General features: G+C 32.5%; 7 protein-coding genes and 2 pseudogenes across 7 annotated transcripts; 6 read left to right on the top strand and 3 right to left on the bottom strand.

Annotated features, from left to right (window-relative positions):
• The first annotated feature begins 4,893 nt into the window (after nucleotides 1–4,893).
• LOC120145284 lies at nucleotides 4,894–9,600 on the top strand (annotated as a pseudogene).
• Nucleotides 9,601–14,559: 4,959 nt separating this feature from the next.
• LOC120145229 (organic cation/carnitine transporter 7-like) lies at nucleotides 14,560–17,736 on the top strand. Its single transcript, XM_039159120.1, has 6 exons — nucleotides 14,560–14,690; nucleotides 14,786–15,057; nucleotides 15,410–15,647; nucleotides 16,472–16,994; nucleotides 17,071–17,273; nucleotides 17,351–17,736. The coding sequence occupies exons 2-6, from the start codon at nucleotides 14,786–14,788 to the stop codon at nucleotides 17,567–17,569; spliced, it is 1,455 nt and encodes a 484-aa protein (XP_039015051.1). The 5' UTR covers nucleotides 14,560–14,690; the 3' UTR covers nucleotides 17,570–17,736.
• Nucleotides 17,737–34,492: 16,756 nt separating this feature from the next.
• On the top strand, nucleotides 34,493–56,518 carry LOC120145461. The gene is made up of 21 exons (XM_039159287.1): nucleotides 34,493–34,709; nucleotides 34,786–34,825; nucleotides 34,927–35,175; nucleotides 35,690–35,789; nucleotides 35,918–35,992; nucleotides 36,891–36,989; nucleotides 37,412–37,528; nucleotides 37,681–37,796; nucleotides 37,993–38,092; nucleotides 38,668–39,026; nucleotides 39,385–39,706; nucleotides 40,093–40,301; nucleotides 41,843–42,061; nucleotides 50,175–50,361; nucleotides 51,980–52,230; nucleotides 52,856–52,948; nucleotides 53,022–53,123; nucleotides 54,463–54,820; nucleotides 55,243–55,380; nucleotides 55,463–56,116; nucleotides 56,155–56,518. The coding sequence occupies exons 1-21, from the start codon at nucleotides 34,493–34,495 to the stop codon at nucleotides 56,218–56,220; spliced, it is 4,071 nt and encodes a 1,356-aa protein (XP_039015218.1). The 3' UTR covers nucleotides 56,221–56,518.
• A 1,359-nt stretch (nucleotides 56,519–57,877) lies between these two features.
• On the top strand, nucleotides 57,878–61,310 carry LOC120145635 (organic cation/carnitine transporter 7-like). The gene is made up of 5 exons (XM_039159431.1): nucleotides 57,878–58,177; nucleotides 58,265–58,502; nucleotides 59,618–60,122; nucleotides 60,797–60,999; nucleotides 61,089–61,310. The coding sequence occupies exons 1-5, from the start codon at nucleotides 57,906–57,908 to the stop codon at nucleotides 61,308–61,310; spliced, it is 1,440 nt and encodes a 479-aa protein (XP_039015362.1). The 5' UTR covers nucleotides 57,878–57,905.
• An 8,053-nt stretch (nucleotides 61,311–69,363) lies between these two features.
• On the top strand, nucleotides 69,364–71,599 carry LOC120145088 (glucan endo-1,3-beta-glucosidase 6-like). The gene is made up of 2 exons (XM_039158988.1): nucleotides 69,364–69,893; nucleotides 70,394–71,599. Exons 1-2 carry the CDS (start codon nucleotides 69,562–69,564, stop codon nucleotides 71,514–71,516), a joined length of 1,455 nt encoding a protein of 484 aa, XP_039014919.1. The 5' UTR covers nucleotides 69,364–69,561; the 3' UTR covers nucleotides 71,517–71,599.
• An 18,856-nt stretch (nucleotides 71,600–90,455) lies between these two features.
• Nucleotides 90,456–95,170, top strand: LOC120145201 (ADP-ribosylation factor 1-like). The gene is made up of 8 exons (XM_039159095.1): nucleotides 90,456–90,642; nucleotides 90,761–90,799; nucleotides 90,966–91,028; nucleotides 91,804–91,822; nucleotides 92,814–92,925; nucleotides 93,877–93,924; nucleotides 94,321–94,451; nucleotides 94,878–95,170. The coding sequence occupies exons 1-8, from the start codon at nucleotides 90,540–90,542 to the stop codon at nucleotides 94,909–94,911; spliced, it is 549 nt and encodes a 182-aa protein (XP_039015026.1). The 5' UTR covers nucleotides 90,456–90,539; the 3' UTR covers nucleotides 94,912–95,170.
• A 423-nt stretch (nucleotides 95,171–95,593) lies between these two features.
• Nucleotides 95,594–98,738, bottom strand: LOC120145634 (annotated as a pseudogene).
• Nucleotides 98,739–102,415: 3,677 nt separating this feature from the next.
• Nucleotides 102,416–103,145, bottom strand: LOC120145261 (protein GLUTAMINE DUMPER 3-like). Its single transcript, XM_039159146.1, has one exon. It carries the CDS (start codon nucleotides 103,088–103,090, stop codon nucleotides 102,686–102,688), a length of 405 nt encoding a protein of 134 aa, XP_039015077.1. The 5' UTR covers nucleotides 103,091–103,145; the 3' UTR covers nucleotides 102,416–102,685.
• A 21,249-nt stretch (nucleotides 103,146–124,394) lies between these two features.
• Nucleotides 124,395–127,243, bottom strand: LOC120145544 (probable alpha,alpha-trehalose-phosphate synthase [UDP-forming] 11). The gene is made up of 3 exons (XM_039159369.1): nucleotides 125,253–127,243; nucleotides 124,889–125,159; nucleotides 124,395–124,799 (listed from the first exon to the last, which is right to left on the bottom strand). Exons 1-3 carry the CDS (start codon nucleotides 127,220–127,222, stop codon nucleotides 124,515–124,517), a joined length of 2,526 nt encoding a protein of 841 aa, XP_039015300.1. The 5' UTR covers nucleotides 127,223–127,243; the 3' UTR covers nucleotides 124,395–124,514.
• Between the last annotated feature and the right edge of the window lie 16,936 nt (nucleotides 127,244–144,179).

Here is a 144,179-nt window from a genome sequence, read left to right as displayed (position 1 = left end):
GACTCGAAAACCAATTGACCCGATTTGACCCGACCCGAACTGATGTTGTATAATTAGCGACGTAAAAATGTGTTGTTTTAGAAAATGAAATTTTCACCAAAGCGATGTCGTTTTGCATATATATAACAAACAATTTACAACTCCGCTATAGAGAAAACAACGGAGTGACATGAAAAATCAAATGTATTAAATTCAATGAAGAAATTGAACGGATTTAAAGTACAATGAATGAGATTGGAGGGAGAGTAAAGTTCAATGATAATTGGTGTAATTTACCCTAAATAAAATTTCAAAATAATTAATTATTTTTTAATTATACTTTGTTTAAAATTTTAAGTTTTATCTTTAAATTATTTGAATTTATCAACTTTATTTTTGAATGATGTAATTTGGACTTCTTAAGTTTTAAGTTTGTTCTTTTCTAAATATTTTAAAATCAAAATTGTTTGATTTATAAAAAAAATCAAAATTTGTATTAGGTACTTGTTATCCAAATGGATAGATATTCGAGTTTTGAGAGTATCCGAGTTTCATGAACCAAGATACAAACCGACTATTTTGGTACTCGAAAAATCAGATGGTCAACACTAGGGATGGGTATGGGTTGGGTTTGGTCAATCCAACCCGACCCGAAAAATATATATCTTTCACTCAATTCAAATTCAACCTGACTTTTTGAGATAAAATCCTAATCCGATCCGATTTGAAAAATCAGATGGTCAACACTTACTATACATGAACATGCCGATCCCGGTAATAAACACCCCCATTCAATTTTCTTAAACTCTTTTTAAAAAATCCAGTCATATCATGGATAGAAAAATCTACAAGTTTGACTGTCTTGACCTTTTACACCAAATTTGTCAACGGCAAATTACACATTTAGTATCTAAATTATTAGTTCTAATATATTTTAGTATTTAAACTTTTTTTAAATCATACATATATTTTAGTTTTTGTTTCATTTTAGTACCCCACCGTTAAAATCTTAACGCGTTTAGTACCTAAACTATCAGTTTTGGTCCGTTTTAGTATCTAAACTTTCAATTTTTCAAACTTAACATTAAATTTTGAACGGGAGTAATAAAATGAAATAAAAACTAAAGTTTTTAACGGTGTGATACTAAAATGAAACAAAAACTAAACTTTAAGTATGATTTAAAAAAATTGAAATTATAGGTGTTAATACAAACTAAAACTTATAATTTAGATGCTAAATGCGTAATTTATCCATTTTTCATACACGAAAGTTCAATACTTATTTTAATAATGCAAATCCAATAATACATAGAATTATAGACAATGATATTAAGGATTTCATAAAAATTGAGATTTAATTTTTTAAAATATTTTAATTCTTATAAGTTCTAACATCATTTGAATTAAATTTTAGCTTATTCTTAGGAGTTTTAATTTTATAATTGATTGATTACCTTTTATAAATCATTTTACCATATTAAATTGGAATATGTTTCTAACAGAAATGATATTCATAGAGTTCTCTTCCTATTAATTTTGACCGCAACAATATTAATGTGATTCTTTAAATGTATTGTGTTGATATTGCAACGCGGTAGGATTTATTTTTGTTACGTTGTGATTAACACTTTGAATTCTTGTTAATCTTCCAGATATACTTTTTCATGACAAACCGATTATACCTCCAAAGATACTCTTTCGTGAGCAATAAATTCCATTAATCGAGGTTTTCGACGTTTCATATCCTCACTTATTATGGTCCTTTATCCAAACCAAAAGTGATGAATTGTCCATTGTCGACATATAACAGATAGTTACCACAAACAATTCTGAATCCTCATTTACAAATTTTCTTAAATTACCAAAATATTGTTCAATTTTTTTCTAAATAAAGCCTGTTTTATGAACAACAAACATGACTAAATATGGGTACATAACAAAACTAACCACATTAAATTTAGTCAATCTCGCCAAATTTTAAATGTTTTGTTAAATCAACTCTTATAACTTTCCTTTATAAACGGATTTTTCTTCGTAATAGAGACAAACAACCAATCCAATAACTTATTCTTCTTCTCTTTGAAGGCAACTCAAAGAAAAAGAAGAAAAATTGGGAAATGGCAAGTGGATGGATGAAGGTAATTATGATAGTAATGATGATAAGCATGATGGAGTATGGGGCCGCTGCGATGCCAAAAGATTGTATGAAGGATTGCAACAAGTCATGTGGTGAAGGATTTGTGTGTCACATGAAATGCGAATGGAAGTGTATCAGATCTTCTGCTTCTAGCTTTTTTGGCATATCCTTAGCTGCTCGTACTCATGATCGAGGTATATTTGTTTTCATATATACAGATGATCATTTCTAGATAAATTTTATGTATAAAATTTGGAAATTATCTATATTATACTTATTTGTATTTTGATATATATATATATATTATTTGGATGCAGGTCCTTTGACTTTTCACCTTCTCCTTTTCCAATACCTGATGAACTAGAAAATACAAAAATTCTAGCTTGAATATGTAAAGAATTTGAACATTTGATGATGAAACATCAAGAAAATTTGTAAGTGTGTTAGATGTAAGCTAATCCTTTTATCTAAAAGGAAAATCAAATAAAAAATGACCCGGTCTACAAGCAATATTTCAAGTTTTTGTCGTATTAAGATCTATTTTGTAGGGTAATATATTATGAATTATGGGAAAAAAGTTGTGAATCAAATATCTTTCATCAAGAAAGTCATATTATGAATTTTTCAAGTCAAATTAGACGATATTTGAGTTACGATCTCTAGTGATATCTTGACACGATTGTTGAAAATATAATGAATGAAGATGAAATTTTAATATCACCACACAAAAATGATCCAATAAGATCAAATCAAAATCTGTCGAGTTCGAGTCTCGTGCTCGTCCTTACTCATAAGAGAAAATTCTTGAGAAAATTCTCGACCACCACTATCTATAGCAGAAAGTGATGATAAAACAGATTTCAAAAGTACTAACCTTCCACCAAAGGATGGTGTGTTGGATTTTCAACCTGCTAAGCGCGATTTAAATATACTAATTTAATTATTTTTAAAATAGTCAGGAGTGATTACAATGTAATATCTATTCAAAATTTTGTTTAGCTATTAACAACACACACTCATCTTACAGACCTAACTGCTAGAACTTATGACCTTTAGAAAGAGTAACCTTATTTTTTACCACTGAGGTCACTTTGTGAGTTAATTTTAAATTGAGAAGATTGATATCCTTTAAAATCTCGAATTTAGACACAACATAAATAGAAATATTTAAGGATTTATTGTAAAATGATTTTTTTCGAGAGAAATCAAAGATTGGGTGCAAATTAATATTGTTTTCCCGGGTTTTTATGCGCGTGAAGAATGTGATTGGGATTTACTTCTTGGCTCAATTCTTTGGTCGATATGGAATATTCATAATACGAGGATTTTTTAGCCGGATCACATTGAACAGGAGTTTGTTCTAGTAAGGAGTAGGCGCCTCCAGTTTGAAGCTAACCGTGCGCTTGAATCAGCTTTGTCTACGTTCCAGTCATCTTATCAGTTGCTTAACGTGCATGTTTCATGGTCTCTGCCTCCTATTAATTGGTGTAAGATTAATACTGATGGTTCCTGCAGAACAGGAAATGGAGTTGCTACTTGTGGGGGTGTTATTTGGTCCTCGAATGGTGGTTGGATCCTTGGTTTCTCTAAATCGATTGGAATATGCTCTATCGTTGAGGCGGAGCTCTGGGGTGTACATGAAGGTCTTTCTCATGCTTGGAACATTGGTGAGAGTCAAGTCATGTTGGAAGTAGATAGCTTGGAGGTTATTCATATGCTACAGAAAACCTCTCATAGAGGCTCGATCTTTACTCTTCTAAACCGTATTACCAAGCTGCTAAATCGGGAATGGAATGTGACCTTGAGACATATTAACAGGGCTGCTAACTAGGTTGCCGATAAACTAGCGAAGATAGCAGCAACAAAAGGTGTTGTTGACATGGTTTTCTCCACGCCACCGTTGGAAATTGCTTCCTTATTGCAGCAAGACTCTGCTGGTTTGTAATTTGGCAGTGGATGTTTAAGTTTTAGTTCACAATCTTATTTCATCAAAAAAAAATATACCATATAATTATCCAATTTTTTTTAAAAAGGGTATTTAAGTAAAGTTGTAAATACACAATTGTCCCCTAAAATATATCATTTGTATCGAATTGTCCAAATATTTTTGAAACGTTTTGTCCCATAAAATTTAAATTATTACCCATATATTTATTTTATAATTCATTTATTTAGATTAAAAAATTAAAAAAATTAAAGGTGATTTAGCATGATTTGATTGATCAATATTTTTTATAACATTGTTAATTGATTGGGGTAAACATGATAATGATTTAAATTTTAGAGGTAAAATATTTAGAAAAATACTTTAAGGGTAATTCGGTTTAAATGATATATTTTAGGAGATAATGGTGTATTTAAACCTTAAGTAAAAAGTGATAAATTATTATTTTAATACCTAAACTATTAGTGTTAGGCGGTTTTAGTAGTTAAACTTTTAATTTTTTAAAATCATACATAAAATTTAGTTTTTGTTTCATTTTAGTATTCATCATTAAAAGCTTTAGTTTTTGTTCATTTTAATACTCTCATTCAAAATTTAACATGAAATTTTTAATAATAAAAAAAGTTTAAGTACTGAAACAGGTAAAAACTGATAATTGTTGTACTAAATATTTTAAGTTTTTAACGACGATATACTAAAATAAATATTAAATATGATTTTAAAAAATTATACAAATTTAGATACTAAAATAAACTGAAATTAATAGTTTAGTTACTAAAATATATAGTTTATCGGTAAAAGAAATCAAAATCTCTACCTTCACCACTGGAGCTGCTAAGTGTTAACACTGTTTCTCTCAGTTGTCCCCTTCTTCCATATCTTTTATCTCTCTCTCTCTATCCAACAATTGCCTGATCTCACTCTCAGCACTCATTTTTCTCCATCTTCCTTAATTTTAAAATGCCGATCAACAGAGACCCTTCTACTCCCCCGCCCACGATCGGCAAGATCGGTCCCTACACTGTCTTCGTTACCCCACCTTCTACCCCTACCCCTACTGACCCACCGCTTTTTCACTCTCCCAACAAGGCCGTGGCGCCTCCTCCGGTCCAGCCGCCGCCCCAACAATTTCACGAGTCTTTCCTTTCCTCCGATTCTGATGGATCCATTCTGGGTTTTTTAAAATGCTGCGTTTAAGGTCCAAAATGGTATCTGCTTTTCCTCTCCACCTTTTATTTTCTGCATTTGTTGGGTTATTCATAATGCTAGAGTTTTCCAAAAATGAAATGGGTTTTTATCTATCTAGGTTTTCCATTGGCATGGCGAATTGCTTCAATTTTATTATTTCCGTACTTCTTGATTTTGTTGATAATATACAGAAAAGGCATTAGTATTAGTATCTGTTCTTGTTGATGTTTTTCAGCTCATTCAAGCTTGGATGACCATTTAGCTCGCTGGTTTGGCTTAAATCAGTCCAAGTATCAATGGGTACTGGACGATTATTATGAGAACAAGGGATTGGTAAGTGTAAATAAATTGCTTTAAATGGTGCCCTTCCAAGGGAAAATTTAACTTTCAGAACACTAGTACTATTAGCTCATTTAGTTTGGTATCATGTCTAGATTTGGTGAAAACAAAGTATTGGTGAAGTTACTCGTGAAGTTGGTTATAAACAATTACTTCTTTATTTATTTTTTGGTAAACAAGGGACACTAAAAATTTGGACTCTTTTATGCTTCGATTCTCTTGGTATCTATAAATATAGTCTAAAGTTGTTTCTTTTATCTTAGTTAAGGGCGCATGGTGTCCTGATTCGAATCCTCTCCTGGATTATATCATATGAATGAGATTGCCCGTAGCTTTTAGCATTTCTGATAGTGGCGGCGGATTCAGAAATATTTTTTAGGGTGATCACATATATGCTATAAACACAAAATTTTTGCATGTTGGGGGCACAAATAAAATCTCAGTGTGGGCACAATCAGTGAAATGGATAACTAACCTAAAGAAATTCAGATTTCAGGTGGGCAACTTGCCCACCCTAAACCAAACGTGGATCCACCACTGATTTCGGAGATGAATAAACCTTTGGCATCTTTAGGTGTTTCATAGGAACTGATTTTATATGGAGTGGAAGTGTTGAAAATGGGTACATTGTTCTATATGGAAGTACTGATGTCAAAAGCGCATCTTATACATTTAAAAATTTCCAAGTTGTTCTGAATACCTAACTTTTGGGGTCATAGATCTAATTCCGTCAGTCTTTAATCTAAAGAATAAAACTTGATTTCTCAGCTCTATGGTTGTAGTCGTTAGTGCTTAGTTTTGAAACACTAGAATATTGGTCAAATGAAAGTTTTTAGACACATTATGATACTCTGCAAATGCAGTATACATTATAAAATCTAGTCAGTTTATTTATGGAGTTAAGATTTAATAACATTCATCAGGAACCCCTTATAGTTTTTATTTAACTTGTAAGGGAGACTTCCATTATGCAGTAGTTAAAGTCATGCGGTTGTTGGAATTACTTTATGAAGGCTAGCATTGGTGCATGATTTTCTGTGAATGTCGTAGATTATACAATAAACTTGACGCTTTAATTACTTATCCTTTAATCAAAACTTAAGGATTCATCCTCTTTTAAATCCATGCCGTTGGACAAAGTAAAACACCCATTCTGATTTTTTCTTCTTTGAGTTGAATTCGTACTTCATAGTGCTAAGTATCTTGCGCCTGTAGGATTCTTATGTTCCGACTGTATTCTATTTTCAATTCAATTTTTACTTGACATCAGGGGTGAGCAAAACTCGACTCGAAAAATCGATTTTTTTCAATTTCGAGTTATTCGAGTTGAGTTATTTGAATTAACTTGAATTATCAATTTGGTTTTCAAGTTCGAGTCAAATTGAAATTTGAAAATTTTGAGTTACTTGAAAAATTGAAAATTTGACCAAGTATTTTTTATAATTTTACGATTTAGTCTCTGATTTCATTATTCCTTCAATTCTTCCTTCACTGTAAGTCTATTTTTTACCAAATTTGAACTACATGTTCCTAAACTATCGTAGAATACATATGTACTTTCAATTTTTCTTTTTGATAACAAGTTTTCTATTTTTCAATTTAGCCCTTCAATTTTTCATAATTTCCTTATTTCTTCAATTATTCTTTATTTTAAGTCCCTTTTTTTTACCAAATTTGAACCTCATGCTCATATACCACCATAGAATACCTATGTAATTTCAATTCTTTTTTTTATTAAAAATGTACTCTATTTTTTATTTAGTCGCTTAACTTTGCATTTTACTCAATTTGGTCTTTTGATTGCAATGGTTTGTAAATTCTTTGCATTTTACTCAATTTGGTCTTTTGATTGCAATGGTTTGTAAATTCTTTGCATTTTACTCAATTTGGTCTTTTGATTGCAATGGTTTGTAAATTCTTTCTTCCCATCAATTCCTTGACTCCTTTATACTCTCATCAATGTTTTGCCCTCAAAATACTTTCTTTAAAATATAATATTGTGAATATATTTTTATAATTTTAGATTGTATTTGATATATTAAATAACATTATAATGTGAAAAGAATATGAAATATATATATTTTATATGGTTAGAGAAAGTTGAAAAACTATAACTGATTCTTACCATAATACTATAAATAATTATAATAAAATTAGCATAGAAACTCGAATAATTCGACTAAATTTCTTAAACTCGACTCGAAAAAAGTTAAGTTCAAGTTGTAAAATACGACTCGTTAACTCGAATAAATAAATAAAAAATCTCGACTCAATCGAATGCTCGCCCCTACTCAACACTTGAACCAAAGTCTCAAATTCCCCTTTCCAATCATCACCTGGAAGGTTATCTTGAGCTAACCCCAAGATGTATCACCTTTTGCTGAAGTTCTTAACCACTTCAGTTTAACGTCACGTCAACTATTTCATAAAGTTTATTCGCAACCTGTTTACCCTACTCTTGATTTTTCCAAAACTGGCTCCTATGTTTGACACACATATATAGAAGGTATGACCCTCCAAATGTATGTAAAATCTGAGAAAAAAACTGAGCATACTCGAGTCAAATACATACTTTCATAGTAACATAGTCCATAACAATGAGGAGCTTGTTGTCACTATCTGTCGGATTCTGTAAATCGGACAAAATTTCATCTAATCAATTGTCGTTTGATGATCTACTGATGATTTTGGCACAGCAGCAAGATACCTCTGGTTTTGAAACATTTTAGAAGTGATGAACTTTCTCATTATCAAGGTTACTTGCACATGTCACCCAATCAGTTGATAAACTTATTTGTATCTAGTAAGGTTGTAATACCCGTTGTCCCAACTCTTTATTTTTCTTGAAGTACCTTTTCCAACATCCATGTTTGATGCATACACGAACAGGAGTAGGAGCATATAACCCTTCAATGACCTTTCAAATTCATGGAAAAACTAGGAAGATTTTTCCCATCTGTTGGTCGCTTTGCAGGTTTGAAAACTGTGTAATTAGGCAGAAGCTCAAATTTTTGACACCTGGACCCAATGCTGATTTCTAAATGAATAATAAATAGGTAAAAACTGAGATAAGATAATACAATGGAACTAGCCTTTTTATCGGGAAAAACATGGAACTAACCCTAAATTTTATTGCAAGATACACTATTCAAGAGATTATGAAAGTTAGGTCATTTTTTTTTTGCCTTGTGCCTTGGGCTATATGGAAGTCTTAGCGTCTTGAGTGCACCTAGCACCTGTGACAACACTGATTAAAATAAGATATTTCAATATTCTTATGGTTTTTAATGATAACCTGGATAATATTGTATATTGGGAAGGGGCTTCACAGCTGAACCCTGTATAGCTAAGCAGATTATTTATGTTTAAAAGATGTCTTATTAGATTCCCAGTTTTTACCAAATTATGCCATGTCAAGGGAGCATTTATACTTTCAGAGTTGCTTCAGTTACCTTATACTCTATGTATAAATCTCCAGGCATGTTTTGTTGTATCCACATATTTTTTCTGGGGTAATGTACAAAAGTTTGAATCTGATCTGTGGTTTATGTATTTCGTCTTGTTTTCGGGAAGTTTTTTAGTTCAGTTAAAGATCCACTCGATGGAAAAAACAATTCCAACCCTCTTGTGCTGAAAATATAGTTGTTTCACTGTGTTAAGTTTACTTTTCATTTTCATTACCATGACTGGATGCTTATGATAGACTTACACATTTCAAATTATATTCTTTTTACGGCAGGAAAAAGCAGGTGTAAAAGCGAAAGAAATATCGAGCAAAATACAAACCGTGTAGCATATTTGTTGAACCGAGAATGCTTGTTGCGTATCCTTTTTGTAGTATATCTGTATTCTTAATGCATCAGGGCAGTTAACCGAGCTTATTTGTATACTTCATCTTATGTTTGCATGGGTAGTATCGGATAAACTACAACCCCCAGTGAGGATTCCATGAAGAAAACAGAGAGAAGTGCTTTGAGTTGTTCTGTCATTTCCGTAAAGGATTGTTGTACCTCCTCCGGATCTCTTCCACAAACAATTACAACGAAAAAAACTTTCGAAATAAGAGGTCTTTGAAAGATCCCCTCCATGAACCATATTATCCAAGGTCAATTTCTCGGTGTTTCGTATCCTTCAGCCAATTATCTTCTATTGACATGATTTCTAACAGATCTTTACGTTATCCGTCAAAACTAAATCTATTGTCGGTTGGTCATATCCAATCAACCTGTCAATCAACCTGTCAACCAATGAGTAGGAAATCATGATCTTTAGCCTAACATTTGTATTAAAGGGTCTCTATATGACCCATGCGCTAGATTAATGAGGTCTTCTTTTCGAGAACTCTTTCTCCTTGAAGTCGGAATAATTATCGTAAGCCAAAGGTTATTATCAACAAGGGTATAATTGTATATAATTTTCCTTGGCACAAAGAGGCTAAATCTAAATCTTGCATGGGAATATCTTGGAAAGCAGCTGCTTGATGTAGGGATGTTAGTGGCTTGGGTCGGGTTTTTGGTCAATCATACTTGATATGAAAAAATATGTATTCTCTGTCCGAATTTGACTTGATTAAAAAATTATATATCCTGCACCTGATCTGACTAGACCTAAAAAATATATATCCTCCACTAGATTTCGTTTTGACTCGAATATTTAGAGTATAAATCTAACCCGACCTACTATAAAATTTGAGTTTAATTAAAAAATAATAGTTTTTTTTAAAGAGATTACATTATTATCTTCAAGTTGGATCGGAATTTTTTCATCTTTCACCCAAACCTAATCTGACTTCACTCACTTAAAAATTTCAACCCGACTCGAATCTTAATTTTTTTAAAAATATTCAACCTTATCAAATTGGGTCGGATCAAAATCAATTGATTTCGAATTACATTATCATCCCTTGATGTCCTCTCTCGGCTGCATAATTGGGTGAGAAGCCGCCTCTCATGTTTTCTCCACACAAGTTGGCCTCTCATGTGTTGATCCCCACACAAATTGACCATGTCTTCCACTTGGCATAATTTAACCCTCCAATCCCTATACTATTCCCACCCCATATATTTAATAATAAAATATCACCATTTCTTTGGTCTGATTGCTTTTGTTTGAGAATGTGTATTACACCATGCAGATTTTATTATGACAGGTGATAAACTTGTAAAATTTTAAGGAAACGAATTTATAAAAATAAGTTTTTAATGAAAAATATAAAATTTATCTAAAATGTATACAAATTTAAAATTTTAAGGGATGATTGCTTTCACTTATCCTTTCTCGATCCATCCTTGGTCATCAATGATCAGAGATGGATATAGGCAAGAGCGGATGGGGATGGTTATCCTCTAAAAATTTAAAATTACTATATATTTTAGGTTTTTTATATATTTTTTCTATTAAAAATCTATTTTCGTCCCTCTAGAATTTTATAACTTCAAGTTCACCCCTTGAAATTTTATAATATCAAGTTTCCATAACATAAAGTATTGTGTACTCCCTGCCAATGATCATTGTGATGAATAGGGATGGACACATGACCAAACCTGATAGGGTCTGACCTAATCAGGTCAATTTTTTAAAAACAATCGAGCTTGGATTAAGTTGGGTTTTTTTAGAAAATATGTTTGGGTCATGTTCAGGTTTAAAGTGAAAATATCCGACACAAAAAATAATATAAATTTATGTTATATATTTATAGATAATTATAATAATAATCCTTTATATTTAAATTTCTTTCAATTAGTTATCTATTTTTTAAATAAAAAAATATTTTATAAATATTTTTATTTAAGATTTGATCTTAAAAAATTAGATTAAATTGTGGTCAGGTGAAATCATTCCTAAAATCAAGATAAACGATGAGAGAGCTACTTTCCTAAATGCCGAGTTCACCACCCGTTCATTCTGACCCTTTCAGTTTTTTCTGTGCTTAACCATTAATTGCCAACTAGACGCAAATAGCTTCGAGACTTTAGCCGTATTTATAAACTAATATATTTTTTTTCACGAACTAAGTGATTCCTGTGATAAATAAATTATTATTATTTTTTTGAGAACTATTAAAATTTTATTTTTAAACAGATATTACATTGTATTTATCCCGGTTTAATAAAAAACTAATAATTTTGGAGAGAATTAAAAATTAGGATGTGTTTGTTTAACTATTTTCTAAAAATAATTTATGAAAAAAGTATTTTTTATTAAAAATAATAAGATTTGGTTTTTTATAATCATCGATATTTAATATATTATATTAATCAACTAATTCGGATAGAATATTACAAATGCAACGACGATCCTTCCAACCCAGTTTACTAATCTAAATATTTTAATGATTAATATTTTTTTGAAAAATAATACTAGAATAATATACTAATTTAAATATATAAAATAATGATATTTATTATTAGGAATTAATAATATTATTTTCGTATTCTTTAACGCAATGAAAGCTCCTTTGTACGCAGAGTATTGCGGTCTTTTTAAACTTTTAATTAATTGTCAATAAATGAGGTTTGTATCAATGAATGGGCATTTGCCAGGTAATTTCTGGTTGTTGGGTCTTTAGTTGACTCAATAGCTTTTTTTATTATTATTTTGTTAATACCAATTCATTATTGTTTTAAAAATAGTAGAAAATTTTGATTTATTAATTCATATTTTTTAGTATAAAAAGTGTTGTAGGAAATATTTTTTGAATATTAATTTCAATTTTTATTAATTTAAGGAGTTTACAACTTTCAAGTAATAATATTTGTTTTACAGACTTTCAATCGTTTAATAATGAACGTCAAAACTTAAATTTGAATTTGTAGTACCATTTTTATAAGGGTAAAGTACACAAATGGTCTCCGACTATAGGATATTACTTTATTAAGTCCCTCCACTATTAAAAATTATAAAATGATAATCCAACTATTCATTATGTTTCAAAGTCATCCTTTTATACTAAAAATTTGGCGGTTGTCTAAATTAGACGCTGGCATAATGATTGAGATATGATAGTCGTTTGAGATTCTGTGATCAGATTTTATCCTATCATTGTTAGAATGTTAACTTTCAGTTTAGAATACCTATAATTTTTTAACAAAAAAAGACGAACTTGGAACATGATGAATAGTCGGATGACTGTTTTATAATTTTTAATAGTCAAGAGACTAACAAAGTAACACTCTATAGTCAGTGGATCATTTTTTAACTTTTAATAGTTGAATGACTTAATAAAATAGTATCTCATAGTTGAGGAGGCATTTATTACTTTACTCTTTTTATAAAGATTAAGAAAACAAAGTTATCACGTTATATGCTTTACTTTTGATAATTTCAAAAATGTTATTATTATAATTTCAAGATATTATTATTATAATTTAAATATTTAAAATATAATAATAATGTATACTTTTGTGGAGAAAAGAAAAGTCAAAACTTTTGTTGGTAGGAAAGTGACTTGATAACCTTAAAAAACAAATAGTTAAATGCATCTTACGTCCCTAAACAACTAGTCTCATTTTAAATCAGAACTCTAACTTTCGGATATTTTAGTTTCATCCATAAACTATGATTTTTATTTGTAAATCCATTTCTAAACTTTTGAATACTTCAATTTTATCCTCAAACTATGCCTATTATTCTAAATTAGCCCCTAAACTTTTAATCATTCCAATTTTATCTTTAAACTATCGATATATGCTAATCATATTCATTATTAATAAATTTTTTATAAAAATTATTAACTACTATGTAAACACTTATGAGCATAGACAGAGCCAGGATTCTAATTCAAGAGGAGCAAGGTACAACTAACAATAGAAAATGGGAAGTTCCCTCCAATCTTACACATAACTTTGTCTCGGCCTATGAGTAATATATAATAATATGATATGACATAAACGATAATTAATTTTGAGTTTTTAAAAAATAGCCACTTTAAGTTTGAAAGTAGAAAGAATTATACAGAAATTGAGCATACAAAAAATCTTTTAATTTCATTCTATATAATGATTTTGGAGGATGCGATACAACATTAGTTATCGTTTACATCACATCATATTATTACGTAATTCTCAAAGTTTTTGTAGGACGATTAATATTTTTTAATGATATTATTAACAAAGAGCATGATTAACACATACTATAGTTGGGGATAAAATTGAATTGTTCAAAAGTTTAAGGATTGATTCAAAACCAAAGACATTATGAGGATTAAATTGGAGTATTTAAAAATATAAGGATCAATTTAGAATTAATCATAGATTAATAACAAAATTGAAACATTCAAAAGTCTAAAAGAATAATATAAAATAGGGTAAATTATGTATTTAGTACATAAACTATCAGTTTTGACTCGTTTTCGTGCCTAAACTTTCATTTTTTTCAAAATCATACCTAAATTTTAGTTTTTGTTTCATTTGAGACACTTGTTCAAAATTTAACGTTAAGTTTTTTTTAAATGAAAAGTTTAGGTACTAAAATTGACTAAATCTGATAGTTTAGGTAGACGTGTTAAGTTTTTAATGACGAGTACTAAAATGAAACAAAAACTAAACGTTAGGTATAATTTTAAAAAATTAAAAATTTAGATACTTAAACGAACAAAAACTGATAGTTTATATATTAAACGCGTAATTTAGACTATAAAATAAAGAGCTTAATTTGGGGATGTGTGGTGGAATTAGTACTTAGAAAAAGAAAATGAGAAATGATAAGGACTTGATAAGCATCCAAAAAACTATAACTCATTCAGGACCTCTAATTAGTCCAATCCACCGGACGGGCAACACGCAGCAATGGGCAAACAATTTTAAAACGTTTTCTTTGGTTGGTGATTGCCGAATGTTTCCCACGCGCCAGTGGCGACAAAGTTTCGCGAGTGAGCCGTCACCTATCCTCTAACCTAATTATTTATTTTATCTTTTTTGCATTTTCCAACGTTGCCTACAGAGAAAATATGCATTAATAAATAGCCCCTGATATTTGAGTAGAAGAGAAGAATAGTAGTGGTGGCGTGTATCTTCGTCCCAAACAGGAAGAAGAAGAAGAGGTTTGATATTTTAGGCTTATTTTCAATCAATCAGAACTGGCAAACAACAATTCGTCGGACAAGTTAGACCTTCTAACCCTCTTTCTTCTTCTTCTTCTTCTTCTTCGATTGGGTGTATGTGTGATTGTTATAATGACTTGATTTTGTTTGTTTTTAGATGGCTTATGAAACGGCTGGTTTATATACTTTGGATGAAGCCCTCGAAACTGTGGGGTTTGGGAGATTCCAAGCGTTTGTGCTCGGATACGCTGGGCTAGGGTGGTTTGCTGAAGCCATGGAGATTATGATTCTCTCCTTTATTGGACAAGCCGTTAAGTCGGAGTGGCATCTTTCCTCCTCTCAGGAGAGCCTGTTGAGCACCATCGTCTTTGCGGGGATGCTTATCGGAGCTTATACTTGGGGCATTTTGTCCGATAATTACGGCAGGAGGTTTGCTCATCACTTCCGTTTCTTTCTTTACTAGTCTCTTCTTCGGATTTAAATTGAAGTTGCGGCTGCGTTTTTGTTTGAATTGGTCTACCATGATTGCGGACATAACAGATGTTATTACAGTCATGGCAGTGACAGTGTATAATTATAGTTTCCACTGCACCGACATCACTATACAACGGACGCCAATTCAATCATCATAAAATTTAGATATTTTTTTGAATTTTGTTTCTTTAATATGTTTTCGCCTCTAAATTTTATAAGTTGGTTCTTAAAATTTTATAAAAAGATTTACTTTTGATTTTGGGGTTCAATATGCTTTAACTGTTTGTTTTAATTTTGGTTCTCCCAGGAAAGGCTTTCTTTTTATATCCATGGTAACATTTGGAGCTGGATTCTTGAGCACCTTCTCTCCAAACTATTTATCACTTGTTGTTCTACGGGGTTTGGTTGGGTTTGGCCTCGGTGGTTCATCTGTGTTCTTATCCTGGTTCCTAGAGTTTGTTCCTTCTTCCAATAGAGGCATGTGGATGGTTGTGTTTTCAACTTTCTGGACATTTGGGTCCATCTTTGAGGCTACTCTCGCATGGGTATGTATATTTCCTATACCCCCATTTAAGGACATCCTTTACCATTCCCTGTTTTCCATGTACTTAAAGATTTGGATCCATTTTTAATTTTATAAAAGGGACATGACATTAAAGGGACAGACATGGGATTTCACGTTTAGGGTGCGAACTTACAAAGAAAATACCTTAAACTATATAGGAATTTGAAATTTCCAAGGGTTCGACCGCACCCCCACGATCCATCCCCGCATGACAATATTGGCCTAAGATGTTAACTAGATGAATTTGTTATCAAGAAAGAGGATGTCCGAGGAAAATGAGTTATTAAAATGGATTCTCTTGTCATCATGAAATAAGTTCTTTGTCATTAAAAAGGGTTTTGTCTTGGCAAAGATTACATATTTTAGTCTTTACCTTGTCATCTCTCTAGATTTTGCAGACAAGGGCTTCTTAACTGAAAGTAAGAGGCACCATCACTATGATTAATTTGGTAAATTTCTCTCCTCTTTGTAACTTGGTGCACTACTTTTTGATGCTCTATCAGCTCTATCAACATAGAAACATATATGAGAATCGGAAATTTCTTGGATATTGGTTGAACTTAAGTGTTGTTAATGCTGGCTAGCCGCTCAAAATTTAAGTTGGAACATGAAATTTATCTGATAATTGAAGATTTTCTTGAATATTGAATTTAAGTGTAGCTGGCTAGCTGCTCAAACTTCACCATTTTTAGTTTAAGTTCCAAGGAGCAATGGACATTCGAAAACGTGTGGATTTCGTTTTCACGCAACGAGAAGAAATTATATTTCGAGTGTCGTAATGATTTCATGTCCTTTCTATTGCAGATTGTCATGCCCAGATTAGACTGGAGGTGGGTACTTGCGTTTTCATCTGTGCCATCTTTTGCTCTGCTTCTTTTGTTTAGTGTTGCACCCGAGTCTCCGAGGTACCTATGCATGAAAGGTAGAACAAGTGATGCACTTCAAATTCTGGAGAAGGTAGCTTCAGTGAACCAAACGAAGCTTCCTCCCGGTGTCCTAATATCCGGTAGCTCAGGAGACAAGGATGAAGAGTCTGACCCGTCTCCATCAAACGAGACGAGTCCGTTACTTCCCTCACTGGATGAAAACAGCAAGAAACCAATATCAGGCTTCTCATCGTTTTTTATGCTTTTCTCATCGAAATTAATTAAAACAACGATGCTCCTCTGGATATTATTCTTTGGAGACTCGTTTTCGTACTATGGCATCATACTGCTCACTTCAAAGCTAAGTAGCAATCAAAGTGGATGTTTCCAATCTCTTCATAGCACTAGAAATCTCCAGGGTAGCGACCTCTACGAAAATGCATTCATCACTAGTATGGCAGGTATTACGTCTCATCCTCATTTGCTTCTTTACGCTCTCTTTCTCGAAATAAAATCTGACCCTTGTCCGTGTCGCAGAGCTTCCCGGGCTTTTCTTGTCAGCTATATTGGTTGATAGGGTTGGCCGTAAACAGTCCATGGCAATTATGTTCGGCCTGGCGTTTATATTCCTTCTCCCACTACTAACCCATCAGCCTTCTGTTTTAACTACTTTATTATTATTTGGAGCTCGCATGAACGCAATGGGAACCTTCACCGTCGCTTCTATATATTCCCCTGAGGTAAGCCATTTCGGCAACACACCCGAATTTTCCAAATTTTTTTTCCGCACAGCTAAAGCTGTTGTTTTTTCATGTAGCTATATCCGACCTCGGTGCGAACAACAGGGGCCGGAGTTGCGAGTGCGATAGGAAGAATCGGTGGTATGGTATGCCCTCTTGTTGCAGTCGGATTGGTGAATTCGTGCCATCAAACTGCAGCTATAGCTCTGTTTTTGGTCGCTATAGTTGTTTCGATAGTCTGTATCCAGTTCTTCCCCTACGATACCAAGGGAAGGGAACTCAGTGATACTAGCTGACGATGGCAAGCAAGACAAATACATTGCTGTCCATAATCTGTGTTTAAGGGAAATAAGATGATGTTGTTGTTGTTTTTAGTCTCTACCTTTATTGATATTTGGAGCGTGGGGTGGAGATGTAATATAGACTTAAAATATCTACTTGCTTGAGAAAATGTTATGCTTGAGCTCTTCCTTGTTCCTTAAGCTACTCAATAGTTTGTGGCGCACGTTTCTTCTAATACATATTTCCTTATGCTACTTAATAGTTTGTTGTGCACGTTTTGTCTATTTTTTTTTGTTATAAAAAAATTAGGTCATACTTTCTCAATCCAGGGTATAATTAAAACTTAATTAATATTTATATAGGAATTTACAGATTGCTCACCAAGAGTGATGATCGTAGGATTCAAACTTGATTTTACAAACACAAATTCTTGAATTCTATCCACTTGTACCAACACTCATTGCTTGCACGTATTGTCTATTACATAAATTTAATGGAGGTTTGGTAGATGATAAGACCAAAAGAGTGAAGAAAACATTTAAGTTTAGCAATTAATCAAAGGTTTCAAAATATAATAATATTAAAGTTTCGTATTTAAACCGTATAAACATGGTTTATATCAAAATGAAAGCATTAAGCATTGAAGTGATGCATGTCAAAGATAAGGCCAAAACAAGTGAGAAGAAAACGTAATCTAATTTATTTGACCGGGACAAGATGACAAGCTTAGTAGGGATTTGACAAGATAAGAGGAAGACTGGTCGGGTTAGATTTTTTATTTATTTGAATTTTGACGCCGGACAGGATAGCGATTATCCTGCATGCTAATTCTAACAGATGATTCACAAGAGAAAAATCGCCCAAAGCTAGAGAAAAAAAAGTCTCTAGGGTTTAACGAAATATTATAAAATCAAACAATGCGAAAATCAGTCCACAAGCCGGACAGTTATAGGCAAAAATCGTCTTTATCCGAATTTTGCCAAAAATAGCAAAATCTCGGAAATTATTCTAAATTGAAATTCGAAATAAATTAAGCAATCTACAAAAAATCCGGCCCAAATCGGATTTAAAATAACTTCCTAACTGACAAGCGAAATATTACAATAAATAGTAAAAAATAAATAAAACTATTGATTCGGAGGAGAAAACGGCAGAATTTGAGGTTGAAAAAAAGGCCACATGGAGCCATGCTCAATGTGGACAACGTGCGCGTCGAAATGGGCTTTCCGAATTGGGTTCTTATGCGCGATTCCGACACCCATAGTCAAAGTTATGACCAAAAGACTGAAACACACTCAAAACGGCCCCAATGAGGAATATATCACAATCAACTCTCGTCTTTGTGCTGATCTTCCAACTCATGGTATCTCAGCGTCATTAAAGTGCAATCTGACAGCTCAACATCATCTGTCTCGGATCTCTTGCATCAAATTTGATCTGAATATAATATCTATTTATTTATTATTCAATTTAATTTGGGACTCGAGAATTTTCGTTCGTCTTAAAAAATCTAACATGATTTTTTGATTAAAAATCTGTACTCACCTGAAATATATATATATATATATATATATATTTATATAATTCTCATTATTATTTGGTGAAATAAAATCCTAATTGAAATATATATAATATATAAAGAGAGATGAGTATTATAATAATTGTTTTTAAATAATAAATGTCAATATACTATATTTTCAAGTATAGTGGATCAAGTATTTTTCATATTAAACCTGACCCGATTTTATCTTAAAATAAACTTGAATTAAAATTGAATTTTAAGAAAATTAATCCTAAAAGATGAAATTAAATTAGATTGAAAATATATAGAGAGAATTATTATAATACTTATCCCCAAATATATATTATTTTGTTTAATTTTTTTTACATAAAATATCTATATTTCTATTTTACTATGTGATCATTTATATCGGTCATTATTACGTATAAAATATAAGAAATGATAAGGGTTAAGAGTTTCCTCTTGATGAGGGGCGTATCTAAGCCTAGACCTACCTAGGCCATGACCCCTATACCAAAAAGAGGTAAATTACTCTTAAGTCACACATTTATTATTTAGTTTATGTTTTGGCCATTTAACTATTATTTAATTTAAATTATACTTAATGTTACATTTTGATTATGTTTTGGTCTCTCATCGTTAAAAAGTTAGCGATGTTGTTGATGTATCATCATATAATAATGTCATGTCATGATTGAAAAATAATTAAAAAATATCATGTTAATATTATTGTTATTTTTTAATGGTATGTGATCAACACACACACACACACACACACACACATATATATATATATATATGAATATTTTTTAGATAAAATTTTTATTATGTTTATATTAGCACAACCTATAAATTTTTTCATGAACTTGATGTTTTATACACTGAAATGTACTAGCATTGATAGTTTTATAGTTTTGATGTTTCCAGGGAATTCAACTACTCATCTGGTCCAACCATTGTGAGTTCAATGATGCAAATTAATGGTTCCCAATCAGGGTGGATCGAAATGAGACTGTTAGAGTATTGGAGCAATTGTCTCTTTAAAATTTTCAAATTATCATATATTTAAGATATTTTTTATATTTTCTATTGATAATATGTTTTCATCCTATAATTTTTGAAGTTCACCCCTTCTAAAATTTTAGAAATTCGTCTCCTAACACAAGATCCTTCCTTTATCCCTTGACCCAATTGCTCATGTTTGATGAAAGTGGCCTAAAAATTTTCAAGTAATCTGGTTTCAGGAAGTGGTGAAGAAGGTAAGCGAAATCATTGAAAAATCTTGGTTGGAAAAAGGGATCACAAAGGTGACCTTTGATAGGGGAGGATATCCTTATCATGGACGCATACATGCCCTTACAGCCTTGCTAATTCTGCTAGGGAAAATTGTAACATCCCAAATTATGGATTAGTGACCAAATTGTAAAGTTTCAGAATTTGATGACTAAAGTAGAAGAATGAAATAGTTCAATGATTATTGGATATATATGATGAAGGTTATTTAGTAATTATTAAAGGAAATAAAGGGTAAAATGGTCATTTGATCATTTAAGAAAAAAATGGAATTATATACACGTGGAAAGGGAGAGAATTCTCCAGAATTCTCTTCTCATTTCTTCTTCTTCTTCACGTGGAAGCCAAGAGCAAAGGTAAGTTTGATTTAGCTTTTGATTTCTTGAAAGTTTTAAGTTGGATTTGAGTCTTTGAGGGTTATATAAGCTTAAGGAAAGCTTATATAAGTTTAAAACACCAAAGAGATAGAATTAGAAAGGAATTTCTATTAAGGGTTTATAAATGAACTTTTGTTATAGAAAGGTTTTTGAAGTTCTAAAGTTGGATTTGACTTGCCATCAACTTAATTAAGAAGTATTAAGTGTTAGAATTGGATTTGAAACATGTGGAAAATAGGGTATGATTCTTGAAATTCCTAAAGAGGAGAGGATATTAAGGTTAAAGATGAGATAAATGAATATTAATGAGTTTAATTATGTATATGAAAGTTAGGAATATGAAAGGGGTGGAAATATGAAGGATTTAATCCAAAAAGAAGGATTTTTCGGGTTCAAAAAGAGGTTCTGGGAAGAGTGCATCGATGCATATTCATAGTGCACCGATGCATCAATGTTAAAACCCATAAATTGTTTGAAGGTGCATCGATGCATTGGTAGTGCATCGATGCACTATTTTAAAATAAATACATCGAATGCAATTTGTGCATCGATGCATAAGTAGTGCATCGATGCATCCCATTAATAAGGAAACATCGAATGCAATTAGTGCATCGATGCATAAGGCATGCATCGATGCATCCCAGTAATAATACAACATCGAATACATTTTATGCACCGATGCATCAGTAGTGCATCGATGCATACCTTCATTAAAAGATGAAATTGACTTTTCTCTTAGTCTAAAGAGTGAACCATTAGAGTATATTAGTTATAATACTAATATAGATCTATGTATGATGATGTAGATGTAGAACGTGATCCCGTTCCGGATCAATTGAAGGATTATAATCGAATCAAAGCAAAGCTAAGGTGAGTGCACATTCTCTAGTATATGAGGTTCAAGGGAAAATAAGACTTGTGATAAGTCTATTTCCAATAGTGAAAAACATGAATTCATAGAAGTATGTATTTGTTATGATTTATATGTGTGCATGGGTATATGTGTTATTGATATGAATATGGTAAGTAAAAGGGATTAATGGTGATGATAAGAATAATAATAAGGATAATGAAGTGATAGGTATATGTGAATATAAGTATTGATATGTTTTGTATGTATTGTAAGATGATATGTCTATGTGGTAACATGATAAGATGATAATGAGTTACATGTCATATGAACACATGAGAAATGTTATGAGCCATATGAAAGAGAAAGTAGATGTGATACATGAGGGTGAATCCTATGTGACATATGAATATGAATTCATATGAAAAGCGACATGAATTACATGAAAGAAACTACGTGATTACATGTATATGTGAATGAAACCATGAGCTTATATGAATATGATATGGTTACATGAATATGTAAAAGGATATAAAGATAATGCCCATGTTATGTGTCATGAGAGCTAGGGGTATAGTTGGCATGCCAAGAGTCGAGGGTCTATGTGGTCCTTCGGGATATATATGTATTCTTTGGAACATGTGTGAAGTCTGGTGAGACACATACTTGATCCCTAGTATATGTATATGATTCTTAAGGAGTGATATGTGGTCCTTCGGGATATATATGTATTCTTTGGAACATGTGTGAAGTCTGGTGAGACACATACTTGATTCCTAGTATATGTATATGATTCTTAAGGAGTGATATGTGGTCCTTCGGGACATTATTATATGACACTACGGTGCAATTCTACGCGGCACTCCGGTGCAATTCTACGTGGCACTTCGGTGCAATTATATGAGCTGTGGTGACAGCATTAGTGCACAACCTCTATGTACTCGCATATCTTTAGTTCTCACATGAGTATCATGGGCTATTAAATATATAATATTAATAAAGTGATAGGATAATATGTTTGTTCCCTTGTGGAATTTCATGTGTGATATTGATTGTACAAATGGTAACTTATAAGACTATATGATGAAAGGAATCAATGATAGTGATAAAATAAGAAAGAAATGAAGATGATAATATAATTGATTGAGTGTACGTGTTTTATGATAATATATATATATGGTTTACATGACATGGTATGTGTATGTGCAATTGGTTATGGTATATGTTATATGATATGGACATAAGAGATCATAGGAACATGAGATAAGATATATGAATGATAAGGACATATATGTATGCATATATTCGTTACATGTAAAAGTATGAGTGGTATGAAATGATAGTAAGAATTGTTTAGGTATGATTATTAGTACCATTTACCTTATAAGTTTTTATGCCTCACTAAGTCTTCGACTTAGCGTGTGATTGTTTCACACGTAGGTTTCGAGAAGAGTAAAGAGTAATGCGGAGCAAGACAGGTCAGTTCTCCTTACCAAATGTCAGATCAGAAAATATATGTACTGGTTATAGAGTGTAGTTGGCATGTAGTCTAAAGATATAAATTGTATGAACTCTGATATATTTTGTAAACGTTTTGAATGAGTTAACTGTTATCAAAGTTTTTAAATTACTCATTATTTTATACGAATAAATGTTTGAAAAGTCAATGTGACACTTCGGACTCGTATCCGGGTCGGATACAGGTTGGGGGTGTTACAAAAATAGCCTTCAATTTTAAACCTTGTGCAAGTAGTCTCCCTTTATTGTCATTTTTTGTCGGGTAGTAATCAAGTGTGATTTTGCATTTCTTTCATGAGAGAGCCTAATCTATAGGTGATTATGAAGCTCATTTGGATGTAAACAATCATATCAAAAAAGATAAAGAAAAAAAGCAACTAAAGGAAGAAGAAGACTCTCAAGTCGTGAGCTGCCATGGACTTTCATGAACCACCCAAGCGTTGCTGCTTCTTTCAAAGGTCAGCAAGCTTTATCCCCTTGGAGATTCAAAAATGGAGGTCACCATAAAGAATGAATGAAGAAGATAGAGTGGTCGTCTCTCACTTTTCTCTCTTATCTCATAAAACACATTCTCTCATTAAAGTGAGGGTATCCTTAACTATTTATAGTGGGGGTTCCTAGGGTTTTGTGCCCTAATTCTTTGTGTCCAAAGGGAATATTCTCTTCACATGTGTGGGTTGGACAGTTGGCAGAGAAAATTCACGTAACAGAAACAATAAGATATCTTCAGATTTTATCCTTTTGTACATCCAGAAATGCCGTCAATAATGTTGCAACATTTTTCCATCTCTCCTCTAGCTTCCTTCACCTGCACAATTCACCTCCAAAACACCACATTTCCCTTTAAGCAACACCAATTTCGTGAATAAATTACTATAGAAAGAAAACATCACTATATACAACTACATGGGTTAAATGTAATTATATACAATTTAATGGGCTTTTAAATGACCAATAACCAAAGTAAAAAGGCACAAAATATAACCTTTTTACGGGGTTATCAGTACCTTATTTAAAGGAAAGTGTTTGTTTGCATGGTAAAAATATAAATCTCAATGTGGTTCTATTATGTCTGGAAGAAATAATTATGTTTGTAGTTACACTAGAGGTAAAAAAGTGCCATCTACCCAAGACTTCGACTATATTTTTCGATAATCATGAATGAGAACTTTACTTTGCAAAATGATGTGTGTAAACACTCATTTTCGTGTGGGCTTTAAACTATTAATTTTAGTTAAATTATTACTATTATTATTTATCTTTAATTAGTTTTAACATTAAATATGTATTAAATAAATAAATCAGATTAAGTTAGTAATAATGTCGAATTAGTAAATAGAAAACAATTATATTAATATATCAAAATTAGATTAGATTATTTATTATATATGTTTGTTTTAATACTAATGTTCTTTATTTCACTTTTCAGATTATTACCCAAACATACATTACAAACCCAATCTATTTGAAAGTCCAACATTACATAGCCCGAAATTACACAATAATTAAGTCATGACCCAAATTGCAATCAAGGCCCAAACCAGTATTTCGTATACCAACTAGGGATTAGGAGAATAGTCTATTCAGTTCCAGCATCGCTCAATGTCAATTGTTGGATCCAGTTAACGATCCAACGGTCTAGATCATTTCAAAAGATTTAGGGTTTCTTAACCCTAACCATCATTTAGTTGTTGCCACCGCCTTTCAGAGGCTTACATTTCTAGCAAGGTCTCCACGTCGATGAGCAGCAAACCAGTGACCCCCAAATTCTTCAACAAACCATCCATGTTACCAACATTCCAAAAGGATTCTAGAAAAATGAACCATCCTCATCAACGTTCATGCAAGCAAGAAAAATAATTTGGGTTATTTTTATCGAACAAATGGGTATTATAAAAATCCTAACTTTCATTTCGTTAAGGTTTTGACCGGATTATAAAAAGCATTGTAAGGGGGTTCCCGACTCAAACTAAGCAAGAAATACATAGAGAACAATGTAACCAAGATTTCCCATTTGGGACGAAATAAAAAAATGGCTTTATCTTCAATTTGTTCAGATTCGAATAGAGCAAAAGCAACTTTCAAAAAGGGTATTTTCCATTCTCATTTTTTAGTAAAATTTTCTTTCCAAAATCGAACAATAGGAAAAGAGAAGAGTATTCGTTACCTGAAATTCGTCGGAGCTCGCCAAAATCATTGGGATATGAAGTAACGAGTGGATTTTATAGGCATTTCGGAGTCTTTTTTGGGTCTCTATGTATTCTTAAGCGTTAGGAGGGGAGATTTAAACATTTTGGGTCATTTTGGGTCTGATTACGGTTCATTCGGCCACCGCTGGTGGTGGGATGGGTGAGTCTCGGTTAATGGGATAAAAGGATAGAGGAGATTAAGAGTTTTAATGTTCTTAGAGATGGTTTAGGGTTTTTCGCCATCATGTGGGGCAGTCGGGTTCTCTAGTTTTGGTGAGAGAGCGACATCATTGAGAAAGAGGGAGAAAATATTGAGAGAAAATGAACGACGACTATGATTTATGTTCTTCATTTGTCTTAGAATAGACCATAATATCAACAATAAATACCACCACAATTTAATCCAAATATGGTTGAAATACTTTATTAATCATATCGATGAATGCCACAAGAGCATTGGTTAACCCGAACAACATCACCAAAAACTCATAATGTCCATATCGAGTCTTGCAAGTTGTATTAGGAATATATTATTCCTTAATCTTTAACTGATGATATCTTAATTGAAGATCAATCTTGGAAAATACTGATGCACCTTTTAACTGATCAAAGAGATCATCGATCCTTAGGAGATGATACTTATTCTTTATTGTCACCTTATTTAACTAACGATAATCTATGCATAATCGCCTAGACACATCTTTTTTTCACAAACAATATCGTTGCTCTCCAAGGTGACATGCTCGATCTAACAATTCTTGTAATTGTACCTTTACTTCTCGGAGCTTAGTCAGAGCCATTCTATATGGGGCTATAGATATAAGTGCAATACCTAGTAGCACCTCTATTTTAAATTCTACCTATCGATCTGGAGGTAATCTAGGTAATTCATTTGAAAATACATCTGGATATTCACAGACAGTCGAGATAATTTCTAACTTAACTTTTGAAGCTTGAGTATTCACTACGTTAGCTAAATAAGCTTAACAACCTTCCATCAATAACTTTTTGGCAATTACTGCTGAAATCACATTAGACAATGGATTTACCTTTTTATCAATCACTATGATCTCAGAACCTTTCGAGTCCTTCATAATTAATCGCCTCAAGTGATAGTACACTATGGCATGGTAGGGGATAACTAATCCATACCTAGAATTATCTCAAATTCATTGAAAGGTAACTCCATTAGATTCACTGAAAACTCAACTCCTTGAATCTTTAATGGGCAGTCTCTACACATACGACTTACCCTCACCCTTTGGCCTAAAGAGTTAGTAGCTACTATGTCACATTAGATCGATTCTAACATGATGTCTCTTTATTTAATCAACTTATTACTTATGTATGAATGAGGGTTCCTTAATCTTGCATTTGCATTTTCTGTTGTGTCGGTGCACTATCTTAATTAGACTGAACATTCAAACATAAGGGTTATGATTAATTTCATTACTCCCACTACTTGTTTATTTTTGGACCTCATGTTCGATCACTTGTCTCAAGCCCCTTTATCTTAGAAATTTAATACATACACATATCAACTTTCATCAGTAAAGTGTGGCATTAATCATATAAATATCATATCAATAATAATGACATTCTAGTGGCATGTATACATTTTCAACTTAAAACAGACTCAGTTTAGGCCTTGAATCGACTAAAACTACATCTCTAATACCAATAAATGTAACACCCCTTCCTGTATCCGTCCTCGAACACAAGTTAGAGATGTCACATAAACTTATCAAAGCAATCCTTATTCGAAAATAATAAAATTTTGTTTCTTTATAAATAATTAAAAATCAATAAAACCATAATTAATTCAATTGCATAAAATGGAAATATAATATTTAACTATTCAAATCACATTTAATTTCATGCAACACCATGACAGTTCAATACTATTTTATATATTCAATGAAACTGCCTAAAAATGCTTAAATAAAAATTCATCTCGATAACAATTAAAATATAGTTTTCTAAAATACTAACCAACAAACCATTATCTAAAATATAGTTTAATTACATACTAATATTTATTTAAAAACCAAAACCTATAAATTATTACAAACACATTTTAAAATATAGCCATATTAAAATATTTCAGACACTTATTATACGTATACATGCCAACTAGAAAATCAAAACAATAATAATGTCATTACTGATAGATAGTCATTGATAAGTGATGCCAAGCTAAACTCCTTACTCCACTCGATCTCATTTTTCTACCCGTGAAAATCATCATAGGCTAAACATACACTTAGTGAAACATTTATAACTTTAAAATGAATATGTCAGAACATATGTATATAGAAAAATATAGAACATAATATGAATATCATATAATAGTGTATAATATAAAATTGACTTTCAAACCATTTACTCCTACTACAACCTCCAAATCAACAATTCATATATAAAACATTTTATACCAAATTAGAGTATTCAATGAAAGATTTAATTTCAATGAACCAATCAAACCTTCATTTTTTTCAAATTCATTAAAATCATATGCCCAATGTATATCAAATGAGAATGCATGGTACGTGAGTCAGATGAGTGTGCGTAATATGCAGTTTTACTGCCACATATATAAATTGTACTTTTAGTGTCGCGTAGATAATTTGCACCATTGGTGCCACATAGATTTAAAAGTACTGTATAACATATCATCATTGTACCAATAATCAGAAATCAGGAATATCACAATGTCAAACATCATGACTTCCCTAGTGCACATAAAATGTCAGACAGACTTGCAGGTACTGTAGAACATAGTATCACTATACCAATAATCAAGAATACATCACACCATCATTACATACGTACAAGTACCAATATCATATACGTACCATAAAATGTATCATGAGGGTATGATAGAACTATAACAATAATCAGTAATCAGTCCACCTCATGGCATGCCAATTGTACCAAAGACTCTCAATTTGTATAATATGGGCATTTTGTTAAAATCATACATCATCTATTTATAAAAATATCAATAAATATGTATATGTCAAAATATCATATAACACTGCATCGGGCAATTCATACCCAAAATCATTCAAATATCATTTAGCAAAACATCATGAAAATATACCATAATATGATTCAAATCTTTTTTATTCCAAAACATTCGAGGTTAACTCATTGTAAGTCTTCCTCATATCATACATATAATAATATAAGTAAGAATGCACTCACTTGGTATAGTTAGCTAGCAAACCTTTGTTAGCAATTCAAGTTTCATTATTAGCCTTTTTCCTTAGCTTTAAGTTTGCTTTCATTTCGATTCCGATCACGATTTATACGAACATCATTTACAAAACATATACATTTCAAATTACATGTTAGTACTTTACAAACATGGGCTCACATTAGGTAATAAATTCCTAAAAATTCTTTTGATACTTATTTGATACTAATTCCATTTCATTTGATCAATACCAATCTTAACACTTCAAACACCGTCAATCCTTCATATAGTAACTTCAAATCTCTCAATGTCCAATTCAAAGAATATTCACATAAGAAATGCAAATTTTTTTTAACCATTGAAATGAATTCTTTTAGAATTCATCTCAATATTTTCATAATATTCAAAATGGCCCATTGCCATTTAACTTCAAATTCAAGCATCTAACAACATTTTCAAGCATTCTACATTAATTCCAATCAATTTTCATATTAAACCCCTTATTTCTTACATTTTTTATTTGGTCCTCTACCTTTATATACTTCCAAATTGGTCCAAACAACATTCTAAAGCTTGTAGAATTTTTCGTTCATCATGTCTAACCTTAGTATATTTTTTTCTATAATTTTTCTCTATTTTCTTCCTGATAGAGAATATGAAATTTCAATTTATACATGGTTTCCAACTTGATTCAAGCATGAATTCAACTTCCAAACATCATTTCTAAGCAATTACAATCAATCTCATATCAAATTCAATTATAACTTCCAAATTCAACATAAACCCTTACTGACCAAATCTTCTTTTTATCATTACTAATGGGTTTTCATCATTTTTCAAGCATGGAAATGATTCTACAACATCAAATACATCTAATCAAGCCTTGGAACATCAAAACCTAGCATCCCCCTCATCCATCCAATTCAAGAACTTAGGATTTCAAGCATGGAAAACATGAACAAATAGTACCAAATGATAGAGAATTTCGAAAAAAAACAATTTTGTATTTCATGCTTTTATAAAAAAATCCTAATAAATTAGCTTGCAAATTGAAAATAAAATCTTTTCTTACCTTTGAGAAGACTCACGATAATGGAGAAAAAATGATGAAGTCTTGAAAATTCTAAAATAAATATCTAAGTCATTTGTCCTTTTAATGTCAAATAATCACTTTGCCCCTGTAGTCATATATTCCATAATTTGACACTTGTCAATTTATTCATCCAAAGGTCAAAAAATGAAGCAAAAATTGATAACTTCCAATTTTGCCATTAGATTTTTCCAAAATTACGATCTTGCATTTTTCATCAAACGATCCTGATTTAACATGGAAAATCAACTTAAATCCAATGATCCATATTAAATCCTATCATTTTAAGGCATGGAAATTACAATATTAACCTTGCCTTATCATCCTTCAAAATATCTCAAAAATTTGATTCGATCCGATTATCCTAATTTTTCTCAAACTTTATCACTTTATAGCTTTTTATACAAACTCCACACGAAAAAATAAGCGACAAAAAATGCCATTATTGAGGTAAACTATTCATTTATAGGAATAAAAATACATAACTTTTAAAACTTACAATTTAGTCCTTAAACTTTCCTTAAGTTTACACTTTGGCCACTAAACTTTCAATTTATTCATTTTTATCACTAGCCAAATTTTTTGGGTATTACACAGAGGGTAAATCCTTACCGTAGGTTCTTATTCTATATGCAGGAGGTCCTTACCACAGGTCTTTATACTATAAGTATAAGATTTTTACCAGGTGTACATGTGTGTGTTTGGTTCATGGGAACTTATACATTTTGGTGCTCGGATGGAGGGTAGTCAAATGATTTTTAAACTAAAATTTATTGTCTCTTTAAAATTCTATTTTTATTGAAATAAATTATTACAATTTGGAACTATATGTCCATTTTTCTCTGCATTGATGAAACACACTAACTATTCAACTCGATCTGTAAGATCTATTCTTGTATGACTCTTTTGATCTATTTACTTCCTGGTCGGTACTTTGAGGATCAAGTAATAAAATTTAAACTCTTATCTGGAGCATGTAGATGCAAGCATCACTAAGGAATTTTTTATGTATTATCATGTATATGCTTGACCTTTAACATCATTTGGTAGTTTTGCATACATCAATAGAAGTTTCATCAACGTTTCTTTTGGAGTACGACACATGTAATTATGGGGCATATATGTTACAATTTACTTTTATATTAAAGTTTGAAATTATTTTTACACCGTGTCTTATGGAATTCTATTTTAATGTTTGAATTTATTTATATATTGAAATTGTTTTACGACTTTAGAATTTTATTGGTTAAAGTTTTGTTTTCCTGAATTTTATAGTGGGCCACTACACCTTGGATCGAATCAGGTCACCCGTATTGGTTTGAGGGTGTTAAGTTTGGATTTATTTCTATCCTAAAATGTTAGAAATGTGGGGACATCTTAAATGATAATCAAAGTGAGAGTTGTTGATCTACTTATCAAATGTTAAAGTCGGAAGTTGATTCTTGATTCGTTGAGGGGATGTGTTTAAAGCCCATTGGTTGATGAATTCATGATGGATACCCAACTTAGTTATCTAAGTTCAATATGGTCAAACGAATTCATGAAAAGTCTCATAATGTATATTTCTATTTTCCTATCCTTATGACGAATAATGTACACACATAGAATGAGTTGACTTCCTCTTAATAAGTTCATACCCCACCCTTATAGTGGTTTTAGTAAGAAAGACTTGATAACTTTATTGATTTTAGTTCAATATCTACTCTTAATAAGTTCATAACCTAGTGTTGAGTGGATAGTCTCATTGCAAAAGACTAGATGAACTTACCGCTAAAGAGGATGAGTTTTCTTAAATTCTTAATGAATTTAATCTCTAGAGTTGAGTGATCTTATTGAGAATGACTTATTGAATCAACCCACTAAAGAGGTCGATTATTTATTCTTAATGATTTATTATCCCAAAGTTTGGGTGGTTTATTTAATATGAACTTGAAGAAATTCACCTTACCTATTGTGAGGTTGAGCTATTGTAAAAGCTCTTAATTATTTCATAGCATGGGTTGGGTGGTTTATGTTGAGATAAACTTGATGAAATAACCTACGTAAATGAGAAGGATTAGCCATCTTCTACGAAAAACATTAGGTCATTTTTCTAGTACTCTTACTATAATCTTGAGGAAATAAGGCTATATATACATTCATATATATACTTTGTAGACACATCGAGGACTTCAGTGGATGAAGAGGTTAGTTGTGTGTCATGAGTTCACCCTGATCTTAGAAAATTTAAGATTCGTTCACTTATCTAAGAGAAGAATTACTCATCATCATTATGTACTAGTTCAAGATATGTTAATTAAGCTTAAGTAACTAATCTCGCTATTGCTCTTCTCATGTTTTAACTTTAATGCTCTCATTTTTATGAAATAATTGTTTCATTTTAGTGGGGGAATGTTGTTATTACTCATTTGTAACTTACTTTTGAATGACAAAATAAAATTAAGTTGTGCTTTGGAAATGATGTTTTACCCTCACTATTTAGGATATAAATAATGGACAATTTTACTCCATTAAAATACAATTGATGTTTGCTTTGAAACACTCTTTGGAACTTTTTCTTGAGTGTTGTTTTGAGCTGAGAGAAGAGCAATACCACCAAATTCCATTCCATATTTCGAATATACGAAATTTGGACACTCATGCTAACCTCGGGGGGTCATTCATCCATTGTTGCGATTACACACATCAAAGTGAATTTGCTTTTAAGACAGTGGTTAATACCACGACATGATTATTGCTCTGATTGATTATTTTATTTAATATTTTCCAGTTAATGATAATGCTTCATTTTGCAACAGTCAAAATTTTCCAACATAACGTACATAAAGAATAGGAAAACCCAATGAAATGGCATATACTCATAATTTGGCTTCTTCTTCATTGTCTATGTATACAAGCAATTCCATTTGCCTCACCAAAGCTTCATGAAGAGCCTATTAAATACATGCAAAGGAAATGAAACTTTCGCAAAATAAAAGCAAGAACAACAATAACTGCAAGAATCTAAAAGAAAAATGGGAGGGAATGCCTTGTAAGCATGCCAAACCGGAATTAAAACGTAATGTTAAATATGCTTTTTGAAAAAGAATAATTAGATTATCAAAATAAAACCATAAAAATAAACGAGTGATTAAATACATATTTTCCCAAAAAATTTATGTACTTTACCATTTGAAAAACCAAGGAAATTACAACCAATGTACTTTATCCTAAAAATTATAAATATGTCATTCAATTAAAATGTTATTATAAACATATTATATTGTTGTTAAATATTAGGTGGTATAGTGATGTGTCTTAATATAATAATAATTTTAGTTCTTAAAATTTTTGTATGAATTGTCAATTTGATCTAATTAAAAATAATTCAATAAAATTAATCATTTATATTTAAAAATTTCATCATTTAGTTTTTATTTTTCTTTTAAATTGTTTGTTCTTCTCCGAGAAATATTATAATACTTTATGATATAATAACAATTTAATTGTAACTTGATGTTGTTTTATGACAAAACGTAATTATCCAACTATTTCTTTGATTTGATGTACTTATTTGATTTGATAATACCGTTAAAAATTTTAAATTTGATGAAAATTTTAAATATGAATGATTAAATTTTATTGAATTGATTCGAATTAGAATAAAATTGATAGGCTGTGTAAATTTTGAAGATTAAAAATGTTATTATAACATTACCACATTAGAGACTCGTTTAAATTTTAATGACAAAAATGATATATTTATAATAATATTTTAATTAAGTGACATGTTTATAGGTTTTTTTTTAAAAAATGACTTATTTATTACAAATTTTAAGTGACATGTTTATAGTTTATCGATGGGCATTTGACCCAAATTTGATAAATAATTTTCTAAATTCATGTTTAAGTCGGATCAAACTTTTTAATGATGGGTTATGTCGAATGAGTTTCTGTTAAGAAATTCAACTTGATCCGACAAGAAATAATATTATGATTATCCTTTATATATTTAAGAATAATTATTATAATAATATTTTTTACATATTTTTTAATTAAATTCGTACTTTACTTAAGAAAAATACTTTTCGTATATATTTAGATCGAATTATGTATGAGTTTTTATCTTAAAAATTAAATTAAATTTCGAATGAAATCCTCTTAAATATATACATATATACATATACATATACATATACATATACATATACATATACATATACATATACATATACATATACATATACATATACATATACATATACATATACATATATATATATATATATATACATATATATATATATATATACATATATATATATATGTATATATACATGTATATATACATGTACATATACATATACATATACATATACATATACATATACATATACATATACATATACATATACATATACATATACATATACATATACATATACATATACATATACATATACATATACATATACATATACATATACATATACATATACATATACATATACATATACATATACATATACATATATATGTATATGTATATGTACATGTATATATACATATATATATATGTATATATATATATTGCATTCGAAATTAATCTGAGTTGATTGGGGTTTTACCATCGTCATAAAAGATACGAATAGTCTTGGAATGGTTACTATGGTCCTTTTGTTAGTTTTAGTTTAGAAAAAAAAGGAAGGAAAAAAAAGAGACGAAAAGGTGAAACTCCGTGAGGGAGGGGCTGGCAAATTGGTAACCAGCCCGGAGAGACTCAGCTGAGAGTGGGTGGATCTGAAATTCTGGGTGAAACTTGAAATTGGTGTAGAAATTCCATAGTTTTCGGTCGCACTTGCAAGTCAACAGTCAAGTAGTTGTTTATACCAGATTAGATCGTACCAGATCCAGGAGAAAATGTTGCGGCTCAAGGCATTTCGAGCCACCAATGAGAAGATTGTGAAGATAGCGGTGCATCCCACACATCCATGGTTGGTGACCGCCGATGCCTCCGATCACGTATCTGTTTGGAACTGGGAGCACCGCCAGGTCATTTACGAGCTCAAGGCCGGTGGGATCGACCAGAGACGTCTCGTTGGTGTCAGATTGGAGAAGCTTGCTGAGGGCGAATCTGGTTCGCAATCCAATTCTTTGTTTTTTTTCATCGTCGTTTGTTTGGTTTTATTTGATATGATTTTACAAATTCGCAGATTCTAAAGGGAAACCTACGGAGGCCATCCGCGGAGGGAGGTGATTAGTAACTTGTCGATTCCTCTTTTTTCGTTTCTTCGAATACAATTGAACAGTAAAATTGAAATCTTGACCTTTTTCTTTTGATGAATTGTTAACAGTGTTAAGCAAGTGAGCTTTTTCGATGACGACGTGCGGTTTTGGCAACTTTGGCGCAATCGTTCTGCAGCTGCCGAGGCTCCCACGGCTGTCAATCATGTTACTTCGGCTTTTGCCTCTCCGGCTCCATCAACTAAAGGACGGCATTTTCTTGTCATTTGCTGTGAAAACAAAGCCATCTTTTTGGACTTGGTCACCATGCGCAGCCGTGATGTGCCCAAACAAGAGCTTGACAACAAGTCTCTTCTTTGGTCAGTTATCTTTCACATAGCTCATTTTTGAATCAGCTCCATTTCCATATTTTGTTTACTTAATATATATTTACTATTATAGGGAAATAAACTTGGCTCTATTTTATCCTACATTCATTTGCTGACCCGAAATTCTCGACTTTCAGCTTCTTATTCTTTGTTCTATGCTGCTGCCAACGCTTTCATCTTTCATATCCTCGGGTCACCTGCAAAGCATTTTGATTTCATTTGTTTGCCAACCCTCTTTCCCATTTTTGGTGCTGTTACTGCCTTTCTTCGACTTCTGATTACTTCTATTCTTTATCATCAAATTATTAAGCCTTTTAAGTAGCTTTTGTAGTATCTATAATCCTATTCCATCTGCTTTTATTGTTAGGCATAGGTTGCTAACTATACATATGTTCTTGTTAATTTTAATGTTAATTTTCTTCTACTATCCTTCAACGAATTCTCACAATATACCATTATACTCTGATTAACTAGTATCCTTCTTTTCTATTTTTTTCTCTGACAGTATGGAGTTCCTTTCTAGATCGTCTGCTGGTGACAGTCCTCTTGTTGCTTTTGGTGGATCAGATGGTGTTATTAGGGTTCTTTCAATGATGACGTGGAAGGTTTGGCTTTGATTTTTTATCACATTCTCTACCTAATCAACCACTTAACCCTTTCATGTTTATTTTCTAGTAGATTTTATTATGAAATTGTCATTATCATAATTTGGAATTCATTTTATTTCTGGCAGCTTGTAAGAAGATACACAGGAGGTCATAAAGGATCAATTTCTTGTTTGATGACTTTCATGGCTTCTTCCGGCGAGGTAGGTCATATTTTTCAGAGAAAAACCTATGCAATGTCTTTTGGCAATTCTCATTCTTAAAGAATAACAATTTTACCCAACCATTAACTATGCATGTGAGTTGAGTATGTGTTTATTATGATGTTTACATTTCTGGTCATAAGGTTAATGCCATCTTTGGCCTTGATGTTATTAACTTTTTAATTGAGATCTACAATGTGGCTCATCAAATTGCTTTGTGATGTATATTAACTAAACCTTTAAATTCTGTTAGCTTCACTGGATATTGCTTCTACTCGCAAACAATTTTAAGATTTCTTTTATGTAAAAAAGTTCATATCCTATGTTCTTCATATATTTCATCTTTCACATCAATATTGAGGTTTGTCCTTGTCATACGTACAATTAAATACGTGAATGCTTTGTCAAATGCATAACGACAATTGACTGCACGTATAATAATGCGACTGACCGACTGTTGATTTAAACAATCTTGATAGTAGTTTTATTTTAGACGAGATCTTGATGGTAGCTTCATCTCATACCCCAAAATGAAGCGCCAAGCCTCTAATAGTTCTCTCAAACTTAACTATGAAAGGGTAGTTACATTGCATCAATGGCTATAACTGTCAATGACTATCTATTTCTTATTAGAGTATTTATTTATGACTTTTCAAGCTTCTTTTAGGGGGATGTTAGATAGTTTGTTTCTATATTGTTGTCTCTGGTTTCATGTAACTGGATGTATTTAGGAGAACATATAGTTGTTTGGGATTACCAAGTTACATTTCTAAATACTTGACTCCATTTTTTTTTCATGGGACATATTTGAATACATGATGTATCTTGAAGTTTGGCCTCTTATGATTTATGATTATCATAATTCTTTTTCATTGTTTGTTTACTATTTCATTTGCAGGCACTTCTTGTTTCAGGTGCCAGTGATGGTCTGCTTATTCTTTGGAGTGCAGACCATGGTCAAGATTCAAGAGAACTTGTACCCAAGCTAAGCTTGAAGGTTCTTATATCTTTAATTCTGGAAAATTTCTCTTCTACTTAAAGGCTAATGCCGCTAATCAACACAATAAACAGTTAATTGATTAATTTCAAAGTTTGAATTCGAAAGATTATATTAAAGATAAGCTAAAATGTTATATTGCTATATTTTTCCTGGGAAACTTCAATTGCCCACCAATAATAGAAAATAATAAGGTGCTTTTTGGATTGGATCACTTAATATTTTATTTTTGTTTATTCTTGTGAAGTATTGCGATGTTTAATGAGTGTGGTACTGCGATTTAAATGATTCTTTCTTTATTAAAATTTATTGGTATATTTCTTTTTCTGTCTTTCCACTTGGCCTTTTACAGCCTATTTTGTGTGCATGCTTTCTTGATTCACCTTCTTTAGGGAAGTTCACATCTTTATGGTATCAAATAGGCACATGATGGTGGAGTTGTTGCTGTTGAGCTTTCTAGAGTTATTGGGGGTGCTCCCCAGCTAATTACAATTGGAGCAGATAAGGCATTGGCTATATGGGACACAGTCTCTTTTAAGGTTTTCAGCTGCCCCCCCCCCCCATTAAGTTTTAACAATTGTGAATAGCACTTGGCATGACTTAATTTTTTTGGAAGGTGCACTTGGTATGACTTTCAGAATAGAGAGTTGGCGTATTTTCTCTTTTGATCTTGTTAAGTTCTTTGCTACAGGAGTTGAGACGAATCAAGCCTGTTCCTAGACTTGCATGTCACAGTGTGGCATCTTGGTGTCATCCTCGAGCACCTAACCTTGATATTTTGACCTGCGTCAAAGATTCCTATATATGGTTTGCTAATTTCTTGGTTCTTGCTCTCAGTAAATACATTTTTATTTTTATTAGAAAATACTTTTAGTTTCTTAATACTATTTGTCTTGTTATAGGATATTTATAGAAGACTAAGTGCATTAAGTAATGATAATGTAAGGCAGTATTGTTTATTTATTATTGCAAGGATATCATAGTTAATGTTTTTTTTTTGCAGGGCTATTGAGCATCCGACTTATTCAGCTCTCACAAGACCATTGTGTGATCTGTCTTCTCTTGTTCCTCCTCAAGCAGTTGCTCCAAACAAGAAACTTAGGGTATTTACCTGTTTTTTCTGTTGTGATCCTAGAATCGCAGCAAACTGTTTTACTTTTATTTTTTTCCCTACAAGATAATTATTAGTTTCTTTACCCTAGTACATTACTAAGTTTTATGCTCTTAATGTCTTATTCAGTATCAATATTGCTGAAGCCTAATTGGATTAGTTATAGAAGAAAAAGGTTTACATAGGTAACAAAATGACCTGGCTCTTTTGAGTAATTTCGAATTCCCTGTATGAAAGCTCAACCGAGGATGTAGAAGAATGTGCTGGCATATCATTAGTTGAACCTCTGCTTGCTAGACTTTGTTTTATTTAAGATGGTTTCAATTCTTTGGATATCTCTGAAAATTTAGAAACTAAAGCACCAAAACATAATAATAACAACTATATTTTTCTTAATAATAAAATATTAATCTTCACCATGAATTTGGTTATTTTCTTCCGAATGAAATTGACCTTTATATTATTGTCATTCTTTTTAATACAGCTGGATGTTTCTTTCCTTTCTTCCCATCACCTGATCTATTCCTTAGCAATATATATTTTGAGTCTTACAAGTTTCTACTGCAGGTTTATTGCATGGTTGCACATCCTTTACAGCCTCATCTTGTTGCTACTGGGACCAATATTGGTATTATTGTCAGTGAATTTGATGCTAGGTCACTTCCTCCTGTAGTTCCTCTCCCGACACCTGCTGGAAGTAGAGAACATTCTGCTGTCTACATTGTTGAAAGAGAACTGAAGCTGTTAAACTTTCAGTTGTCTAATACAACAAACTCTTCACTTGCAAATAATGGCTCCTTATCTGAAACGGGAAAGATGAAGGGAGATTCACTTGAAGCATTGCATGTGAAGCAGATTAAAAAGCACATCAGTACACCTGTTCCACATGATTCATATTCAGTTCTTTCTACAAGCAGTTCTGGAAAGTAAGTAATGTCTGACTTTTTCTATTGGCCAAAAAGAAAAAAGTGTGATTTTTGCTTCAACATGTCTATTGTTGCTTTACTAAGTTCATGTTTAAACAAGCTGTAGTAGATGACCATGGATGCATGGTTCATTTACATATTTGATGACCAGTTTGGATTCTTAGTACCTCTTTTTATCTCCCATTATAGAAGAGGAAAAACAAGAAATATCTATGCTGATATGCTCTTGTACAAGTCAGCAACAAATGCATCCTACTTTGCTACATCCATGCTCACATGTTATATGATTGGATGGAGAAACTTCAGTTGAAATGAATTTATAGTGAGGCATTAATTCTCAGTGTAAACATATGTGCAGGTATCTTGCAATTGTGTGGCCCGATATTCCTTATTTTTCAATCTACAAAGTTAGCGATTGGTCCATTGTTGATTCTGGAAGTGCTAGGCTTCTCTCTTGGGATACATGTTCTGACAGATTTGCTATATTGGAGTCTGTATTACCTCCTAGAATGCCCATTGCCCCCAAGGGCAGTTCATCGAGGAAAGCTAAAGAAGCAGCTGCAGCCCAGGCTGCTGCTGCAGCTCAGGCTGCCGCTTCTGCTAATGTTCAAGTTCGTATTTTGCTGGATGATGGAACGTCAAACATATTAATGAGGTCTATTGGCAGCCGAAGTGAACCGGTATCTTGATCTCCTTGCTTAGTGTTTACTGTTTTATCATTTCAATAGTGTTATGGTCATTCTTTATTCATTTGTTCTTGGATTATGGAGAAAGATGGTTTCTTTATTGTATGTAACAACCTTTCCCACAATTTGTATTGTCCTTAATCATGTTAGGCATGTTCTTCATTCTATATGAAAAAATAAATGGTCTATGATATTTTAGGCTGTTGTCAACTATTGTTAGGATTTTCAGTCTTGCTGGTAGAGTTGATACTTCCAGTATTAAATAGCACTTTAGATCTTGTACTATTAAACTTGCATTTGTTTCTCAGTGCTCTACTTCCTCAATTGTTGCATTCCACATGGTTAGTTTCCTATCTTAACTTGAAAATTTCTCAACTTAGGTTATTGGCCTGCATGGTGGGGCACTTCTTGGCGTTTCCTATCGAGCACCTCGTAAGATAAGTCCTGGTGCTGCGACGGCTATATCAACAATTCAGTCTATGCCATTGTCTGGATTTGAAAGTAGTGGTTCGTTTGCTACTTTTGATGATGGATTCTCTTCTCAGAGATCTCCTGCTGAGGCACTGCCTCAAAACTTTCAGCTTTTCAGGTGAAAAATTATTTCCATGCATTTCTTTAACATGATTTTGTTGTTGGGTATAATTGTACTGCTTTTATTTGGTCTTCCGGACACCATGATGTTGCCCAAATTTCTCTACTTAGGTCATTGGCCTGCTTTTATTTGGATTCTCCTATAAGGTTTGCACAAGGTTTAAATGGTAATTTTGTATTTAGCCTAGGATTATTGGGAACTCAAAAGACACTGGTCCATTGTACAAGAAAAAGACATTTCATGTGATAAAATAGAAGTGAAATTTATTTTGAGATCCTATCGGTACTTCGGTATCTGAGCACAAAATAGATCCAACAATGGTCACTACCAAACGGACTGCCCAACTAATGTGAAAGGCACAGAACCAAGCATGGGGTACGGGACTGCCAAATAGTCATCTTGGGTAGATGACGACAATGTAGGGATGTATCTAAAATGGTGGGTTAAAAAACCCTCTTGTAGGCCACATGTTAAGATGGAATTCCTTACATTTTGACGGGGCGATCTGCATTGTTGGATTTTAAAGGCTGAAAAATATTTCCCGTACTACGATGAGCTTACGGTTGACATAACTGCTTTGTATTTAGAATATGACACTGTTGATCTTTTTGCTTGGATTAATAACAAACATACTCTTTTATAATGGGAAGAACCTTGTCAAAGAAACCTAGGAAAATTGTGGTCCCACAGACTTCCAAAACCTAGATGAACATCTCTATGGCTTCCGACGACCAAGCGCGATACAAGAATACCAACAAGAATTCGCCAAATGTTCTGCCCTAGTCAAGAACTGGTCTGAACACGGTCTTTTAGGAGTCTTCTTTGATGGGCTTATGGAAGGCCTTAAGGCTGTTGTGAGAATTCGCAAACCCAGGTTTTATTTCAAGGCAATGAGTTTAGCTCTGTAATTTATGCAAAAATAAAAGGCTTTTATCATTCGTTAAGTTCTTTGTGCTCGGATTCAACTAAAAGTAGTCCATCCTCAGCTGATTCTTCATGTAAACTTGCACTTTCCAGCCACCCAAATCTGCCCAAGTCCACCATCACACCTTCTCAGCCTTTCAAACGATCCGTTGGGGTGTTAACTGACCGAACTGTATAACTAACAAGTTTTTCTTTTGGTGCAATGAAAGTGATATTTATCTTTGCAGGAAAAGATATGTATATGTATCTTCTATCTTTGTGTAAGAACATATGTGAGATACAGATGAAAGTGCTATTTATCTATGGCTGGGTTGTATTTTGATGTTTTTGGTGATTTTTCTAACAATTTCTGACTCCTGAACTGGAAATCATGAGTTCCTCCTTGAATTGAACACCTGGATCAGCCTTTGGTGTGTATTACTTAAGTGTATAAAAATTGTATGAGTCATTCCAATTCCTGTAAAAGTTTTTGTTCGCTTAGTGAATAAGTGCTTTGCAAACTTTGTGTTGTCTAACATCTATTGCATTTTATAGGTATTTTTCTTTTACCCTAGAATGACAGATACTATGCCATTTCCTTTATTGTAATAATTGATTGAAGTAAAAATGTGCAGTTGGGAAACTTTCCAACCAGTGGGTGGTCTTCTGCCTCAGCCAGAGTGGACCGCATGGGACCAGACTGTTGAGTATTGTGCTTTTGGTTATCAGCATTACATTGTCATCTCTTCATTGCGCCCTCAATATAGATACCTTGGAGATGTTGCAATAGCCCATGCCACTGGAGCTGTTTGGCAACGAAGACAATTGTTTGTGGCAACGCCAACTACAATTGAGTATGATATAGTTACTTGTTCAGATATTTTTTTACATTAGGTTGTATTTCTTGGTTTTATCCACTCTTGATTATCAACGTATCTTCTAAATTTTATGAAAATAGTATTAACTTGAATTAAAACACTCATTGGAATAAATATGATCGATAGGACAATTAAGTTCGTTAAAAGCTGCTTATTCCAGTTGATATATGCATTGCTTTGAAAAGCAAAGTACAATAGTGGTTATAGAAATTGCAAGAAAGATAAACATGGCTTGGCCTGAAAACACTTGTTTTTTTGCTTCCTTGAGATTCTGACTTTTCATTAGGCAACTTAGAAGTTTCTTTGGATCTCATGTTTTAAGTTCTATATGCATTAAAAGCCATGGTGAGAGAGAGCGTCTTAGGAGGTCCGTCCTCCGGCGAGGATTGGACGGTGTTTGTAGATAATCTTAGAAAGAGAGTCACTTGGAGAACATTAAAGGATATTTTTAGTCAACAGGGTAGTGTTATGAGAGTTTACATCCCGAATAGGTCTAACAAGCCAAATTATAGAGATCATACGTTTGCGTTCGTTCAGTTTGCGAAGGAGGATGAAATGAAGAAGGCGATTGAGAATGTTAATGGTATTTGGATTGATAGGAAGAAAGTTTCGGTATGTGTAGCTAAATATCGGAGGCAGAAGCACATGCAAGTATTTGGAAGAAAGTCCAGAAAATATGAAGATAAGTTGAGTGAGGGAGAGAACTGGAGGAGTAGAGTTGGATCTCAGTCTTTCAGTCGTTTGAGGGATGAAAGGTCATATAAGGATGCTTTAGTCTCATCTGATGGGATGAGGAAAGGTCCGGTGGAGGAAAAGATTAGGGTGGGTCACCCTTGTAAAGATGCTGTAATGAGAAGTCTTTGGGAGATGCATATTCCCTCAGATGAATGGGATTGGGTGAAGAGATCATTGACTGGGATTATCAAACCAAACTTTGATTTGGAGTTAGTGTTGAAGGGATTGACAAGCGATGGGATCAAGGTTAAGGGAGCTAAGTGGAGTTATGCGTGGAACTCTTGCATATTAACCTTTGATTCGGTGGAAGATTTTAAAGAGGCGTGGTCGAGCAGATTAGAGGAATTATCCTTCTGGTTTGATTGGATTGATTCTCTTGTGAATGATGATGGGGTATCGATGGCGTTTTGTTCGACTGAGTTAGTTGGAATCCCCTTATTATGCTGGAATGTCTCTTTTATGGAGAAACTTGTCTCAAGGTGGGGGAAGCTAGTCTGTATCAACGATTCGACGGTGCAAAGAGACGACATGGCGGTGGCAAGGGCCTTGCTGAGGGTGGCCAGTCCCTTTGATGTACAGGAGTCTGTTATTGTGGGCTCGTATGGGAGATCTTTCAAGGTCAAAATTAATGTGGGGTCGGTCTATATAAAACAGGAAAGTTTCTCAGTAGGAAACTCAACGGTGGCCGGCGAGGATATGTTCAGAGATGATGAAGTTTCAGAGGAGGAAGAAGATAGGTACTAGACTTGCCAGCTGTGGATACTAGGGACAGTGTTGACAGATGGTTAGTAAGGGATGTGAGTACAGCTATATCAGGCGGCAAAGGGGGTCAGAATTTAATGTGGCAGGAGGGAGAAGGTCAACATAGTGGACTAAAGTTGTCAGACTGTCCAGCAGAGGATTTGAATTTGAGAGGGAATTATCAGGGTATTGGGATTAGGTGTAATTTTTCCAATGAAAGTGATAAAGCCCAATCAGAGGACTTGAGTGAGCTCATTAGACTATCAACTGCTGGGCCAGTTGTCATTTTAAATCGACTGGGCTGTGGTAGACTTGTAGAATCTCGGGTGGAGGAACTAGGAGACTCACAGAAAAAGGTGATGGACGAATCAAATAGGCAGGATCAGGATATAGCTTCGTCTGAATCCAACTCAAATTTGCTTGTTGGTGGAATTAACGTCAGTCTACAGGCTAAGTTTACAAATGAGGATATGGTAGAGGAAAGATTAATTCGGGAGAAGGAAGTTGGTAGTGCAGAAGGAACAGAGGTGGAAAGGGTTGAAATTCCAATGTTATTGGCTGGTAATCAGGGGCGGAGTATCAACAAGGAGTCCATTTCTTATGGTTTAAAAAGAGGTTTTCTTAAGAACAAGATGTTAAGGATTGCTCAAACTTGGTCTGGTAGTCTTGTTCGGAGGTGAAGTTTCATTTTGTTTCCATGATCGAATTTATGAAAGACTAGATAGAGGTCTGGACAGGGAAAATTGGATCAAACAGTGATAATTCTGTGTCCCCGCACAAATCTGTCGAAGCAAGATTGGAAGCTGCTGCTACTAGGATGTGTGTGATATGTTGGGAATCACTTTCAAAGGGGTAATCATGTTTTGGAAGAGATCTTGAAGATGGAGCTAAAGGTCCTCTTAGAAGCTCTTGATTGATTTTACAGGATGGTAAAGGTTTGGTGCTATTGTTAATATGTCACAAATCAAATTGATTTCATGGAACGTTAGGGGGCTTGGTAGAAAGGAAAAATCAAGAGCAGTTGCAAGATTAGTTTCAAAAATCAAACCGATGATTATGTTTCTTCAGGAAACTAAGTGAATAAATGCCAAAAGGATTGTTGAGGAAGTTAGGGGTAACTTCTTGAAAGGTTTTAGTTTTCAGCCGGCTACTGGTTCTGCAGGGGGCTTAATATGTTTGTGGAATGAAAATATGTTTGAAGTAAGCAGGGATTTTTAACACAATAGATTCATTGCGTTATCAGGAAAGGTTAAGAGTCTCAACTTTGATTGTGTTGTTATTAATGTGTATGGACCGTCGGTTGAGGCTGATAAAGAGGAATTTTTAAGAGAGCTGATGTGTTTTATATAACAGCTTGATTTGTCTGTATGCCTAGGAGGGGATTTCAACGCTTATCTTGATCCCGAGGAGAAGATTGGAGTTGCTCAGAATTGGCATTCAGTGGAGTTATTCTCCAACTTTGTCCTAAATTTAAACCTTATGGATCTACCTTTAGTTGGAGGGAGATTTACTTGGTGCAATAATAGAGAAGCTCCCACGTGGATTAGATTAGATCGTTTTCTATTAAGTGGTGTGTTTTTTTAGGTATTTCCAAAAGTTATCCAGAAAGTGTTGCCAAAATCTTTATCTGATCATAATCCTATGCTACTTGAAGAAGATCTCAAAAATTGGGGCCCCAAACCTTTCCGGTTTTTTAACTACTTACTAGAGGAGGATGGGTTTAATGGGGTGGCTCAAAATGCTGTGCATGATCTAAAAAGGGAGAATGCCCGAAGGGGTATGCTGAGTATTCTTCAGGGAACAAAGAAAGCAATTAAAATGTGGCCAAATAGTAACAATATGGGAATTTCAGAACAGATATCAGAGCTGGAAAACAGGATAAATGACTTGGAATTAAAGTCTCAGGGTAGGGGAATTTCTGCACAAGAATGGGGTCAACTATTATCTTGGAGGAATGATTTGTGGAGTTTGCATAGGAAGGAGGAGAGTATTTGGTTCCAAAAATCACGTCTTAAATGGATTAAGGAAGGGGATAGAAATACCAGATTCTATCACATATGTGCTCTTAATAGGAATAGAATGAAGTATTTGGTTCCAAAAATCACGTCTTAATGGATTAAGGAAGGATAGAATACCAGATTCTATCACATATGTGCTCTTAATAGGAATAGAATGAATACTATTTCGTCTTTGAAAGTGGCTGGGATAGATATCTCTGATCTTACTCTGATTAGATCAGCTATCTTTGATTTTTTTAAAGTCAATTACAATGAGAAAACTTCTCTGGAGGGGATGAATGTATCTGAATTTCGCAAAATTGACAGAGGAACAAAAGACTGGGTTAGAGGCTGATTTTTCTGAACAGGAAGTGTGGGATGCTGTCTTTTCAGACCTATTAGTCTTGTTGGCAGTCTTTACAAGATTATTTCTAAAGTACTCTCCAAAGACTTGTCTCTTGTTATTAATGGTTTAGTAAGCCCTTCACAGTTCGCATTTATTCCGGGTAGATAATTGCTAGATTGTGCTCTTTTGGCAAATGAAGGCATTGAATATTGGAGAAAACTAGGGAGAAAAGGAGTTGTTTTTAAAGCTGATTTCCGTAGGGCCTATGATCGGTTGAGTGGCCTATCTTATTCAGAATTTTGAAGGTTATGGGTTTGGGGAAAAATGGATCTCATGGATTAATGTGGTTTCTTCTGCCTCTATTTCGGTGTTAGTTAATGGTTCACCTACTGAGGAATTCAATATTAGCAAAGGGCTGAGACAAGGGTGCAGTCTATCCCCTCTCCTGTTCAATTTAGTGGGGAATTATTAAATCTTATGTTGATTAAGGCTGTTATATAGGTCTGTTTCAAGGTCAGTATTGGTAGGGTTGGTAATTCCTTTCAGTGTCACACCTACAGTTTGCAGATGATTTAATCCTTTTTTGCATAGATACTCCAATGCAAATTCTAAATATTAGGAGAGTATTGAGGGTTTTCGGTGCTATGTCTGGGTTACACTTAAACTTGTCTAAGTGTTCATTATTTGGGGTTAATATGGAAGCTGATAGAGTTAAAGATTGGGCTATGAAATCGAGCTGTGGAGTGGGGTCTTTTCCAATGTCTTATCTTGGTTTACCGATTAGAACTAGGAAAAATTCAGAGGGTATGTGGGAACCGGTTGTCCAGAATTTTAAAAGATTAGCTGGGTGGAAAGCTAAATCGCTGTCGTTGGCGGCAGACTTGTTTTGGTTAAATCCGTATATATCCTTGCCAATTTTTTCTATCTATTTTCTAGATCCCTCTAAAAGTGACTCAGAAGTTGAACTCGTTGATGGCTAACTTCCTTTGGGGTGAAGATCTTGATAAAAAACGAATTCACTGGTGAATTGGAAATCGGTTAGTAAACCAATCGAAGAGGGTGGTCTGGGAATTCTTGACTTAAGGTTGATTAATAGGGTCCTACTTGGGAAATGGGTTTGGAAATTTGGTAATGAAAAATATAGTGTGTGGAAGAATATGATTTGTTGCAAAAACAACGTTAGCAGTATGTCTCTTTCAATTTCAAATGCGGCTTCACCTTTAGACTCTTGGATATGGGGAGGTATCCTCAGTAACTATGCTAAGAATGATCAGATTGTGATTGTTTGAGACAGAATTCAAAGATGAATTTGGGAAATGGTCGGATCGATGCTTTTTGGAGTGATGTTTGGATTACTAATCTGCCTTTAAAAAACCATTTCCCCAGAATATTTGCTTTGTCGACGAATAAATGGGGGATGGTTTCTGAGTTTGGGGAGTATGAAGATGATGTATGGGTTTGGAACATTCAACTTAGAAGAAATTTGTGTGATTGGGAATTGGACCAGTGGATCACTTTAATGTCATTGATCGACAAAATTTCGCTGGAACGATCTGTGGATGACTTCATGGGATGGTCAGGAAAGGGGGATGGCATGTTTTCGGTCAAATCCTGTAGACAGTCGTTACAAGGTAGGTCGGAAGAGAGTTATGAGTGGAAGAAGTGGGTTTGGGATGGATTGGCACCTCATAGAGTACAAACTTTTCTATGGCAGATCTGTCATAAAAAATTAGCAGTTAGAGTGGAATTGAAGAAAAGAGGGATTTAGATTTTGGATGTTTTGTGTCCATTATGTCTTTCTCAGGATGAGTCTATTGCACACCTATTCCTATCGTGCATTGTTGCCTCGGATTTGTGGAGCAAATTCCTAAGGTTATGGAATATCTCTTCGGCGTTGCCTCAAGACCCTTCTTCTATTCTGTGCTCGTGGTCGAACCTATGTCATAATTCACTTATTTGGAGGTTTATTCCGGCTGTCATCTTCTGGTCTATTTGGAAGGCAAGAATTTGGTTGTTTTTGAAAACGGCAAGTGAGACTCTAATGTTCTGTTCTTTATCACTAAATTTAGATTGGCGAAATGGTTCTTAGCTAAGTACCCTGGGGTTCGGATTCAGACCGACCTTCTAATAGGGGATCCTACGCGGGCTGATAAACTCCTCCATAGTACGATTACTAAGAAGGTTATTGGCTGGACTCCTCCACCATCGGATATGTTCAAACTTAATGTTGATGGGGCAGTGACTGGAGATGGGATGCAGGGTGGTATTGGTGGTGTTTTGTGAGACTCCTTTAGTTGCTCTTTAGCTAATTTTTCTTCTGCAGTAGGGTCGGGTCTCCCTATAGTGACTGAACTGAAAGCTATTAAGAATGGATTGGTTTTTTTTCTTTTCTTCCAATTAGGCTAACAAGGGTAGACTTATTTTGGAAAGTGATAGCAAATGTGCAGTGGAATGGATTTTAAAGCTACAACCTGCTCCTACTTTTTTCAGTGATTTGGTGGAGGAAATTGGAGTTCTTGTTACTGCTAAGGGCGTCGTTCTTAGATGGGTTCCTAGGAGTTGCAATATGGAGGCCGACAGGTTAGCTAAGCAGGGGATCGGTTGAGTGTTGCAGGCTTTCTGTTGAGTCTGATGACCTAGCTGAGGATGGGTTAGGCTAAGGGGTCTTTGTTTCCCAACGCTATTTGTATTATTGTCCTGTTTTATTATCGAGGGTTAGAGTGTTATGTATATCTTATGTTATTCAGGGCTAGAATGTATTGTGTATCTTATGTAATTCTGGTCTATTAATAAATTGAGGTACTCTTTTCCTCCCTCAATTAGTTGCCACTTTTCAAGAGTCAACTATGAGGGAGGTTTTTAATGAGACCTCCTATTCCTATCAAAAAAAATATATGCATTGCTTTGGCAAAATGAATTATACAATACGGACTTTTCATGTTTGATGCAGGCAGTGAAGACCCTAATTCTTCAAACTTTTTCTTATGCAGTTAAATATAGAATTTCATATTATGGTTTGTAGTATGTGATGTACCATAATGTAAACCCCTAGACCCGAGGTTTAATTTTAATTGATTGAGTTTATTCACGAAGTTTCTAGGAGGACAAGTTTGCTTTCTTGAAGTCTTAATTGTATTTTACTTGTTTATTGGGCAGTTTCCGATTAAGAACCTAGTCTGAGTTGGTTGAATGATATAGTAAATGCCTGTGATGTCTTCATGTTTCAATAAGTATTAACTAATGTATTTTTGAGTATTTTTGGTTTGTTGGACTGATACCTGGAAAATCTTGTATGCTCTCTTTGTTCCACATTTCTCTTTATTACTACTGTAATCTCAGGTTATTGTTCATGAAACAAGAGTAGACTCACAAGTTTTATCCTGGTTTTTTTGGTGCTTTGCAACCCCAGATGCTTTCATTTCTGGTCTGGCTCTCTTCTGAGGCCAAACCCCAATGGAATCAAACCTTTATTTTTTTACAAGTTCCTGTCCCAACTCATATCAGCTGTAATCCCTAAAATTTCTAATTTTTCCTACCCAATACTTCCATAAACCATAAGTTGTGTCCTAGACCAATGTTTCATGTCAAGCTACTGCCTCTAACTTGCTTTGAAGGGTCTCAAAATAACGAAAACTATCCTTGGAAAATGTCTTTGTAGTTGTGCTATATGATTGCCCTTGTCCTTGTTATTTCTAAATACACTGAACTGGCTAAATTAATATTTTTGTCGTTCAGTTTTGACAAGATTGTAGCATTAGTTACTCAGAATGGATTGTGGAGAATGGATGACAGTTGTCACTTCATGATACGTTTTAATTTATTTTGAATTTTTCATGGAATCATTTCATTCAGATAATATCTGGGATAATTGAGTTTTCTTACAAATCTTTCTTTTTATGTTTGATGCTTTTTTTTAATGATATTTCTTTTCTTTTCTTTTTAATGTGTAATATTTCTCTTTTTTTCTTCTTTTTAATGTGTAATATTTGTAAATGAATTTAAGTTGGAATTGAATTCTTGATCGATGGCTATCATAGGGTGATCCCATTAAATGCAAAATGCTTAATTGTCAAATCTGTTAACTCTTCTCTCATTTCCTTCTATGAGCAATATAATGGAATCAAGAATAGTTTAAAGCCTTAAGTCCTTTAATGCTCCTATTCCTCTAACTTTTTTTTAGGTTCATATAGTAAGTTTGTCGAATGTTAACGGTATCGACAAGCAGAGTGTAATAACTTGCAACTTATATCTTTTGTGCTAAAATTTTCAGATGTGTTTTCGTTGATGCTGGAGTTGCACCCATTGACATTGAAACAAGAAAAATGAAAGAAGAGATGAAATTAAAAGAGGCCCAGGCAAGAGCAGTTACTGAGCATGGAGAGTTGGCTCTAATCAGTGTGGATGGTCCTCAAAATGCCACACAAGAAAGAATAACATTGAGACCGCCTATGTTACAGGTCAGAATTCTTATATTATTTTGTGCCTTCCCTTAATCCTTTGTGTCAGTGTTTTCTTGATCTCAGTTCATTGTATTCTTTTAAAGTAATTAAATGAACACATCTTGAATTTTTTTCCCCAAAAATTCCTGTTTGCATGATATGAATGCCTATTTTAAGAAAAGTGATAGGTTCTTGAATAGAGGTTGAAAATTTTCCGAAATTGTGGATGTATCTTATGAGGCATGATCTAGATGAATTAAGATACTTCATATTTAATTGTACAAGCTATAACATTCTAGTTCATTCTTGTGCCTTCTTTCATATCTAAAGTTTCATTTATACTTATGCAATTTTGATTGGCAGCCATATGTTTCCTTCAAGATCCCTTTGTGGGCTCTCCGAACAAAAGGAAATCTTGAAAAAAATGTGAACTTACCTATATCTAACACTCCCAACCAAGTTCAAATAACATAGGATAAAATTTAGGGTTAAATACGGAAGGAGTCCTTGTACTATTTTAAAACTTAAAATTTATTTTCTATACTTTTGTGAAATTGAGTCCCTATACTAAGTTTTATTTGAATGTATTGGTCCCTCCCCTAACTTCTGTTCAATTTAACTGTTAATTGCTGACATGACAGATATAATGAAAAGGAAAAATAACATTTTTAGTCTTCTACGTTTATAATTTTTATCAATTTGACTCTTAGTCTTTAAAAATAAATAAAAAAAATCATCATTAATTGAACGATACATTTTTTCAGTCATCTACGTTTACGTTTTTTTAAGGGTCAAATTGATAAAAAGTGTAAACGTTGAGGGCTCAAAAAGTTACTTTGCCTTTTTTTATAGCTACCAGGTTAACAAATAATAGTAAAATTGAACAAAAGTTAGGGGATGGATCAAGATTTTCGAATAAAAAATAGTACATGGACTCAATTTCTCAAAAATAAAGTGTAGAGACTAAATTTTATATTTTGAAATAGTATGGGGACCTTTGGCATATTTAGACCTAAAATTTTTAATGATGTTGAATATTATCTAATGTCCCCCATCAATCCATCCTCATCATTGCAATAAAAGAACAACAAAGAAATGAATTTATTGGTGATATTAAGAAATCCAAATACTGGATGAGAGGTGCTTGAAGGCTCTTCAGGTATGAAGGATGGAAAATAGTGAGGATGTAAACTCTATTAATCTAATGGTTAAGCTACAAAAGTAAGAAAATGTTATGACTCTTAACAATTTGATTAACAAAACTTTCATCCTCTTTTCTATTTTTCATAGTAAGCAAAGCCTAAATGTTTGCAATTGCATGTTTCCTTGATAGAAAAAGGCAACCTTGGAATTACTTTAAGATTTGCAGTATGTTCACTATTCATTATTTGAATAGCTGATATAATATGGTGTTGGGGCACATTGTGTTCAAGTTATTCTCCAACATGATGAAGAACATAATAAAGATATTGCATTCTAATAGCTTTACAACTGACTTCTTTCTGTACACTTAGTTCTCTCTTGCATACAAGAGTTAAGTGGATAATTTAGTATGTTATCCCATAATATTTTTGTGCTACTTCTAATCTGATTAAGTGTTCTTGTTTTCTTTCTTTTCAATGTGGTTTGCGGTCAGGTGGTTCGGTTAGCTTCTTTCCAGCATGCTCCTTCTGTGCCACCTTTCTTGTCATTGCCTAAGCAGTATAGAGTTGACGGGGATGATGCAACAATGCTGAAAGAGATGGAAGAAAGAAAGCTTAATGAGATTGCTGTTGGTGGCGGTGGGGTCTCAGTAGCAGTTACTCGTTTTCCAACTGAGCAGAAACGACCCGTGGGACCACTTATTGTGGTTGGTGTAAGAGATGGCGTCCTTTGGCTTATTGATAGGTACCTTTACCTGCACTCAGAAATTCAATGGCTTGCCAATGAATTTCATCACTGTACTTAATAATTTCCCTCCATCCTTCTCTTTATTTGTTTTGTGATTGACCTTTTTATTTATTGTATAAATGGGGATGAATTTGGCACAATGAATAGTTGGAAACCTCTTCCCGTTTTCATTTTAGTCCCTTGCTTTTAGAATTCAAAATTGTTGCGTTTTATTGATGTACCTCTGTTTATTGCTGAATTTTGTTATTAATAGGCATGTTTGCTTGATGACAGTGTGCCATTATGTGTAATTCTTCCACTAGTTTTCTTGTGTTGCTTTGAAAATATTATCCATTGATATAATATCCCTCATCTTTTATGCTTTTATGGTGGTACTTTTCCCTCATTCATTTCCTTTAGTTACTTTCTCGTGATGTATATGCCTATAAAACCGGTAATTCTTGTTGCATGATTATATAAATGATTCATATAAGAACATGATTTTGGAGTGTGGTTCCTTGATCAGAAATACCCAATCCTTTTCATGTCATGTACCATTTTCATGTAGAGCTCAGCTGAATTCATGCAGAATAGTAATATAAATTATCAAATATTGATTTCTGTTACAAATTACCATTTGTAGGTACATGAGTGCACATGCCTTATCCTTGAGTCATCCTGGCATTCGGTGTCGGTGTCTTGCTGCTTATGGAGATGCTGTTAGTTCAGTCAAATGGTATAGAAAATTTATTTTCTATTTGTAATGAGACTACATTTTTTTTGTAAACTTATATTATTTTCATCTCCAGGGCAAGTCGGCTTGGCAGGGAACATCATGATGATTTAGCACAATTTCTACTTGGGATGGGTTATGCTACTGAAGCACTTCATTTACCTGGGATATCTAAGAGGTTTCCCTTTCCCTTTTTGTTTATGATTTCTTCTATGTTTATGGTGCCTAGGGCTGGTGTTTTACAGTTACAACTTTGAAACGAACTAGTCCTTTCATCAAAATTTCTATATTAGGTTGACCCCCTTGTATACAAACACTTGCATATACTTTTTGCTTCCTTTCTATTTGTTTACGTTTGTGCATGGCTACTTTCACATGAGGGTTTAGAAGTCTATCCATTATACGTAAGCATGGCTACTTTCACACGAGGGTTTGGAACTCTTGTGCTCGGAGTTGTAATCGAACTCAATAAGAATTCTGTCCATCTAGCTAGCTTTGTCGTAAGTTGCGGCTGAATGTTGTTATCTTTTGGGAATAACCTTCCACAAATTATATACAGTAATTGGCAGACCCAGAAAAGATTTGAGTTTACTGGTACCATTCAGAGTTGGCCATTTTCTGGTGACATTCATCTTGTCCATATGCATACGGATATACCCTTGTTCTATGATGTGTCCCAAGAATTGAATTTTTGTTTATGAAAGCACGTTTCCCCATTTTATAAACAATCTATGATGTGTCCCAAGAATTGAATCTTTGTTTACAAAAGCACATTTCCCCTTTTTATAAACAATTGGTTCTCTCTAGCTCCAATTGAAGAAGCTCACGATGTTCTTCCACGGTAGAGCTATAAATCATTATGTCAAGATAGATGACCACAAACTTCTCAAGATAGTCTTGGAACACCTAGTTACACAAGTAGGTTTCGATTTATCTCCTGCAATTCGCACTTTATGATACTCATTGTTTATCTAACTTGATAAAATGCTTGGCATGGGTCAACTATTTTGGTATGTCATCTTTAGAGTCTGATCGACTCCCCCACTTGATGACCTATCCACTCTGGCCTCCCTAGTATCATTACTAGTATGACTTATCTTTATTATACGATTAGGATTCAATTTTTTTGGAGATAAGTTATAAATAGTTAAACTTCTAAGTGAAATTAAACACCTAATTGCCGGCAGCTTTCTACAAGCAACTCCTGTTTCGAAAGTCTATTCTACCCACCAGAAGTAGCATCATATTTTTTGTACAACCAAAAGTAACATCCTGAGAAATGAATGTGAAATATATCCATTATTGACTCTGCTGTATGCTTTAGAAAGTAGTGGAAGAAATTCATGGTTGAAGTGCTGTGTTTGTTTTTCCATTGAAGAAAGCATTCTCCTTCAGTCTCTATATTTGCCCTTTTTTCATGTTTATGACAATTAGAGTGCAGCAAGACTCCTTTGTTAGTCTTAGATTGCATTATTATGCACGATTTCTTCAATTACATTGCTAGCCTACATTTACAGGTTAGAGTTTGATTTAGCCATGAAGAGTAATGATTTGAAAAGAGCTCTGCAGTGTCTTCTTACAATGAGTAACTCCAGGGACATTGGACAGGATAATCCGGGTCTTGATTTGAATGATATACTTAATGTAACTGCTAAGAAGGAAAATCTGGTCGAGGCTGTTCAAGGAATAGTAAAATTTGCAAAGGAGTTTTTGGACCTTATTGATGCTGCTGATGCTACTGCCCAGGCTGACATTGCTCGTGAAGCTCTTAAAAGGTTAGCTACTGCTGGTTCAGTGAAAGGGGCTTTACAGGGTCACGAGTTAAGAGGGCTTGCTCTTCGCCTTGCAAATCATGGCGAATTGACACGACTCGGTGTAAGTTGCAATCTTTATATCCTCTTTTCTTAAATCTAATTAGTTTGTGGATTATTCTTATCCCTAGTTTAGAAGTCAAGTGTTGTATAGTTATAGGACTCCTTACAAGAGTGAAGCTCTCGGTGCTGAAGTCTTTTAAAAAGACTCACTTCGTAAAGATTTATGTGAAGTGAAATACTGAGTAAACAAATCTGTTTTCATCAGATTCTACAATTCTATTATGCAAAAGCTCCTTGGCAGTTCTTCAACTTGTCATTGAATGCAACTTTGGTTACATTCTAAAACTTCGAATCTCATGAACGTACTAAATTTTGTTTTTTTTTTTAATTATTTATTACTGAAAGGGACATTTTTGTGTTGCTAGAGTTGGTCATAATATGGTTTAATTCTCGTGTGATGAAAGAAAGTCTGTATGATTGCAGGGTTTAGTAAATAACTTGATCTCCCTTGGATTGGGACGTGAAGCAGCGTTTTCAGCTGCGATTTTGGGAGACAATGCTCTTATGGAGAAGGCTTGGCAGGAAACTGGGATGCTTGCGGAGGCTGTGCTCCACGCACATGTATGTTTTAGTTAATGTAGAGAATTTATTTTTGAGCCAAAGATCTTTTCATGCATTCTGACCAATCTAAAAATTGTTCCAGGCTCATGGGCGACCTACGTTGAAGAACTTGGTTGAGGCTTGGAACAGAGTGTTACAGAAGGAGGTGGAGCACACTCCATCAGAGAAAACAGACGCTACAGCTGCATTTTTGGCTTCTCTTGAGTCGCCCAAACTTACAAGTTTGTCAGAGGCAGGGAAGAAACCACCGATCGAAATCCTTCCTCCGGGAATGTCAGCACTCTCAGCTTCAATTACAATTAAAAAGAAACCTGCTCAGGTGACACAGACTTCACAGCAACCAAGCAAACCATTGGCATTAGAAGCATCTCCTCCAAGTAGACCGATTGAAACACCTATTGGTGCAGCACCTCCCATTTCATCAGCTGCAGTACCAGGCACATCATTAGGAGCACCACCACCCGATGCGCCCGCTGCAATGCCAGGCACCCCGATTGGAGAAGCAGCTCCTGTTGCACCAACTGCAACAGAAGTAGGCGAACCACCCATATCAGAACCAAGTGAACCTTCTCTAGAGGAGAAAGCACCTAATTCATCATCTGGGAGCAATCCAGATACGATTGCTTATGCGGAAACTAATCCAGCAACATCTGCAACTGGCACACCTATGCCAGATATAACCGTGACGGACAAACCGTTGGCAGAGGTGCCTCCTGTGACACCAGAAAACCAGGAAACCAGTGCTTCAGTTACATTGACAAGCCAACCATTTGCTTGAGTTCAATTTTTATAGTGATTCGTTTGAGCTCTAGGGAAATATCAATTTCATTTGTCAAGTAAACTGTTGTGCTTGTGAATTTGATTGGTGTGGATATCTGTACTCCGGAGCAAGGGGGAGGAGGAATACCTTCTAGATGATACTAAAGATTATATTCATTCGCGGTTAGGTTCGGTTTTACGACCATATCTCTTTCAGCCCTGCATTTGAATCAAATGCTAGCAGAAACACCCGGGAGCTGCCCATCTTACTGGCTTTGGTTGTAGGACTAGATTTTTTGGATTGTGTTGTAGAATGAATGTACTATAGGTGAGGTTGAATATTTGATTGAAGCTACCATTCTTGTTCTTTTGAATATATGAAGCTTTTGGAGGGTTTTCTACTATTCCACGATTTGCAAGACCAAGAATGCTCTCATGTTGTCATTGAACTTACTTTCCTACTCCAATTGGTCGTTTTTAAATTATGATGAAAAAAGTACAATGATTTTAATCATTTAATCTGAATTTATTAAGAAATAAATTATTAATAAAAATGTGACACGAGTCATACTTTTGGAGCTAAATAATTGTATGATTACAGTATAATATTTGTTTATAATTTTTTTAACCATTGATAACATACATATGCTGAAGAGATGATTGCTCAAATTTAAGACCTCAAAGAGAGAGAGAACGTATCCTTTAACCACTATGACTACTCAATGAATTTAGAGTTAAATAATCGTTTAGTTACGAAGTGGACTACATATAAAATGTAAAAATCTTTTATAATAAGATTCATGGTATTCAAATTAGTTTCAACCCTTCAAATAATCCATGGTTTAAAATGATTTATTTAAAACTAGGGTTGAAATTAATTTGAATCTCATTGATTTCGTTACAAAATTTTTCATTAGTCTTGGTGCTGAAATATACAATGTCTTTCTGTGTATGAATCATTATTTTCCATTTCGGTTGTATTTTCTAAATTTGTGGTGGAATCGCAGAAGAAAAGAGAGGATTTGAAAACGGAATGGTATTAGGGGAGTTGAGACATTGGTAAACCACGTGTAAAATTGGTTATGGAAAACCCATTTTTAAACACACCACACACATCAATAAAATGTGGAGAGACCAATACAATTTTTTTAGGGTTTCTTGTCTTTTACAAGGTATTCTCTTCTTCTCCTTCTTCTTCTTCAAATGTTTACCAGCAACTTTTCATTTTGATTTAAGAAATAAAAAGGTTGGAAATTTTATTTCTGTGTGTTTTCTTTATTGTTGCTAGTTGAAGGTGATGCCCGTGCTTCACTTTGTTGGTGTAATATACACACATTATACATAAAAATAATGACAAATTTGCTTGGATAAGTCATTAAAAAATGATTTTTTTTTATTTAAGTTGGTGTAAATTTTATTCTTTCAAATAGGATGAATGTTAGAGTGCTAGAGAAGACGCTTGGATTATATCGACTTCTTCAGCGGAAGAGGCATAGAACGCATAATATATTTTCTTTGCTTATTTGGGGACTTTTCATACGTGTTCCCTAAAAAATCCAGGAAAAGATGTTGAGTCCTTCATGCGACTTCCACCGAAGATGTCTATGATTCTAACATATTCCCAAAGCGTTGTAAAAACTACCCTACTAAAATTTGTACCACCCCTTACAAAATCTTACACAAAGTTTCATTTTTTTCATCACCCTACTTGAGCATATCTGCCTACAATATACCATATCTAATCAAAATTTCTTGATTTTTTATAGATGGATCATGAAGATGCTGGTTTGTATACGTTGGATGAAGCCCTTGAAACTCTGGGGTTCGGCAGATTCCAGGTCTTCGTTCTTGCATACGCCGGGTTCGGTTGGTTTGCAGAAGCCATGGAGATCATGATCCTTTCATTCATAGGACAGACAGTTAAATCAGAGTGGCAACTCTCCACAAATCACGAGAGCATGTTGAGTTCCATTGTTTTCGCCGGAATGCTCGTCGGAGCCTATTCGTGGGGCATTTTATCCGATAACTACGGAAGGAGGTTTTTGCCCTATTACTTTTTCCTTTCTGCACCTTTTCATGCAGGAGGGTTCCAGCCTTGTTTAACTGTTGCTTTTGGTTCCATCAGGAAAGGTTTTCTTGCTATAGCAATGGTAACTAGTGCAGCTGGATTATTGAGTGCATTCTCTCCAAACTATTTATCACTTGTTATTCTTCGAGGGTTCGTTGGTTTTGGCCTTGGTGGCTCATCTGTGTTCTTGTCCTGGTTCCTGGAGTTTGTTCCACCTTCTAGCAGAGGCATGTGGATGGTTGTGTTCTCAACTTTCTGGACATTTGGATCCATCTTTGAGGCTACTCTCGCATGGGTATGTTATTTCCTATAACCCCATTTAAGCCTATCTTCCAGGGTTGCTGCAAGAACCCGTTAGGCGAATCGAGCGATAGAAATGAACGTTGTTATCATTAGAGGTCCTGGTTACTTAGTGATAGGATCGAATGTTGTTCTCCTTAAACATCTTGGTTCCAACAAATGTGAGCGGTTAAAAACTTGGGTAAAGTACACATTTAGTACCTAAACTATTAGTTTTGGTCCATTAGTACCTAAAGTTTCAATTTTTTTCAAAATCATACCTAACGTTTAGTTTTCATTTTAGTATCATGCCCTTAAAAACTTAACATGTTAAGTACCTAAACTATCAGTTTTGGTCCGCTTTAGACTTGATGTTAAATTTTGAATGAGGTACTAAAATGAAACAAAAACTAAACTTTAGGTATAATTTTGAAAATTTTAAAAGCTTAGATACTAAATCAGACAAAAACTAATAGTTTAGATACAAATGCATAATTTATCCAAACAGATTTTAAACATTATTATCTTATAATCAACATTGCTGCAATTAGGGACATGTTCGAGCTATAGGTGGGAGAGGTAATGACCCCCAATTTTGATGGTCTAATTACCTTTTAAGCCACTAGTAGTTCTAAAAACCATTGTAATTAAGTCTTTACCCCCTCCTATAATTATTTTCGTATAATTGCTTCTTAGGACACTGTCAGTTTTAAAATTAATGAAACTAAACCTTTACTTCAACTTTGTTTGGGTCAATTACTTTTTAAGACCTTTAAATTTTAAAACTAATGAAATTAAACCCTTAATCTCTTGATTTTTGGTTTAATCACTTTTTAAAACCGTACTTATTTTAAAGTTAAACAACTTATCTCCTGGTAGTTCAATCCTGACTCTCCCTAATTGCAATGAGTACAAATATGAAATGATTTATGTGCTTTTAATAATGCCATTTAAGGCTATATCTTAGGGCTGCTGAATGAACACATTATACAACCTAATTGGTAAAAGGGGTGCAGTTCTTGTCTCGGATTTAAATAGTTGCGTTTGCAGTATATGTTATCGATGATTAAAAAAGATTCTCGTTTTTGCAACGAGTAGAAAAATGGAATGATGTATGTGCTTCTATTGCAGATTGTCATGCCCAGATTGAACTGGAGATGGGTGCTTGCATTTTCAGCAGTGCCTTCTTTCGTTCTTCTTTTTCTGTATGGGGTTGCACCAGAGTCTCCTAGATACCTATGCATGAAAGGCAGGACAGCCGATGCATTTGAAATCCTAGAGAAGATAGCTTCGGTGAACCGAGCAAAGCTTCCTGCTGGTAGCCTTGCTTCTAGTAAGGTTGAAGAGTCTGCTCCATCAGATGAAAGCAGCCCATTGCTCCCCTCACTGAGTACAAGCAGCACACAATCAAAACTAGGGTTATCATCTTTTTTTATGCTTTTCTCACCAAAATTGATTAGAACAACGCTGCTCCTGTGGGTGCTGTTGTTTGGTGATTCGTTTTCGTATTATGGTATCATATTGATTACATCAAAGCTGAGTAGTAGAGAAAGTGGATGTTTCTCGACCATTCAAAGCAGTGGAGATCACCAGGATTATAGCCTCTTTGCCAATGCATTCATCACTAGTGTGGCAGGTATTGCTTCTTATCCACTTCTCCAATGATTTTTAAAAGTGATTCGGGACTAAAAGTGCTCTCGAGACTAAAATTAAAGTTTTTCCAAGTAAAAAGTGCTTTAGTAACGTGACACATGCATGTTATCACTTTAGTAAGGTGATACATGTCACATCATCATTTTAAATGATGTGGTACATATCTAGTAGATGTCATATCATTATTTTGAATGTTATGATATGTGTCACATTATCAATTAAACAAATATAAAAATACTAGTCAGTAACATGGATTAAACTAACGTTTTCATCTAATAGAATTTTATCTGACCAAAAATTAAAACCATAGATAAATACTCCAAAAGAAAGAATAGAAAATAAATGACTATTTGTATAAACATAAGAAGCAATGTTATAATTATGCCTTTAACTTTTTCAAAAGAACTAATTAATAAATTTATTCATTTATCCTCGATTATATAATCAATTCTTTTATATTATCAAAATGGGTGTCAAAAACATATCACTTATCTACTTTTTAATTATAATCCCATACATCCAAGCCAAACAATCATTTCCCAAAAATCTCATTTAAAAATCATTTTCTCATGTACTTTGTAAAAGCATTTTCAAACTTATTCACATTCTTCTTCATGCTCCATGTTGAAACTTAATGTATCTCGGTTCATGCCGCAGAGCTGCCCGGACTCTTTCTGTCAGCAACATTGGTCGATCGAGTCGGCCGGAAGAAGTCCATGACATGTCTGTTCATCTTGGCCTTTCTTTTCCTCCTTCCACTACTAACCCATCAGTCAGCACTTTTAACCACTTGCTTATTATTCGGAGCTCGCATGAACGCCATGGGAACATTCACCGTTGCCTCTATATATGCCCCTGAGGTAACTCCCATTTTATCGTCTGGTTTAATCATCACGTTTGGACACATAAGTTATTCCTTTCACTATAACAAATTCCCATTTTTTCGCAGCTATATCCGACCTCGGTTCGAACAACGGGCGCAGGAGTCGCGAGTGCGGTCGGAAGAATCGGCGGGATGGTATGTCCTCTTGTTGCGGTGGGATTGGTGAATGCGTGCCATCAAACAGCAGCTATTGGTCTGTTTTTGGCTGCTATTGTTGTTTCAGTGATTGTTATTCAACTCTTCCCATATGATACAAAGGGGAGGGAACTTAGTGATACTACTAGTTGATGATTTGTGTCTTCAAGGAAAAACAATGATTTAAGTCATTGTTAACTGAAAATAGTTTGATTTTCACATTTTTTTCTATTGCATAAATGTCAAAGAAAAACATTGATCATGGAAGTTATATTTTTTTTATTTGTAAAATGGTCATATTATTTGCTATTTTCGGTTTGATTTTAATCTGATATAAGTACAAGACAGTATCTGTTCAAAGATAACTCTCGGCCTTTTGACATTGAATACTCACAAATCTAGCATCTATGGTGTTCAAACCCGGGTCCTTAAGGAACGACAACGATTCCTGCAAATGAACTAATCCCTTTCGAAACCTCTTAGCTCGGAACCCCATATATTGCGTCTCCAACTACAGGTAAGAAACAACATCCGAGAGAAGATAAGCCATCTCCAAGACCATTCCTGCAAATGAACTAATCCCTTTCGAAACCTGTTATCGATCCTGATAATTATTCATCTGGTGGCGGCGAAGGCCGACTCCACCTGCTCAGCAGGAACTACATAGCTTTCTATTCCCTTACAGCAAGCAATCACTCCATCTTACAGTAATCCCTTCCTTCTTCTACTTGAAAAAATTCCTCCTGAAGACCCTATTGGTTTGTAATCGATTCTTTATCAACGGGCCACCCCTTCTTTGAACCTTGTCAATGGTCGAACTTAAAGATATGAACTGAGTGGCATTTGATGAGCAACTGAGAACAAAGGAGAGGGATGTAGAAAGGATGAAGTAATGAAAGAAGAAGTCATTGCTAGTAGTAACGACTTGTTACGATCCATTGGTTCATATAATAAAAGTAGATATCAATGTTGATGAAAAATGTTTAGATACTAATCTAAGAAAAGTAGAGGAGTTTAGATATCAATGTTGACAAAAACAATTAAGTACCGATATTAAAAAAGAATAAATTCAATGACTAAAATGTCAGTTATGCCAAAATTATTGACCGTCAATTAGATGAGGGCCAGATATGGTTCAAAGGTTTCATTAGCTATTCCATGTCCAAAGACTCGTATCGATTTTGAGTAATATCCAACCTCTTGTATTGGTTACTACAAATTATTTTATTATTATTATTATTATTCTTATATGACATGACATTTTTATATATTATTAAATATAAAATTAATTTAAAATAAATAATAAAACAACATTTTTTTATTATTAAATTTAAAAATATTTAAAATAATCATCACCCTTCTTGTCACCGTCAATCACCATCAACCTTTGGAACCGATACTCGTTTGATCCCAAATTGTATGGAGGGATTTGCTTTGACACGCTGAGTCCGAATCTGGTGGATATTTCACCGAAAAATATCTCAAAACCCATGAATCTCGATCGAAACATTTTAGTTTCCTCACTTTCGATCTTCTATTCGTGGACTTTGAAGTATGTTCCAACAAAATAGAGGTTATATTCGGACTCAAGGGGTCTAGGCGAAGCGATCGGTGAAATCTGGGACCGAACGACTACCATCTACGGTCGTCGGTGTTTCAGTTTCTTCACTTTTGATCGGATTCAAAGCATTTTTCGATAAAATGGAAGTCGAATTCGGACTCACGGGGTCGAGGCGAAGCGGCCGATGGAATCTAGGACTGAACGGTGTCCATATATGATCGTCGACGGGGGCGTCCAACAACGACGAACAATGGATGGCCACCATCAAAGTTTAATTCTATATTTTAAATTATTTTAATATTAAATAATAGTAAAAATGCTATATCATGCTAAAATAACAATAAAATAATTTAAAGTGACCAAAACATGAGTAATTCAAAATTTCAATTAATAAATTGAAAAAATTAAAAGTATAATAAGTAAAATAAAAGAGAGTAAAATTCAATGATGAATGTTGTAATTTTCCTTAATCATTTTATATTGAGTACCCATCAATTAATCATGTTTAGAGTTAGTTTAGAATAATAGACCAATAAACGTGTATATTTGGACATCACATCACGATGTCGAAATGAAATGTGAATTTGGACATTAATACAAATTGCCAAGTTACAACATGAAAATCATATGAAGCTATGATGTTGAAGGAGGATAATTGATATGGAATTACTTAATTAGGTCACTAAATTTAATGGATTAGGTCACAACATCACCATCTCAATTGCCACCCTTTCATCTCTTAATTGGGGTAAAGTATGAAAAAAAATATTGTCACATCACCACGTCACGTTGAAAGTTGCATATTAATTAAGATTATTTTTTATAATTAATACGGTATAAATGACTGAAATAATGTAAGTGAAATTTTTAATTTTTAATATAATTTACTTCTGGGATTATTTTTTCATTTAGGGTGAATTGAAAAATATCAAACTAAAGACGTCGGGTGCTTCATGCGTCTTCAAACTAAATATGAAGACTTCACAATTACATGTCGTCTTTAGACAAATGAAGAAGACTCCACGATTGTATGGTGTCTTTACGCAAATTGAGAAAATTCCAAAAATACAAGACGTCTTCAAATCAATAAAAATTCTAATTTAAAAATAATATGATAGATATCTTATATTAAAAAAATATTTTTCTCCCAACCTATATGGACAAGGAAGCCATTATTAATACTATGGTTGAAGTGGGAAAACCAAAAAGTGAGATCCATAGAATCATAGAGATTATGCAGATAAACATGCAATGATTGTTGAGTGATTTCCACGTGCATTCAACATGCAGCTCAGAGCAGGTAACAAAACGGTAAAATACACACATAGTTCTCCTATATAAAGTGATGTTTTATTAAATTAATCGACTATTAAAAGTTACGAAATTCTCACTCGATTATTTTTATGTTCTAGATACATCTTTTTTTGTTAAAAAATTTGACAGTTATTCGAGCTGGGCGTTAACATATTAACTGTGATATGATAAAATATGATCCCAGAATCGTTTGAGTTATAGTTCATGAATCGACTCTCCATTTATATTATATCTCAAGTCAATGCTTAAAACATTATTGAATCAGTGCTTGAAAGCAACGATAATGCCAACAGACATCATTAAAATATAATTATATTATATCTCAATCAACATGCTAACGTTCAGTTCAAACGGTCATCAATATTTTAACAAAAAAATGACGAGTTTGGAACATATGAATAGTCAAACGACTATTTTATAAATTTTAATAATCGAGAGACTCAACAAAACAACACCCTATAGTCCAAGAACTATTTTATAACTTTTAATAGTAATAGTCGAGAAATCAACAAAAATATGTCTTAATAAAAATTGAAAGGATAACTCGCATTTTAATCCGAATATATTGTACTTTTTTTTACATTGATGCTTGAATTTGTTTAGTCTAGATTGATATCTCAATTTATCTACATTTTTTCTTCATGTTAGTATCCAAATATTTTTAGTTTATGTTAATATTTTAATTTTTCTATTTTTTCTATATTAGTAGTTTTGGAATAATTTCAATCTATATGAATTTTATATTTTTATTATTTTTACAAATTTCAAAAGTAATTATTTCTATATTGGTACTTGAATTTGTCTATTTTTCTTATATTAGTACCTTTTATAACCATTTTAATTTTTGTCATTTATATTTTTATAAATTTTTAAAAATAATTTTTTACTATTATATATGGATTAGTCTATAACGCACGTCGCACACCGCAACATACCACTAAAGCGACATACTGAAATGTACCACTAACTAAATTATCCTTATTAAATAAAAATTAAAATGATAAATTATACGTTTAGTACTTACATTATCATTTTTATTTTCTTTTAGTACCTAAACTTTATTTTTTTTCAAATCCATTAACGATAATGTGATGTGGCGTGACATGTTACTTTTTTTTTTACTTTTTTAATTTCCACATCATTTTTCTATTTCTCTATCAGTATTTTTTAATTAATTTTATTCAACCAATTAAATAGTGACATGTGTCACAATTTGAGGATAAAATAAAAGAAACCGTAGAACCAGAATTGAACGTAAGCCTCTTACATGAAATGCAAGGTACTCAACCATTGAACTAAACTAATCATTTATATTAATTTTATCGTATTTTTTTTTATTTTTTTGTACAAAAAAAGTTTTGTTCAATGGTGACTCTCTAGTCCAGGGCAAGACATACCTAAGACTCAATTAGGATTTATATATGAATTTACAAATTGTCCACTAAGAGTGACAGTGGTAGGAATTGAACTTGGTCTTACAAGCTCAAATTTCTGAATCCCAACCACACCAACAATTGTTAGCCATATTTTGTATTTAATTTATATAATAATATCACCACAAAATCAATATTTTCCGATGATTATAAAATTCAAATATGTGACACTTTAAATTAATGATCGATAGTTTAGTCATTCAACTATAATGTGAATCTATTGTTGTTATACAAAATTTAATACTTACTTATATCATTATTAAATTAAAGAATAGTTTTTTCACTTTATTTGGAAATAAAAAAATAATTAAATTATTACTTTTATGAATTTATAAAATTTATATTAAATTATTCTAAAAATTTTATTTATAATATTATGAAAATATTTTAAAATCATATTATTTACTTATTTATTTGAAATATTATCATTTTTAAATTATTTATTTAATTTTAAATAATATTATACGAAGCTAAAGTAATAGTTGGATAGTAAACGTATAATTTACCATAAATTTAAATTACTTAAAATTAAAAAGATAATTTAAAAATAATATTATTTTAAATAAATAATTAATTGAATTTTGAAAATAAATATTTTTATAATATTATAAATATACCTTTTCTTATAATTATTTCATATACTTTTTATAAAAATATATGAATTATTTAATTTTTTATTTCTAAATAAAATGAAAAAAAACTTTTAATATAATAATGATATAATTAAGTATCATGTTCAGTATAATAAAATAATTTACACTATAATTGAGTGACTAAGCTTTCGGTAATTAATTTAAAGTGTCACAAATTTGAATATTATAATCATCAAAAAATGTTGATTTTTGTGGTGATATTGTTATATAAGTTAAATTTAAAATGTGGTGAAATTTACCCAAACGACAAGTTTAGCTCAATAGTTGAGTGATTTGTTTCTCTCGTAAGATATTCAATATCAATTCATGGTAGGAGCAAGAATGATTTTTATCTTTTCATCCCATAGGTGGTGACAAATATCACCACATAATTGGTTAAATAAAATTAATTTAAAAATATTGAAAAATAAAAAAAATATGATGTGGTAATTAAAAAAATAAAAAATTGACATGTCATGTCACATAAGTATTACCGTCAATGATTTAAAAAAATAAAGTTTAAATATCAAAATTAAATAAAAATAAAAATTTAGGTCAAAATCTATAATTTATCCTTTTTAATATTTACTTAATAAAGATAATTTAGCTAGCAGTATGTTGTCGATATGTCGTTTCGATAGGTCAAAATGTTACATATTTTTCTTTTAACATGGTTAAAAAAATAGTCGAGTTTAAAAATAATTATTGTAAAAAAAATTAAATACCAATATTGAAAAGGGGATAAATTCAAGGACTTAAAATGTGAGATATCCTAAAATTAGAGATTGACCGTTAATTAGAGGAGGGTCGGCTATAATTCAAATTATTTCATTAGCTATACCTAACGTTTGTTACGGGATGAATCGAGAGGGTCGATGGGATAATTTTCTCCCTAAAATTTTTAAATTCTTTCGTCTTTAGTATAAAGTTTTATGTTTGTCTTTATTTTTTACCAACCTAATTAAAATATTTTCTCAATGCAAAATTCGATCACACCCAGATTTAGAAAGATTTCATCTGATCCGTTTTTGAAATAAAATTTACACCTAATTCTATTCAAACCAACTTATATATATATATATATATATATTATGGATTAAAATCCACTTACACATCGTAAAATTAAAAGTTTTATATCATTTTAGGATCGTTGATGAGATTAACTATTTTTTGTGTGAATATATTCTCATTTCCTACTGTTAATCTCAATATTTGATTTTACTTCGTTCATCAATCCTAAAAAGATGTAAACCTTTTTAGTTTTACAATATGTAATTGGATCATGACCTTTATTTTATTTGATAATACATGAAGAATAACATTGTGATTATCTCTAAATATATAAGGGATAATACATGGAGAATAGCATTGTGATTATCTCTAAATATATAAGAGATAACTATATTATTTTTTAAAATTAAATCAGATCGAATATTTTTACTCTAAACTTAGAACATAACATGATCCAAACGATACTCTAAAACTCCGATCCAAATTTAACTCAAACTTAAATTTTATATAAAATAAATTTAATTTTATAAACTTAAATCAAATCAAAGTCTATCAAATTCAATTTATATAATCATTCTTAGCTATACTATGGGTCCATGGCTGTTAATATCAATATGATCGTTAGAACTCGTCACTCTCACATGATGAGTTCCTCATCAATTTAAAATCTGATCATTGCCTAATAATTATAAATGGTTAGTTTTTTTTTAAAATTAAATGGAAATAGTCATACTAACATAACGAGTTTCCTAGTTTTTTCAAAAATTATTATGATTTTTTTTCTAAATTTTAAAAATAGTTTTTATTGGAATTTATCGTATCGACTTGATGGGTTCTAAAAAATATAATAAAATATTAGATCTAACGTCTAGATCTATTAAAATATTTTTTAATAAAACCCATCATGTCAATATAACGAGTTTCTCTAATACTATATATTTTTAAATAAATTAGGGTCTGTTTATTTGGCTGTAATTAGTTTTCTGAAAATTAAATTCTGGAAAATGAATTACATTTTCTGGAAAACATTTTACGATGTTTGGAAGATGTTGTTTAAACCTTTTTTTCTATTAGTTTATGAGTTTTTTTTTAATTATTTATTACAAATATTAAATACAATAAATAATATTATTTATCATAAAATTTAATATGATTATTTTTAAAATATTAAAACAATTTATTTATTATTAAATATTATTTTTATAATTTCATTAATAAAAATACTAATATTGATATATTTTATTAAATAAAAATATTATAAATTATATTAATTATTTATTAAAGTAATAGTGTTATATTATATTTTAAAAATATTAATTAGTATATTTTAAATATCTTTATTAAAATATTATTAGACTATTATAATAATATTAAACATATAAATAATATTATTCATTATTAATAATTTAATAATATTATTTCTATGAAATTAATAAATAATATAAATTTTATTTATAATTTATTATATATTATTAAAATAAAAATATAATATCTTATATTATTATAATAGAATTGATTATTTTATTATAATATTAAAAAATAATATTATATTATTAGAAATATTAATAAATATATTTTAAATATTTTAATAATTAATATTTTGATTAAAATAATATTAAAATATTTTATTAATATTAAATTCATAAAATAAAATTATTTTGAGTATTTATTTTTTAAAGTGAAAAGTTCGAAAAATGACTTACTGAAAATCAGACAGGAAGTCATTTTTCAAAAAAATAAAAAGAAATTTCTGTTAATTAGAAAAATATTATAAAATATTTTTACTCCAATCAAATATTGATAAACATTTTTCAAAAAAATATTACGTAAAATAAACACAGAATTTCAAAAAAAAATCATTTTCGTAATTGATTTTCCCCAAAAACAAATAGAACCTTTATTTTATGTTGTATTGGATTAAATAAAAAAATCGATGTATTGGGCTAATTTTGCCGAGTAAACTAACCGCCGATCGTCAACAAACAAACAACTTGTAGTTTGTAAATTCCATTCCTCAACTTCTGACTCTCTCAGTCCTCAACTCCACAGACCACATCAAATCCCTGTCTGACCACAGCAGTGTGGTCGTGTAGTAGGCGTAGCTACCCCCGGCCCCACCGCTTCTCTTTTGTGTTATGGTTATCGTGTTGTCTGGACGTTTCTCACGTCACCTGTTTTTTTTTTATCTTTAGCATTTGCTTTGCGTCTCTTTTGTTTTCTTTTTCCCTCCCACTTTCCTTCCTTGTATTGCTTTCCTTTATTCTCTCTCCGTCTACGTCTACGTCTCCGTCTCCGTCTCCGTTTGTTCTTCAACCTTCTCTCACGCCACCTTCATTTTCCTTTCTTTCTTCCTGTTTGCTGAATTCTGGGTTTCTGAAGTTCAAGCTCGTTGTTTTTCTCTGCTGATTATAGTGTCGGAGAACAAAAGAAGTGTAAAGTAGATTAGGAAGAACATGGGGTGGATTACAGTTAATATCGGACTTGCGTGTTTGTTTAGTATGTTGTGTTGTGGGAAAGGGATTGGTGTGAACTGGGGAACACAGGCATCCCACCCGCTGCCGCCGGAGACCGTAGTGAGGATGCTGAGAGAGAATGGGGTTCAAAAAGTGAAGCTTTTTGATGCGGATTACGCTATACTCAAGGCTCTGGGTAAGACTGGGATTGAGGTTATGGTGGGAATCCCAAATGACATGCTTGCTTCTGTTGGTGGCAGCATGAAGGCTGCTGAGAAATGGGTTTCCAAGAATGTTTCCGAGCATATCTCCTCCAATAATGTCAACATCAGGTCAGCCGATTGTTTTTCCGATCTGTTTTCGATTCCGATATGCTACTCGAGTCGAATTTTGGTGGTCTTCTTCCATTTGATGTTATATTTGGATGCATTCATCTTTTTGTCGTACGCGCCTTGCTGCATATGTGCCCGTAACATTCATATTTGTGGTCTGATTCGTAAGTAAAACATCCTTAAAAGGCTTGTTCCTCTCTGAAATGGCCAATCACCTCTAGGCATGACTTGTTAGTGAAGACATGTTTAATATGTAATTTCAGTTCTGGTTGTTGTTTATTTGGATGCATTGATCTTTTTTATCTTAGCACTTTGCCGCAATCACTCTGCATATGTGACTGTAACCTTCATATTTGCTTGTCGACTTTCCGGTCTTAAAACTCTTTAGCCTTATTGTATACGTCGTAAATTGACTGGAAAATTTGGTCTGGATCTTGCAAGTATAACAATTGTTCCCTTTGCTTGGTTCCATTCTCTAATTTTCATTGCATTCTTTACAGATATGTTGCTGTTGGTAATGAACCTTTCTTGCAGACATATAATGGAAGCTATCTTAAGATAACCCTCCCTGCTCTTAATAATATCCAGTCTGCCCTGATCAAAGCCGGGATTGGCAGCCAAGTAAAGGTTACGGTTCCTCTCAATGCCGATGTTTATGCGAGTTCGAATAGTTATCCATCTGGGGGCGACTTCCGTACCGATATCTTTGACCCCATGCTTAGTATTGTCAAGTTCTTGAATGACGTTAACTCTCCCTTCACAGTGAACATCTATCCTTTTATAAGCCTCTATACTGATCCCAATTTCCCAGTTGAGTATGCATTCTTTGATGGCAATGCATCACCGGTAAACGACGGTGGGACGTTATATTACAACATGTTCGATGCTAATCTCGACACCCTTACACATGCATTACAGAAGAATGGATTTGGAAATTTGCCCATTATAGTTGGGGAGATTGGGTGGCCTACTGATGGTGACCGGAACGCTAACATAGAGTATGCTCGACGCTTCAACCAAGGTTTAATGACTCATATTTCTGGTGGGAAAGGAACCCCGTTGAGACCGGGGCCAATAGATGCATATTTGTTTAGCTTGATTGACGAGGATGAAAAAAGCTTTGATCCGGGAAATTTCGAACGCCACTGGGGGATTTTTTATTATGATGGACAGATTAAATACCCTCTCAACCTCGGTACCACAAACAGTGGAGCTCTAGTTCCTGCAAAAGATGTGCATTACTTGGAAAAGAAGTGGTGTGTGATGAAGCCTTCAGCCAGACTCGACGACCCGCAAGTGCAACAGAGTGTGAGCTATGCATGCGGGCTCGCCGACTGCACTAGCCTCGGTTACGGGACGTCATGTGGAAATCTAGATGCCAGGGGAAACATTTCTTATGCCTTTAACAGTTATTTTCAGAAGAACAACCAGCTTGACGTGGCCTGCAAGTTCCCAAATGTTTCGGAGATCACGAAAACCGACCCAACCCCGGCGGTGGGGAATTGCAAGTTTCCTATAATGATCCAGCCCTACTATGAATCCGCAGGTTTCCGATTACGGTGTTGCCAGAAGCCATTGAGTTTGGTTTCTGTTCTTGTTCTTATTTTGGTAACCATTCTATGAATTTGAAGGATTCTAATTGAGGTGACATTCTTCTACAAACCATCACATGGATAAACATGGTTGGAAGGTGTAGTTGAAGCTTGGATTTTGATTTCCATAAGGCAAACTATGAATTTGTCTTCTTTATGTTATGCGTATGTGTATGTGTATATGTATTTGTCATCTTTTTCTATTTCTTTTATGTACCAAAGAATTTTTTATTTTTATCTCCTGGTTTATACTTTATGTATTTCATTTTAGGTCAAATTTTGGTTCTTTTAAAGATGACAAATTTAGGGTCAAAAATTGTGGATCTAGCAATTTTCAAACCATTGAAGGTTAATTTTGACCATTGATTTTTTATTTTTGTCAATCAGACTACTTAACTAATTAATTGTTGTCAATCAAGCCACTGACTATTAACATTTAACGGAAAATGTGCGTGATAGTTAAAAAAATTTGTATAATTATATATTTGGTCATTGTTACTTATATATTCTATCAATTTAATCGTAATTTTAATAAATTTAACTCTCGAATGTGATACTACTACACATTGATAGAATATATAAGTAACATGAATCAAATGTATAATTATACCAAAATGTTTAACTACCATGTCACATTATCCATTAAATGTTACCGATCAATGTATTTGTTGAACTATGTTTTGTAATATTTTGATATAACAAATTAAGACAAAGTGTTTTTGGGTTTGATTGAATTTCTTCAAAGTTTTCAAAAGTTTCCAAAAATAATTCAAACTCCATTAAACTAAAATTTGAGCACAAAATGTTTTTCTGGGTACATAGTACATATATTGTTATTACAATATCGATACTGCATGAATAATACATATACTATTCACGTGGTACCGATACCAAAGGTAAGAGAAGTATCGATACTCTCTATCTAGGTAGTGATGTTTTCCAATTTGCTCAAATTCCATAATGCAAAATAGGTACTGATACTCAAAGGGGTACTGATACTACTTTACATTGTAGTATCGATACCATGAGCATAGTATCGATATTGGTCAAGCCCAATGGTCCTTAACGGCTAGTTTATTTAAAAATTATAAAGGTAGTACCGATACTCATTAAAGGAGTACTGATACTCCATGTCCTGGCATATTTATTTTGCATAAAAATTATCACCAACGGCTAGAAACGACCACAAACACATTCCAATATATAAAAACAAGATGAGGAAACTTGAAGAAGGGTTAGAACACCTATCCAAGTAATCAAACACAAGAGAAGAGCTTTTTATTCCTATTTTCCTTTCTCTTGTAAATTTTAGTGTTTTGAGCTTAATTGTATATCTTTAGGTCTTGTTTTGTGAGCTAAAATCTTTGTAAACACCTACCTTGTGAGGTTTTCTTGTTTACATTTTATACCTTAAGGGGATTAGTTCTAGCTAAGCCTGTGAAAAGCTGGAGAGAGTTAAAGTTATCTCTGTATCCTGCAAAAAGAAAGAACAAATTAGTGAATTTGTTAGAAAATCCTTAGTGAGGAGCTAAGGCAGTGGATGTAGACTTGGTTGACAAGTCGAACCACTATAAATTATTGTGCAAATTTTCTTATCCTTTTTACTCCTTACTCCCTAAACTCAAAAAGCCAATTCACCCTCTCTTGGCAAACTATTCGGTTGTTCAATTGAGATTTGCACAGCGATTTAGAGTGGTTCGACTTTCTCAATCAAAGTCTACGTCCACTACCTTAGCTATCCACACTAAGGATTTTCCAACAAATTCACTAATTTGTTCTTTCTTTTGAGGCCAAAGAGATAACCTTACAATACCCTCAAGAATATACCCCAATTCTTGAGAACACTTTTTTCCCAAAGAGAAGATTACAAATTTGCAAACTTACAAGGAAAACCTCACAAGGTAAGATGTTTGCACAATTCTAGAACAAGAAAAGAACACTCAAAGATAATTACAAATGAGCACAAATGGTGTTCTTGAAAGCAAAATGAATATTGAAAGGAAAATTGGCTTGATTTGCACAAACTTGGTGTTTGATGCTTTCTCTCTCTTGTTTCTCTATAATTTCTTATTGATCAAAGGCTTCAGAACTTGTTTAAATACACCTTGAATCACTTCTAAACGTTGGGGATGATTAATGAAGATAATATAGCCGTTTTAGTGTGAAAACAATTAATAAAACAGCTTGGAGCGTGGGGGGAATCGGTTCCCCCTCATAGGGAATCGGTTCCCTAAGTGTAAAATTCAAATATTTCGACCGTTGAATAGGGGGGGAATCGGTACCCCCTATGGGGGAATCGATTCCCTCCAAGCATTCTGGAAATCTCGGAGCCAAACCATTCAGGGGGGAATCGGTACCCCCTTGGGGGGGAATCGGTTCCCTCTGAGCAATCTGGAATTTTTGGCTTTGAAATGGTTCGAAATACTTTGAAAGATTATTTTGAAATTATTTTAAGATTAAAACTTAATTTTACACTAAAGTAAGGATTAAAAATGATTTTTGAAATATTTTGAGTAATGTTTTGATATTCGAATAATTATATCGAATATACTTAGAAAATCATTTTGGAAAATCTTAAAATTCATTTAACTTAATTTGTTATATCGAAATATCAAAATGTTTTCAACAATCTCCCCCTTTTTGATATAACAAAACATTTTAGTAATTTTAAGATTTTGAAAATCAAGTTTTGAAATTACTCCCCCTTACTTTAACACTTCTCCCATTTATCATTTTAAAAACACACATACTTCTCCCCCTTTTTGTTAAATCAAAAATATTCAAAGAAACGTGAAAATCATTTAGCCAATTGATTAGGTATATGTATGCATAAGCTGCTAAGATCACAATCAAGAGAAACGTTAGCCATTAGTTCCATAATCAATGTGAAATAGCAAAATTGGTCATAATTAATGTGAAATGGCAAAATTGGTCATAATGCAAATGATATGTAAATGATGCAAAAATAAACATTAAGCTCAAAATGAAAGTGAAAATCAAACCAAATATATAAGCATATAAGTTCAAATATCCATTTATCCAACAAATTCAAACACCCATAATAAAACAATCCATTAACATTAAAATGTTTCACAATTAAAAGTTATGAGTTCGGGACGATAAACCCATTGACCCAAAGACCGAGTTTGATAAACAAATAACTAAGGAGACAACCATAAACCAAGGTTTCTATATTCTTGGAAGGAACAATGTTTATAGAAACTCACTAAAAATGATCTGTGGCAGATAAATCTTCTTTTTATGTTGGATACAATATATCCACCATATATCTATGTTCCTAAGGGAGGAGTACCTATCTCCGGATGGTCTAAACCACCAAGAGATCAAATAATGAAGGAATCTATCATGATGAGTTCTTAGGGTACTCTCACTATCCTTAGACTTATAGGGTGAATCCACAGTCTCTTTTTCATTAAACCTGAGGTATATAGTCCAAAATGGGTAGCGATTGTGCCGGAGTCAATAAAAATGAATTATCCTAAAAGATATGATCAAATTCCTATAGTTTCAGATCGGAGCTCGTTTTGGACACATACCACATTGGAATAGAAAAATACGGACTAATTGATGATAAACCAAAGGTTTGAGTTTAAAGAGTTTATCAAACTTCTAGGATTTAAGAGTAGGAAGATATTGGAAGTCCATATCTTCTATAGCTTGGATCGAAGGGATACACTCTTCCCAAATTTTATATGACTCAAAACAAGTATGGTACATATGGTATAGATCTTCTCCATAACCAGGTACGTTGAAACAAGAGTTCATAATGGTCATATTTGGGTTATTTGGATTGGGTGGAGGAATAAGAGGTCGGTTTTGACTTGAGCGACTAGACAATGTCCTAGGTCGTTTAGGATTTGACATGGTTTAAGAATCAGAATAGAATATGTAACCTGCAAATTTAAAAAACACATGTATGTAATTCAATCAATCCCAAAACTCAATTGAGTCCTCAATATTTCAAGGTTCTCTAAATCAATCCTAATGGGCAAAGTTTTTGAAAACTTTTGAAAAATACGATTTTGAGAAACAATATAGTTTTCATAACAACAACATAATTCAAGCAAAACACAATTAATGCCCGATCTAAAGTTCATCCTAGAACTAATTAAAACTAGTTCTATGTTTATAAATTGATGAAATAGAAGTTTTGGAAAAATACCTTCAAGGATTTCGGATTTGAGTGAGATTAGATGAAGTTTGCACATTTTTGATGATTCCAACAGGTTTAGAAGATGATATTTGAAGTGAATTCCGATTAAGAATGTTGATTTGAGGCAAGAATCGAGATAGGGAGAGAGTTTAGAGGAAACGGCGGCAAGAAAGAGAAGGGTTTTGAACAAAAGTAAGGGTTCTGCCCATGTATAACCAGAACCCCATGGGGGTATCGATTCCCCTGTGGGGGGAATCGGTTCCCCTTCAAAGGGGGGAATCGGTTCCCTCAAGGGGGGATCGATTCCCTCTGCACCAAAATGCTAAAATCCGATTTTAAACACTCAAAATGCTAAATTAATTTCCTCTAGTGGTATTGGCAACTCATTTATTGAAAATTAATCATGTTCAAATAATTAAACTAATCTTTAAACGATATTTGAACATAAAATTAATATTTCATTAAGAATCATAAACTCCCCCTAACTAATAGCAATGAATGCAATCAAAAATTACTATTATAAGCATTTTTCATTTATTATTAAAAGTGCTAAAATTATTTTAAACACTAAGTGAAGATAGGTTGGTCAAACCTAATTCTCTCCTAAGTGTCCAAAATTTTTCCTTGTCTAAGGGTTTTGTAAAGATATCCTCTAATTGATGCAAAGTATCAACAAATTCTAGAACTACATCTTCCTTAGTGATATGATCTCTAATGAAGTGATGTCTAATTTCAATGTGTTTAGTTCTAGAGTGTTGGATGGGATTTTTAGTGAGACAAATAGCACTAGTATTGTCACACTTGATAGGAATAATACCTACTTCAATTCCATAATCTAAAAGTTGTTGTTTCATCCATAAAACTTGTGCACAACAACTACCGACTGAAATGTATTCCGCTTCAGTTGTAGATAATGCAACACAATTTTGCTTCTTTGAAAACCAAGAAATCAGCATATTTCCAATGAATTGACAAGTACAAGAGGTGCTTTTCCTATCTAATTTGCATCCTCCATAATCCGCATCAGAAAAGGCATGCAAGCTAAAGCTAGAGTCTCTAGGATACCAAAGTCCTAAACTAGGAGTGTCCTTAAGGTATCTAAAGATTCTCTTAACAGCTAGTAAATGTGATTCCTTAGGACATGATTGAAATCTAGCACATAAGCAAACACTAAACATAATGTCCGGTCTACTTACAGTTAGATAAAGCAAAGAACCAATCATTAACCTATATAATTTAACATCTACACATTTACCTCCTTCATCTAAGTCAAGCTTTGTTGAAGAGCTCATTGGAGTGTCATAAGGTTTCCCATTTTCCAGTCCAAACTTCTTGAGCATATCTTTGACGTACTTAGCTTGATTAATGAAGATGCCATCTTTTCTTTGCTTGATTTGGAGTCCCAAGAAAAATGAGAGCTCCCCCATCATGCTCATCTCAAACTCACTTTGCATTAGCTTAGAAAATTCTTGGCAAAGAACATCATTAGTAGAACCAAATATTATATCATCAACATAAATTTGAACTACTAATAAATCTTTACCTTTATGCTTCAAAAACAATGTAGTGTCAACCTTCCCTTTTGAAAAACCTTTTTCAATTAAAAAATTTGACAATCTTTCATACCAAGCTCTAGGAGCTTGTTTTAAACCATAAAGAGCTTTTGTCAATTTAAGAACATGGTTCAGAAATTTTAAATCTTCAAAACCTGGAGGTTGTTCCACATACACTTCTTCTTTTATAAAACCATTTAAAAATGCACTTTTAACATCCATTTGATATAATTTAAATTCATTGAAACATGCAAATGCTAATAATAATCTAATTGCTTCCATCCTAGCTACGGGAGCGTATGTTTCATCATAGTCTATGCCATCTTCTTGAGTATACCCTTGAGCAACAAGTCTAGCCTTGATTCTCACTATATTACCACTCTCATCAAGCTTATTCCTAAATACCCATCTAGTACCTACAGTAGATTTATTACTAGGCCTTTCAACTAATGTCCATACTTTACTTCTCTCAAATTGATTTAACTCTTCTTGCATAGCCATAATCCAATGTTCATCATTTAATGCTTCTTTAATATTCTTAGGCTCTATGCATGAGATAAATGCAACATAATTACAAATATTTCTAAGAGAAGATCGAGTTGTTACCCCTTTTGATGGATCACCTATAATTTCACCATCCTTGACATAGTTGTACTCTCTTGGATAAGATACTTCCCTTTCTTCAATGGTTGGATTCTCAAGAGGATCATGAGTTTCCTCATTTTTCGTTTCTTCCTTTGATGATGGTTCTCCAACTTCATGTCTAACGTCATTTGTATTTATAACACCTACATCATCATTCACACAAGAATCCTTCCTCGGAAGGGGATTATCATCGAAAACAACATGTATAGACTCTTCTACAACTAAAGTTCTTTTTATTAAATACACGATAGGCTTTAGAATTTAAGGAATAACCCAGAAAAATTTCTTCATCACTTTTAGCATCAAATTTGCCAAGGTTTTCTTTACCGTTGTTTAAAACAAAACATTTACATCCAAAAGGATGAAAATAACTAATGTTAGGCTTTTTATTTTTGAAAATTTCATATGGAGTTTTCTTTAAAATTGGCCTAATCATTACTCGATTTATAACATAACAAGCGGTATTTGTGGCTTCCGCCCAAAAATATTTTGGCAAATTATTTTCACAAAGCATGGTTCTAGCCATTTCTTCTAAAGTTCGATTTTTCCTCTCAACAACTCCATTTTGTTGAGGGGTTCTAGGTGCTGAAAAATTATGACTAAATACCATTAGAATTACAAAATTTAATAAATCCAAGATTTTCAAATTCAGTGCCATGATCACTCCTAACACTAGTTATAGAGTAACCCTTTTCATTTTGGATTATTTTTGAAAATGTGATGAACTGTTCTAATACTTTATCTTTAGTACTTAAAAATAGAACCCAAGTATATCTAGAATAGTCATCTACCAAGACAAATGCATATTGTTTTCCACCCAAGCTAGTAGTCCTAGTTGGCCCAAAAAGATCTACATGGATCAATTGTAATACTCTACTAGTTGATACGTCATTAATGGATTTAAAAGAAACACGCTTTTGTTTTCCTTTAGCACAAGCATCACAGATTTTATCATTATCAAATTTAAGCTTAGGCAACCCTCGAACTAAATCACCTTGAATTAGCCGTTGCAAAACACTCATACTAGCATGTCCCAGTCTCCTATGCCATAACCAACTATCATGTTCATCTTTAGCAACTAGGCATAAATTAGTCATATCAAAAGAATCTAAATGCACCATGTAAATGTTCTCTATTCTATGACCAACAAGCATAATCCAATTAGATGCAATGTCAATGACTTTACAACCATTAATTTCAAATAAGACATTGAATCCTTTATCGCATAATTGACTAATACTCAATAGATTATGCTTTAATCCATTCACATATAAAACATTCTTAATTTGTATGGAAGAGGTATTACCTATTGTACCAATACCTTCAATGTGACCTTTTGAATTATCTCCAAAAGTCACTTCTCCTCCATTTTTGGCGTTAAGCTCAATGAACCGGATTTTGTCTCCGGTCATATGTCTTGAGCATCCACTATCAAGGTACCATGAATTTGAATTTGTTTCCCGTGCCTTGTAGCAATGCTCCTTTCCCTACAAACATAGATTAACTTTTGATTTTTGGTACCCAAATTCTTTTGGGTCCATATTCATTAGTTTCCAAAATCCTAGTCCCCTTAGGTATCCATTTGTGTAGGATATTTTTATCTTTAGTAGTAATGAGTTCTTTAGGAACCCACATACTTCTAACGATTTTTCAATTAGAGGTTCTTTGGGGACCTCTATGATTGTAGTTTCTAAAACTTTTTCTAACAAAGTTGGATTTTGAAGTTCCACCTTTTTCAAAATGTTTTGTTCCAACTTTATCAAAAGAAGTTTTAAGATCATCAATTTTCTTTTGATGATCATCATTGATCTTTGAAAGTAAATTTTGCAAATCTAAATTTTTCTTTTCAAACTCTTCTAGTTTGATTTGCAAGTCTTTGATTTTACTTTCAAGATCGTTGTTGGTTTTGGATATGAGTTTGTTTTCATTTTTCAATTTTGAAACATCATTTTTATATTTTAAAAATAATTTCTCATAATCCGAAGCCAACCCATTATATTCCTCTAATAACTCATCATAGGATAAATCATCAAAATCGGATGAGTTAGAGGTTACCTTAGAATCTTCCCCAAATGCCATCAAGCACAAGTTAGCTACTTCTTGTTCCTCTTCATCGGAACTTTCTTCATCGCTCCATGTAGCCACATGAGCCTTGTGCTTATTCTTTGATTGACCATTTTTCTTCAATTGTGGGCAATCATATTTAACATGCCCTGGCTTTTTGCATTCGTAGCAAATGACTGGGTCATTCTCTTTCGGTTCATTTTTGAGGCCTTCATTTCGTTTGAATTTTCTTCCTCGATAAGGTCTCATCATTTTTCTGAACCGTTTGGCAAACAATGCCATTTCCTCTTCATCGTCATCGTTATTCGAATCACTCTCATCTTTTGTGGATTTGAGAGCAACTCCAATGTTTTTCTTCTTCTCCTTCTCCTTTGGTGTCTCGTCAATTTTGTCGAGGTCCACCTCATCTTCGAGCATCATTTTATGAGTGAGGAGTGACCCAATTAGCTCTTCAAGAGTTAAGGACGTTAAGTCCTTAGACTCGATGATTGTCGTCTTCTTTGATTGCCACGATTTTGGGAGGGAGTAGACTAACTTCCTCACAACCTTTTCATTTGAAATGATCTCTCCATATGATTTGAGACCATTGACAATCGTTGAAAATCTATCCGTCATAGCTTTGATATCTTCATTTGGTTTCATCCTGAAATTTTCATAGCTATGCGTTAAGAATACTAATTTTAGATTTCTTTACCTCATCGGTACCTTCATGAGTGACTTGAAGTTTGTCCCATATTTCTTTGACGGTTGTACACGATGAAACTCTTCCGTATTCATCTGGTTGAAGAGCACAAAAAATGATATGGATGGCTTTGGAGTTGAGCTGGAACATTCTTGTCTCTCCTTCACTCCACAACCTTGGATGAGTGAGAGGTTTGATGTATCCTTCTTCTACAGCATTCCATGCTCCCATGTCACTTGCTTGAATTAAGTACATCATTCTATTCTTCCAATAGGCATAGTTAGCTCCATTGAAGAAAGGAGGCTTGTTGACGGGCATCGAATCGAGACCGGAGTCGAAGTTTGAAGCGGAGGCCATTGATGACTTTGATAATCGATATAACTCTTCCCGAATCGACTCAAGAGGCGATTAAACCTTCAAATGAGTTAGGCTCTGATACCAATTGTTGAGTTAATCGATCGACGGAATTAGCCAAGAGGGGGTGAATTTGCAATTAAAAATTCGGTGGAAGCTTTTACAGAAAATTGAAAAGATTTGCACAGCGATTTAGAGTGGTTCGACTTTCTCAATCAAAGTCTACGACCACTACCTTAGCTATCCACACTAAGGATTTTCCAACAAATTCGCTAATTTGTTCTTTCTTTTGAGGCCAAAGAGATAACCTTACAATACATTCAAGAATATACCCCAATTCTTGAGAACACTCTTTTCCCAAAGAGAAGATTACAAATTTGCAAACTTACAAGGAAAACCTCACAAGGTAAGATGTTTGCACAATTCTAGAACAGGAAAAGAACACTCAAAGATAATTACAAATGAGCACAAATGGTGTTCTTGAAAGCAAAATGAATATTGAAAGGAAAATTGGCTTGATTTGCACAAACTTGGTGTTTGATGCTTTCTCTCTTGTTTCTCTATAATTTCTTATTGATCAAAGGCTTCAGAACTTGTTTAAATACACCTTGAATCACTTCTAAACGTTGGGGATGATTAATGAAGATAATATAGCCGTTTTAGTGTGAAAACAATTAATAAAATAGCTTGGAGCGTGGGGGAATCGATTCCCCCTCATAGGGAATCGGTTCCCTAAGTGTAAAATTCAAATATTTCGACCTTTGAACAGGGGGGAATCGGTACCCCCTATGGGGGAATCGGTTCCCTCCGAGCATTCTGGAAATCTCGGAGCCAAACCATTCAGGGGGAATCGGTACCCCCTTGGGGGGGAATCGGTTCCCTCTGAGCAATCTGGAATTTTTGGCTTTGAAATGGTTCGAAATACTTTGAAAGATTATTTTGAAATTGTTTTAAGATTAAAACTTAATTTTACACTTAAGTAAGGATTAAAAATGATTTTTGAAAATATTTTGAGTAATGTTTTGATATTCGAATAATTATATCGAATATACTTAGAAAATCATTTTGGAAAATCTTAAAATTCATTTAACTTAATTTGTTATATCGAAATATCAAAATTTTTTCAACAAGATTCATTGACAAATTCATCAATTGGTATTAGAGATTGACTCATTAGAAGATTTAACAACATTGAGACGATCCTTGAAGAAGCTTTATCCATTTCCGACACAAACGAGAATATGACTTCCACCTCTGTCTCGTTCCACATGGAAGGCTCCTAACCGATCAACAAGCTCTCATACTTCAATGGAGCTAACTACTGTCATTGGAAGAAATTAATGAAGCTATTCATCCAATCCAATGATCTTGATGCATGGGAGATGATCGAGAATGGCTACTCTTCTCCAAAGAAGAAGACGAAGGAGTGGAGTGCCCAAGAACGGAAGAAAGCTCAACAAAATGCTATGGCCATGCACATGGTGTTTTGTGCATTTGGTCCCGAAGTCTATGAAGGAGTTTCTTCTTGTTCAAATGCGAAGGAGCTTTGGAATAAGCTTGAAGAACTTCATGGAAACAAGAAAGAAGAACCAACAAAGGTGGTGTCCTTAATGGCTCTTGAAGAGTCCGAGGTATCTTCTAACTTAAGTGAATCAAATTCTTATTCTTTTAATGAGTTACAAGATGCATATGATGAATTATTTTTGGAGTTTGAGACCATGAACTCCAAATATGAGAAAATGATTTCAAAATTTAAAGTTGAAAACGATTTTCTTTTGAAAGCAAAAATGGATTTTGAAAATCAAAATGAAATTTTTGAAAAAATGATTTAGAGCTTTCAAAAGTAAAAATTGAAAATTTTGAAAAAGAATGTTTTGATTTAAATGTTAAGCTTGAATGCTTAACAAAAGAAAAAATTATTTTAAATAATTAATCTAATGTCATAATGACAAAATGCTCACATTGTCATTATCATGGTCACAGGGAACATACTTGTCCTATAAAGAAAGGAAAACGTTTTAAAATTAGACAAGTATGGATTCCTAAGGGAACAAGGGGCATTGAAACTAACGTTCAAGGATCCAAAGCAATTTGGATACCAAAATCCACTTAAATGTCTCTTGTAGGTGTTTGGGAGCAATGGTGATGAAAGTGAATATATTCAAATGCTCTAGCCGCACTTGATATGGAATGTGTAACCTCTAAGCTTATTTTGATTATCTTGCATAATTGGTTGCTCATTTAGTTTAAGCGTGCATGAGTTTTGCTTTTAAATAATTTTATGTTTTTCATCTCATGTATATTGAAAAGTGTTGTGATGAACATTTTCTAAAGTTTTAATGATTTTTCATAAATGTTTGTTCATCATAATGAATTTTGGTCAAAATTAGTTTTAATGCTTTATTTTTACAAATTTAAATTTTGACCTTAATTTAAATGTTTATGTATGTGATTTATTGCAAATGATACCTCTCTAACAATTGATATCAATTGTTTTTTTAAAATACATAACATTTTTGGATAGCTTTATGCACAAACACTTAAATACAAAAATTGATATTGCATAAAATATTTTAGACTTAGATAAATTGAATTTCTTGTGCTACTAATATGTTTGTTCATCTTTGTTGAAATTCAATGTCATTTAAGTGTCAAGCTTTTAAAGTCAAATTTTTTGTTTGGAATGCTTTTATTGAGGGGAGCTTTGATTTTTCAAATGATTTATGCTAAAATTTACCTCTTACTCTCCATTGTTATTTTTTAACTTTAAAGTTGAATTATTTTTGATATAACAAAAAAAGGGAGAAGTATGAGTTTTAAAAATTCAATTTCAAGAATAAAAAAGGGGAACTTTAATATTTTCAAAAAATTTCTCCTTTTCATTAAATGTTTTATTAAGGGGGGAGTTTTGTCAAAAATAATTTTTCAAATGTTTTGTTATATATAAAAAAGGGGAGATTGTTGAACTATGTTTTATAATATTTTTTATATAACAAATTAATGCAATGGACTTGATTTAATTTGTTCAAAGTTTTCAAAAGTTTTCAAAAATAATTCAAAGTCCATTAAACTAGAATTTGAGCACAAAACGTTTTTTTGGGTACGTAGTACATGTAATGTTCTTACAGAATCGATACTGCATGAACAAAATCGATATTATTCACGTGGTACATATATCAAATGTAAGAGAAGTATCGATACTCTCTAGGTAGTATCGATACTGCCAAGTGTTTTCTAAATTGCTCAAATTCCATTATGCAAAATAAGTATCAATACTCAAAAGGGTGTCGATACTACTTTACATTGTAATATCGACACCATGAGCATAATATCGATATTGATCAAGCCCAACGGTCTTTAATGGATAGTTTATTTAAAATTATAAAGGTAGAACCGGTACTCATTAAAGGAGTATCGATACTCCTTGTCCTAAGCAATTTTATTTTGCAGAAAATTATCCCCAACGGTTAGAAACAACCACAAACACATTCTAACATATAAAAACAAGTTGATGACACTTGAAGAAAGGTTAGAACACCTATCCAAACAATCAAACACGAGAGAATATCTTTTATTTCTATTTTCCTTTTTCTTGTAAATATTAGTGTTTTGAGCTTAATTGTATATCCTTGTGAAAAGCTAGGGAGTATAAAGGTTATCTCTTTATCCTGTAAAAAGCAAGAACAAGTTAGTGAATTTGTTAGAAAATCCTTAGCGAGTAGCTAAGGTAGTGGATGTAGACTTGGTTGAGAAGTCGAACCACTATAAATCCTTGTGCAAATTTTCTTATCCTTTTCTGTTTACATATAAAAAGAATTCAGCCCCTTGACAAACTCTTTATCCTGTAAAAAGCAAGAACAGTTAGTGAATTTGTTAGAAAATCCTTAGCGAGTAGCTAAGGTAGTGGATGTAGACTTGGTTGAGAAGTCGAACCACTATAAATCCTTGTGCAAATTTTCTTATCCTTTTTACTCTTTACTCCATAAACTCAAAAAGTCAATTCACCCCCTCTTGACAAACTATTCGGTTGTTCAATTGATCTTCATCGACAAATTCATCAATATTGATTGACAAAATTAAAAGATCAACGGTTAAAAGAAAAAAAATAGTTAAGTGATCATAGATATAATTTACCCTACATTTAATGCCCCAACATGGCTGCAACGTTTATAACCTTTTTTTATTAGTCTGAGCTAATTATAATATAGTATATGTTTAAAATTTTCTAATCATATTAACAACGTTCACGTACCCTATAAATAGGGTAATATGATTATTGAAATTCATAATCTCTAATAAAATAATCTTCTCTTCTCCTCTCATCCACTTGATGAGTTCGACATTTATACTCTTCTTATGACATTTATACATTCTATATAAAAAAATTACGATGTTTCAACATGGAAACATATATGGATTAAAGCCAAATCAGCCACAACCAACACATACTCCCCAAGCTTACATTTTTAGCATGAAATTATAAATTAATCCTATAGCTTTAATGTCAATAAATTAAAATATGAAGATTAAATTTTATGTTTTTAAATAGTAGATGGACCAGTGACATATTTAACCCATATTTATATAATCTAATGAGAAGAAATGCAGTATATATAGAGTTAAGACAGCTGCTTCTCACAAATCTGGTGAAAGGAAAAGAATAAAAAACAATGAGAAAGGAAAGGAGACGCGAAGCCGGAATTAAAGAAAGTTAACAGTAAACAAAAGGTAAAATATCCGATCTTACATCTACACATTCAAATTCATCGCGTAGGAATTGTAGTCCTCGAGCCCAATTAGATTTGCTCGATTCTAACTATAGTTCTTATGAAATGGCTTCTGGAAATTTTAACCCATTCATCGCGTGAATGGTCTTCCACAAGAAGTGTGAGAAGAAGCGCATTCGGGTTTACATGGATGACTGTTTTGATCTCATGCATTATGGCCATGCCAATGCGTTGAGGCAAGCAAAGGCTTTGGGAGATGAGTTGGTGGTAGGTGTTGTAAGTGATGAGGAGATTATTGCTGATAAAGGCCCTCCTGTTCTGCGCCCATGGACGAGAGGTACTAATGCGACTCTGTTTTTTTCATTTGATATTCTGATTTGATTTTCTATACTTCATTTATGCCTTGTTCTATTTGTGTTCTACACATGTAGCCGCCGCTCTGCATTAAGAAATTTTTGGAGATGTCAGGTACTAATAATTTTCTGGGACAGGCATGTGTGGTTAGGAATAACCCCGCCTCGTGTAGAAACTTTCGTCTGGCAGGTCGTTCATCAACGATTGCCGGTGAAAGGGAGTTGTTGAAGCGTGGAGTCGCAGGGATAGTGGATACACTTTATCCGTTGTGTGGCAAGTTCTTGGAGTCTGTTTCCTAATTTATTTGTGCATTGCGAGGTGGTTTGGGGCTTATGGTCTAGATTCCTGCATAATTGGAACATTTCCTCTGTTGTTCCGGAGAGTTCGACGATTCTGATATCTGGTTGGGCATATTTAGTTCCATGATCCACGATTTGGAAGTTCATTCTTGGGGCGATAATGTGATCGGTTTGGAAGTGTAGGAATGAAATTATTTTTGGAAAAGGCAAGTTGGACTCAACTTTGCTGCTTTTTCTGGTGAGGTATAGGATTGCAACATGGTTTATAGCTAGATTTCCGAATATTGTTATTCCTTTTGATTCTCTTGTGGGTGATCCAAAAGTAGCAGATTTTGTTGTGAGTACTAAGAAAGACAATTCTTCCTTGGAGCTTTGGTGTTCTCCTCCTTTGGGTTTCTTCAAACTAAATGTGGACGGTGCTATGGTAAATGGGTGGTCAAGAGGATGTATTGGCAGCTTGTTAAGGGATATTGATGGTGTGATGTTCGGTTCATTCTCATAGAGTGTTGGTTTCGGGCTTCTTATCCTAGTTGAACTATTGATAATTAAAAGGGGTATGCTATTATTTGTGGAGTCCAGTTGTGATTCAAGGGGGAGGCTCATTCTAGAATTGGATTGTTCTACTGCTTTGGAGTGGATTAAAAATTCGGGTCGCTGCACTTTGTTGCTCGAGTTATTGGTGAAAGACATTTCTACTATAGTGGTTGAACATGAAGTTATAGTTTGGCATATTTTGAGATCCGCCAATTGGGAGGCAGATAGGTAAGCTAAGGCTGGAATTGGATGATATTGTGTTGTAGGTCGAGGGATTTATGTTTAGTTCTAGGTTTTATGTTGGTTGTTGTAGTGTATATTTTATGTTTTGGCCGGGTTATGTATTCTAGTGGGTATTGTTTCTTTGTACTAGTTTTGTTATAAATTTCATTAATAAATTTTGGGGTACTTTTTTTCTCCTTCCAATGTCCGTCAAGCTACAAATGTAGTTTGAAGGTTATGAAGGGATTTTTAATGAGGCATCCCATATTTTTATCAAAAAAATAAAATAAAAGTTCTGAAGACAAGTACAACTTAGAGGATTGTGATGTCCTCATATGTGAAAGAATATATTTGTTGAAAGATAATAGTGAGGAAAATGACTTTATACAAATATGCGCAGGCACGTATGTATGCATATGTGTGTGTATGCACGTGTGTATGCGTTGCGAATATTGCCGAAAACTCTCATTGCGCTTCATCGCGCTTCATCCCCATGTTTTGCAACGTTGTTCGATAATGGGAAATATCAGTCATGTGCTTGTATTGACCCTAAAAGGCTTGAGCTAAGTTTTTCCAAGAATGAATTTGAGTACGTTTTAGCTGGTTATACCATTTGGAAGCAGGTCTAGATAAAATGTCTTGAAAACAGTGGATCAACAACTTCTCATTCTTCACATAGCCAGCCATCCGGCGACAGTGCATGGTGATGTGGGATGAAGGACATGTGGTCCGATTGTACTTCTCAAAATCTGAAACCTTGAACTTTGGTGGGAGAACCAGAAAGGAGACCAAACTTAGCTCTTTAGCGTCAAACCCATAGAATGACTCGACCATCTCCCTAGATTGTATCACCTCTTCTACACTTTTTATTCTTTGGATAAGTTTTTCCTTTTCAGCTAATTCATTTAGGTCAGGGACCTCATTATCAGTACAGAGTTTACCTGGCTTCAACCGAGAAGCAGCAGGACATTCAGCGGGGAATGAAGCTCCAGCCTGATATTGTGGGTTCTCGATTGTGAGGCAGACTGGTGATTGGATTCCTTGATGCGCAGAGGTGTGCTCAGGAATGTGAACAGGTGTAAAGCCCGGAGGATGTGTGGGGTCTTCCACAGTAGTCTTTCCAACGGTAGAATGTCTCTTGAATATTTCTTCCACCTTGTTCAGCTGATCGAGCTGAGAGTTTGTGATACTAGCTTCAATTTGTGCCAACTTGCTCCTCATTTCTTCTTACATCTCTTTCTGCTATCTCTCAATTCTGGTTAGCTTATCCTCTGTTTCCTTAGGCATTTTTTTGTGTCGTGCAGATGCTAAGCGTTCTTGCTACTAGTATGAACCAGGATAACTGCGGTAAAAAACCTTACCTTATTATTTTTATTTTAATGAATGAATGTTTTAATTTATGATTTGGAAATGTATTAAGCAATACAAATGTCATGCAAAATGAATGTATGCAAAGGACGTTGATACCAAAAATAAAACACAACAAAGCTCACAACAAGATAATAAGAAGTCAAGTTAGTGAAATAATGATGAAATAAAAGAAATGTATGCTAAAAAATCTGAAATGATTAAATTCAATCGGTAAATAAATCATGAATATAAAGCATACATATAAAATTAGAACCCTAACCACATGCATTCTAGTTCTTTTAAGATATACACATGGCTCTAGTGGGTAGGTATACTAAATTCTCTACATGTGGTTGGGTTCCAGCAAAGGTTCCCAAGCCATCTTTACGACCTGCTAAGGTTGACTCCGATTCTGGCCCATTACAGACTTGCTAATCGGATTCAACTCAAGGGATCACACCACTAAAAGCGTACATCGGATCTGATATCTGGATAGACAACTTAGGATGCTTTCCAGAGATACTTTATCAGACCCACACAAGGAAGCCCAATGCTCCTCGTGAGGTATGTCGTTTCTCTCTAATTAGGTAAACCGGGTTGGAGCTTAGGTTTAGAGTTATGACATGCAATATTCCTAAATAAATTCACAGAAGCGTAAACATTAACTAAAAAGAAAATCTCTTTTTTTATTTGAAATAACATAACGAACTGTAAATTAAAATAAGATCGAACTCATAATTTTCAAAATCCTAAATATAGGGTAACCAAGTCGTGGTTTGACTCTCAAGTTGTTTTAAAAACAAAACATCCCAGTGGAGTCGCCAAACTGTCGACGCCGTTTTTCGTTCGGGCGGGGAAAGACCAATATTGACTTTGGGGTTTTTCTTTTTGAAAAGAATTTTAAAATGTGAGGAGTCGACACCAATCATTTCAGGTGTGATTGAGACACCATAAAAACTGAGTGATTTAATAAAAATAGTGATTTAATTAAAAATAATAATATATAGATGAATATTATTTTAATTATTCCTAAATATATAAGGTAAACTTATATTTTTTTCTAGGCCGGGTTAGATATTTTTCACCCTAAACTCAAACCCTAATTTTAAAAAATTAACTCAATCAAATCGGGTCGGGTTAGAATCCATCGGGTTCGGGTCCCATACCCATCCTTAATCAAAACGTAGTCCCACTATGTCAATAAAAGTTTTTTAAAAAATTCGAGTTTAGGTGGAAGGTGAAAAAACTCTTACTCGACCCAGGGATAATAATGTACTTTTTTTTTTAAAAATTATTATTATTTTAATTAAGTTATTATTTTATATTGATTTGGGTCGGATTTATACTTTAAATATTTAGATCGTATCGGAATTAGATGGAAAATATATATGTTTCGAATTGAATCTAGTCGAGTAGAGAATATATGATTTTCAGGTTAAATCAAGTTCAAGTGAAAAACATATATTTTCAGATCAGACTAGGTTAATCAAAAACCCGATTTAACTCAACATGTTATTATCTCTAATTTTATTGAGTCCGAACGGGTCGATCTGAACTAAATTCCCATCCAATATGACTATATTAATGTCGCCTTCGTTCAAAAAATTCTCCGGGAAAAAATAAAGAGAAAATCACTTCACATTTCTCATGAAATGATTACGTGCGACAACTTTAATATACGGTTAAAAAATCGCTATCGGTTTTGTTATTATTTAAATAATAAAATCGATAAAAAATTATCAGAAACATTATTATTTCTACCAATTTTGTTAATTTTTTTACTAATTTTATTATTGTTGGGTATTTTATCGAAAATATTAAAAACATTAAGATTTTAGATAAATTTTTTTATTAATTTTATTATTTAAATAATAACAAAAATAATATATTTTTTAAAATTGTATATTAAAAATGTCGTAGTGCATCCCTCTACTTTTCGGAAATCACAAATTTACGATTCTCGAAGTTCTCAACTCCTCTTGCAAGCAGGCCCTCTCCTTATGTAGGAGGAGAAAAATCGAAAGGGGGGCTGCTTTGGAGATCCGATCCCCAAAATTCATGCACTGAGAGAGTAATTCTGTGCTATATTTAACCAGATGGGTATAGTGTTTACAAAATTGTTCTCTTCACTCTTTGGAAACAAGGAGGCTCGTATCCTTGTTCTCGGCCTTGACAATGCCGGCAAAACCACCATTCTCTGTATTCTTTCTCATCCCTTGCTTCTTTTAATGTTTTTAGCGATGCCCATTTTTTCATTTCGGGAATTATGAAATGCGCATTTCCGATTTTTTTTATAATATTGAGGGTTTGGTTGCAGATCGGCTCCAGATGGGTGAAGTTGTCTCCACAATACCAAGTTAGTCCTTATTCAGTTTTTTTCACCATTAGGGGGATAATTGAGCAAGTTGATATGTTGAGGGGAAGTTGGAATTTGATCCGTTGTTATTTTCAAATGAGCGGATCAAAGCCTTCTTCAGTAGTTAAGAATTGATGTTTAATTTGTTGTGTTCTTTATGGTGCAGCAATTGGATTTAATGTGGAAACGGTGCAGTACAATAACATCAAATTTCAAGTTTGGGATTTAGGTATGCGGACCATTGTTCCTTGATCTCTGTTTTTGGTTATATATTCGTATCGATTGGTTGTTTTGAGGTTTAAGAGATGGAAAACAAATCACAAGATGCATTTATATAAGAATCATGTTAGAGCACACACAACCTCTGTAATTTACAGAAATGTCAGTAAGAAGAAACAGTTATTATGTTGAGATTTTAAACCCCTTCTATTTCTTATATCAAAGACTTTTAATGAAGTTAATTCTCACTTATGGTACTTTAATATTGATTAACTGGCTTTCAACCCACAATTCAGTTTCACATGGTTCTTTTACTGCTCGTCTGTCTTTATATATCTGTTATTAGTATCTCATGTGATAAACCAGCATAGTAAGTAACAACTTGAAGCAGATTTACAGAACTAAGTGCCCTTTGTGATCGGAACTTTGTGATCGGAGGAACTGTTTTTGAAGCTTGGTGAAATAGAACTTTCACTTATTTAGAGACATCTGCCACACCAATTGGAGAAACTAGAAACAATGGAAGCTTAACTTTGCCTGCCAGTTCAAACTGAATTTCTGCAACGTTACTTCTTTTCTGATGCAATTTTGCTGTTATTCGAAGCCATTGGACTTCGTCAAAGTATCACCTTGTGGAACATTAATCTTAGTATTAGACTTAAATTGAATACATTGTTTAGAAAGTTTGATTTCTTTTTTCATTCTGGGTTATTTAGTTTTATTGGTCAAACATATGTAATGTCAACTATTTGTCCTGATGACATCTTTATCATTTATTGATGCAGGTGGACAGACTAGTATCAGGTAATTTTTCCAAACATATGACTTCTCTTTGCTTTTTATTTTTCTAATTCTTTATTATTTAACTTACTTTTCATGGGCAACTCTTTCGGGAGATATTTGGTGCCCTAAATCTGTATGTAAAGGTGTGCCTTTGTGCTTCTACAACAGGCCATTGGCTACTTAGACCATTTAATAGAGCTAATAATGTTTTACTCTTCAAAGTTGTACAATTCACAATGTGTTGTGTTGATTACAGAAAAGATAAGTTATATGTCTTATATAGTTATACCCATTTCAATGCAACTTATTTTGATTAATGTTTGATGCATAAAGAAAGTGTCATTTTGATACTTTAGTTGTACTGTTTATACATATCCAGCTACTTGAACCAGATGTAGGAAATTTGTGATTGGATATAGCTATAGCATTTATTTACTTTTAATGCTATTGAACTCATTTTTGCTACAGATCGGCTAGAATAAACATCTTCAGAATGCCACAACTTACAATAAACCATCTTGGCCTCTTTTTCTATACATTTGAGAGAGACTATCTAAAACTGCTTTCACTGTACACTCTGACCCTATGTTTTAAGGCTGTTGTATATTAACATTTAAATGTTCTTGACAATACCTTTTGTTTATTCTTTTGGCATCAAACAAACCTACTTTGAATCTGTCATGTCATTTTAATATGGTGCCATGGTTTCCTCTCTTTACACCACTCTTGTAATTAGGACTTGTGATTTAATTGACGAGTACTGTTCCAGGCTGTTCCACTGTCTAAAATTTGTAAAAATAAAATAAAATAAGTTTTGCATTGCAGTGTATTCATGCCAGGAAAAAGTATTGCTAGTCTATTCAGGTTTTAGTGTATTATTTATGTATCATTTGCTCCTTCTAATCAAATTTTATCGTATGAATTATATATTATTTATCTGCATTCACTTAATAACATGTTGCTCCCTGAAATAGATATCCAATCTAGTTTCCAATTTTCTTTTGCTCTGCAGGCCATATTGGAGATGCTACTTTCCAAATACTCAGGCCATAATCTATGTTGTTGATTCAAGTGACACAGATAGGCTGGTGATAGCTAAAGAAGAATTTCATGCAATCTTGGAGGTAAAAATTCACCAAGATATATTTGGTCATATTTCTGTATTTTACTGGTGTAATTAGTGCCGTCCATAAGATATTCTATCCTGTGAAATCTTTCTGTTGCCTTTCTGCTCCCTCCTTGAAGGTTATTTCCTTATGGTTATCTTCAAATTTTAAATGGTATTCCAGGACTTCTTTGTCTTCTTGTTGTTCATTTCCCATGAAAAACATGTTCATTCTGAAACCCTGTTCGTACAGGTGTCTGACACAGGCATGCAGCCGACATGCCAGAATACGTACTGTATATATTGGAATAGGGGGGAAATGGACATAAGAAACTAGTTTGGCGATCTATTTTAGGGAGCAACATAGATTGCATGAAATTTTAGTGAATAAGGTGAAGCAGATTCAGCGGCAGAAGAAAGAAAAAAGAGGAAGAAAGAGAAAAAAGAAAAAAACAGCAGGAAGAAAGGGAATGAAGAAGTAGGATCTGTTTTTAGTGGTATTTTAATTAGAAATTGGACTTGGGCTAAAAGGTTGAAAAAAACCCAAACTTTCAATATTTATTTTAGCTCCAAAATTAAAAAAAATTAATTAAAATTTTAAAGTATTAATTATTTTTCATGGAATAAATTTTTTAAAATAAACTGATAATAATAAAATTATTTTTTTACAATATTTATTTGAAAATAATTTTGACATGAAAAATAAATTTCATTTAACATATTTTAGTTGCTGTATTCTTGCCCTGTATTGTCCTAGATTTTTTTACAATATTAATTTGTTATACATGTCCGTGATTCACAGGACATAAATTACATCTCTTTTTCTCCTTTCACCATCAATCAAGATGAGTATTTTATACATCTATTATGAACTACTGCTTGGTGCTTACAATATTTTCTTTTTACTTGTTAGTGTTTGATTTATATGTTTTCATGCTTCTTTTGTAATAGTTTGTGTGAATCTTTGCAGGAGGAGGAGCTAAGGGGAGCGGTAGTTCTTATTTTTGCAAATAAACAGGTTCGTTTGATCATTTCTATTTTTTATTTCTTGGAGCTGTGTTAGAACTCATTCTTTTGCTTTCCTTATGTGTGGCATTGTGCAAAAGCTGATTATGGCCATCGTATTAGAGAGTGAATCTGGACATTGTTTACTGTACACAATTTGAGGATGAATAGTCATGTTCATGTATACATTAATCATGAATATGAACTTTATGAGTTCTATTGCTCAAATTAGTGGTAAATTTGCGATCCAAGTCCATTATTTCAAATTGACGTTCCCAAATACATCCTCGAAAATTTTAGCTGAGAAAAGAGTAATAATCTTTTGTATATCAAATATTGTAAACCACTTTAGCTATTTTTTATTTATGAAATTTTCTTGTAGTTAATATCACACTTTTGGAGAATACAGGATCTTCCAGGTGCAGTTGATGCTGCTGCGGTTACAGAGGCTTTGGAGTTGCACAAGATAAAAAACCGCCAATGGGCTATTTTTAAAACTTCGGCAACTAAAGGGGAAGGCCTTTTTGAAGGCTTGGACTGGTAGGTTTTGGATCACATGTTTTTATTAAATTAGATTGGCAAAATTTGATATTTACATATATAATGCGACCCATGCTATGATGAGATTCTTTGCATGCATTTATGGTTAACAACTTCAAAGTGTTCATTTTCTTTTCATTTTTGTCAAAGTAAATTTGATCCGCTCCTTGCAACTTCATATTTTTCAGTAGTAGAATGGTAAGTTAATTGTTTGTGCACATCGAATAGTTCATCTTTATGAACGGTAGACCATGTCATGAGGAAGGTAAGGCACTTGTACATGACTGCCTACTCTGCCGATGTTTTATTTGATTCTGTTACCCAATTAAGATTGATGATTCTTAGAATTACCTCAAGTAGAAAACATAATTGAGATGCATTTTCACTTTCCTTTTCGTTTCATGAATTTATTTTCGATCATTGTAGGTTGAGTAACACACTTAAATCCGGAAGTGGCTAAGCTAACTTGCGTGTCCGAAGAATTGGAAGCTTGTGGATTTACAGGGAATCATGTTTGCTCGGTATGGTCTATTAGAAATTTGAGTCCGGCTTTCTGGTTAGTAGACGTGAAATTTTTGTTGAAAGATTTTAACCTTTTCATTCTTAATTGATTCTACATTTTGTGCTTCCTCCTACAGAAGCTGATAAAATCTGAAGTTCTCAAATTTACGTTTGGAAACATAATATGGCTTTTGATTAAATAAGGCAAATTCATGATACCAAATCGAGTTTTATTAGGCTAAATACAACTTTTGTTATCTAACTTTGGCATTTATGTGCAATCCGGTACTAATAGGTACTAGCTTTTTAAATGATGCAATTAGGTACTTAACTTTTGGATATGTAACGCATTGTTCCTTTATTTAAACCATTAAAATTATTCTTAATTATGAGTTTCGATATGTCACGATTTTATAGGACTGAATTATTTTTGAAAATTTAGATTCGATTTTAAGGTGAAAAATACTCTATTTGATATCATTCAAAATAATAATATAATCGATCTTTATATATTTAGAGATAATTATTATAATACTTTTCTATCTATATATAGGGTGAAAATTGAATCTCACTCAAAAATGGAGAAAAATTATGCTTTTGATATCAACAAAATCAAGAATAATTGCATTCCGAATAAACTGTCAAACATGTTTGGTTATTTTCTTATTTCCATGTCGGCTGTAAGGATCTTGCATCTTCGTCCCCACCATGACACCAAAAACTCCACAGCTTTCCTGAAGATCATCATCACTTGTTTGATCAAGTTCCAGTAGTTCTTCCTTGTACTTAACGCTATCCATTCTCGTCTTCATCAAGTTACCTCTAGTGTCATACCCTTTTAGCATGCCCACAACTCGCATCATATTCGGCCGCTTCTCGGGTTCACTCTGCACGCATAGAGCCGCAACATAGATCACTTGTTTCAACTGGTTCTCATCAAAGTGTACCCGAAGCTTTGGATCTACGAGATCCTTAAACCGTCCATTTGCTATAAGCGGCTCCGCCCATTCGGTTATAGTCCTCTTGACACCACCGGGCAACTTCTCTATAGGCTTCCTCCTGTCACAAGCTCAAGCAAGAGAATACCAAAACTATAAACATCGCAACTCTCGGAAACCTTTCCCCACATGGCGTATTCCAGCGCGAGGTACCCGATTAGTTTCGCGAACCCGAAATCAGCAACCAGTGGTTCGAAATTCGAATCAAGGAGGACATTACTGGCCTTGATGTCTCTATGAATGATGTGGGGGTGTTACTTCATGGTGCAAATACCTATATAACATTAAACCTATTTGTTAGAAGATAACAACATGCATAGTGATCGCACAATAAAATATATATTAAGATTTTACGTAAAAAAAAAAACTTTCGAGAAAAATCAGGGAAGAGAAGCTTACAATATGCCTCTGCGGATCCAATAGCAATCTTCATTCTCTTCTTCCAATCTAATTGAATATCTCCTGCAAATTGACCATGCAAATGGGACAACACGCTCAGGTTAGGCTTGTAATCGTAGACGATGAGCCGTTGATCGGTCCCAACGCAGTAACCCCTTAGACCCAAAAGGTTTTTGTGCTTAACCCTTCCGAGAACTTCAACTTCCACTGCGAATTCCATTTCGGCTTTCACTGTCATGGCTTTTAATTTCTTCACAGCTATCTGCATCCATTATTCAATAACGGTCGATGAATTGTTCGTGAATCGTTTGTATAACGTTCATTTATATTCATTTATTAGGCTAAATAAAGAATGTGAACAAAATTTTTATGTTCATTTTGTAAAAAGACTAACACGAACAGAGGTATGCTGCTTTGTTTATATTTACGAACAAACTCGTTGACTTGTTTATAGGTTTGTTTACCTTTTTTTTTTAATTTTAGTTTTTTACATTTTAAATATTGGTGAAAGTTGGGATTAAATTAAACATATGATGAACTTTAAAATTTAAATTGTATATTCTAAGAAGCTTAGAGACTATTGGTGCAATTTAAGTATTTTCGTTTAGTTTGAAAAAAAACCCCAAAATGTGTGTTGGTTTTTTTTACATTAAACAAACCCTAAATGAACATATTCAAAAATGTTAAACAAACCAAATATAAATATTTTCAGAAATGAACAATTGAATACGAACATGATCATTGGCAGATGAAATTGGTAAGGGTATTCATGGTCAGTTAATCATACCATTCAGTCTAAATGGTCGGTTAATTGTTATAATGGTTACTAAATTTTGTTAATTGTTATTTTATCGTCAACGGTTAATCGTTATTAACGCTTAACCGCTAACAATTAATTGTTATTAACGATTCGGTTACAGATCAACCTGTGGTTATCCTATTATAATTTTTTTTTTCAAACAAAGCATAACATAAAAGTTTAAAATTTTTATAAAATTTACATATATATTAATAGAAATCATATTTATTTATAGATGTATTTTATTATTTTTTTCTTTTGCAGTTTAAAATTAAGTATTTCTTCCATCTATGTTTGATTTAATGTGCTCCTATATAAGATAAACATGATAACTAAAAATAGGAAGAAATCTTTTTGATTTTGTTTCTAATTATATTCTCCACAAAATATAATTAATTAATTATAATTTATTAATTAGTATTCATTAATTGATACGTTTAGCGGTTCGATAAATTAAAATCGTTAAAACTTAACAGTTCGATTAATTAATAAATAAAATATAACGGTTACAATGATTAACTTTTACGGTTAACGCTAACAGATTAATTTGAACACCCCTAACAAATGGGCAAAAGGGTGAGCACGTATTCATCCTAAAATCCAAATTTTTTTATGATAATTATCAACTTTACTGATGGTGTCCAGCCTTAAATTTTAGGAAAAATTATAGGTTTAGTACTTAAAATATCAATTTTGGTTCATTTTAGTACCTAAACTTTCAAATTTTTCAAAATCATACATAAAATTTAGTTTTTGTTTCATTTTAGTACTCACTTTAGTTTTTGTTTCATTTTACCCTTTCAAAATTTAACGTTAAGTTTTGAAAAAAAATTAAAAGTTTAAGTACTAAAACAGACCAAAACTGATAGTTTAAATACTAAACGCATTAAATTTTTAACAGCAGGGTACTAAAATGAAATTAAAATTAAACGCTAGGTGTAAAACTGAAAAGATTAAAAATTTTAAATACTTAAACAGACCGAAACTAATAGTTTATGTACTAAATACATAATTTATCTTAAATTTTATTTGTGCCCTCCTGTAAGAAAAAGTTTTATTATATATATATATAATTGAACACGAAATGAGAATATTGAAAATTTAAGGTGCGAGAATACCTCAAGACCGTCGCTAGTTTTCCCCCAGTAAACACTGCCGAAGCCCCCTTCTCCGAGCTTGTTATCGTCGCTAAAACCATTGGTAGCATTATGCAGCTCTTTATACGTAAACATTCTCCATGTTGTATTCCCTGGAGCACCCACAACACTTTCCATACAAAAAAACCATGCATTTTTTATCAGTACGATGAAATCGGGATTTAAATAGCGGTCGGTTATATAACGATAACAGTGACATCCGATATCATTATTATATAATCGTCATATCCGAAATCACCGTAATATAGTCCGGCCGCACACTATGTTCGTAATTGTAACAGAAGTAACGCAATAAAAAAACGCGATTGCACGACCGCAACATAAATCGTGGATGGAATTAATAAGAAGAAGAGTAACGTAAAGATGAGTAGTAGTAATTTGCATACCCTTCATCGACCTTCTCTGAACTGCAGCAACTCATGGTTGATCCCATAGCTTCTTGGCTATGGTGGAATCGTTCCCAAAACTCTGCTGAGTTGAACAATCTGGTGGTTGAATTTAAAAGAGATTAGAGGCGTATCTGTAGTTGTCCGAGATGAGGTCAGGGGCCGTCCTTGGCCGGCTTATCCCTCTCATATAAATCATAAGAAGTAGCTTCAACGGAGTTTACTAAGCAACATGTGTTTGAATAAATGAAATGAAATTGCTTTTATTTTTGGTGTAAACTATGACTCATTTATTTTTATTTTAGTCATCAAACTATAATTTTTTTTATTTAATCACTAAAATTATAGACACCGTTTAGTTTAATTAACAGAGACGATGACGTATTATTTTAAAATTGGTATAATACTATATTTAACTTTCAATATTTCTTTTTAGATAAATGTGTATATTTATAACCAAAACACAATTCAGTTGTAACTAACAGGGTTAGTTTAAGTGATAAGTACAGTTTGATATCGCTTAAGTAAGTCTTGAGTTCGAGTGCTTATGTAATGCAGAAAATTCCTATTAAGAGACTCACCCACTACAGTTAGGTGTACGACTCGAAATTAATAAATGTGAAGCCTTAAAAAACCAGAAGGACAACAAAGAAAACAATACAGTTGTACAACATAAACTCACATTATTAAAGACTACTAAATTTAGATATCCAAATATTCGGATATCCGATTATTTCGAATCGAATTCGGATCACTTAACTATCCAAAATTTCGGATTGGATCGGATTCGATATCCGAAACTATACACCCCTACCGATAGTACATTCATGGATATAATAAACATATATGAGAAAGGGGTCCCCTATCTCACCACTTAACACCCTCGAAGAATCCCATAAGATCTCCATTGCAAGATATAGACAATTTAGGAGAAGTGATACACTCCTCAGTCCAACCTAACACCACATCAAATGTTCTCAAATGTCAAGATACAACTTAACGACATTCGTAAATCCACTTTGATAGTACATCTAGGTGAAATAGAAGTCTATTGTATTCCTTCATCATCTCTCTAACCGTAGGGGTATTATTAATGATGTTTCTCCTAGAAACAAACACACACTTTAATTCAAAGGAATTGAATCATGGAAGAAGAATTGATCATTTAACAATGATACGGATGATGCATTTATAAATAATATCCATTCAAAGATCATTTCTACATCTTTTCTATTGTTATTAATTAGTAATTGAGGAAAATATATATTATGAGTATGACCGGTTTAATGAAATCGGCATATTTATATAATCAATATGATACGTTTAATGCATGAATTTTATTTTTATCTAAAGTTTCAATGCAATTATTAAATTATGTAATAGTTTTATTTACTTTTACCTCGAAAAAGACAATATTTGTAGCGATGGTTGTTGGCATAGAAGCAAATCGTCGCTATCCTGTGGGCAGTTGGGACAATAGTTGTTGGACTTTGCAATATGAATGCACTTCTTTTCAACATTTAAGATCATTATTTTTCCGTAGAAAAATACAAGGTAAATTGCACTTATAATTAATTTAATTATGAATAAATTAATTATGAATAAATTTGAACACATCAAGTGTTTTCGATGATAAAGATAAATATTGTTTTCTTTAAAGATATTGAGTTCCAACAGTTGCATTTGCAAGATATGTATATTATCAATAGGTTAAAAAATTATAAACAAATATTACCTTATAATCATCTCAAACTATTCAAACACTAAAGCAAAATAGGTTTTCTAACTACATAGCAGCGTTTTTAAGCATTGCTAAAAAAAATTCGGCACCAATAAAAGCGCCGCTAAAACCAGGGCAGCAACGATTAGCGGCGTTTGTAAATAGAAAAAGCCCCCAAAGATCAAGTTCTATAGCGACATTTTTCTTATAAATGCCGCAAAAGATCAAGATCTATAGTGGCATTTTTCTTTCAAATGCCGCTAATTATCTTGTCTTTAGTGACGTTTATTTCGTCTTTAGTGATGTTCATTTCGTCAACCGACTCTATATGTTATGATATTTAGCAACATTTTTCTTTACAAACATCACAATTGTTTAAGCCATTAGTGGCGTTTCCAACACAAAACGATGCAAAAAAAATGACTTATGGTGGTTTATTTACAAATGTCGCTATGGTTAATTGATTTCGCAAATATCATTTTCTACTTTATATTACCTAAATTTATTATCTTATAGCATTATATAATAAATAAACTTAAAATTTAATTACGACACAAATCATGTAGAAAAAAACCAAAATTTATAAAATTAAAATGAAATGTAACATGGTTCAACATTGTTCAATAGAATTTATTAGTCTAGGTTCTTTCTCTTTCAATTAAAAAAAATTGTTAACCAGAATGAAAAAAATTCATCTAGTGGTAATTTTGAGCATTGATCTGCAACTTCATTTGATTCTTTTCATTATGAACGTACCTTCAATTCAAACAACAATGAAAACAATGGATTCAATGGAAACATTACTAGAAAACCATATTTTATTCAACATCGAGTGCTATCGTATGTGTGTGTGTCCAAGTTGCATCGATAAAAAGAAAGGATACATCCAGAATAGCACAAATGACTGCAATCATTTAAAGAACGTTGTTAGTTGATGGAAATTTAGAACACGGAATACGTAGGGTAACTCGAAACACAAAGAAGCTTTTGAGGACTTGCCAAAACATATGAATATTGCAGAGCTATCAGTAAATGTCGCTAATGTTTTAATTTTGTGACGTTTTTCCTGTAAACGCCGCGTTATGTAAAAAATTAGTGGCCTTTAATATAAAATCATTGCTAAAAACCTGTTTTTTTGAAAAAATAATTATGAATATTATCTTAATTATGAATAATTATTTAATTATTTGAATAATGTCAATAAAAATATATACTATTTGATGAAAAAAGCTGATGTAAGAGTTAGTAAAATTAATACAATTACAAATTTGATTTTTATCACTTACTTACGCATTCTAATTAGTGATACATGTTATCATATGATTATATAATTAAATTTATTAAATTAAATAAAAATCATGATTAAATTAATAAAATATATAACTAATAAAAATTAAATACATAATTTTATTAACTGTCATTTTAAATTTTCAATCAAATATATATTATATTATTTAAATGATTAAATATTATTAATAATATTAAAAAAGTTTAAATTAAAATGGGTTAACTATATCATTAACCAGTTAATTATTTAATTATTTTACTTTAATCATCAATCTTTTAATTTTATCAATCAGATCTCTTAACTATTTAATTGTTTTCAATCAAATCATTTATCATTAACATTTAATAGATTAGATTACGTGATAATTAAATATTTTAATATAGTTATATATTTGATATCATCTATATTTAATCCTCAAATTAAATGATGTTGCGTGTAAACGGTAACACAGGAAAGGGCAGCTTCACATTTACATTGTCCATAAAAGCAAGATTGATTTTGTAATTGCAAGACATTGATTGCTCACCAACAGTGGAATCTTTTTATATGTTGGAAATTGAAGCTGCTGTAGTAAAACAAACTGCGAGGCTGTTCTGCTTCACCACGCCGCATCAGGAATAGGGATGATAGTTTCCTATAATTTGTAACTTAATTTGATGTAATTAAATTGTTAACAAAATTTTAGATTTGGATGAATTTTATTTTCAAGAAAAATATCATAATCAAATTCAACATTAAAATACAAAAATTCGACCACGTCCCTGGTCAGGAGCTTGCCTTTGCGGTCTGAGGCTGAGAGTGAGACCCAATTTGGCAAACCCTTCCCTCTCCAATAATTTACATGCAGTTTTCTGGGTTTTGCAGACACGCCTATGGCACTAGAAGAGATGGAACTAAAGAAAAAGGAGAGCAAAACCCCACCTCCAAAAAAGTAAAACCTGGAGCTCTCTTTAATATAGAAAAAAGGTGGAGAAAATGAAGAAGATTCAATGGTTCTCAGCCTTCTCAGCAGCACAGCAACAGCTCTTTTCACCGGAAAAAGAAGACCGGCCGGTTGAAGAAATGGGGGTGGCCAAGAACGTCGGCTTCACTTGTCCCGCCATTATCACAAGAAACTTCTGTTCCACAACAGCAGCAGCTCCTCCTTTTTCGGTACTCTCAACTCCTTTACCTTGTCCTTCTTCCAGGTCTCTATTATCCCCTTCGTTCCCAAGGTACCCCGACAGTTTCCAACAAGAACAAGCGAGGAGGAGAAGCGCAAACGCTATGAGACCGAGCATGGCGGCCAAGCCTCCGAACAAGTAGGGCACGGGCGAATGCCATGTCGAGTGTGGAGCTGCTGAAGGTGGTGGCGACGCTGCTGTCACCTTGAATTCATCGCTTGATGCCATTTTTTTTTGTTAGCAAAACTTGTACAAAGTGAAAAACTAAACTGCTTGGGGATGGGTTGCAGTTTGCAAAGGTATTTATACAAGGATCAAAATGGAGGATTGGTTTAGTTTTTGAGGTAATTTATGGCGTCATTTATTTATTTTTTCTTTTGTAGTAATACGGAAGTGGGGTTGTTCAAATCTCTAAAGAAAACAGTAGTATCATCGGCAAGGATATATGAAAGATTTTATATTAGATGTGCTGGACGAATGAACTTAAATCTGGAAAGATAATTTTAATTTATAAAATTATAAAACATAATTTTAATAAATTTATAATAATTCTAATTTTTCAAAGGACGTGGACCGTCCTCTCTCGATACATTCCTAACTACGAGCAAACGCATTCGGCCAGTAGAAAATGGGAACAAGTTTGGTTTGTTAAACAGTAGATAAAAACCAATGATTGTTTATCTAATAAAAGTAATGATTGTTTATCTAATAAAAGTATTCTTTGGGCTGAGGAACAGCTAAACTACACCTCAAGTTTTCTATATATATTATAATGTCAAAAAGAATCCTAATATTTATTAAAATGATCATTTTAATTCTTATTTTTTGGAATATTTTAGCACTTTACGTTTAATTTTAGGGAAAAAATGTCCCTCTATATATGAAAATCAGTAGTTAACACATGATTAAAGGTTCAAAATATGAGTCTTTTTTAACCTAAAACAAAACGTTGAAGGTTAAAATGCCCAAGGAAAAAAGAATAAATGACAAAGTGGTTATTTTGTTAGATGTTAGGGGCCTTTTTATCCTAAAATGAAATGTTGGAGGCTAAACTGCTTCAAAAAATAATAGGGGGCAACACAATCATTTTGGAAAACATTGGGGGGGCTAATTTTGATATTATGCCTATATATATATATTACATAATTAGATAATATTTTATTTCATAATGTCAAAAAAAATATCTCTTAGGTCTAATTAAATAATTATTTTAATTTATTATTTTGAAGTATTTTGACATTCAATGTTTCATTTTAAACTAAAAAGTCTCTTTATGGATAGAAATCATTTTTAGTTAATGATTAACGCTTCAATATAATGTTGTTTATCTTAAAATGAAACGTTGATGGATAAAATATTAAAAAAAAAATAATGGTCAAAATAACTATTTAATCAAATATTAATGACTTTTTTATCCTAATATAAAATATTAAGAGGTCAAAATACTTCAAATGTTTTAAAAATGCCGAAGTGATGATCTTAATAAACATTGGGACTGATTTTAATATTATGCCAATTAATGATTAACACTTCAAAATAAGGTCTTTTTATCTTAAAGTAAAATATTGAGGGATAAAATACTCAAAAAATAATAATAAGGGTCAAAGTAATTATTTAATCAAATGTTAAGGACTTTTTTTGTCAGAAAATAAAACATTAAGAGGCTAAAATATTTCAAAAAATTTTAAAAGGCCGAAGTGATGATCTTAACAAATTTTGGGGACTGATTTTAATATTGTGCCATCTTTTTTTTTGTATATTAAATTTATTATTCGTATTGGATTCATAATAATTTCGACTTATGCTTCAGCATATTTTATTCTGGTTTATCTAAGTTCATTTATGGATAATGAGTTAGAATATCTAAATTTAAGATATTTAATTCCAATTTTATTTTAACTTTTTTTTTTGTAAAAAAGATAATTTAATTTTTTAGATATTTAATGAATTCAAAATATTATTTAATTAAATCCATTAAATGATTTAATAGTGAAAAAGTTATTTTTCCTACAGATTTAAATTCAAACAATTATGTTTACAATGTGTGTGCGTGTTATTAAAAACTAATAAAGTTTTTAATAAATATTATCTTATAATTATCTCCAGACTATTAAAATATTTTAGTTAATTATCAACCGTGCACATACACCTTACAGACGCAACAGTTTAAATTCGAAACTTTTAGAAAATTAACACTTTCAATTATTATTAAAAATCACATAATGGATTATAAAATACAAAATTAAACATATTTAAAAATAACAATGACGTATTAGAGGAATGGAATCATATAAACCATTATTTATAAACTTGAATTATATATATTTGTTCTCTTAATCTTAAAATCTTTATCTTGAAATGTATAATTACTTTATAGAAGTGGGATTGCCACACCACCTTAATTAAGTGGTTTATTATGGGTTCCCACAAAGCCATGATTGCTATGATATTAATCTTAATTAATACGGCAGTAGATAAGCTTTAACTTTAGTGGAATAATGAATAAGAGATTCAATCATTGGACCATGCAGTTGTTATTAAACAAATTGCATCACTATGTATGTATGTGTGTATATATATATAATTGGATATTAATGTTGGAATCCGTAGTCACAAAAACAAAGAGGATATAAAGCACATGTTCCCTATATATGGATGGAAATATGATGAGAATATCATTTATTGATTTGGGGAGGAGGGACTCTCTCTAGGGACATACATAAAATTTTATCACTTAGATCATTTTATAGATTCTATTTAAAATCTTTCATATTCATCAACAACTCATACACACCCTGCAGACGCAGGCGTATATGCTCGAATCCATGATCTCTAAAAGGAACAACGTTTACTTCAACCAGTGAGACCACTTAATGAGTTCTAATCTAATTGTTAAACTATCAAATTTAAATATAAACATTTAAAGAACCCATTGCATGGTCTCAAGGGTAAAAGAGATTATTGTTTTCTTTAAAAAAAATCTAGATTCTAACAGTTGTGTCTACAAAACGTACGGCTTTTTATAAGATACTTTTATGTATTCGAGTTGTAACTGCCATCAAATATCTGCCTTTGTCGGTAGAGGTTAGGGCTAAGGTCATTCAATGGGCTATTGTAACTCTTAATATTCTTGAAAGTTTGTAGACTTGAATATGATCAAAATGAAAATATAATTTATCTTTCTAAAATGGAAGCCCTTGAAACATCTCAATCATTTCTTAAAGCACACAATTATTGAAGCAGCCATTTGCCGTGAAGGAAGTGAAAACATTCATCGCTTCGAAATTCCTTTAAATAAACACGGAATAAACGATTTCAATAGTTAAAGGAACGATTATTATTTTTAGAGATTTTAGATTCGAATACGATATCTGTCAAATGATTGAAAATGTTTTTAAACAGATATTACCTTGTAATCGAAAAAATTCTTTAAATAATACATAAATCCACTTCATCATTGATGAAGACTTGAATCAAATAACGGACATTTCTAAACGTCCAACTCTCTTCACTTGTATTTATCTATTTGGAGCTTCACTCTAATTTAGAATATTTGTTCTTACTCTTTTGTACACAACTCAAACTCTTATGCTTGTAAAATATGATTTTGTTATTAATTAGTGAATCTTGATTCATGATTGTGTTTGATTTGTTTTTTCACACAGAACAATACTTTTAAGATTATTTATTCAAATAATTTTTTTTTGATTATTTATCAAAATAATATATTTCACTATATAAGATAAAAGTATGTTGCACGAGCCAACTTACCTCAGTGGTTAAAGGAATCGTTGTTGTTCCTAGAGGTTATGGGTTTGAGCATCAATAACTGCAGCAGTGTAATTGAGTGTTCATTGTCATAACACCGTTAGTGAGGAAACAATTGAGTGAAGAAAAAGTTAGGGGTTAACTACATGTTTGGTAATTGAAAATATTTGAAAAAATTGAAAGAATAATGAGTGAAATAGGAGAGAGAGTAAAGTTTAGTTACCAACCATGTAATTTACCCAAAATATTAATGTACCAGTAAGGAAATTGAAACTATTTAAAGTATAGTAAGTAGATTATGAGAGAGAGTAAAGTTCAATGATAAAATTTATATTTTACCTATTAAAATATTATTGGTCGACATAAAAGACACTTTAATTAATTACATCTTTCAAGAGTTTTAAAAAGGTAAACTACGTCAATAGTCATTAATATTTGGGTTAGTATTAGTTTTTATCATTGATGTTTGAAAAGTTACAAATCGGTCACTAACATTATCTTTTGTTACAAAATGGTCACTCGACGTTAACAACCATTAACAATCGTTACTGCAATAAGGAATACTAATGTGGCACGTTAAACCAGTTGACTGAGTATGTTTGACTAACCGTTTGACTCTTCTTCCATTGCAAAGATGACGGATTTATTATCGATATGAATTAGTAATCACATGAGAGAGGAAAAGAAACTGTAAGACTTACATTTTCGCACTGGATACATATGCTAGTATGAATTTGCAATGTCCGCGTCCCCTGTTCTCTAGGAGATGTTCTACAATATCAAACATTAAAGGAACACTCGACTGCTGGAAGCCTGGATAACGTCAAGGACAAGTTGTCAAGAGCAACTATTAGAAAAGAATTGTTGAATCAAACAGCATCTAAACTTGAGTTCACTTTTACGCCGTAAAACAGAACACACATCTGCTAAGACAGACAACATATAATACAAATTGACTGCAAATCTATTTATAGCAAGAGACAGGTTGAATGGAACGATAATGTTAAATTTGTGTTCAATTCACGGGTAATTATGATAATCAAAATTTCATCATTAAGAAGCTCAATCTTAGGCATTGTAATTTATAAATTGATTGAGAAAAGAAATAATTAAACATAATCAGGATATAGATATATGTGTAAAATCCTATTAATTTGATCTGAGTTTCCCCACTCTAGCTTCTCAGCTTCTAGAGCTGCATGAAAGATGTGAAAAGAGGACATTAACTAACCCACAAGGCGAGATTCGTGGGGTTATAATGGATTGTATCGGAAGCAAGTTGACAGAAATCTGCGCGGGAATTAATCATTACGGTTTCGAGTCTAACAATTTAAAAGTAGTAAAAGAAGAAGAGTCAAACGGTCGGTCAAACATGCTGAACTAACTGGTTTAACGTGTCACGTCAATATTCCGTTATTGCACTAACGGCGGTTAACGTCGAGTGATCATTTTGTAACAAACGATAACGTTAATGACCGATTTGTTACTTTTCAAACATCAATGGTGAAAACAAACTCAAACCCAAACATTAGTACCATTAGCATAGTTTACCCTTAAAAATTGAAATCCTTTTCATACCGTATTTTTATGGAAAATTGACTAAAAACGAAATTTGATTGTAAGAAATTACTTGGGGAGTTGATGTAAAATCAATAATAACTAAAGGAGGGATGTCTTAGAAAATAAAGTCTAATATAATGTTAAGGAAAGACTTAATTGGAAATATTAATATTTTTTTAATATTTTCGGTAGAGCGCTATCTAAAATGTTAATTTCATTACTTAATATGTTAATCTTTTAACGTTTGAGGAAATGTTAAAAGATTAACATATTAGGTAACAGAATTAACATTTTAGGTTACATTCTAACGAAAATGTTAAAAAAATATTAACATTTCCGTTGCGTCTTTCTTAGTCTTATATTAGGTTGTTGTACACTAGAACTACCCAATTAAAGGAAGATATCGTCTGTTGCATGAGAAAAAATTAGTTGATGTTTTGGTCAGCTGCAACAATATTGTTAAAATTAGTGATAACTGTTTACAACTTTGATTTGGTTATAATTTTATTTTATTTTATTTTTTCACTAAGAATGACCAATTGAAAGGAAATTAAAAATATAGAAATAAAAATAAGAACTATAGAAATTTTAAATTAGAATTGCATATATAAATTTTTTTAAATAATGATACATTTTATAAAAATAAATAATTTTTTAAGTCAAAATATAAAAACAATGAAATTAAAGATTTAAAATTATTAATATAAATCAAAATTTCAAAATTAAAGATAAAAACATAGGTTAAAGTATACTAATGGTCCCTTGACTATATGGTGTTACTTTGTTGAGTCCCCCGACTATCAAAAGTTATAAAATGGTCTATCGACTATTCTTTGTTGGGTTCCCCACTATTAAAAGTTACAAAATGGTCACCCAACTATTCATTATGTCCCAAATTCATCCTTTGCCATTAAAAATTTGACGACAGTCTAAGTTGGATGTTAATATACTGTCTGAGATATGATAAAATATAATCGCAGAATCTTAAACGAAAATAATATCTTAGACATCATGTTAACATCCAACTTAGAATGCCTTTAATTTTTTTAACGGAAAAGGAGGAGTTTGGAACATAATGAATAGGTGGGTGGTCATTTTGTAACTTTTAATAGTCGAAAGACTCAACACATCAACATCTTATAGTTGAGGGACTATTTTGTAACTTTTGATAGTCGGAGACTTAACGAAATAACACCCTATAGCCGATGTATCATTTTTGTATTTTATCAAAAAATAATACTTTTTAGGACAAAAATAGTGATAAAATATTAAAATGTCTTCGGTATATTGTCAACACATAGATCTCAAAAAGTTATTTAAATTATTAAAAAAAAACCTCAATTGGATACCTCAATCGTGTTTTTCCCCTTAAAAACACAATGGAAAGGGAAAAAACAAATTATTTCCAAATATTAAAGTATGGTGCTCGTTAAAATTATTTTCTTAATTCGAATTATCTAAATCAACTTAATTTGTTATCTGATTAAACTCAAATTCGACCCATCGAACCTTCATATTATAATTAATTTATTTAATAAAATCTCGAATCAATGTTCAAATGTTGACTCAAAATTTTATATCGTTACTAAATTTTCTTGTATTGATAATCAATTTAGGACATCTCTAAACGAAAGTTGACTCTTCCGTGTCGGACCTTCACTTTTAACACTGACCAAAGTTTTTCTCTAGTGACAGACCTGGCTAATAATTACAGTTCCACCAACTTCCTTTTAACTCACCCTCTGATTAGGACACCAAATAAATATACAAGTAAAACCTAGCTAGCTAGGAAGGAAGATTCTAGATAAGGTCCTGGAGATAGGCTACACGAGGGCTTCTACAATGACTGCATGATTTGGATTCAAGCTCCAATTAGATAGAACAGAGCTGCAGATTGACCAAACGCATTAAAGACAAAGGAAGCAACTCCCACTATTATATTTCCAGTTAAAAGTGTGATATATGAGATTCATTAGATGATGAGTGTTTTATTTTGTTATTATTTTGTTGTTAATTATTATGTGTTATCTCTTTGATATTATTGATTTGAGTCGTTTATGTTTAATTTTGTGCATGACTCTATTTTCCAAAAAACAACATGGTGAATTATGCATATTTTTTTTTCCTGGAATCAAGGTTAGACACATGAGCATAAAATTGGACATGCCGATGTCGATGTGGCGGAATTTGCAGTCCAATCGGCTTCAGCTTCTAGAAGACGATCTAGTCGGTGAAATCAAGAAGGAAGGTCTAATGGACGAAAACTCTTTAGGATTTAAGAGTTTTATTTGAATTTAAATGTTTGAAAACTATCTTTCTATTATTTAGTAATTATCTCTTTATTAATTAGGATTCTAATTTGCTATTAATTAGGATTTAATTAGCTTTGAGATTTTTATAAAGATTATTTTTCTTCTTCATCTTCTTTATTTTCTTTCTTTCTTTTATATGCTAAATTTGATTTATATCATGCTTAGTTAAACTTCCATTTACCCGATTGATGAGCGACGACTGAATCCGTTTCGTGATAATTGAAAAAGCACTTCATACCTTCAGATTTCTCTCTTGATTTTCAGCAATCTAAGATTGGCAATCGGCCTTTCCTTTAAACATCTCAACACTTTCAATCCAAAGAGTGCGCGTTGGTTTTATCGATGTTTTGATCTACCGTTGGGGAGAAGAGTCGACTTATAGAAAATTCAACTCCCTCATAACATACTTAGTGGTGATTTGCTAAGGAAAATCAAGATCAAGATCGATCCTCATCAAGACACCATAATCCGAGCACGAGCTTTTCCAGCACTAAAGATTGCATTGTCGTTAGCTTTGATAGCCGTGGTTAATCCAAACAAAGGCTAAATTCCAAGGGTTAAGATTAGTTCTCCAGAGAGAAAAATAAGTTACAAGGGTTGGACCTTATAAACTGTAACTGGCAAGTATCCGAAGTAAAACTTATTTCAGTGATCGAGATGAATTGAGACAAAGCAAAACTGGAGGCTATCTCTTATCATAATTACTTTCAATTATTTATTTTCTTTCTTTCTTTATTGCTTTATTATTTTTCAATTTATTTTGTTAAATCCTTTTTTTATTTTTCTCTTACAGATTTATTGGTTAAAGATCAATTCAAACCGACATTGGAATTTTCTAAGTCCTTGTAGATCGATCATTTCTTATCTATACTACGTTTATAGTTTATTTATCTGAGAAAAATGCTTATTTATTTGATAATATACTACACTTGTCAAATTGGTATCGTTGCTTGGAACTTTGGCAATTTACTGATATTATTTATTTTGTTTTGTGACTAGGAAAAATCCGAGCGAACTAGTAGACTACGACCTTGAGATCGAAGCATTTTCCCGAAGAAAACATGCACACACGTTTCGGGAAAGAAAACAAAAACAACAACAGTCCGAATCAAATCCAGAACCTAATCCAGAGACACTCTCTAACGTTGAGATGCACTTTGAATTCAATGAAGAATCGATTCCAATGGGTGATTGAACGATTCGAGAACTAGCTGCGACACCTGTTGTACAACAACCATTATGCATCAGATTCCCTTATATTGAGACATTGTTTGAGGTGAAAACAAGTTTAATCTATCTTCTACCTACTTTGTATATATTACCCAACAAAAACCCTCACAATCAACTTATTGAAATTTACATAGTTTGCTCAAGCATGAAACCACAAGGAGTATCTGAGGATCAAATTAAACTTTGCATTTTTCCTTTTTCCTTAGCCAATTTGGCTAAAGATTGACTATTCTATTTACCTCCTAATTTTGTTAATATTTGGGCTAATATGACTTGTCTTTTTCTTGACAGATTTTTCCCTACGAAGAAAGCAAGTTAACAAAGAAAAAACATCTTAGGAGCGCGACAAAAAAGATGAAGAGTCATTATACGACTATTGGGAACGATTCAAGAAACTCTGCGCTAGCTGGCCACAACAAGGATTATCTACTTCTTTTAGAGATAAAGACGATTGATATAACTAGTGAAGGGACACTCGTTAATATGACTCCGAATGTGGCCAGAAACTTGATCTCTACTATGGTCGCTAACTTTCAATAATTTGGCTCTTCTAGTAAACCTACTCGACGGGTTAACGAGATAAGTACAAATTCTTTGGAAAATAAATTTGATAAATTTGATGATATTGTTTAATCTCTTATTACAGTCAAAACAAGTACAACTAGATTATGCGGGATATGCATAATGTCGGACCACCCCACAGATTATTGTCCAGTGTTACAAGAAGACAATACTGCACACGTTAATGTAGTTGGAAATGTTTTGAAACCTCCCAAAGACCTTATAATCCTAACGCAAATACATATAATCTAGGGTGGAGGGACCATCCTGACTTCAACTATGAACAAAACCTGAGACTAAATCAACCATATCAACCGAGGTTACCTCCACAGCAACCGTATCAATCAATAAAACCTTCATTGGAGTCCATCGTTGGTCGTTAAGCTCGTTAAAATTTTGTTAAACTCATGTTCGTTAAAAAAACTTATTGCTCAACTTGTTACTCGTTAGACAATTTTGGCCCATTACTGTAGCGAAGAAAAAAAATTAGGGAAATAGGGTAGTTTGAATTTTAATTTGGGATCTACAACATTTGTTACAGTGCATGAAATTCATTACCTCGAGGTGACGAGTTTAAATAAAAATATATATATATACTTTTCAAACTTTTACACTCGATGTGATAAAAATTAATAATTTATTGAAACTCGTCACCTCGAAGTAACAAGTTTGAATAAAAAAATATTATTTGGACGAATGCAACGAATTCGTTAAACATTGTAATAAATGTCGTAAATCTCAAAATAAAATTGTATGTGCCCTAGAACCCTAAGGGTGTATTTGATTCACAAAATATAAGATTGCCAATGGGAATAAAAGATTACCAGAGAATAGGATTACTGAGAATGCTGTATTTTGTATTTGGTTGGTTTAGCGGGAATTTAAGATTATTGTGTTTGGTTAAAGAAATAAAAGATTATTGGAATGTATATTTGACCAAATTGTCCTTATTATATATTTGTTTTTTTAACAAGTTGAAAAATATTTATATATTTTCTTTAAAAAAATTAAATTCATAAAATTTTTATTATTTTTTTTAGAAAATTGAAAATATAAAAAGGTTTAATGAAATGGTAAATTTTTATTTTAACTCCTTAACTTCATATAAAATTTTAATTATAGATTTTTTTTTTGTAAATCTAAAATAGTTTAAGGATAAATTTACAATTTAACCTTCATAGAATTTTTATTATTTAATGACAGAATAAGAATATTTTTTAAAGAAATTTTTTTAAGGGCATTTTAGTCTAAATCGCCAGTAATCCAACAATACCTAAGGAAAGGGAGGTAATGACATTCTCGGTAATATACCCCAAAAATCCACTATTGGTAATGTAAGATTACCGGAAATGACATTCCCGGCCAACCAAACAGGAAAATGTGGATTCCATTCCCATGAGAATCTCACATCCCCAACCAAACACACCCTAAATTCGTTTTCTAAGTGCGGTAATGGCCAAAAACGCCGACTTTTCATTTTTTTTTTTTGTAATTCAATTTCAATTTCATTGAATATTTGATTTAGGGTAAAATCCTTCTAGTCCTAAGTACAATTAATATAGTAGTCGCATATCAAATTTTCCACCTTCTCTATAGACTGGAAACCGTAAACCTTAAATGTTGAAGTGATAATTAGGAGTATCTATCGAGTGAGTCGATTGCAAGTTGGACAGTGCTTGATTCATACTCATTAAAAGATTTTGTTGTTTGACTGGACTCGTTGCTCGCTAACCTCGTTAAAATTTTGCTAAACTCGTGTTCGTTAAAAAATTTGTTGCTCGTTGCTCGTCTCATTGCTCGTTAAGTTCACCAAAATTTTTTACTTATTTTCGTAACTATAATTAAAATCTACTAATATTATATAGAGCTTAATATAATAAATTAACAAATTTAACTAAAAAATTTATTGAAAGATTGTACGGAGGAATTTTAAAGTCTAAACTCAAAATAGATACAAAATAGAAACACCTCTAAAGAGCTTGACTCGGTCATAAATTAGATCGAAGATATTACAGTAAACAATTGAAACATAAACTATGTCGATTCGAACAAAACAAACCTTTTAGCAACAATTCGTTCATTGATTTTTTGTTTATCATATTCATTATTGGACTTTAATCATTTACAAATTTATTATTACAATTTCGATATTTAATCTTATTTTAACTGTGAGGTAAATATAATACAATGTCATCCAATGATTTATTTCCATCAATCAGTCCTTAATTTAATTCAACTTATCTTATTTAAGGGACTAAAATGTGGCCTTTGTCATTTAGAGGGATTAAATTGCATCCTACATAATTAAGATATGTTAGAGTTTATTCCCACAATTTACGGGGATGGGGATGGAGAAAGGATTTTATATTAAGACACGAACTTTTAAAATTTTAAGATTGAACGAATTTATAAAATTTTAAGAGGTGAAAATAGAATATCAACTGAAAATATAAAGAAAAAACTTGATTATATGAACTCGGAGGCAATAAGATAAATGGCATATGCGAAAGCATCAATCAAGTTCATTCATGCACTTTTTAATAAATAGAGATATCTCTCGTTCTATCTCTCGTTCTATCTCAGATAAACTACATCAAATATCATTAAATTTTAAGCGGTATCTTTTATATTAATAAACTTTTAATTACTCTAATTATAATATTATATTTTAGTGTTGACTTCAATTATATCATATTGTTAAAAATCCAAATGGTTTGATGAATGAACAAAAACGACATCATTTTGATACAACTATTATGTTTAAAATAATTTTTAAACACTAAACTTTAGTAATGTATTGATTTTGTCACTAAACTTTTATACATTTCACTTTTTTATACTACAATTTTGTGGATGTCACCGATGGTCAATCATTGTTCATCAGTAGTCATCTTTCACGATAAGAGTGGTATCAAAATATGCATATTCCACTCCTCTTTCTTCTCCTAAGAATGGTTTTCCATGAGACTTAATCAAAATTGGTGAAACTAAACCAAAAAAAATCTATCATTTTTAGGGATTTAGAATTTCTTGGATTTAAATGGGTTTAGGATGTTTGTTCAAAAATATAAATGGTGAGAATAAATATTTCCAGAAGACAAAAAAACATTACTCAAAATTAGTCTCATCGAATGGTCATCGAAGAAAATTGGAGCATAAGCATGTCAAACATTACTCAACATTTTAATATTGGTCTTGCTGAGAAAGTTTATTAGTGATAATGATGATTTTGCCAAAGGTGACTGAAAAAATTTAGTGTCTAAAACCACTGACGGAGCCATCCAATTACGATGGATGAAATTTAATATAAAAATAAAATAAAATAAAATATATTTTTAAAAAAATATTGTTACCTTTAAATATAAATTGACCCTCATTATTCATTTTCATTCACTTAAAAAAATTCTTTATACAATTTCTAATTTTGACACCTAAAAATAAATTTTCTCTAAATTTGACACTCAAAAATAAATTTTCTAACTCCTCCCCTGTCTAAAACTAAACATTATTAAAGTTTAGAGGCAAAATCGATACACTCCTAAAGTTTAGTATCTAAAACAATGTTGTTTTAGGTATCAATAGCCACGCCAAAAAGACATCATTTTCTTCACGTCATCACAATGAAGGAAAGTTCCATCCACGTCATCGTGTCGTTAAAATTTAATAGCCCACTGGCATAATTGAAATCAAAACTAAAATTTAATATTATAATTAAAAATAATTGAAAGTTTAATGCTATAAATTATAATATACTACCTAAAATCGAGTGATATGAGATATAGTTTACCCAGCTAATTTTTTACAGGTTACGTTCAGGAAAAAAATTGCTCGAATAATAGTGAACCACAATTATTTGCTAGAATAATATAAATTCTATAGTAACTCCTAAATCGCAAAGAGCACAGTGTGATTCCAATTTGGGAGTCGCATTGTGCTCCATTTTTTTTGCAATAATAGTTAAAATTAAATATAAACCATAAATCTTAAACCCTAAATCATATATTTATCTCTAAATCCTAAACCCAAAAAAATATAAATAAAAAAGTATGGAAGAGACACATTACACTCCATGCGTCTCCCCAAAATTATATTAGAGTCGCATTGCAAGCCATGCGACTTAAACTTATACCAAAAACAATTTTAACTTATAATTATTGGAACCAATAAAAAATTTAAACACATTATTTAAAAAAGTTTCCCTAGTTTACCCTTGTATATATTACTCTTCCCTTGAGAAGAAAGGATATTTAATTAGTTTCATCGGGACTTTGGCCAAGGATGACACAATGGGAAAAAATTTATTGGAAATTCCCTCAATGATACATAAAAATACTAACTCTCGGTTCTTATTTGATTTTCCCAAGGACACATGTTCTTTATTTGCCAACTTTCTTGTTAAAATCACAATGTTAAATTACTCATAATTACCTATCTCTTAATCACAAGTAATTACGTTCAAATATACTCAAATACATCATTTATGTATTTTAATAACAAGGCTTAATTAGAAAATAAGTGCTCAAATTAAACCTTTTTTTAAATAGGTGTCCAAAATATTTTTTGATTCATTCAGATGCCTAAAGTTACAAACATTACCATTTTAGGTGTCTCGATTATAATCATTGTTAAATTATGTCGTTAAAGGAGATGTGTCATATTTTGGTAATTTTAAAAAAATTATTTAAAATTAAAAAAATAAATTTATATTAAAAAAACCCAACATTTCAAAAAAACTTAAACTTAAAAACCACAAAACTTTAAAAACTCTAATTTTAACCCCTAAACTCATGCCGACCACCGCTTTTTGTCGTCAATGAACCTCCACTCAGCGACCGTTAACCAGTGACGAATCTAAAAATATTTTTTAGGGTGTTCACATATATGTTAACAATATAAATTTTTTGAATAGGTGAGCATAAATACAATTTCAAGGTAGACACCATCAATAAAATAGGTGACTAGTCGAAGAAAATTTAGATTTCAGGGTGGGCACTATTAATAAAATAAACTACTAATCAAAGAAAAATCATATTTCAGTGCCCACCCTCGGCTCTTAATGGATCCACCACTTCCGATAACCCCATGAAAAGTCACTGGAATATGAGCCAATCGTCGTGTGTGCCTCGATAAACCCCGACGCTGCAAATCACAAACCCATGCAATCTCGATGACCAATGGGTGGCAAGAATGATGACGTCTAACTAAGAAGATGGCAAGGGCGTTGGCGGCGACAGTGATGATGGCCGACAAAGATGACATCAGTGGATTAAGAATTTAAGATTTTAGGAATTTGAAGGTTTTTTTATAATTTAAGAGAAATTAGGGTTATTTTTTAAATATAATATTATTTTAATTTTAAAAAAATAAAATTTTTAAAAATACCAAAACGTGTCACATATCACTTAATGGAGTTTTTAAATAGTTATTACGACCGGGACACCTAAAATGGTAATGTTTATGACATTAAGCACATGGATAAATCGACAAAGTTTGAAAACTTAAGTTTCTAATCAATCCTCATAACCCATCCGATAGATACATATGATTGGATTTAATTAAAAAATCAAATCAAAAAGTTAAAAAAGAAATGTGACATGTAAATAGTTTGTTTAGTTCTCATAGGAACCTGACGTTTTTACCCAAAAATACCCTAACAACGAAATATTACCTGTTAAATTTCCTTTCTCCAAACATTATCGATCTAGCACCATTTCTGACAAAACACGGATCATGAAGTGCGCCTTCGAGGGATTCTTTCCGAGATGGTGCCATGGTGGAAAGGCATGGATCATGAGGCACGCCTTCGAGGGATTTTGTCTGAGCTAGCGCCACGTTGGAAGGCACAGATTATGAAGCGCGCCTTCACAGGTAAATCTGACACGTACAGGAAAGCGCGTATCATGAGACACATCTTCCATTATTCACCTTGAATTATTGCACACTCCATTATTACATGAGCCTTAAATCTCGACTATTCACCCATCCCCCTCCCCTATAAATACCCCCGAATGCAAACATCAAACCATACCAAAATTACTTTCACATTCTTCCTTCTACCAATTCCTTTTATCAAGCTAAGTAGATTTTTTTTTATAGTTTTTAGAACGTAAAATTATTTTTATTATATTATATTTATTTTATATTTAATTATTTGACCAAATTTTATTGTACTAATTATTTTCTATTATTTTTTGCAGTTGTAAAATAGAAGGCGGGATCATATCTAGAGACATTTTGTCGATACATTAACAATATTAAATTATGTTATTTAAATTATTGTGAAATTTTTTATTTTTTACCATTAGTTTATATTTTAATTTGTATATTATTTATTTAATTAGGTGTATTTTAGCTATTGTTTTTGCATATATAGGAGTCTCAATCTTTCAAACTCTCAAAATGAGACATATTTTAGCTATTGTTTACTATAATAGAGAAATTCGAGAAAATGAAATCGGCGTTGTCTTCGCATCAAATCATTCTGTCAGAATATCCTTCAAGAGAAACATCACTCTTGAGGAGCTAATCACTAAAATTTCAAGGAAGGTTCATGTTGGAAGTACTAGAAGATTATCCTCACTTCAGTACATATTTCTAACTGCATTATTTTCGTTAACTTATACAGCGTTCTAACTCTCCAACGATGACGATGCTGCTATGGTGGTTGATGCTCATAATCAAATTTTAGAAGTTGATACACAAATGTATGCCATGTTTATTAAAGTGTATATGGTTCGTGGTATGTCATTATGCTCCCACTATGGGTTGGCTCAGCAAGCTGATCAAGTTGACAGCCCAACTCAAATAATGTGTAATAATTTTAAATCGTTAATGGGAAATCCACATCTTGGTATCATCTCATCAAGTTCAATGGGGATACATTCATCAACAACTTGTTACGGTCTCCACCGAAGCACGAACAATCCATATGGAAACATCGCTTCCAATTCAAGGGGAAGGTATTCATTTGCCAATTTCTTTAACTTGAATATGGAGATGCCCTCGACACAACAATCTGTTTAATACCAATTTGACATGATGCCTTCAAGTTCCAGGGGGAGGCATTCAACTGTAAGTTTTTTTGACCTCAATATGGAGATGTTTGCAACACAACACTCAGTTTAAAACCCATATGAAATGATGCTTCAAGTTCAAGGGGAAGGCATTCAACTACAAGCTTGTTCGACCTAAATATCGGCATCACAGAGGAACCCTCATCTCCACTAGAATAACCTCTTCATGAGCCAGAATCACCGCAATTTAACATGGACTTCGATGATGATGATGTAGTAGATGAAGTTCCCACAAATACGATATACACAAAACCTCAAGCACACATGTATGAAGCTGACTATGATACAATGTACGAGCCATAATTTACGGATATGCCTAATGTTAGTGACTATGAATTTAACTCATCAATCAATGATGGTGAGTTATATATCGGAATGAAGTTTCCATCTAAATAATAAGCGATGATTGCAATTAAGAATTACAACATTCGTAATTTTGTTCACTCTAGAGTCGATCGATCTACCACCGAAAAGTATGTATGTTATTGTATCCAACGTGATAACGGATGCAACTGGATAGTTCGTGTATCGAAAAGGAATAAGTAAAACAACATATATGAACTAACAGTATACACAGGTCCTCATACATGTTGTGCTAGAGGGATCAACCAGGACCATCCCAACTTGGACTCCGATATTATTTGTTAAGCCATCATGCCCATAGTCAAAGAAAGTTCCCATATAGCTATTGTGGTGCTAATTTCAGCTATACAGTCTCAATATGGGTACACCGTCTCCTACAAGAAAACATGGAAGGCAAAACAGAATGCCATTAAAAACTTTATGCCGAATGAGATTCATCTTACAACAAACTACCAAGTTGGTTTAGGGTAGTGCACATATTGAATCCTGGGACAATAGTCGACTTCGAAACTTGCCATGCATACCAAAATGATCGAGTACTTCACAATCGATGCCAATTCTACCGGCGTTTTTAGACTTACCAACATTGCATTAATGTTGTGAAATACTGCAAGCTCGTGATTCAAATTGATAGAACATTCTTGTATGGAAAATACAAGCAAGTTTTGTTCCATAGGTAATAAGAAAGACCTAGATGAGGTTCAGAATTGGCTTCCATTGTACCAAATCTATTCTTATTAAGGGAAGCAATCGTCCAAAATCCACTAGAATTCATTGTGATATGGATATTCAAGAGACGTCAAAAGAAAACAAAAGATGTGGGTATTGTAGAAACCTAGGCCACAATAGGAAAAATGTCAATCTCTTTTATCATTACATAATCGTTGATGCTGTGATGATGTAATTATTGTTTATGAAGTCTTAGTTTGTGTTATTTCATTTTTGTTTACTTTTAATTAATATACTACTCAAGTGATTGGATAATCAACTAAAATAAAATAAAAACATTACAAACTAAATAATAAAAATAATTAAATAGAAACATTAAATACAAACTTTACAATTTAAACAATTAAATAATAAAAACATTAAGAAACAAAATAAATAAAAATAAGTCTATCAATGTATGTGTCTTGAATGTGTTCCACAGGGCGGTGGTTGTCTTTTTCGATGAGGATTGCTTCGTATAAGTTGCTCTTCCTCATCACTCTCATCATCATCATCAGCAGCAACAACAACAGTAATAGTTACATTTTGTTAATGAGGGATGAATGACGATGTAGCACCTCCATAGAAAAAGGACCCTGAAGGTGTATGACTAATCATCCCACTGCTCATAGAAAACTATGAAAACTATGAAAACATCGACATCGATGAATGCGAAAACTGAGCTGGAGATGTTTGTGTCTCTGGTGAAGAATCACCAGCCAAATAAGCAGCATATAAAGGCCATGCTGAATCTATAAGTATGGGAGTATATATGCCTGGAGGTGTCATAAAACCCTGTGATGGTGGCAGCTGAAATGGATGCGGTGGCATCGAAAATGGTTGTGGTGCCATCTGAAATGTCTGCGGTGGCATCTGAATCTACTGTTGAATATAAATCGGTATAGGCGGTGGATATTATGATGGTTTCGATGATGCAGCTAAGGACAAGTCAGAAGTGTCTGTTCTCCCTCCATGATTTGAGGGACGATGATGTTGTGACAGTGGATGCTTTTCGCGATGTCGATGAATCCTCCCGCCTCGTGCTTTCTCGGAAAGTAGGAACGAGTTCCCGTTCGTGTTGAATCATTAATAATAGTCATCCATAACTGAATAATGATCTACATAAATCGGCTCCGTAAGAGAATGCATCCACGTTGATCCTCCCAGATCATTACCCACTCGTTGTGCTTCATCAGCCAATCGACGTTATGCATATTGTCGAGATTCTTAGGTGCTTCGGGAATAGATTGTACGAAACCAAATTGGTGGAGCACACGATCAGTAGGATGCCACTCGACAACATATAAGAGGGATCGTCGTCATCCATACATCTAATGGCCACTCAAGTGAGGTGGGATGCAACGCCTCATTTCTTCAATACAATACGGAGCCCATTGAAACTAAAATAAATCTATATAATTCTTATCAAAAAAATATTCTAATTATATAACGATAATTAAAGGTAAATAATAAAATTTAAATACATACCTCTATACTAGCATTTTGATCAATTAGTAATCGAATTTCTTCCAATTTGTCTGGTATATCACGATGATTTTTCCTTATACATGACTAGGGGTGTAAACGAGCCGAGTCGAGCTCGAGTATTACTGAGCTCGACTCGACTCGAAACTCACGAGCTTAAAATTTTTAAGCTCGACTCGAACTTGAAATCTTGAACTGAAGCTCGTGAGCAGCTCAAAATGAAAAAAAAATTCTTAAACTTAACAAGATTGAATCCTCAAACTCGAACTTGAACCCGAACCTTAAATACAAGGAAGCCTTATTGTATTTTTTTTTTAAAATCAACACATAAATATTAATATTATTAATAATTTATTTTTTTAAAAATAAAAATCTTAATATATTATATTTTCGAGCTGCTCACGAGCTTTTCGAGTCGAGTATCAAGTAGCTCGTTTCGGCTCGTTAAGAATTCGAGTCGAGCTCAAGTTCGAGTCGAGTCCATTCGATCCGAGTATTTATCGAGCCTTGACCGAGTCGATCTCGAGTAGCTCGCGATCTGTCTCATCTCATTTACAACCATATACATGACCGCCTATTCAGTGTAAAAAATTTCATTATATACTTAAAAATTATTTATATACGAACTCAATATTGAAATTACATCAACAATAACGGGAAGAATAACGGGTTTTTCATTACCGGACATAAAAAGGGCATGTGATACAACGCCCAGGACTGCAGAAGAAGGAGACATCCGTCGATAGCATTTTTTCGATAATCAGTTACCCGACACATTTCTCTATACAGATATGCCAAAATCGTGGAGCCCCAACTGAATGAGTCGGTAACTCAAAAATCTGCGAGGTGACGCAACCACATACAATGAACTTGGTTGTGAGATTTATGGGGCATCTCAAGATCCCTCTTATGAGTTATAATATGCAAGCCCGAGCAAATATTTTAGCTTGTTTCTCGGAACAATCTTCGCTCAATTATCAAAAATTTGTAGCCAACCATGATAATTGTATTCGACCACCATTGAAATTAGGCAGGATACCTCCAAGATACTCCTCGTACAAGGAATGCTAATCACTATCCGCCATACCAGAAATAACATTTGCATCGCATCTACCGGAAGCCCCAAATGTATAAAACATCCTCTAGCGTAATAATGCACTACCCACATGGAAGATGGAATGTGTGTGTATCTGATCTCTGTCTCTCAATCATTGCATAAATAAGGTTGAGTTTAAGGTTACAATGCCCTTCATAGTTCGCTATGTCACCGAATTCAACCGCAGCTAAAGATGGCCAGGCACGACTTGGTATCTCTAACTTAATGTTACGAATAAAGGATTTAATATATGGTCATTCACCTAATTAAATAAATAGTATACAAATTAAAAGATAAACTAATACTTAAAATAACTAAATAAAACATTCATAATAAATAAAATAACATAATTTAAAATTATTATTGTATCAGCAAAATGACTCGAGATATGATTCTCATATAAATGCAACAGCCCATCTGCCATTTTATAACTGTAAAAAATAATAAAAAAATAGTACAATAAGATATAATAAATAATAAACTATTAAATGATTATAATATAATAAAAAATTAGCTTCTAAAAATGATAATTATACCTTCTTAAAACTTGATAGAAGGATATATAGAATGAAGAAATATAATATTTTCGTTTGTGGTGAGAGTGTTAAAAGGGAGGGTGTATTTATAGGGGGCGGATGGACGGTTGGGCGATATTTATGAAGGACGGTTGGATTTAAATGAAAGGAGCGGATCTTTTGCTAGCTTGGACGGAACCCCGCGAAGGTGCACTTCATGATGCGTGCCTTCCAACGTGGCATCAGCTCGGACATAACCCAGCGAAGGCGCGCCTCATGATCCACACTTTTCCACCATGACGTCAGCTCAGATAGAACCCCGCGAATGCGCGCTTCATGTTTCGTACTTTGTAAGAAATAGTGCTAGATCGATAATATTTAGAGAAATGATGCCAGACATGTAATATTTCGTTGTTAGGGTGATATTTGGGTAAAAACTCCGAGAACCTAATATGACCAAAATAAGTGGACGTAAATTAACTTGGCAACATTAGGCTGCTTGAAATAGAAGCATGGTAAGCGGCCTAAGTTTGAATCATTTTAGGTACTTCAAAAAGTTTGTATACAAAAAAGTAAGTGCCAGGTACATTTCTCCAAACTCTAGGGTTTCATCTTTTATCCTAAAGCTTTCAACACCATCTTTAATTCATAGTCAAAACCTTTGACACCTGCACTACGTTTACTTGTACAAGTTAAGATAACGTGTTCCCATTCTTACAGGTTAATTATTCGAACAGAATTCGGTTCCGTAATTATTATCTAGCAGTTTAGTTCGAAACATTACATCCTATGAACATAATTGAAGCTTGAACTGTGCTTGGTATTTAAAAGTATAATAAAAGAACATGAACCAGAAGTATATCGTTTCTAAGTAATGGAATCTGTTAAAAGGTATAGTCTGCACAAGGATTTCCTATATCATTAGCCCTAAACAAATCCTGATGTAATCTTCTTCCTTTTTTTCCTTAAATTTTCTCTAAGTCAGCTTGGCTGTACCGATGCTGCATCCGGAACGCCTTGAAGCAGTCCGATGACATCAACAATGTCGTCGACGTAGTATTTTGCCCTACTCGGTTTTAGACCGACTGTGCATGCGAATATCTCTGCTATAGTGGGCAAGATAGGGTTGGCAGATGAACGAGCGATGCTCTCGAACATATCTTCGTCGGACCGATCGTCGCCTATGCAAAGAAGAAAATCCGGTGCTTTGCCCTTGCTCGTCATGCTCGAGATCACATTTTCCACAACATTGCCTTTGCTCACTCCCTTCGGTTCCACATAAAAAGGAACAACACGTTAAACCACAAGCCAATGAAGTAAATACAATTTTTAAAGATTACAAAAACACTTTGTACCTGTGGCTTGACCTCAACTATGTGTTCCCCCTTTTTAACAACAACAGGCTCATTGGCCAGGACATTCTCCAAGTGGTCATGAAGCTCCTTAGCTTGGCATAAACCGAAATCGGGATCGGCGTCTTGATAGTGCCAGACAACCGCGGTTTCTTTGTTCTCGATACATGACCCGTCGGTTGCCTCGGTGTAAAGTTGCATTATAGGTTCAACGACCTCTTTCCAACTCAAGTCCATCGAGCAGGAGGTTTCCCATGGGGAGTCCCTAGTCCACCTACCAGCTCGGAAAGACACAATGTTATATCGATCAAGAAACCGATATTGCAACATATCTTGGATTAAACGAGTACAAAATTTAAAACATTACCTTATAAAATATCCATGCTCGGCTGCAATACCCAATTTCTCACATGAAGAAAACCACTTGCTCAGGGTGCCCCGATCTCTGCCGCTCACGATGAAAACAATGTTTTTCGGGTCGCTGCATAATCGATTCAGGACTGAAATAACTTCATGACTAGGCCCCTTGTTTACCGAAGTTGGCGGCATCATAGTTCCATCGTAGTCCAAAAGGATCAATCGGCTATTGGTTATCTTGTAGGAAGAGTTGAGAGTATCCCCTATTAGCTTCCTGAAGTTAGGCTCCATGGCAACAAGCCTAAATGCGAAACCAAGTCCGACTCTCCAATACCTCTTGTGATAATGATCCCTACAAGCTCTAACGAGATCCTGATCGAAACTCCGAGCCCAGTATGAAACATCATGAGAGTTAATATACTTGTAATGCTTCTCATGGCGCAAGTGTTTCTCCGTGTCCGGCAAAGTAATGGCAGTACACATTGCATTAGCCATTTCGGTAATGTCCCACGGATTGACGCGGATCGCCCCGCTGAGCGAAGGTGAGCAGCCAATGAATTCTGAGACAATGATCACACTATGCTTAGGAGGTGAGTTTTCATCTACCCCTAATGCCTTATCCAAAACAGGGCAGCCCTGCCTACAAACAGTATACTTATATGGCACCAAATTCATCCCATCTCTCACAGGAGTCACCACACAATACTCGGCCACCGCGTAATATGCAAGTTTCTCTCGTGTAGTGATCGGTCCCTTCACGAAAACGACCGGCTCGTAGCCGGGTTTCCCATACTTGGTATTGACCTCCCTGGCAATGCTGTTGGCCTCATCAAGAAGTTGTTGCACATCCCGGCCTAAACTCCGTGCCGGATTAGTAATCTGTACCAAAACAATTTTGCCTCTCAATTCTTCATTCCTTTCCAAAAGCTCCCCCACGGCTGCAAATTTCTGAGGAATCCCCTTGAACAAATCCAAATCGTCGACGCCGATCATCAGAATCTTCCCCTTGTATCGATCCTTCAACTCCTTAACCATCCTAATGGTGTGTTCCTCGGAGATGATAGATCCAAGCTGCTTCATATGAATCCCAGCAGGCAAAATCTTGATAGTCACAGGCCTACCATAATATTCTAAAGCAATGTGGCCCCTATTGGACTCAGAATGCAAACCCAGAAGCCTTCTACAACAAGACAAGAAGTGTCTAGCATAATCAAATGTATGGAAGCCAATCATGTCACAATTCAACAGAGCTCTAAGAATGTCATCTCGAACAGGTAAAGTTTTGTAAATATCAGATGAAGGGAAGGGACTGTGCAGAAAAAACCCAAGCTTTACCCTGTTGCACCTTCTTCTCAAAAAGGTCGGTAAAGCCATGAGATGATAGTCATGCACCCATACATGGTCCCCATCTTCATCGTCTCTAAACATGACTTCAAGGACTTTATCTGCAAATATTTTGTTGGCCGACACGTAAGCTGTCCACTGTGCACGCTTGAAACGTACGCCGTTGCTTCCCGGCTTTGGCATCATGTAATGGAACAAAGGCCATAGGTAGTGCTTACAGAAGCCGTGATAGAACAAGTTGCGCATCTCGAAAGGAAGGAATATTGTTTCGCAGCTCAGCTTCTCGCGGAGGAATCCGGCCACCTTGTCTTGATCCACCGCGTCGACGTCGGCTTTCAACGTTCCGACGTACCGGACCTCCGTGTCGGGCGGGAAAGCATATCTCAGCTGAGCCAAGAGATCGTTCTCGTCGAATTCAAAGCGCCATTCTTTGTCGTCGTCGTCGTCCCTCCAAACACGTAAAGGCAACTGATTGGAAACGATGATAACCCTTTTCCTCGGCACGCTTTGTTGCTCATCGTCTTCCAATTCAGGGACGAGTCCGGGGACCTTATTGACTCGGGCCATCCGATTCATGACTCGGAAATCATCGGTAGACAACATATTGAATTGGTCTAAACAACAACTGGAAACCATGTTTATAGATTGATCAAACAACAAAAACACAAAAAACCCAGACTTTTATACACGTTAAAATCCTATAATCAAATAGAAAGGATCAATGAAGAAAACGAAAGAACTTCGATTTCATCGTTTCAAAAAGTACATAAGATTGTTTAATAAAAGTTTAAGCATTTATAGAAGAGTATAACGAAGAAATCTGAATCCCGTACATATTTTCCATCAAAGATATCGTTACACATTCCATGAAGAAACAGAGAAAATAAAAGAGCGAGAGAGAGAGAGAGCTTTTAAGCAAGGAAAGAAGCAGGCAGAGGATAAGAATGAAAAGAGTGAGGAAAATAGAGAAGAATATTATTGTATATGTGCGTGAGTACGTCAAGGCAATGGTTTCAACGGTCCGGATTCCATGCTTCTACACCGTAATCTCCTGGGGTTCGATACATGGGATCTTTTCTGACTGAAACCGACTCTTTCTGTTCTGTTCTGTCCGATCCCCGCTCTTGAACCGCGGTTACTTTTTGTTTTACGTTTTATGATTATGTAAATCTTATCTTTAATCATTAATTAGATATTTAATCTCTTCACTTTTTAGAATTTTGGGTAAATTACAAAATTTGCCACCATACTATTAACTCTTTCGTATTTTAGTCATCATACTATTTTTTTTCTACATAATTAGTCATTAATATCATATTTTTTCCCTTTTTAATCATCGATCGTTAAAAGAATAACAATTTGATCTTAATTTAAAATAACTTACTAAATTTAATTTTTAAAATTTAAAAATCCTATCAATTTGATCATTATTTTAATTCTAAATAATTTAATAAATTTAAGTCTATAGTATTTTAAAAATACATTAGGAGACCAAAATTAGGACTTAAAAAAACGCTGCCGTTTAACTGTTAGGTCAAGATAAAGTTTAACTTAAATATTATTTTTATTACTCAGTGATTAAATATTGGATATACTTAAGGGTTTCAATTTTAATCCTTTGCAAGTCCAATAGTTAAAATTTAATTTCGATATACACGAACTAAGTTACTTTAGTGATAAAGAAATTGCTGTTATTTTTTGAAATTTTGGGTTCAAACATTAAGAATATAAAAAATGTGAGTGTTCAATATCAAGTGATTAAGTTATTTTTTAACATATATTATTATATACTTACTCCAAATTAATAAAAAAGAAATAAACTTTGATATTGTTTGTGTTTAAACTACAACCATTATTATACAAAAACTATTTTTAAATCTTAGAGGATAATTTATTAACTTATTTTAATTGATGGAATATATAAATTTTAAAAAAACAAAAACTATTATTATATAAGATCATATCACTTCTCTTAGTGTTAATTTCGCAATAATTAACTATTAAGATAGAAAAATATAAAATAAAGTTAACTACATTGTTCATCATTTATCTTTATATTTTGTCTACTTTTACTCATTTAAAAAAATATAATACATGATCATTTACGTTTATATTTAATTAAGATATGCTAACTTTTGTTTTTATTTAATTAAGATGCGATCACCATGAGTTAATTATCGTTAACATTTAACATATTAGGTGCGTGATATTTTGATATAACCACACATTTTTGTCCATGTTATTTATATGCTCTCTCAATTTAATGTTACTTTCAATAAACTAAAATGAATTTAATCTTTCAATGGAATGATACCAAGCGTCATTGGTGACATTTGTCGCTGGTGTCACGTATTACCATTCGGTTAGAAGGTTAACTTTATTTTAATTTAATATATTTATTTTCACTAATACTTTGAAAAGTTAGCCCTCCAACCAAATGGTGACACGTAGTACTAGTGACATGTGGTATCATTCGATTGGATGATTAGATTTATTTTAATTTATTAAAAGTAAGACTAAATTTGAGAGAATATATAAATAATAGGGACAAAATGTGTGATTATATCAAAATATTTAAGGACAGTTAATTTGTGGTGACTACATTTTAATTAAATAAAAATAAAAGTGACCATATATTATGTTTTTTGAAATCAATAAAAAAAATATGACAAAACACAAACATAAGTTATCAACCATATAGTTAACTCAAAAAAACAAAACAATAACTTATATAAAAGAGAAATAATAATAATAATAATAATAATAATAATAATAATATTATAGGTGTAGTTTATTCTAATTTTGTATTATAATATTAAAATTTATTATTTATTTTGGACAAAAAAGGGAAAATATAAAATAATCTTAAATAGCGTAATTGAATGAAGATTTTGTTCTTAAATAACATATTAAAAAAGGAAAAAGAAAACGTGTCCGAAATCCTTTCATAGATTTAGGGGTTGTTTGTTTGTCTCTTAATAAAATCATTCCGCGTTTGTTTCGCAATTTTGAATGATTCAGTGTTGACTAATTCAGCAAAACAGTGTTGACTGATTCAGCAAAACAGTGTTGACTGATTCAGCACAGAAGTACATTCTATGATGATATGATATTATCTTATGGTGACATGTCAATATCACCATTCATTTTTTAACTGCGACTGACCAAAATAAAATCAAAACTAAATATTAGGTATGATTTTTTTTTAAAAAATTGTTGGATGGCCAAAATAGAATAAAAGTAATAATTGAGGTATTGAACATGTAGTTTACCCTTGTATAAAATCATCATGCCATGTTGTTTTTATTAGGGCTGTAAATGAGCCGAGCCGAGTCTAAGTATTGCTGAGCTCACTTGACTCGAAAACTCGTAAGTTTAAAATTTTCAAAATCGATTCAAACTTGAAACTATGAATTGAAGTTCGTAAAAACTCCAAAAATAAAATCTTAAACTTAACTGATTAAAGTCTCAAACTCAAATTCAAACCTAAACTTTAAATACATAAAAACTTTATAATGTATTTTAAAAAATGAATACATAAATATTAATATTATTAATAATTTATTTTTAAAAAATAAAATTTCAATATATTATATTTTCGAGCTGTTCATGAACTTTAAATTATTTTAAAATATATACCTTTAAAATACATTTATAATAATATTTATTAACTTTAGAATATATCCTTTTAATTATTTTTAACCAAAACAAAAATTATTTTAATATTACACCCAAGGAGAGGGGTCTCAATGGATAAATAGATTTTTTAATAATATTTGTGGTTTTTTGTCGCTTTAAATTTTATAACTGACTATTCAAAAAAATTATAACTGATTTTGATCTTAATATTTAAAATAATTAAATTTAATCTCCATTCATTTGAAAGAAGAATAATTGCTTTTTCAACGAAAATATTGACTGAAATTAGTTGTGGATATTTGTGAGTAGTTTGGATGGGTAGAGTTAAAATTCCTTTTTTTTAAAAAATAAATAAAAGAGCTTAAAGAAATCCTTTGAAAAAAATAAGGTTTAATTATTTTTTTTAAAAAAAATGGGAAGTTTAATGAAAGTTTTTAAGGAACTTTTTAAGACTTAGTAAGAGTTTTTAATAATTCTTAGGGGACCTAATTAAAATTGTAATTTATATTTTAAATAAAAATTATTTTAATAATTATCTTTAAATACATATTAATATATCAAAATCGGATCAAATTAAAAAAAGATAAAGTACACAAATGATCTATCGACTATAAGATGTTATTTTGTTGAATATATTTACTATTAAAAATTATAAAATAGTTTCTCAAATATATGATATTATTTTTTTGAGTTTCTTGACTATTAAAAGTTATAATATGATCATCAAATTATTCATTATGTTCTAAATCCGTCATTGTTATTAAAAAAATTTAAGACAGTCTAAGTTGAATGTTAATACGAAGTTTGAGATATGATAAAATATGATCTTAGAATATCAAACGACTATCATATCTCAGACAATAGATTAACATTTAGTTCATACTACAATTAATTTTTTAACAAAAAATGACGAGTTTATAACATAATGAATAGTCGGATGACCATTTTATAACTTTTAATAGTTGAGAGACTCATAAAGTAACATCATATAATTGGAGAACTATTTTATAACTTTTGATAGTCGGATGACTCAACAAAACAATATCTTATAGTCGGAGAGTCATTTATGCACTTTACCCTAAAAATTACCTTATATTTTCTTTATCTCGGATCCTAACTAAGGATGGACATGAGGCTGGTTTGGGTCGAGTTTCGACCAACACGACTCGACCTGAAAAAAATATATATCTTCTACCCGAATCCGACCTGATTTTTTGAGATAAAATCCAAACCCAACCAACCCGACCCGAAATAATAAAAAAATATTATTTTTTATTCAATAAAAACAATGATTTAATTGGAAAAATATATTGGTATTATTATAATTATTCCTAAATATATAAGATAAAATTATTTTTTTCAGGTCGGGTCGGATATTTTTACCTTAAACTCAAACCCGATCCGACCTGAACATCTCCTTTAAAAAAAACCGACCTGACCCGACCCGAATTTTTTAAAAAAAAAATATGATCCAATCGAATCGAATCAGATCAAAACCCGTCGAATTCGAGTCTCATGACCATCCTTAATACTAACCCTCTCATTCAAAAACAACTCATTTAAATTCAAAGTCAAAAGATTAAATTAATTCAAAATCTAACAGAATCAAATATTTCGATCGTTCCTATCTGCTTCATTAAATATATATATATATATATATATATATATACAAATTTCTTTTACGCAAAAAACAAGTCACAAGTTTTGACGTCAGAATTGCACAAGTCAGCGGAGATCCATCAGTCTTTTATTTTTAAATTTAAAAAATGAATATTTTTTTGAGAGAAAAAAAAAAGAAAAAGAAAAGAATGGATAAAAGTCTCTATCCTTATCCTAGGAATTTTGGTTGAGCTTATCTCCATTGTCGGCTATTTTCTTGGAATTTCTCGCCAATCATAACTTGTTTTATTCTCCCACCTTCCTACCAACACGCCTTGTCCTTTTGGGTATCCCAACTTTTTCATCTCTTCCCATTCAAATCTCAGTAACGGTACGAATCAAACGATTTCGATTATAAAAAAATTATTATTATTTCTTTAAAATTTTATGTCTAAACATTATAAATATTAAAGGAAATAAACGATAATGTCAAATGATTGACAGTTATTTTATTTTAAATTAATCAAAAGAATCTTAGTACCTACACGAATTAAGTGATTTTAATTATTGGTAGATAATTATTATTTTTAAAGATTTTATGTTCGAACACGACATATATAAAGATTTTTAAACGTTTATTGTTAGAATATTAAGCATATCATGCCAAAATTAATATGAAAAAAACATTTCACATTTTGATTGCTGTGTTAGATATTTTGCACGCTTTTTGGGGATGTGATAGGTTGTATCGATATAGCTATGGGTCCTAAGATATTCTATTAAATTAAAGACGGAACACATTATTTTATTTCCCATCAGTTTTCCAATAGATTTGTAAGCAATCAAACATCAATTCAGAGCAAGTCTTGAACCATAAAGACAAATAGCAAGCGATTGGCCAAAGAAGAAGGGGACAGATTCTATAATTGCAACTGATTAAACCTGGCAAAGATTGTAAGTGAAACCATCGTAGTTGTCGATGACAACAATGGGATTCTTGCAGCTTTTCTTGTTCTCCAAAACTGAAGAGTTCGAGTCCAATACAGTCGATGCTGATGATGCTTCTACAACGATCCCAGTTCTCTTCTTCTGCAAAAAAAAAAAAAAAAAAAAAAAAAAAAACCAATCCCTACAAAACCAAAAAAAATATAAATAGAACCACTCATTACTCTTTACAGCAACAAAATTTCTACATGTAATATTGTTTTATGTGATCTAAACACTCAACTATTAAATTAAATATTTACTTTATGATTGATAAAAGTCATATTTAGATGCGTCACCGTAATCGTGAATAGTTTTCTCATGTCATTTGAATATAATTTGTGGGTTGTCAATGATTTTTCAATGGTTTAATCTTTTTTTTCATTTGTCGATGCAGTCATATCTGTTTTTTATATATCTTTTATTCGAGGTTTTGAGTTGTGTTTTTAACTTTTATTGTATGAACTTAAATAAACTAGTTTCTTCTGTTAATGATTGTAGAGAAATATATTAATTATATATTTAATTTATGAATATAATTATAAACATTCATCGTAATTCTGGATATTTTCTCATATTGAAAAAAACTAGGGCATTTTAGTTCTAAAAGAGAAATTTATTTGATTTCTATTTCATTATCTATAAATATAAATTTTAATATATATTTCATCTAAAAATCAATATGTTTTTCTCTTTCTAATTCTTATACCACTTTTCTCTTACTCTCCTATTTTTATTTCAATTGCTTTATTTCTTTATTTATAATTTATTTCTATATGAGGTATAAGAATGGGCACGAGAGCCAAATTTTATAGGTCAATCGACCCAACCTGATTTTATTAGGTCATAATTTTTTTTAAAAAAAGGATTCAAGTTCAAATTGGGTTGGTTCGAGTTTCTTAGATGGTAAGTTTAGTTAGGTCAAATTGAGATTTATGGTGAAAAATATTTAACCCGACCTGATTTGAAAAATAATGTATTTATACATTATATATTTAGGGATAATTATAATAATGCAACTCTTTATAATATTTTTCAATTAGATCTATATTTTATCAAATAAAATTAAGAATTATATATACATATATATTCATGGTTGGGATTGAGTTGAGTACGAATTTTTTCTCAAAAGTTGGGTTGGGTGGACTCACCATAAACCCGAATCGGATTGATTGAAAACCCGACCCGATCCGACTTATACCCATCCATATTGAGGTATTATTTGCAAAAATCCTTTCTGATTTTTAAATTTATTTATTTAGTTGAGGATATGGATAGACCAATGGGGTTGGCGGGGTAATTGTTCCCTGAAAATTTAAAATTTTCTTATAATTTGAATATTTTTTCTTTGTATTTTCTATCGATAATTTATTTTCATCTCTTAAAATTTTATAAATTCACCACCTTATAATATCTTACGTCGTCTCTGATTGAAAATAATGATATTCAAGTATTATTATAATTGTTTATTAAAGTCGAACTCCTCGTTCAATATTTTCTTACCTATACAGATTTTTAGAAGGAATATAATCTTTACGATGTTTGACAATTATCACGCCCGAAAAAATTTTAAACTTTAATTTTATTCGAAGGACCGTTTGAGAGTTTTTATAACTTGAGATCCTTTTGAACTTTCTTTTTGCTCAGTGGCTTGATTCTTAATTTACCATTTTTCTTTTAAAATCTAAAAAGAAAAGGATTTATGTGGTTGAGATTTTAACTCCCCAATTGGGAACCAAATCCCTAAATAGTGCAAACAAAATCAGCTTCCCGTGTGGAAAAAAAACCTTTCCCAAAATCAAACCCATAGCCTCGTCGCCATATACCCTATCTATGACCAGCAGTGGCGTGCACAGCCACCACCACGGCACTCCACCTTGCCCCAATCAAAACCCATATGGTAATTTCCCAAAGACCGCCATCGATTGTCAAGGATTTGAAGCCCCGTCGAAAACCTAAACCTATCGTCCTGCCTCTTCTTCGATTTTGACAGTCGTAGTCATCCATAGGCAACATCACCGCTACCAATCAACTCACCGTCCCACATCGAACAAAACCCAGTAGGCCTCTTCCAATGATTTATCGTCGTTCGTCGCGAATCAACCGACAAAGCTTCGTCGGAGATCTCGAGCCCTACTGCAATTTTTGTCGATTTCAAGTTCAGTGGTTATTTGGTAATTCAAGTAACCTAAGAATCCGTAAATTTTTATTACTTCTGTGAAAAGGTTAAATGCTAAAAATACTTGGAAAAGAAACTATAAAAATACTCTTGTTAAGTAAAATTATAAAAATAGCCTTATGATGTAAAAAGACCAGAGTTGTGCCCAAAAGTGGAAAATAACCCTAGAAAGCTATACTTGACCCGATTAAAGAAATACCCTTGGTATGAAAAAGAGAACTGAATCTCCCTTGATATTGGAAATGACCTCGAAATTCATTCTTGGTTGGATATAACTACGAAAATGTCAGTTAAATTCATAATCTGATTGGAAAATTCGGGTAATCGATTCATAGCCTTTGAGATTACAACTTATTAGGATATTCTGAGTTTAGAAGATTTATCTAAAAAACCAGCTTATTGGAAGTACTGCATGTATATGAATTATTTGAAAAGACAAACCTCCAGTTCCGAAATGACCAATATGCCTATAGATCTCATATTATCCAAAATACCCTTGCTCCCCTAAATGACTAAAGTAACCTTGATAACTGAAATGACCTAAACACCCTTATGGAATAGTAACAAGTGAATGCCACTTGATAAACTCTAGAACCCCGATAAGCCTAAGGGATGTACCACCCTAAAGGTTATAAAGCAATAACCAAGCACGTCAGTCGTTATGGATATGCATGCATTACAAAAAATAAATAATATTATTAGAATATGTGTTTGTCTCTTCTGGATTTTTCAATGGAGATTTTAGTGGTGACCAGTCTAACTAGCACAATCAGTATTATAGAGTGAATATTCTTGAAAATATATTGGTCTGAACGATTGGCAATGTCGAAATATAGAGGTCTGTTCAGCTCGATTTGACTCGAAATCAGGAGAATTTGAGATACTGGAATTTTTATTTTACCCTTATTGGGTTAATTTTATTAAAAATTTCCTCGGTAGTTAAATGATTAAAATGTCTCTAATGGACTAAAAGAATAGAACCACTCTGGTTATATTAGAACCTTAGTAAATTTTGATATAAAAGATCCTGAATATCTTCCTGGTTTATTAGAATCTTAAATGTTCCCGAATAAGCTAATTCTAAAGATAACTGAACCCCCTAATGTGGGGATCTCATCTCTAAAGTCCGAACAACTTGTAGAAGTTTGTATTTCCCTTCTTGATAATTCCTAGTACCTCCGAAAAATATATGAATCCTCTAGTGTGTTCCCTATGCAAAAATATGTTTTCTCTGATCTACAAAAGTCTGACTTTGTTATTTGATGTAAAAACATGGTTTTTGATCTCTGTTATATGATATCTGGTTTCTATATTGGATACATCTGGCTTCTAATTCTAATATTTATGTTTACTGGTTTACCTAATTTATATTGGGGTACTTCTGGGATGTGATATGGAGTTCTGCAGGTTCAGTCCCGATCAGGCTGGTAAATCCTTGTAGACCTAATGCGACCCTTGGGTGGGCTCATAGGCTCAATGGGCCTAGTAGTAAGACCTTATGGACCATATGGCACTCCCATGAGGTGGCTCATTTATTTTTTGCTTAGGGCAAGTCCTTGTGGACCTGGGGCCACTCCCTTCAGGTAGCTTCTACGATTCGAATAGGGTATGTGCTTATTGGACCCAAGATGCTCCCTTAGGTTGGCCCTTACACCCAATGAGCCCAGGGTAAGTTCTTATGGATGCAGTTTTGGGGAACTAGATGTGGAGTGTTCAGTTGAAGGGTACTAAAATGATTTTAAAAACTGTTTTATTGAAATAAATTACTACTGTATTTTTTTTATTTATGATTTTATTTATTCTGGTTCCATGGGAACACACTAGACATTATATTTCGATCTCTTGAACCTAATCCTCTGAACTGTAATCTTTTTATATGTTACCTGAAGAAATATCAGTAGAACATCATCTCATCACAAAATCATATAGATGCCTAAATCAATAAGAAAAGTTTATGCTTTTCCATTAATATGCATGTCCTTCAGCATTCATCTGATAGTTTTGTAATATCGAGCTTTCCAAAGCTCACTCTGTTACTTACCATTTCAGGTTAAAAAGAATCAGTCATGCTCAGTTATCGACATCAATAATGGAGTTCCTCTGGTGATTCTTGGGAGTACGATACCTATGTAATTAGGGGACATGTATGTCATATTTATTTTTATATTGAGTCTGAAACTTTTATGATGGGAGGTATGAACAAATTCTATTTTACGATTTGAATGCTTTATGTACTTATATTTTTATTTATAAAGTTTTACGGGTTTATATGATTTAGTAAAAAATTAAATTTTTCTGTTATTTTATTGTGGGTCACTCTAATGGCCCTAATGTGACACCTCAGATCGGATCGGGTCACCCTTATTTATCTGGGGGTGTTACAACAACACTTTTGCTAGACCTAGTACATTAAAAACCCTCTATAGTTATGATAAACTTTCTTTTTAAAACTACTACAACCAAGGGATTTCTATTTTATATCAAGTTTTTTACTTCTATGAAAATGAAAAGGTTTAACTTGGAGAACTTCTTATTATAAACATTTACTTTATTTATAAAAAAAATCATTCATTTTCTTATACTCATTTTTCATATAGTACTTAACTATTTAAACTCCTTCACACCAATAAATCAAAAACATATTATGTAGTTAAAACATGTTTGCATCTATGTTCTCTTTAATTTTACAAACTCAATTAAACCAATTATTCTAATGCATGTACCGAAAGATTAAAGTAAAATGCAATTCTACTATTCATAAATCATAATAATTGTTCAGATAAACTCTGTATTTAGTCACTTATATGTTTCTTAGTTTTGTTTGGTCACTGAATTATTTTTCTTCAAAATTATATTCGACATTACATTTTGACTCTTTTCTCATTACCCGTTGTTGAAAAGTAAATATAATTGTCAATGTGACAAATTTTTTCAATGATTATATAATATTAACTTATAATGATACATCATTATTATTATTATTTTTAACAACGGATGACCAAAATATAATGTCAAATATGATTCATCCAAATTACATGGTATCATAGATGGAGGGCCCAAGGGGGCACCGACCCCTGCTCCAATTTTATGTTTTTTTACCTTAGTACTAATATAATTGTAGGAGCCGACAAAAGGCTTATAAATAAAGTAAAATATTAAAATGTTTCATAGAAAAACCTTGAATTAACCACTCTCCCATCGACTAAAGCTCCTCCAATATTGCTTTAAGTCGATGACACTCAATTTTTAAAGGTACGTGATTAAATAATATTATATTTATTATTTTTTTAATTAGAATTATTTGATCTTATATTTAATTTTAGTATTCTTTTAGTTAATATAATAATTATTAAGGTGAATGGTGATTACTAAATTGGATTTTTTTATGTTCATAAATTAATTTTATATAAATGCAACTTGCCATGGGAAAAATCATACAATTATTAAGCTTTTTAAGAGAAAAAGTTGGGAAACTTCGAAAAATATAAGTACAACAACTGAAACTTCAACTGGTCCACCTATTGACGTTTCACATTTGGAAGATGAACCTTTAAAAATAGCTAGAAAACAGAAACCAAGTACCAACTCTAATTACTTGGAGAGATATCATGGTAAGCTCAAGTAAATATGGGAATATCCTTCTGAAAAAGAAAGAAATGCAATTCGAATAGCTTATATTGCCGAGGGTTTATATCAACCAGTACTATCTGAATTCAAAAAATCTGAACATGTTTCTCACCCTCGTGGATTTTGAAGCTTACTGGTACAAAAACTTTTGTTCATGGTTAGAATATTCTCTTGAAAATGATGACGCCTTCTGTTTTATTTGCTTTCTTTTTAACAAACCAGATATTCATCCATCACACAAGACTTTCACTATGAATGGGTTTCGAAATTAGAAGAAAGTAAATGGAAAAATTGTTATATTAAGATGCATGTAGGTTCATAACCTAATTCACCTCATAAAATTGCTAAGCAAGAATTTGAGGATTTTCTTAACCAGCCTAGACACCTGCCACAAGTGTTGCATAAGCAAATATATCATTACGATTTGCTAATAATAGGCTTAGAACCTCTATAGATGCATTTCGTTGGTTATCTTTACAAGGGCTACCAATGAGAGGTCGTGACGAGAGTGAATCTTCATCTAACCGAGGAAATTTTCTTGAACTTGTGAAACAATTAGCCTCTTATAATAAAGATGTTAAAAAAGTTGTATTAGAAAATCCTCCAAAAAATGCTTCTTACACTTCGCCTGAGATACAAAGGGAGATTTTACATATTCTGGCAGAGAAAAGTAAGAGAGTTTGTGTTATTATTGATGAAGCAGGGGATGTATCAAGAAAACAACAAATGACTATTATTTTACGGTATGTTGATAATTTCGGTCTAGTAAAGGAACATTTTCTTAGCATTATTCATGTTCCTAATACTTCAACAACGACTTTAAAAGATGAGACATTTTTTCGTTCTTTCTCGTTATTGCTTTCGCATAAAGAATATTCGAGGCCAAGGTTATGACCCTGCAAGTAATATGCGAGGAAAATGGAACGAGTTACAAACATTAGTTAGCAATAAGTGTCATTTTTCTTACTATGTGTATTGTTTTGCCCATTGTTTACAACTGGCATTAGTAGCTGCAGCGAAAGAGGTAATACTTGTTTATCAAATTTTTTCCAAGTTATCTTTTATTATCAATGTTTTTCTTGCCTAATATAAGCGCATCGATGAACTAAGAAATGCTTATTTTGACTAGATAAATCAATTGATTGAAGAATAACAACTTGAAGCTGAAATTGGTTTGAATCAAACAAGCAATTTGCAGAGGGCATGTGATATTCGATGGGGTTCTTACTTGAGATCAATTTCAAGCTTGATAAAAATGTTTAGTGTCGCTTGTGATGTTCTATATAAACTCATTGATGAAAGAAGTACATATTCTGAACATGGAGAAGCGACGATAGCTTTAGAGACTTTGATTTCCTTTGATTTTGTCTTCATTTTACATCTTATGAAGAAAATATTAGAAATCACTGATTCACTTTCTCAACCATTACAACGAAAATCTCGGGATATTTTAAATTCACTACATCTTGTTGTGAGTTCAAAGATACTTTTTGCAGAAATTTAGAGACGATGGATGGAATAATCTTTTTATAGAGGTTACCACATTTTGTGAAAGTCACAACATAGATATCCCATATATGAGTTCTATTTATAGAGAAAGAGGAGGCCACTCTCGTCCCCAACAAGATCATTTTACAGTTGAACATCATTATAGAGTAGAAATTTTTTATGCTACAATTGAAGTTCAACTACAAGAGTTAAACAGTAGATTTAATGAGAAGTCGACAAAGTTATTAACTCTTGGTGTGCTTTGGAGCCAAGAGATTGTGAAAAATTTTTCCAAGGTTGAAGACGTTTGCAATCTTGTTAATAAATTTTATCTGGAAGATTTCATGGAAGTAGAAAAGAATGATTTACGAAAAAAATTGTGTCATTATGAGGTGGTGTTATCTTGGAATTCGAGTCTAAGAAAATTGTTGACAATCTTTGACCTAAGTCAGTGGTTGGTGGATATTAGGAAAGTGAACACTTATCCATATATATTCTGAACGGTAAAACTTATATTGACTCTCCCAATTTCTACCGCAAGTGCTGAAAGAGCTTTTTCTACAATGAATATCATCAAGACAACACCTCGCAATAAAATGGAGGATGAAATTTTTTAGAGTTGCATGCTTGTCAACATTGAAAGATATATTGCAATGAGCTTTAGTACAACATCGCTCGTGGATGCATTTCGAGATTTGAAGGAACGTCGCGTTTTATTGTGATTATGTGATAGTTATGTCTTTTGCACTTTTTAAAATCATATTTTTTTATTATTTACTTCACTTTAATTTTTAATTTATAATTTCATATAAATATAGAACTATGCATATTTGATGTTATCATTTATATTTTTTTTAAAATAAACAAATAATAAAGGTAAAATTATATATATAACTTAAAGTTGTTAAAAAGATTCAACCTCTGTTGAGATCTAGTTCTGACTCCGTCCCTATATGGTATAGAAAAATATTATTATCGATGAATTATTTGGATACATAACGCGGGGTCATGAGTTGCATCTCTTTGAATTTTTAAATTATGGGAACCTTCAACTTCATCGCACGCCTTTGGTTTCCTTATCCAATTATTCCCATTATTTTTTTTGAAATTTTAATTATTTTAAAATTATTATTTTATGCCTTATACAGATTAAGTGATAAAAAAAATTAATGTTTTATTTGAATTTATGGATCAAAGGAAGAAAGAAAACCTAATAATTGTAACCTTATCTCAACGTTATTTGAATAAATAGCATATCAAACGCAATTCCAAAGATCACTTTTTTTTTTTTTGGATAAATAAAAGAATTCCAAAGATCACTTTATCCTTCACGTAACGTTGGTCAAAGTGTTGCAACCAATCAGTTGACGACAGGTTGGAATGTTTGACATGTTTTTCCTTTGGTTGTTTGTATATATATAAATTAACGGAGTTAGTTCAAGTAGTAAGCAACTTGATATTACTTATGTAGTTATCAAGTTTGAGTACATGCATATGTAAAAAATCTCTGTTGAGAAACTCAACAACTAAAATTAAATGCGCAATACATGTTAATGAATTTGAAAGGATAAAAAAAACCCTAAGAGGATATACATGATCTAGTACGAAAATGACCTGAGCCCACCAAGATTTTTCCCAAGAGAAAGAGGGCTTGGTTGGACATGTCATTTTGCCCACGTTTTCGGCTGTTTTTTCAAAGAGTTGTGATGAAGAGAATGAGTCCTGCTCTCACATCAACTTTGCTTTTATTATTTGTTATTTAGGGTCTGTTTTCTGTATTCCCACCACAGTTTTCTTTTTTTAAATTAATAAATACGTTATTTTAATTTAAAATCATCCACTTATTAAGAATGTGAATCCTTTGGTTTTTGTTTGAAATGTTGAACTTTGTCCTTTCCTAGGAAGCTGCCTGCAACTTCAACAATGTCAAGCTTTTACCAATTGTTTGAATCTTGGGAAACATCATGAGGTTTTATAACTACAAAGAAAACATCGGATGCTTTCATCTCATGGATTTCAACCACGTAGAAACTATAATATTAGAACCTCGATTCGTATATGGTCTTTGACTATCTCACTTTTTAATATAAATTATAGTATAATAGAAAATAAAACATGAACCAAACATCTCAGTGATTAAAAGATTATTGTTATGTATGGAGATTTCGGGTTCGAGCATGGTGTATATAGGGTATGAGCCTTCATTATTAAGATAGTTGAGAGTCTTTAAACATATAATACTTTGTATTCCTCCAGGTTTATCTAAAAATAAAAGATAATAATAAACATAGGGATTACACAATAAAAGAAAGCCCAAGATTTAAGGTGAAAAGTTCTTTTGGAAAAATTACGAGCAAGAGAGAATTATTTTTACTATAACTGAAAATAGAAGAATATAAGAGAAATATCTATAAATGATTTTATATCTAACCCTAATCTATAATATTTATTTATAGGATATATATTTGATTGCGAAGAAAACCTACAGGGTAAGAAATTCACTCAAACATGTTTCTTATCATCGATCAATATAAAATATAGATTTATTACCAACAACTCACTAAATTCTTTAAACAAGATCAGTAGTTTATATCTTAGCATTTACAAATGGAGTAAACTAGGTTGACTGGGTCATCCTCGCCTCTACAATATCCGATTTGGATTAGTTGATCAATAGATCGAATATAAATGATTAATTCAAAAAATATATAGATTTATTAATTTCTTATATTTTTCATTCAAATTAAGTTAAATCGAATTCAAGTCAAACTCAATTAATTATATCAACTTGAACTCGAAATTTCTAGACAAAACAACATTTCATTAACTAGTGAGACCGTTCAATGAATTTTAATCATTCCAACTTTTTTAAATTAATTTAGGGTCAATACAAGATATATAGTATATGTTTAAAGACATTCATACATACATAACGCTTGAATCGAGACATAAAAAAATAACAACAATTTCCTAACCACGAAAAGAACACGGCTCGTGCTGATTATCCAAACTTGAATACAAGCATGTAGAGGAAGAAAACTGTCAAAAGAGCCACAGGGAAATAGGAGCAGTTTGAAACTACCAAAAAAAAAACCTTTAATTGGTGCAGATGAGTTAGAAAAGGTTATGGTTTGATGTAATCTGAGGCATGGACCACCCTACCAGATCTTCATGTATTAATGTTGAATAAAAGCAAAGTATGAAATTGGATAAACAAATTGCAGCTTCATCCATCGCCGCCGGGACCTACCCTACACCCTAACACTCCTTTTTCTTGTGAATCATTCAGTGCTCTGTCGGAACTACATTAAATTCCCATCATTAAATACCTTATTAACACTGCAAAATTACAGTATTTTCACCCAGCAATTACTTTTTTCCTCATGTAAATAAGATAAAAAAAATTAACATTGTTAAAAGGTATCTAGAGTGTCCTACAATATAGTCGAACGTGTGATTTAGCCTACATCTTTAATGAGGGATTGTACTTTAAACTTGTTATTGGGTAGCCCAAGCTTTGGGACCATATTTCCTAGGCCTAACTTCGTTATTTGTTGGTAAGAGTTATGGGAAGGTTTGAGCCCATTGAACCCAATATTCCATACATTCATCTACTTATAAAGTACTAAGATATCATTTTTGAGATGATTATTTGATTGGATCGACTTAAATTAAATATAAAAAAATCAACTTATTAGAGTTGACGAGTTTATTTTTAAAATTCAAACTTTATTTAAAAAAAATTGAGTCGAGTTGAATTGAATTTTTGAGTTTCTATTCAAATTTAATTGCAATTTTGTGAGAAAAAAAGGTCGATCCGCAGGGACTTAAAAATTCCTGATGTTGAATTGCATTGATTTTAATCTAGGTAAATTGTAAGAAAGGATAAAAAAATGGGTTTGGTGGAATAATAATGAAATAAAATCAATTAAATAAAAATAACAAAAGAATTGAAATAAAATGATGAAAAAACAATTATAGGGAAAATAGCCTTAAGTTTAGCTTTGACTCAATTCACTTTGATAATCGAAATGGATTTTACTTCGGGATTCATGCTAATTATAGTCTACAAGGTCC

This window comes from Hibiscus syriacus, unplaced genomic scaffold, assembly GCF_006381635.1.
Source record: "Hibiscus syriacus cultivar Baekdansim isolate YM2019G1 unplaced genomic scaffold, ASM638163v2 tig00110893_pilon, whole genome shotgun sequence".
In the NCBI taxonomy this organism is placed as follows: Eukaryota; Viridiplantae; Streptophyta; class Magnoliopsida; order Malvales; family Malvaceae; genus Hibiscus; species Hibiscus syriacus.
This window is presented reverse-complemented; position numbering and strand designations above follow the sequence as displayed.

Excerpts from the sequence above, each read along its gene's own strand:
- LOC120145229 (XM_039159120.1), top strand. The coding sequence starts at position 14,786 with ATGGCTTATGAAACGGCTGGTTTATATACTTTGGATGAAGCCCTCGAA. Across the intron at positions 15,648-16,471 it reads TTGAGGCTACTCTCGCATGG|ATTGTCATGCCCAGATTAGA; the intron begins GTATGTATATTT and ends TTTCTATTGCAG. Across the intron at positions 17,274-17,350 it reads CTTCTATATATTCCCCTGAG|CTATATCCGACCTCGGTGCG; the intron begins GTAAGCCATTTC and ends TTTTTCATGTAG.
- LOC120145461 (XM_039159287.1), top strand. The coding sequence starts at position 34,493 with ATGTTGCGGCTCAAGGCATTTCGAGCCACCAATGAGAAGATTGTGAAG. Across the intron at positions 38,093-38,667 it reads CTCCAAACAAGAAACTTAGG|GTTTATTGCATGGTTGCACA; the intron begins GTATTTACCTGT and ends TTTCTACTGCAG. Across the intron at positions 56,117-56,154 it reads TGACACCAGAAAACCAGGAA|TTGAGTTCAATTTTTATAGT; the intron begins ACCAGTGCTTCA and ends CCAACCATTTGC.
- LOC120145635 (XM_039159431.1), top strand. The coding sequence starts at position 57,906 with ATGGATCATGAAGATGCTGGTTTGTATACGTTGGATGAAGCCCTTGAA. Across the intron at positions 58,178-58,264 it reads TCCGATAACTACGGAAGGAG|GAAAGGTTTTCTTGCTATAG; the intron begins GTTTTTGCCCTA and ends TGGTTCCATCAG. Across the intron at positions 60,123-60,796 it reads ATTCATCACTAGTGTGGCAG|AGCTGCCCGGACTCTTTCTG; the intron begins GTATTGCTTCTT and ends TTCATGCCGCAG.
- LOC120145088 (XM_039158988.1), top strand. The coding sequence starts at position 69,562 with ATGGGGTGGATTACAGTTAATATCGGACTTGCGTGTTTGTTTAGTATG. Across the intron at positions 69,894-70,393 it reads TCCAATAATGTCAACATCAG|ATATGTTGCTGTTGGTAATG; the intron begins GTCAGCCGATTG and ends CATTCTTTACAG.
- LOC120145201 (XM_039159095.1), top strand. The coding sequence starts at position 90,540 with ATGGGTATAGTGTTTACAAAATTGTTCTCTTCACTCTTTGGAAACAAG. Across the intron at positions 92,926-93,876 it reads AATTTCATGCAATCTTGGAG|GAGGAGGAGCTAAGGGGAGC; the intron begins GTAAAAATTCAC and ends GAATCTTTGCAG. Across the intron at positions 94,452-94,877 it reads CTTTTTGAAGGCTTGGACTG|GTTGAGTAACACACTTAAAT; the intron begins GTAGGTTTTGGA and ends CGATCATTGTAG.
- LOC120145261 (XM_039159146.1), bottom strand. The coding sequence starts at position 103,090 with ATGGCATCAAGCGATGAATTCAAGGTGACAGCAGCGTCGCCACCACCT.
- LOC120145544 (XM_039159369.1), bottom strand. The coding sequence starts at position 127,222 with ATGGTTTCCAGTTGTTGTTTAGACCAATTCAATATGTTGTCTACCGAT. Across the intron at positions 125,160-125,252 it reads GAGCATGGATATTTTATAAG|GTGGACTAGGGACTCCCCAT; the intron begins GTAATGTTTTAA and ends CCGAGCTGGTAG. Across the intron at positions 124,800-124,888 it reads TAGTTGAGGTCAAGCCACAG|GGAGTGAGCAAAGGCAATGT; the intron begins GTACAAAGTGTT and ends GTGGAACCGAAG.